The 105,020-nt window shown below is 39.5% G+C and overlaps 3 protein-coding genes and 1 non-coding gene across 4 annotated transcripts; 3 read left to right on the top strand and 1 right to left on the bottom strand.

Moving 5' to 3' along the window:
- Positions 1-1,587: 1,587 nt before the first annotated feature.
- Positions 1,588-5,057, top strand: LOC124283963 (60S ribosomal protein L15-like). Its single transcript, XM_046720013.1, has 4 exons — positions 1,588-1,693; positions 2,519-2,707; positions 3,424-3,560; positions 4,693-5,057. Exons 2-4 carry the CDS (start codon positions 2,536-2,538, stop codon positions 4,906-4,908), a joined length of 525 nt encoding a protein of 174 aa, XP_046575969.1. The 5' UTR covers positions 1,588-1,693; positions 2,519-2,535; the 3' UTR covers positions 4,909-5,057.
- Positions 5,058-8,105: 3,048 nt separating this feature from the next.
- Positions 8,106-8,177, bottom strand: Trnaq-uug. Its single transcript has one exon. It is a non-coding gene; the product is annotated as a tRNA-Gln (tRNA).
- A 122-nt stretch (positions 8,178-8,299) lies between these two features.
- Positions 8,300-79,767, top strand: LOC124283964. Its single transcript, XM_046720014.1, is given in 9 exon segments — positions 8,300-8,426; positions 29,792-30,087; positions 44,182-44,354; positions 69,588-70,511; positions 70,513-71,104; positions 71,530-71,636; positions 72,282-72,563; positions 73,176-73,448; positions 74,294-79,767. Coding segments are annotated over 8 exon segments (2,718 nt in total). The 5' UTR covers positions 8,300-8,426; positions 29,792-29,894; the 3' UTR covers positions 74,468-79,767.
- Positions 79,768-85,064: 5,297 nt separating this feature from the next.
- Positions 85,065-96,805, top strand: LOC124283965 (E3 ubiquitin-protein ligase SIAH1-like). Its single transcript, XM_046720015.1, has 7 exons — positions 85,065-85,161; positions 89,289-89,358; positions 90,002-90,157; positions 91,698-91,830; positions 92,694-92,800; positions 95,236-95,428; positions 96,115-96,805. The coding sequence occupies exons 2-7, from the start codon at positions 89,304-89,306 to the stop codon at positions 96,296-96,298; spliced, it is 828 nt and encodes a 275-aa protein (XP_046575971.1). The 5' UTR covers positions 85,065-85,161; positions 89,289-89,303; the 3' UTR covers positions 96,299-96,805.
- The last annotated feature ends 8,215 nt before the right edge of the window (positions 96,806-105,020 follow it).

A 105,020-nucleotide genomic window follows, 5' to 3' on the forward strand; every position in this document is an offset into this window, starting at 1 on the left:
CAATCCAGTGATCGACATCATCAGCATCCATCTACACAGTTGGGATACTGACATGCATCAACAGAGGGCCTGACCACCCGATCCCATTAGTCACCTCTTAAACCGAGCATAGGTGGATAAAGACCAATTCTAATACAGATCTAGGCCATTGAAATAAAATAAAAGCTTTGTTAGGGATGTTGTTTATTCATCTGAAAGTTTGAGTTTGATCTGTTCGTCTAAAAGGTCTTTGAAATATATATTTTGACAGCAGCACTAGGTTGTTAGATGTCATAGCAAGCTTTGCAATCAATGGAAAAGGAAAAGAAATGAAACAAGCATTCTTGTATTGATAGCTAGACCTTCAGCAGGTCACGTCTATGTGAAGCTCTGAGCTTTATCAATCTGAAACAATTACAGTCTTAGCAGTAAACTTGAATCTATAAACACTACTGTTGTCTGTTTAGTGAATTTCCAGTATATTTGACATTTGCGGTTATGCTGTTGTTCTTAGCATGAATACACACCCAATCCAGAAGTAATCTTATGAAATACTCTCAGATTTGGCACCAAATAAAATAATATATTTTCTGATATTATTTCATTAGATTCTTCAAACATTCTCTTAAATTGTGCAGTCACATTTACAAATGTATCCAGTTTATCAGCATTGACTATTCATTCAGTCATGTGTTATTCAGGTGTGTGATATATGTTATTGTTGTAATGGGATGCTGCATACTATGTCTACTGTAGTAGTATAACGAAACCAGTGTCATCAAACTGGGGGCATTTTGTTTGATACAGAATATTTCACATGAATATGGAAAAGAGACAAATTCGCTCCACTGCTTCAAAACACACAGTTCTCTTCCCAGCTACGCAGACAAGTATTTGTAAAACTGTTTTACTTATTATTATTTTTGGTTCAGATAAACCCTAAACCCCATTCAGTGCTTGTTCCGCGACCACGAACCTGTTTGAAAAGACCGCCGTCGAAGTTTGGCAAAACTATTTGTTCAACGACTAGTTCCAATTAATTTGTAGTAAAAAAGCCTTCGGTTGAAACCTTTGCTGTGCCACGGGACAAGATTATCAACCCTGATTTGTCTAAAAACCCTGCGAGATTCTTCTTTTTTGTATGCTTAAAACTATTTTATCCTAAAAAATTCGTTACACACATAAAGTGGTAACTTGGTAAAACTCGGCTGAAATATCTTTGAATGATACACGTGCTTCAACATCATACTCATCCAAATTTGTATTCACTTGCCCCATCATCGCATGTACACATTTCCCACGTGAAACGCAATGTAGAGTGGTGATTATGTGCCACATTATTTGCCACAGAAATGAAGATTAAACATCAGTCAACTGAAAATATATAAAATGTCAAATGTCAGTAGGCGTTCATAACCCCGATAGCTTCACACAAGTGAGATCCCTCAGATCCCTCTGGTATGCACTTTCTGTTATTTTGGATATAATATATGTCGGCTGTGTTTTTAAACATGTATACGATGTTTGAGGATGAATTATATGCATGATGTTTAAACTGTTTATTTCTCAATTCCGATACACCGACTCTCACTTTCTATTTTCGCATGTTAGGAAGAATATCTGCTGAGCGGGAAGCAGTATTTATGTCAGTCACGCGCAATCTCGTTGTCCTCTCGTTCATCCTTTTTACAGGAAGTAGCACACAGTACCCGTGGTACGATATGAGCTCTATTTTAATCCATTCAATCAACACTTCCAAATAATAAGAAAACACATCCATGATAGCAGGATAGATTGCAAAGACTCATTACTTGATGGATTTACTCATATTTCAATCCCAAAACTTTCCGATTGTGAAATATCGTCATATTTGTTGACCGAGTTAACGTCATCATATGTTCATAGGGTATAAGGCGTTTCTAACTTGTGTATTATGGAATGCGTGTTGAATTTTTGCTTAGTATTTATCGACATTTGAAAGAGCACCACAACGTATGAATCAAGCAACGTCCGGTTTTGGTTTTATGGTATCAGGGCAGCCACATGAAGTAAACTTATGAATTTTAAAAGTGGCACCGGTCCACTCGGATGAGATAACCGTAGCCTTCGTTTATATACTGAATATGTTGAGTATTGAACCACATATGTATGATAAGATCAATAAGTCTCACGTTTTGGGCCCTACCTTTTGTTAACCACAATTTAAACAAGCACATGATTAAAACTGGAGATGTGATAATAACCTCCCTGAACAACATTCGTACACATCACACCTCAATCCGTGGGACATTCATTATATCAGTCACTGATTTGTCTGGCAGCTGTGTGATCATCACACAGCAGTAATATTGCTGAGGGTAAGGGTGTCACAGAAAAAAAAAATCATTAGCACTCAAACATGAATTAGGAAAGAACTGACATACTAAATACAGTACATGTTGTCAGTGATGTATGACGGACTAAGTCCAGTGGAAATTATATTTACTCCTAACTGACATTTCTTTAAATTAAATATGCATGACATTGTTCCTTCCTCCAGATCATTAATCTGCCATCATGGGGGCCTACAAGTATATGCAGGAGATGTACCGCAAGAAGCAGAGTGATGTGCTGAGATTCCTGCTGCGTGTGAGATGTTGGCAGTACCGCCAGCTCTCCGCCATTCACCGTGCTCCTCGCCCCACCAGACCCGACAAGGCAAGAAGGCTTGGGTACAGGGCCAAGCAAGGTGAGGAATAAACAACCACAATCATTTTTAGTCTTTTTTTATTTAATTACAGAGACATTCTCTGTCCTTTGCAATGTGCATGTTAGATTTCCATGGTTATGGTTTGGGGTTTGAATTTCTGACTGAAATCCAACTTAGGCTGCAGGTTCGAACACTAAATCAGAATTCCTATTAGTCTTGTAAGATCAACTCAAATGAGTCCACATGTCAGTTTGATACTTCAATAAAGTCTATTGAATATAATGCCAAGATCAAAGTTCTGACTAACAGATAAAAGGATAATTTTGGCACACTTTGTTGTTGGTTTGTCTGCACCAAATTTGTGCTAATCATTTACACCAAGGCAGTTTTTGTTGAAGACAATTCTTGTGTGTTACAACATGCTGTTCTTTATGTTGAATTCTGTATGTAATGTACACACTTAGAATGGCTGAAATAAAACTAAAAATCATAACTTATATACTTAGATGTTTGATTGGAACATTAGAAAATGTTATTTGATGAACATAGAGAATTTTTTGGGTTTCATCATTTTTATTGTTTGTGCTAATCAATTGCACCAAGGCAGTATTTGTATAAAAAAAATGAAACCCCCTAAAATTCTCTGTTCGTTATATACTTATTACAGTTTGACTGGATCATGAAATCAGTAAATTTTTACATTTGCTTGGTTAATTGATCAATTAAAAAATGACAACCAAATTAATTGTTTTCAGGCTATGTTATCTACCGTGTACGAGTCCGCCGTGGTGGCCGCAAGCGCCCAGTGCCCAAGGGATGTACCTATGGCAAACCCGTCACCCATGGTGTCAACCAGCTCAAGTTTGCACGATCTCTCAGAAGTGTTGCTGAGGTATGTCAAATGTTTCTACGTCAATACCTTACCAAAGGTGACACACAGACAAGGGTTGTTAAGGCCAAGATGTGTACATGTCTTATACTTTGTGTAATATAACAAAACTAGATGGGAGGGAGGGGGTGGGAAGGGAAACCAAAGTGCCCATTTGATATGGTGTGGATACCAGCCAAGGGGAGACAACTTTCCTTTACCTCCCTTTGCATGTAGTCACTCTCCTACCCAGATTTCCATGCGGCAAGCCAGCATAGTACCTCTGCCACAGGCAAGAAAGATGTGACAATTCCTCACATCTTGCATCCTCCATTCAATATAATGTACATATTTCTTAACTTTTATTTTTGACGGGTCTAAACATCTAATTAAATATGTTTGATAGAATGGTTTAGTTTAATTGAGAAAATATCCTAAAACATGTAACACTATTTCGATTTGCGTAGCGATCCTTTGTTTACATAGGTTGTATGGCTCCATGTGCTGTCATCAAAGTCGACAGAGCAAATGATGCAGCCAGCATGATATCTAAATATGTACTGTCATAAACCTTACTGTCCTAGTTGTGGAAGACTATGTAACAATGTAAATCATTGTGAAGAGCGCGCCGAAAAGCTTACGTAAGGCCAGTCTGTTCTTCTTATGAATATGCCCGTTTGTTTACAAGAGAAAAAGTCCAGTCGCGTGATGTGCAAATTAGCCTGTGGCAGTGATGTTATGCTAAGTCATCGCTGTGCTGGAGTGTGGCATGTAGTGATTTTTACTTGTAAAGGCCGCCATGAACATCCTGACCCATGGTGGTTTACTTGGCTTGACACTGTTATACTTGAAATATACTTGAAAAGCATCAACATTAGATTGTGGTGATCTACATTTGTATGTCCGAGTTCAGAGCCACACATGGTGGTATTCCAGCTGCTGAACGGTAAATGTCAAGATCCAACAGTTGTCCTTGATTCAGATCCCACAGGAGACTTCCATATATTTTCAAACACTGCCTGTCATCTATGTGTTAGTACAACAATTTGCAATATATGCTTCTCTGAACAAGGCTTAGCAGTGCACTTATGCACCGGCAAATTATAAATTTTCGACATATGTCCCCTCCCTAACTCTGGATCATGTCTTGTTTCAGGAGCGTGTTGGTCGCAAGTGTGGAGGACTCAGGGTGTTGAACTCATACTGGGTGGCAGAAGACTCCACATACAAGTTCTTCGAGGTGATCTTGGTTGACCCAGCCAACAAAACAATCCGTCGCGATCCCGAAAGCAACTGGCTGTGTCGTGCTGTTCACAAGCACCGCGAGCTGCGTGGACTCACTTCTGCTGGGCGTTCTTCACTCGTGGTCTAGGAAAGGGACACAAGTTCACCAAGACAAATGGTGGCTCTCGTCGTGCTTACATGATCAAGCACAATTCACTCAGTCTTCGCAGAAAGCGTAAATTTTTTCATCGGCTTGTATGTCATCTACAGTCGACAATAAAAAAATGCTCTGCCAAATACTTTGTTTGTCATAGTTGATCCATAAGATTCAACGTGTCATAGACTGCCTCCGTGGTGTAGTGGTTAGAGCGTCCGCCCAGTGAGCGGAAGGTCGCGGGTTCGATCCTCAATCTCATACCAAAAGACGTTAAAATATGGTACTTGTTGGTCCCTGCCTGGCGCGCGGCATTAATGGGTACAACAAGGACTGGTCGGCTCGGAGTCAGTATAATGTGTCTGAGTGGGGTATTCATGCTTCACTGCGGCATGGTATCTCAGTGGGCTAGCACTATAAAACCAGCTTCAGTCTGGGCTAGTACAAGCAGCCACACATACGTACACACGCATGCACGTCGTCATATGAGCGCAGTATTCTCAAGCACGACGTTAAACCCAATTTCACCTCACCTCATCTCAAAGTGTCATATCTTTGTTCCTATGGTGATCATAGGTCGCTAATTAAATACCAATAGATAATCACAAGGACTAATCAGTTAACTGTGTCAATACTTTCTGATGACGTAAGATGAAGTCTCTGTAGTAGTGGTTTGAGCGTCTGCCCGTGTCATACCAAAAGACGTAAAAATATGGTACCTGTTGGTACCTGCCTGGTGCTTGGCATTTATGAGTACAGCAAGGACTGGTCGGCTCTGAGTCCGTATAATGTGTCTGAGTGGGATATTCATGCGGCATGGTATCTCAGTGAGCTAGCAATATAAAACCAGCTTAAGTCAGGTTAGTACAAGCAGCCACACATACACACACATGCACGCCGTCATATTATCGAAATATTCTCAGGTACGATGTTAAACCCCATTTCAACTCTCCTTCACTTTCTAAGCAGTGGGTTTATCAATGTTGTAAATGTCTGAGGCCTGCATCAACCCTGGTTTTCCTCCTCCGCCAAGCTGTCCGTGATATATCTGAAATACCAAGTTCACTGACTTCTTTATCAAGATGTCCATTTTTGCTGAGAGTTTAAAATGCTGAAACCTGTTGGCCAGGACAAACCAATTATGGATAATTGGGCATTGCAGTTTACTTACAGCATGTGCTCCAAGACTTGCTCAGAAAATGGATGAAGACTTGCATGCTATCCAAGTCTTATCAGCAGTAATACACTCTCCACCAGTTGAGTTCCAGGGTTCTATGAATGTGCCTGTAGGGATCCGCTAGGCTTGGAATGGGTGCCCAAGACTGTATTGTGCAAGTGGTAAGGCGAGTCCACAAAGTAGGGTCCAATCCCTTGGTGTTGAACATACCTCGTTACAAGCTGCAGTTATATATAACTGGAAAATATCCGAGTAAAGTGTAAAACAAACAATTTTAAAATGATGGAATGGTTACTGTTTGCTCTCAGTCCATCTGATCTTTCACTTGCTGTAAACATGAAATACTTCATAACATAGTAGTCCTAGGCCAAATGTTAGAAAAGTCCCTATCTTTTAGGATCTCTCAGCAGCAGTAAAAGCGTTATCCAGTAATTGGTATGACAACTCCCACCCTCCAGAGATTCTTGTCAATGTGGAACTAGACACAGAATGTATCAGGTTGCTGAAAACAAACAAGGATTACCCGCTGTTGAAACAGTGTCCACATGTTCATAGACCAACTGCATGAGTATTAACCGCATGGTTTAATGGACGGTGACAAGCACTGATGTTCAACATGGTCAGGATATGCAGTATGGGTGATAAGGCCTGGTGTATCATATTACCTGATAATGATGTTATCTCTACATTTGGCCTAGGAGTTATAGTTCTGAACCAATTCTGTGTGGTGTCTGAGGGAAGGGCTCCCAGCTGGCCATAGATACAACTTTATGTTTCATACCTGTATTTATGTTGTACAATATGATGTAAACTTGTACCTCTAATTCCGCAGAACGCGGCCGGAGTGAAAATAAAGTTCAGTTCAGATAGAAATCATTGATATCTTTAATTGTTAACTAAATATCAATTTATTGGCAATATAGATTGTAGATGTAACTGAGCATGAAAATGAAAAAGGATCTGAACAAATATACAAATTTCATGTGCCTTTCATCATAATAGTTTACGTAAGATATGGTCAAGGAAATGGTTTTCATATTGATCATCGTTAATAATTCTACCTATTGATTGTTTCCGATTATGCACTTTTGTCGACAACCCAACTATGAGGTAACAAATGCATTCGCAACTCCAAGGTTAGAATTACACGGGTCAAAGTTCATTTATAGGCCTCTGGCTAAATACAAATAGTAACACAGTATACATCCAATACAGGGGTGTTTTATTGCACCTTGACGACAATGTTAGTACCTGAGATGCAGTAGTTTGCCAGAGAATTACAAGTTCGTTGGGGCACACAGCCTCAGTCTTTAAATAATCGAGTTGGGACCAGACAATCCAGTGATCAACATCATGAGCATCATCTATGCAGCTGGGATTAGATGAGGTGTTAATCTAGTCAGCAAGCCTGACCACCTGAAACCGTTAGCCTCCTCTTTCGACAAGCATGGGTTACTGAAGATCAATTCTAACCGGGATCTTCATGGGTTACAGTTATCAAGAATTGCAGCAGTGGTTAGAAACTATCAAATACAATCAGAAGAAGTTGTGACAAGTTGGTTTATAATTAACTGAGGTCTGATGGATTAGTGGCGGATTTGAAGTGTTGTGCATGTGTAATAAAGATAAATTTGTAACAGTATTTTTGTAGCTACAGCTGTGGCCAGTCAAATTAGGCTTCAGTAATGTAGGGATAAAATTATATGGGTAACAAAATATAAAGGATATAAATAATAAAATGAAAAGTTTTGTTGGAATTGTATTGTTTCACATAAAGGCACCTGCTTGGATTATGAAAGGCACCTGAGTTTGTTTTGGATTCCATGGATTATGAATAAATGAATTCTAATGGTATGAGTGAATATATAGTGAATATATTTCAAACTTAAGTATTATGTGCAAAGATGTTTATTTTGCCAGATTAAAAGTTAAATAATTCAAAATATATTTCATACATGACGTGTAATGTAATGAATGTTACAAAAAACCACTTCTTGTTTTTGTTAGCAAAATAAGGTCCCACCGAGATTTGAACTCGGATCGCTGGATTCAAAGTCCAGAGTGCTAACCATTACACCATGGGACCCTTCCTGAAATGGCGGGAGATTATATACGGCCTGTAGCTTGCATGGTAATCCATGCTTGTTACTTTATTTAGCAACCAATCAAAACGTCACAATTGTTGAGTATTTATTTACACTTTCAAGGCTCCAAACAGCTGTTGTGACGGTGTGATGTCGACATTTTTCAAACTGTGAAGTACGCCTGTCCTTAATATTTTGAAGATATGATGTGTTGATGAATTCAACCGAAAAGATGACATCATATGCCGTGGGTATGTATATGTTTTGACAATGTACATGAACAATTACCTTGATTTTCAGAGCTAGTAACACTGACAGCCTCCTAACATCGCATGATGATGCACATGTTTCAAATCGATCGTCACTCTCGTCCCAGAGTGAGGTGATATGTTAACAGCTCTGGTAAGGAGACGATTATCTTACCGATTTTCATAATATAGCTTGAGTTATGAAAGTAAAGAAAGCTGTGAAGACCGGGCGTCATTTTTTTAAAACGAACGGTGAAGAAGCGAATCCAAGCCGGTGAACCGAAAACGGAAGAGGCCCTGTTCAGGTTTTAAAATGTCGTGTTAGTACGTTTGAGACAAATTGGGGATTTTTTTGTGAAGTAAATATATTCCTTTGCCCCTTTATTTAAAATATATTTTAATTTATGGTTTGCATTGTGTAAATCAGTTATGAGTAAATATGCGACTCATAAGGTCCTTGTGTGATGTGACAGCCCAGGCAAAGTTTATTTATAACTTTATCTTTTGAAAGTTGATAGTATCACATGGAAAAACCAAACACTTTTTCACCTTCATTTTAAGTTGGACAAATTATTTGCCATAACATGGCATGTGTGAATGCACAGCTGGGTATATCATATAATGATTATCAGACATTCCTGACATTTAATTAACCCAATGTGAGGCTTCTTAATTTTCCGCACAAATTGCTTCCATGTATTGCTAACCAGGTAAGGGATCTATAGCTAGCTATTTAAACGTTGTCATGACCTCTGTTGAGAGTGAACTATGGGTGAAGGGGTCGTTGTCAGCACATGTATACAGAAACATACCCCAGCCAAATCAGAATACAGAAACGTACCCAAGGATGATTCCATTCTGCATTGTGTCATTTTCTTGATCGGAACTGTCATACTGTTTCATTAGATGCATTTGATTGCATTATATAAGACACACTAACAAATATTTTAAAATATAATTTGCGACACACAATACAACCCGCAGTCAGTTGACTGGTCACAGCTACATACAGTTTCGGTTTTGGGTTGTGGAATATGAACTCCTCAGTCATTTAGGGTACAGGGTACGTGTCTGTAGTTTGACTTTGTTTAGGGTACATTTAGGGTATGTTTGTATACAGAAACGCACCTGGAGTACATAATCTGTAGTACCTGTCGACAACGACCCCTTCGGCTGAACTATGTCCTAGCATTTACAATGTCATCTCATTTTATTCATTTCACACTGAGCAATCAATCATATATGTACATGTACCTGCTCTGTTGCACTTTGTAACAGCTCTGTGTCGAGATATTGTGTATGGGGAAGGCGTAATCACTGTTTCAGTATAATGATCTATTAACTGAACAGTTTAATAACCAAATAATTTAATACCTTGAATTGCTCACAGGGCTGTTCCGTGGACAATTAGCATTGGAGCCATGTGTTACTCTTGTACACAGATTATACAGCTTGCATGAATGTCTGCAGCTGTAGACTGGGTTTGTGGAGTCCCGTTGGTTTATGTCACATTGTATTAATGGTTATATTACAGTACATTGTTAAGCATGGAATGGATAGGGCTGTGTATCAGCAAAGAAAATGTTTTGCAATATATTTCAATGTATTGTGATGTAGTATGGCGATATATTGGGAGCTAATGTGTAGTAGATGAGTGACACTGACTCTACATAGTTGGTTCATGTACTGTTAAACGCCCCACTCAGCAATATTCCAGCTATATGGCGGCGGTCTGAAAATAATCAAGACTTGACCGGGCATTCCAGTGATTGACATCATGATAATTCAAATACGCAATTGGGATAAGATTACTAATGGGATTGGGTGGACAGGCTTGCTGACGTACAGGTCCCTGACTGGTGATGTGTGGCACTGTGTTTTTACAAATTGTTGGACATAAAGACAATAGAATGTGCAGACCTCTGTTCAGAGTGAGTGAGTATGGCTTTGCACTGCTTTTAGCAATATTCCAGCAATATTGCGGTGGGGGACACCAGAAATGGGTTTCATACATTATACCCATGTGGGGAATCAAACCAGAGTCTCCGGCATGACGGGCGAATGCTTTAACCACTAGGCTACCCCTCTGTTCAGAGCACTTACCAACAAATAGGAAGCATAGACCGCTGTTAAGAGCACTTACCAACCAATAGATAGCACAAACCTCTGTTCAGAGCACTTACCAACCAACAGACCTCTGCTCAGAGCACCTACCAACCAATAGGTAGCATAGACCTCTGTTCAGAGCACTTACCAACCAATAGGTGGTTCATACCTCTGTTCAGAGCACTTGCCAACCAATAGGTAGCATAGACCTCTGTTAAGAGCACTTACCATTATACCAAACAATATGTAGCACCAACCTATGTTCAGAGCACTTACCAACCAATAGGTAGCACCAACCTCTGTTCAGAGCACTTACCAACCAATAGGTAGCACAGACCTCTGTTCAGAGCACTTACCAACCAATAGATAGTGCAGACCTCTGTTCAGAGCACTTACCAACCAATAGATAGTGCAGACCTCTGTTCAGAGCACTTACCAGCCAATAGGCAGTGCAGACCTCTGTTCATAGCTCTTACCAACCAATAGATAGTGCAGACCTCTGTTCATAGCTCTTACCAACCAATAGGTAGCGCGGAAATTTTTAAAGTAAATCTAATGTAATATTTATGGTTGATTTTTTCTATTTGTTTTAAATGTGTATATTTGGAAGACTGAAACAGTAAACTACTACAACAATGACAACACGTATATTGACAGATAAATGCACTGTGTTTTGGGTCCAGCTTATTTGCTGAATGTTTTAGTCCAAATATGTATGAAAAACTACAATTTTAGGCTTGTATAACACTTATTTCTTATCAGTAGCAATGTGAATATTCTAAAATTCCTATGGGTGCACATTTATTGATAATTTTTAAACAGGTAGATAAATATTGACACTGACAGCTAATAATTAGAACTGCATAATAAATGATTTATAATTATTTCATTTTTTGTTATTTTGCTGCAAATCTTGCTGATAAATCAACCTTATTGATGTGGGTAGCAGTGAGCTACAGAGAGTTACCATGATACCCACCAGAGGTATTACTAACAAGCACCTGTGCAAACTGTCTATTGAATTGACGAATCAATAGTGAACACAGGCTGAATCAGTTTACAGATATGTGCCTTCCTGCTTATTGTACACTGTATGCGTTATTGCAGCTGAGGTTCTCTTGAGGTTGTGAATAACTCCGCTGATCACCTGTTTCAGTGGGGGCGGCCATCTTCAATATACCTGGCAATGGTTTTGTTCAGAATGATTTAGATTGATTTATTACCATGTTGTGTTGTCTGTTGTTGACATTGTAACGTATTGTACAGGCCATTGTTTGCCATAGGAAATTATTTTACTCATTTCTTGTTACAGTTATCAAGTGAGTGAGTTTAGTTTTACGCAGCACTCAGTAATATTCCAGCTATATGGCGGCTGTGTGTTAATAATCAAGTCTGGAACAGACAATCCAGTGATCAACAGCATGATCATTGATATACGCAATTGGGATGCGATGACATGTGTCAACCAAGTCAGCGAGCCCAACCACCTGATCCCGTTAGTCGCCTCTTACGACAAGCATGGGTTTCTAAAGATCAATTCTAACTCAGATCTTCATGGGTTACAGTTATCAAGAATTGCAGCAAATTGAAACTATTAAATACAATCAGAAGAATCACAGAACATGTTAAGTTCTAGTGGTACCGTTAATCTAGATAATATACTTAAGATGCAAATGGGCGATGATGGCTTGAGAACAGTGTGGTTTAACATTGTCATCCATGAACATTGGAATTAGGGGACTGTCATCATGGTCATTCATTTTCCTTGGTCTTCCAAGTCTTGGGCAAGCCACATTATCAACTTGGCATCATGTATTTTCTGAAGGTCAAGGTCTTGGCAGATCAATAAAAGTTAATTTGTAGTACTTGTCATGTCTAGTTTCAAATCAGTTCAGAAAACTGTAGTGCACATACTGTAATCGTATATATTTTCACGGGGTTCAATTTTTGCGGGAAGTTCACAAAAGACCTGTTGGCGCAGTTGTTTTTTCGCGCATTTCAAACACCTGAGTGATGGTGTCCGTGACAAAGTTTTCACAACCGATAGACATGCAATGATCAAAGCTAGCTGCCATAATTGAATCGTGTTTACTAAAACAATCAGAGAGAGGTGGGATTATACTTGTGTCAACACTGCGATTTGTGACTGACGTAAGTGAGCTTCATTCATTTTGTGATTACGAGTAATCATTTAACTGACAAACTGATAACAAACATTTGCTGATTGTGGTTGCTATTACTAGTATATGCCTCTATTCCTTTATGTATTGTTTTGATGTTGTTATCTGAGAGGATAAACAAATTGCATGTTGTTCCTACTGGAGTATTTGTCATGAATATTTTGCTTGGTGTGATTATTGACGCACAATCTTTTTGCACTAAAAGCACGAAAAATAATCCCCGCAAAAATAACTACGATTACAGTAGTGTAATTATGAAATTTATACCCTGATGTGCTTGACGCCTTATCAACACCTGAACATGCATACCTTTTGAGATATTTGCATAGCTTTTGAGATATTACTTCTTTGCGTGTGCATTCCTGTATGCTAGGGTGTGATGGCCTGTTTGGACCAGAATTTGAAAAATTGCCCTTGGATTCAGCTGGTTCTTAAGTTATGTTGATGTGTGTATGTTGTTTTGTTTTGTGTTGCAGTATGCTTGTTTCTTAATGTGTGTACATACTTCAAAATATCCCAGTAAGCTCCACAGAGTTCTTGGATGGAAAACTTTAGCAACTAACAGAATTGGGGTTTTCATGCCTGCTGGCTTGGTTGATGCATGTTATTGTATCCCAATTACAGGGAAAGAAACCTTTAAAAAATTCCCTCTAGACCACAGGACCAGTCAGTGGACAATAATTAGTGGTCCTGTCTGTACATCACTGGTCCAAAATGACATTCGTAGATTTCCTTAACTATCAGTACAAAATTCACTGGCCACCAGCACCACTGCAAGCTTATCATTTAGTGGTCCTGATTAATTTTTACATGAACCTAGGTAAAAACAGGCCCATACATCAGACCTGTTTCTATGGTCACACCATGGTCCCTAGTATGGTGATCTAGCTTCTGTTGTTGGCGATCTATAGCCTGTTTTTATATTGTATTGTCCAAATAGTGCTATTAGTTTTAACTTTCCACACTAGTTTTAATTTTAATTGTGATATTCTAGTTGTTTTACTGTTCTTTGATGACAGGGTTTTATAATATACACATATTCCATTCCAATGTCAAATATTTTCTCGTCAAGATATGGTTGAAATATTGCCGATGGGACGTTAAATATTTACTCACTCACTCACTCACTCACTCACTCACTCACTCACTCACTCACTCACTCACTCACTCACTCACTCACTCACTCACTCACTCACTCACTCACTCACTCACTCACTCACTCACTCACTCACTCACTCACTCACTCACTCACTCACTCACTCACTCACTCACTCACTCACTCACTCACTCACTCACTCACTCACTCACTCACTCACTCACTCACTCACTCACTCACTCACTCACTCACTCACTCACTCACTCACTCACTCACTCACTCACTCACTCACTCACTCACTCACTCACTCACTCACTCACTCACTCACTCACTCACTCACTCACTCACTCACTCACTCTATGGTCACAATTAGGGTTGGGTAATGACATTACTGTTTCCTTACTTTTGAAACAATGCCACTGGCCACTGCCATGACTTCAGATGTGATTGTACAAGAGATAAATTGAAATTGTTTCCAAATTGAAGACTTTGCTCTAAAGTTTTGAACTGGAGAAAAAGCTTCTGCAGTGGCGTCCGCCATTTTGGCCAATGAGTGCTGTTAGCAATTTATTTTTTATTCATATGCCTAGCAAAAACAAATTAGAACTGAATAGGCAAATAATCTTGTCTAGTTATGTTTAATTGCAAATTTTAGGTCTTTACTGACAAAGTCGTCTTCTCTTGTATGTTTGTTCACACAAAGCAACACGATGTTGTTTTTATACCACCTCCAGCATGTTTTCCATGAAAACAATTTGGACTTAGTTTAAAAAAATTAAGCTGGACTGTAAGTAACTGTCAGATGATTTGTTCTTTCAAAATGTTTGACGAAAGTGTAACCCATAGATAAGCTGACCCCCTTCTACAGACTGCTTTTTTTGGTCTTCAAATTCGGCTTATCTACGGTAATATTCGGTATACTGGTATACCACACTTCGTTTATCTCAGACACCTTGCCATCTCCATAATTCCCTGGCCTCAGGAAGATGGGTATACTGGTGTATCACACACCTCGTTTATCTCAGACACCTTGCCATCTCCATAATTCCCTGGCCTCAGGAAGATGGGTATACTGGTATACCACACACCTCGTTTATCTCAGACACCTTGCCATCTCCATAATTCCCTGGCCTCAGGAAGATGGGTATACTGGTGTACCACACACCTTGTTTATCTCAGACACCTTGCCATCTCCATAATTCCCTGGCCTCAGGAAGATGGGTATACTGGTATACCACACACCTCGTTTATCTCAGACACCTTGCCATCTCCATGGCCTCAGGAAGATGGGTATACTGGTATACCACACACCTTGTTTATCTCAGACACCTTGCCATCTCCATAATTCCCTGGCCTCAGGAAGATGGGTATACTGGTGTATCACACACCTCGTTTATCTCAGACACCTTGCCATCTCCATAATTCCCTGGCCTCAGGAAGATGGGTATACTGGTATACCACACACCTCGTTTATCTCAGACACCTTGCCATCTCCATAATTCCCTGGCCTCAGGAAGATGGGTATACTGGTGTACCACACACCTTGTTTATCTCAGACACCTTGCCATCTCCATAATTCCCTGGCCTCAGGAAGATGGGTATACTGGTATACCACACACCTCGTTTATCTCAGACACCTTGCCATCTCCATAATTCCCTGGCCTCAGGAAGATGGGTATACTGGTATACCACACACCTTGTTTATCTCAGACACCTTGCCATCTCCATAATTCCCTGGCCTCAGGAAGATGGGTATACTGGTATACCACACACCTTGTTTATCTCAGACACCTTGCCATCTCCATAATTCCCTGGCCTCAGGAAGATGGGTATACTGGTATACCACACACCTTGTTTATCTCAGACACCTTGCCATCTCCATAATACCCTGGCCTCAGGAAGATGGGTATACTGATGTACCACACACCTTGTTTATCTCAGACACCTTGCCATCTCCATAATTCCCTGGCCTCAGGAAGATGGGTATACTGGTGTACCACACACCTTGTTTATCTCAGACACCTTGCCATCTCCCTGGCCTCAGGAAGATGGGTATACTGGTATACCACACACCTTGTTTATCTCAGACACCTTGCCATCCCATAATTCCCTGGCCTCAGGAAGATGGGTATACTGGTATACCACACACCTTGTTTTTCTCAGACTTTAGAGGCAGGTTAGACTTTGTCGTCATGAGGAATAGCATAAAGTTATTTTGTGTGGGAATGTAGACATGCGATACTATTTCAATACAAGTGACATAGCTGTCCAAGGGTCATATTCTGCTCCAGAATTCCTCTAGATAGACAAGCATGGGTACTAGATACTTAACTTGGATCCCAGAATTTCTGCGGGGAGACAAGAATGACTAATTCGGACCGGTTGTGTTATGTAATTTTCTTAGGGAGACCAGCTTTGGGTATCAGGTAGCCATTCTGACCCAGATTCACTACAATTGAAAATTTGAGAGATGTATTCTAGATATTTGATCATAAGGTATCTGTTGCTTTTGAGACTTAACCTTGCTGCCTGTCAACAAACATTCATCAAAATATGACACCCATAACCATAGTAACGGAACTGCCCAAGGCCATTTATACATACTCAGCAAATTGCAGGATGCTTGTTGTTCCATGCAGAAAATCGAATCTTGATTTTTTATTGAGGTGGCCACATATATTGATTAGTGTCGCTGTCCTGGCAGATTTAGCCTACCTGCCTCACCTCAAGAAGCGTCCGGGTAAGAGAGTATTGATTTGCAAATGTCATCCTGTTTGATTGTTACGACCTTCACCTTGGCAGCTGCAGACTGGTCAGATGATCCTATTCAAGACCTCAGTCCTGGTTCGGGCTGACAGACGTTATAAAACCTTCTGTCAGGTGTGTATTGTATAAGCCGGATATATGTCTGGGACTTGTCAGGTACAGGAACCCTGCAGGTGGATGTTTAATGAAGAAATAACATGCTGTATCCGAGGTTGCTGTATCGCTACAGTCTACCAATCCGATACACTTGGTGGCACTAGTAACTAAACATACATGTGAAGTCACCTGGCAAGAACTATTTTAGTAAACACTTATGTGTTTAAAACTATTGCGTAATGTTCCCTTAAGGTTTAGATGCATGGGTACCTATGACAATCCAGGTTAGAATTGATCTTCAGCAAGAAGCGACTAATGGGGGTGGGGAAAGGTTCACTGACCTGGTTGTGTGGATTGATGCTCATGATGTTGATCACTGTATCGTCTGGTCTAGGCATGAATATTTATAGTCATACAGCTGAAATATTGATGAGTGTAGCTTTAAAGAACAATCAAAGAAGTCAGATGTGTAAATGCTGATGTTAACAACATGGCTGCAGATCATCTGGCACTATATTCCTAATGGGGTGGTTGACTTAGGTTTTGTATTAATACACAGTTTCTTACTTACATATTTGAGTGAGTTGTGGCACTATATTCCTACTGGGGTGGTTGACTTAGGTTTTGTATTCATACACAGTTCTTAACTTACATATTTGAGTGAGTTGTGGCACTATATTCCTACTGGGGTGGTTGACTTAGGTTTTGTATTAATACACAGTTTCTTACTTACATATTTGAGTGAGTTGTGGCACTATATTCCTACTGGGGTGGTTGACTTAGGTTTTGTATTCATACACAGTTCTTAACTTACATATTTGAGTGAGTTGTGGCACTATATTCCTAATGGGGTGGTTGACTTAGGTTTTGTATTCATACACAGTTTCTTACTTACATATTTGAGTGAGTTGTGGCACTATATTCCTACTGGGGTGGTTGACTTAGGTTTTGTATTCATACACAGTTTCTTAACTTACATATTTGAGTGAGTTGTGGCACTATATTCCCAATTTGGGTGGTTGACTTAGGTTTTGTATTCATACACAGTTTCTTAACTTACATATTTGAGTGAGTTGTGGCACTATATTCCTAATGGGGTGGTTGACTTAGGTCTTGTATTCATACACAGTTTCTTAACTTACATATTTGAGTGAGTTGTGGCACTATATTCCTACTGGGTGTGGTTGACTTGGGTTTTGTATTCATACACAGTTTCTTAACTTACATATTTGAGTGAGTTGTGGCACAATATTCCTACTGGTGTGGTTGACTTAGGTTTTGTATTCATACACAGTTCTTAACTTACATATTTGAGTGAGTTGTGGCACTATATTCCTAATAGGGTGGTAAAATATCCGTTGGCTCTATCCTGCCAAGAACACTATCCACTGTATGATAGTAATTACTATTTATATAGGGGTGGTGGGGGTAGCCTAGTGGTTAATGCGTTTGTCAAGACCCGGGTTCGATTCCCCCAATGTGTGAAGCCCATTTCTGGTGTCCCCGCCGTGATATTGCTGGAATATTGCTAAAAGCGGCGTAACCCTCACTCGCTCACTCACTAGTGTTTTGAATGTACGGACGTATTCAACATGTTGGAGTACTTGTTCTTCATTTTTTCTTTTATCACATGCGTCTACTCTAGTGACAGCATGACTAATGACAGTATGTTAGTAACGATTGCCCTGAATCAATATTGTACTTGAGTAACCCTCTACACAATGTCAGGACTGCACCGCTACAAGTACAGTGGTCTCTTGCTAATGCCACAGTCAGGTGTACTCCTGCTTGGACAGCTGTCTGATTATGTCTGAACCAGACAATCCAGTGCTTGCCAGCCTGATTAACATCCCATGCTGGGGGGTACAAAGATGGGCTATACAATATACATACAAAACATTGTATTTACAGGGTCCCTTATGAGACCCTCTGTGGCAGAAGTAGATCATGGCCTCCTTTTGATCTGTGACAGAAGTAGATCAGGGTCTCCTTTTGAGACAATCTGTGACAGAATTAGATCAGGGTCTCCTTTTGAGACATTCTGTGACAGAAGTAGATCAGGGTCTCCTTTTGATCTGTGACAGTAGATCAGGGTCTCCTTTTGAGACCATCTGTGACAGAAGTAGATCAGGGCCTCCTTTTGATCTGTGACAGAAGTAGATAAAGGTCTCCTTTTGAGACAATCTGTGACAGAATTAGATCAGGGTCTCCTTTTGAGACAATCTGTGACAGAAATAGATCAGGGTCTCCTTTTGAGACAATCTGTGACAGAAGTAGATCAGGGTCTTATGCCGTTTTTTCAAATTCTGTTGGTTTTTTTGTTCGACAAATTAAAATCAGCAGGGAAGTCGAACTGACATCTCAGGTCATGTTGTGTCGTCTCAGCAGGGCCCCACATCCTCGCCCTGTCTGCAAGCTGAGATTTTGTCTGTCTCGTGTAAACCACACGTAAATGCCGCTGCAACTTTGTAAGCCGAAAACTAACACATCACATGATCGGTGGATGTTCCCGCAGTGCGCATAGCGTGCATAAGTGCAGCGCTGCACGTACACCATGACATATTCATAAAAAATGTATATTTATTGATGTGTGTATATGTCTGGTTAAGTGAGGTCAAGAAGTAGAGAAGTGGAAATATAAAAACTATATTTCCAAGTTTTATGCAAGAATATTTTTTGAACAATCAGACTTATTAGAAAACAAAGTATGCCTCGAAAAATTAAATCCCGGAAGAGACAAACATTTGGTCCCACAAAATTATCCTCAAAAACCATTTACAATCTTTTTTAGTTTTGGTAATAAAAAAAATAAAAATTATTCTCCAATGTTTTCAAGTTTTGAAAGAATTAAAAGGAACAAATTTTATGTTGTAGCTAATTTTAGCAATTTTAATCCAAGTAAAATTTACATACTTTGTGACACATTTCAGCAGTGTTCTTGTTATAAGCACAACATGTCAGAGATACCTGTGTTGTGGAGACACCGTGACTCTGTATTTCAACTTCTTCAAACTAACCTTTCATGTCGGTTAAGTTGTCCCAGTGATAGCCATTTTTTGGTCAACATCCTGCAGGTACCCGGATTTAGTTGAGGCATAAATAGGAAGTTGTGTTGACGTGTGTATTCAGTTTACTCGGTGTAGGAAGTGGTGAAGTCAGACTGCGATTGTGGTGACGAGTTGAGAGGGTTGCCCTATCGTGTTACTGTGTGATTGTCAGTGGACATTTCCTAGTTGTAAGTTGATCATATCTTTATGACTCCATATCTTTATGGGATTCAACTGGGGTTTTCACGGTCTTTGAGGAAATATTTTTTCTTTTAATATGAAGATAATGCATACATTGTGTGTGGTAATGAAATGATCAGATAATGTAAATATGTGTTAGCTTTAAGTGTACATTTATATGGATGAATACACTTGTATAATTGTTTAAGAAAAACATTTCTGATGTATTCTGAACTAGTATTCTAAATCAACCAGAATATGTTATTTTCAGAATGGTGTATTTAATTTGATGTATGAAAAGTTTATTTTGTCTTTAAATCTTTTAATTATTTTGTAACCTTTTGTAAGAACTGGATCTTGGTTCGCCGTCTTGTCTTCGACACCAGAAGTTGCTATGATATATAGGAGCAGTATGCGAAATTTAAGCTGGTCCTATGGTCTCAGGCTACTAAGAATTCATTGGGACTACTAAATGATAATTTTCAGTGGTCCTGGTGGCCAGTGAATTTTGTATTGATAGTTAAGTAAATCTATGAATGTTATTTTGGACCAGTGAAGTACTGACAGGACCACTAATTGTTGTCCACTCACTGGTCACTCCTGTGGTCAAGTGGGAAATTTTGAAAGGTTTCTTTCCCTGTAGGAGCAGAGTGGCCTTTGGACAAGTCAGGTATCTGAGATTTGTCGGGTTGAACCAGTTCCCCTGATTATGTTGCTAGGTTCGTCAGCACCATACCTGTGCTGTCGAGTTTCACTTAAGCCAGAAACATATGAGACCTGCGTCACTTAAACCTTTACTTTAACACAGGCCTGACGATCTGGGATATTGCTGGGATACAGTTCAAAATGGTGTTCAACGCAACTAAGTTACTGACAATATGAATAAATGTAAAATAATACTTGGAATTATTTCTGGAACAGCTTTGTTAATTCTCTAAAAATTTGGATATGTGAGCTAGTAGGATCACAAAGGATAAAATGCTTAGGCCAGACCAATTTTATTTCTTGTATTACGGATTTTAGTCCTCGGAAAACCTAAAGGCAGGAGGGAATTTTTGTTTAAAAATCACCAGTCAAAGCAAAGTCCCAACTGAGTTTCCATGTTAACTCTTTTGGTTTGTTTATATGAACTAAACGTAAGTTGAGTGAGTTAAGCCTTCACACTGATTTCAAGAGTATTTCCCTTATATCACATTAACATTAGGATTTTATTTTTTGAGCGTGGAAAATTGATTTTTATTTTTTTAATTATTCTTGAAAAAAATGACCGGCGGATCCGTAAAACAAGAAATAATATTGGTCTGGCCTTATCTGATATTTAGCTTATATACTCTCTACATACCTGACATACATAATGCTTTCCTGATGACTGACAATGTATCATGAAATATATATTAAATTGAATCAGATAGCATGAATGCTTGAGAATGTGAACCCGATGGATGTTGCCGTCTGAGTGAACATGGTGTTGAGGATATACAGGTATCTCTTCACCCAGGTGTTCTGTCTCCAACATATGCCAGTGTAGCCTCACCTCCACATGTTGGCTCAAACCTAGTCTGTCATGCGGACCCTGAAGCAAATATATTCAAGAAAGCCCACACAAGTCTAGAATATGTGGCAAGTCTAGATAAATGAAGAAAGTCTCAGGGCTCCTTTTCATTATGTTTTATTTTTTTTACTATGAATTTTATTTTCTGTAAAATATGTTCATTTCAGAGTCTAGTTGTTAGTCTAGCTGAAACCATTTAATGTGTTTGTTAGATGTAATATTAGGCCTAATTCTTCTCACTCTTCAAGCGAGGTTGTACGACTCATGGGATCGGGTGGTCAGGCTTGCTGACTTGGTTGACACATGTCATCGTACCCCATTTGCCTAGACTGATGCTCATGCTGTTGGTCACTGGATTGTCTGGTCCAGACTCTATTATTTACAAACCACCGCCATATAGCTGGAATTTTGCAGCATAAAACAACGAACGAACAAACTAACCAAAATCATGGTCTCACTGTTGAACTTGTATGACGAGCAAACAAGCTGATTGAATCACACACCACCATGCTGACTCAGCTGTTCATATAGATGGAACAGACAGGACTATCTTCAGCAATGTATTTCCAGTTGTCCACATTTTTCAGCAACACTGAAATATAATTTCATGATGCTGATAGTCTTACATGACAGTGGTCAATGTTCTGCACTTGTTAAGAGCAGTACACTGGCTCAGTGGATATAGTGTGTGTCAAAATCCAGGTTTGATTCCCTGCAATCTACAATATGCTAGGTCAGATTTATCGCCCTATGTTATGGGTCTGCTGTTCAATGTTTAATGTCCCTCACTCACTAACTGCCATAGGACATGAATACTGGAATATACTTCAAAAGGCAAATCATGGTGCTTGTCCGTTAGTCTGTTAGATAGTATCCCCAGTTGTCATCCAGATAGTACCACAAGTTCTCATTCAGATAGTACCACCAGTTGTCATCCAGGTAGTACCACCAGTTGTCATCCAGATAGTACCACCAGTTTTCATCCAGGTAGTACCACCAGTTGTCATCCAGATAGTACCACCAGTTGTCATCCAGATAGTACCACAAGTTCTCATCCAGATAGTACTACCAGTTGTCATCCGGGTAGTACCACCAGTTGTCATCCAAGTCATCCAGATAGTACCACCAGTTTTCATCCAGGTAGTACCACCAGTTGTCATCCAGGTAGTACCACCAGTTGTCATCCAGATAGTACCACAAGTTCTCATCCAGATAGTACCACCAGTTGTCATCCAGATAGTACCACAAGTTCTCATCCAGATAGTACTACCAGTTGTCATCCGGGTAGTACCACCAGTTGTCATCCGGGTAGTACCACCAGTTGTCATCCAGATCATCCAGATAGTACCACCAGTTGTCATCCGGGTAGTACCACCAGTTGTCATCCGGGTAGTACCACCAGTTGTCATCCAGATCATCCAGGTAGTACCACCAGTTGTCATCCGGGTAGTACCACCAGTTGTCATCCAGATCATCCAGGTAGTACCACCAGTTGTCATCAGGTAGTACCACCAGTTGTCCAGATCATCCAGATAGTACCACCAGTTGTCATCCGGGTAGTACCACCAGTTGTCATCCAGATCATCCAGATAGTACCACCAGTTGTCATCCGGGTAGTACCACCAGTTGTCATCCAGATCATCCAGGTAGTACCACCAGTTGTCATCCGGGTAGTACCACCAGTTGTCATCCAGATCATCCAGGTAGTACCACCAGTTGTCATCCGGGTAGTACCACCAGTTGTCATCCAGATAACATTGTGTCTTGACTGTAGGACACCACATACCACAAACTCACTGTATTTGATAATGTTCATCAGGACTGGACAATCGACTCATCTACCATGTTTCACAATACTTTATACCATGAAGCCTCTCGTAGCTCAAGCTCTTCAACTTTCCTGACATAAAATCCTGTTAGTTGTTTCACTTAACGTTAGTATTGGAAATATGTTTCCATTTTTAGAGTCTCTACTAAAATGCTTTGAAGTTCACAGTCATCTCAGCTGCTGTAGTGATCGTTCTTCTCATGCTGTTTTTAAAACCGACCTGCTCCATGAAACCCTGAGATTATGTATAGCCTATACCCTTTGCCAAGTGGAAGTTGGCTTTGGGCCTGAGTGTAATTTGTAGTGCTGGCTATCGAAGGATCATAGAGATTGATTATTGACAAATAGAATAATAAACCTATTGACTATCATGCTTAGTTTACCCGTGAAGAACAACGAGGACAGTTCTACGGACATACAACTTCTTTCATATAATATGAGCGATGTTTCGGTGTAGCTACTAACACCGTTATCAAGCAAATGATCATCATTTGCTTGATAATGGTGTTAGTAGCTACACTGAAACGTCGCTCATATTATATTAAAGAAGTTGTATCATCATTTGCTTGATAACGGTGTTAGTAGCTACACCGAAACGTCGCTCATATTATATTAAAGAAGTTGTATATCATTTGCTTGATAACGGTGTTAGTAGCTACACCGAAACGTCGCTCATATTATATTAAAGAAGTTGTATATCCATAGAACTCTCCTCGTTGTTCATCACACCAACTTCTAAATGCCACTCAAACAAGTTTTACCCGTGAAGATACGGGTCAGAATTGAACTTCAGTAACCCATGCTTGTCGTAAGGGGGGACCAACAGGATCGGGTGGTCAGGCTCACTGACTTGGTTGACACGTCATCGTATCCCAATTGCATATATCGATGTTCATGCTGTTGATCCCTGGATTGTCTGGTCCAGACTCGATTATTTACAGACAGGCACCATATCACTGGAATATTGCTGAGTGTGGCTTAAAACTAAACTCACTCACTCATGCTTAGTTTCAAAATCTGACGGAAATTGAGACTTGTAAGATTGGTTGTCTGCCCAGATATCACTGTCAGTAGAATACATCCATCAGGTTTGCAGTTATTTCAAATTCTCACAGGACAAACTAAATAAAGGGCACTCAGTCCACGCCTTACAACCTCCAGCCTTCAAGAACATCCATCGCCTAGAGACGTTTGATAAACTGAGTCCATTGTGGAGTATGTAAGGTCAGAGGTTAAGGGTCAAGGTCATTATGTTCATTAAGGCCGTATTTCAAATAAAACTGAATAGATCATATTGACTGATATTGAAATAGCCACTTCTGTCACTTCAGCAAGCGTTCAATAGGATAATGGCAACATTCTGTGTGTTGTCTATAATGCCCAGCTGGCGTTCTGCCTTAGGTGAATGTTACAACATGGTCAGCCCTTCTGTAAGCTGTTAGTGCAGCAGTGTAGCACAATGTTGTTTAAATCATATTTTGGATAATGCTTTATTAAATTATACGGTTTTGATATTTTCCCTTTTTATGGAACATCTGTCATGAGAGGTAAGCTTGTTTTTGTTTTCCTGTGTTGTTGATATTGAACTTTGTACTTCATTGTGTCGGTGAGCAGTGGTTTCACTGACTGTCACATAAACTATGAACATGGAACCCAACTTATTGTGGTGTAAACATATTGAAATGTTTGTGCTGAAGTCCATGGTTTGGGATGATTTGTCATTACAGCAATGTTAGATCATGGGGATTGTGTACAGTGACATTGGACATGTCTGAATTCTTAAGGTTATGACAGTATGTGGTTTATTAACAATTTGTTGACGGTATACAGCTGGTGTCAGATTTGAGTCCGTTTATGTCTGTGTTGGGGAAAAGGTCATGGTTTTGTACCCATGTTCTGTCCCTTCACATTTCCGCCTTGCTCTTTCACATGTCCAATTTGCCCTTCACATTTCTCTTTGTCCGTCTTCATATTTCCATATTGCCCTTCACATGTCCATTGTGCCCTTTCACTTGTTCTGATTTGTCCCTTCACATCTCTCAATGCCCTTTCACATTTTTGTACCGCTACTTCCTGTTCATTCCTTCACATGCCAATGTTAAACTTGTTACAGATGAAAGAAGTACACAGTTTACAATTTTCAGAATTTTTAAAGAATTTTATGAGACTGAAAGTTATAGTTTATCAAAGGCTCACTTCAAAGTTTACATTTTGACATCACTTATTCAACAATATACTTTAATATTACATTCAATGCAATGATGTAAATGTTCGCATCAAAGCCTCCTATTAGTCCATCATCAGTTGAAGTGAAGTCACCTCTGCACGACACACCATTAATCAGACAGTATTAATTAAAACTGGGACGTAGTAAAATTCTGATTTAAGAATTTCAACGGAGATTTGGGTCCTGATATCAACCTCTAAATAGGTGTAGCAAATCCCTGAAATATGTCAAGTAAGCCAGCTCTATAAATACAGCTATGATTATAAGAATCATTTCGCGAACCTTAATGACAGTCAGTGGCAGTCTCTGTGACCTTGACCTTGACCTTGCTTTAGAGGTACAATACCTTGACTGCTGGCAGGTCCAGGGAGCCCATGACCATGTCTGTCATGTCATGACCTGCAACAACATTTACTCGTGCAAACCCTGGTCCGGATGTGACAACCCGCACGTATCCATGCCGATGTTGGCGCAGTAGCAGACGGCATGTTTGTCAGAGCTTTATGCACATAGTTGCAGCGGATGCCCATGTACAAACAACTTCTTCATGTTCATGTTGCTGTCTTCGCCATGACATCAAAGTTAGAGCACCTCGTTTGGTTCAGTCTTACACAGGTGAAGTGGGGGTTTGTGGGAAACGGGTCAGACATTTTTGTCTTATCGGACGTCTAAATTTGGATGAGTTGGCCTCCACGACTGCTGAGTTTGTTTGCTCTATAATGACAGGCTGTAAATAATTAAGTTTGGTCCAGACAATCCAGTGATTTATATCACTGGGATAAGATAACATGTATCAACCAAGACAGTGAACGTGACAACCAAGTCCATAAACTCAAGAAGTGTTGCCTTCAGATGATATTGATCCGTGGCCACAATGCCCAGAGTGACTAGACAGATGATCAAAAAAAGACCAACTCACTTGTGACATTAATAGCTCTATCTCAGCACAGAATCACGAGGTAGCCTAATGGTTAAAGTGTTCACTCTTTGCATGGAACATGGGTTTGTTTCTCCACGTACCTACAGTGCTCGATGGCATATTTTAGGGTCTTCTTCCATGGTATCACTAGAGGGGCGGTGGGGTAGCCTAGTGGTTAAAGCTTTCGCTCGTCACGCCGAAGACCCAGGTTCGAATCCCCACATGGGTACATTGTGTGAAGCTCATTTCTGGTGTCCCCCGCCATGATATTGCAGGAATATTGCTAAAAGTGGCTTAAAACCAAACTCACTGACTCACTCACTCACAGTGGCCAGGAGCATACAGGGGTGGAAATAACCCATTGCCCGATGCCCGAGTCCAGTGTTTTTTTCTGTCGGGCAAGCAAATTTGTATATCACACTGTACCGGTGTCCAGTTGACTTTCCAATATTAATTATGTTGTGTAATTAAAAAATCAACAAGAAAATGGCCAGTATAGTGGAAAAATATCAGGGCAAGTGATTTTACATGTGCCACTGTGCGGAGCACACCAGCAATTTTAAAGTTATTTACACCCCTGAGCATATCTCACTCCACCACTTTCTTATTCTGTGGAGGTGCTGGGATAGCCTAATGGTTACAGCGTTTGCTCATCACACTGAAGGCCCGAGTTCTATACCCACACGGGTACAATGTGTGAAGCCCATTTCTGGTGTCCCATGCGATAATATTGCTGGAATATTGATGAAAAAGCAGCATAAAACCATACTCACTCACTCACTATTCTGTGATGGTGTGATCTTTGACTGGTGGTTTGTCTGAACCAAGGTGTTTCAGTGATCAAGTAATTCACATGTTACAGTTGAGGCATTAACAGTTGAAATAGGATTGTATTGTGTGGTTTGGGGCTGTATTGTGTTGTGTAAGGATGGGTAGGGTAGGGTTGTATGCGTTGGGTTGGATGGGGTGGGGTTGGGTTGGATGGGGTTGGGTTGGATGGGGTGGGGTTGATTGAGATGTGTACATTAGTGTTGTTTGTGTTGCAGAGTTTACAGTGTGTTTGAAGTGAATATTCCGAAGAATTTTTTTTCTCCAGCAGCCCCAGCTTCAAATTTTAAACCCAACTATACTGGACAAAAATAGTTAGGGATATATGTAAATTTTGAAATCATTAATAATGATCTATTTATTCATTGACACACTGATAAAATATCAATCATAAAAATACCAATATCTCTAACTTATTTTGTCTTGTATATAACCCAGTTTTTCTCTAGTTACATCTGGACCAGACAATCCAGTGACTGACATAACATGACAAAATATATTTGACAATTATGTTTGTCAGTTTGCTTGCCCAAGGCACTTCGAATCCTATAGAAATCCCTGTTGATATACTTTACTGTGAGGGGCGGTGGGGGAGTCTAGTGGTTAAAGCGTTCGCTTGTCATGCTGAAGACCCAGGTTCAATTCCCCACATGGCTCAAATGTGTGAAGCCCATTTCAGGTGTCCCCCGCCGTGATGTTGCTGGAATATTGCTAAAAGCGGCGTAAAACCAAACTCAGTCAGTCTAGTTAGAGCAGGGGTTGTGATGTAAGAACATTTTAAAGCGGGGATTATGGGTACAAGTTGATTCAGTTTCCGGTTTCTGTCGGAATGATATATCTCCTCTGCCACAATATTTTGTTTCACACTTGTTGACAGAAGCCTTGTTTATAAGACGGACATGTCCTGATGTCCCTGTGTATGAACAGTAAATAATAGCACAGGTTGTTTTTACCTCGTCACATTCCCATGTTTACCAATACATGAATCAGCCATTTACACAAGGAACTACTGTTGACTTGCATGCTAGAGCTGCTGTTGTCAGCTTTCGTAAACACTCAATTACAGGTTGTTTTTCATTAATATTAAAGTCATACATCTTGGACTTGAAATGTCCTTGAGCATGCCAAGGTCATGAATTATTATATTTAGCTTAGTTGACATTATTTACATATTGAGATCAATCTTGAAGAACACAAATATAAAAGTCTGAAGTGTCTTTTTTATCTTTTTATCCCACACAACAGCCAGGATAATCGAAACATCACGTGAACAAAGAAGTAAATATTGTCTGGCCTTGGAAGACATGAAATCTTTTCTTCCATATTTTTCTGTTTCACCTTCCTGTCTAAATTAGCAAGTTACACAACTTTGTTGAGCAAAAGACAGAATTATATGATAAAGTATTTTTTTATTTTGAATATCAACATGTCACTTTCTTGTCACCGAAAACCTTATATGGAAATAGTCATTTCCGTATTGTTGAAATGTTTGCTACCATTTTTAATACAATGTTAATATACACTCTTGTGGTGATTGCTTTCATTTATTTCTGAAAATGTGGGTGTGAAGATATGTTAATCTTGTGAAAATATTCTGCTTTGTCTTAAATATATAAAATGGGAATTTACAAGATGCAGTTGTTTGAAACAACCAGACAACATGCACGTACACATTCTCCTGTTATTTTCCTGAAGACTACCTGCAAACCAGCTACCACAACAGTAGCTGTACATGGAGTTAGTTGTGGGAATTTCTCAGAAGTATTTATGTCCCTGCTCTCTTTCACTTTAAACTTATCTGGTGAAATGTAAGTAGAAGTTTGTTTTTGAAGTTGTATTGAAATTGATCAAAAGAAGATAAAAACCACCAATATTTTCATGTGCCAATAGTAAATCTCGCATGCGGCGGATGTGCTATATTCTTCCATTTTTTGCTGTTCTTTAACTTTTTTGAGTAGTATATTATTCAGTGATATTGTTTAATAAGTAATCATTTAAAAGGGACACAGTACTTTTGAGAAAAGCCCGTTGAAAGGTTGTGGGTTTTATTTTATGATTATGACAAATCTGCTATAGGACTTCAGTGCACTTATCTCTGGGTGTACGTGCAGACTGTCAGATTATATTTTCATACAGGTCTGTTGAAACAGATGGCTGTCATTCGTGACCTCATGTGATGAGAACTGTTTCCTGATAATGTTTTTCAGTTTAGAATCTATTTCAAACCATTGAAAATTTGTTCTATGAGTGTGAATAGAAAATACTCAGAGTATGTATGATGCAAAATCATTAAAATATACATTCAAAGTTATTCATCCATAATATATATGATATTTCAGACTATTTGTTTACTGATCAACATCAAGTGTATTCACAAACAGCTTTTAAAGCCATGGTTAATTGAATTGTAATAAGTTACAGTTTTACGACTCAGTCAGTGAATAACAGCCTTTTGTGGATAAAGCACCTGACCCTTTTACGTCTCTGTTTTACCCAAGCTTCTTTTGTTTGTTTTGGTGATGGTAGTTTTCTTTCATTGGCAGGGCCAGCCTCCTAGCTCCCCCCACTGGCAAAAATGGACTGTTCCCGGCTGGGAAGCCGGTCTCTCTCTGATCAATAGCAGTTTGGTAAAAGGCTCGTTCCAATATGGAGATCTGTGGTTGGGATCACGGTCAGAGGATGGACAAAGGGACCTACGCTCTTGTCCCTCCGGCTTGGGATACAATATCGGAATTATACAAACAAGTCATCAAGTTTGTCAGTCATTTTCCCTTCAAAAAACGCCTGGTGCTGTATTTTGTGTTCCGTGGAACCAGTGTGAAGGTTGACCTGGGAGATGGTGAGTATTTGTTGTATAACCTACATACATCCTTCACAGGGTTTCACACCTATCTCACCACCCCTGTCATCGGGGTCAGACGTGCAGCAAACATGAAATCTTCATCACAACATCTGCGCTTAATTGTCATGCAAATATGAATCGAAAGCTTGACACATTACAGAAGTCAGAGTGCAGTGATACATTTTCTTATCCTGTGGCAGTCATTTTGGAAACCTGACACCCAATAAACCCCTGATTAGCAACCTTGCAGATGGATTAGTGATGTAACACAGTGATTAGTAATTAATTATCAGCATAATGCAATCTATGTTGTTGTAGCTTTATCAAATATGCATGATAATTATGGGGCCATGTTAGAATTATTATGCATGTGATATATTGATAAACTTGACATTTAATCAATAAAAACAGTTATTTAACAGTGATTTTATTAATTTGACATGTTTTCTGTTGTAAACACTGAGGTCAATATAACGCCAAAGACAGACAGGAATTTAAGCTATTTTTAGTAACATCCTCCAAGAACCAAAATATTGCTTCCGAGTCTTGGATGTCATGCCTCATATGTAAACATCTACATTCTTGGTGTTAAATGACTTATGTCACTCGCTTCTGAATAACTGATGGTTAAATTGTCTTTCCATAATCCTTGTTATCGGAATACTGGATACAAATTCCTTTGCCACACTCATGACCTTTTCAATGTTAAATGCTTCGAAAACAAGGGTCGAAATATCTTTGATGTTTTCATGTTTTGGAATTGGAAAGCTATGGGTCCTTATTCCCCAGTTGGTGGTTAATTAATTAATTAAGGTAAGGAAGCAGGAAGATCTTGCATGGAATGTCACTTAGGCAGGCAATGACCTTTGCCTTCAGGGATGGGATGGGAGGAAATGTTAGAAATGGCTCTTCAGTGATAAGCGTCAGAGATTCACTAGAATTTTGGCTTTAATTCTATTTTCTTGATACTTTGTGATTTGTTGTCATCAAGATAATAACCTTGGCTGAATGTTTATTTTTGTATGAGAATGTCTGTGATGTTTATATATGTTGTTTCAGAAAATGTTGTTTGATGATGTCATTGTTTCATGTGAGATGGAGTTGACCTAGTTGACTAATGCACAGGTGCTTGTTGATACTACACACAGTGATGTGACAATAACACTCATTCTGTGGCAATGCATTTTTGTTGGATCATTCGACCATGTTTTATGTGCACGGTCACACAATGAAAAATTTGGCATTTGGAATTTATGATTTTAGGGCTAGTATGTTTTTCAGCATGATATTGCTTATACTAACACTGGCAGTAATATCTAGCATATATTTGAGGGGATATTGATGAGGGACATTAATATCTGAAGCATCTATTTGAGGGATATATTGAAGACATTAATATCTACCATATATTTGAGGGATATTGAAGACATTAATATCTACCATATATTTGAGGGATATTGAAGACATTAATATCTACCATCTATTTGAGGGATATTGAAGACATTAATATCTACCATATATTTGAGGGATATTGAAGACATTAATATCTACCATCTATTTGAGGGATATTGAAGACATTAATATCTACCATATATTTGAGGGATATTGAAGACATTAATATCTACCATATATTTGAGGGATATTGAAGACATTAATATCTACCATATATTTGAGGGATATTGAAGACATTAATATCTACCATCTATTTGAGGGATATTGAAGACATTAATATCTACCATATATTTGAGGGATATTGAAGACATTAATATCTACCATCTATTTGAGGGATATTGAAGACATTAATATCTACCATATATTTGTAAAAATGTTTGTGAATGCTGATGGTTTCAAAGTAAATTTCACAATGCCAACATTCAGAATATTACAGTTATTATCAGCATGGTAAAGTGTTCATGCTACAGTTTTGTAAGTCGGCCTTACTGCAGTGGGTAGCCTAGTGGTTAAGGCGTTTGTTCATCCTGATGAAGATCCGGGTTCAATTCCCCACATAAGTAAAATGTTGTAAGCGCATTTCTGGTGTCCTCAGCCATGATATAACTGGAATATTGCTGAATGGTGTAAAACTCTAATAACACACTCACTTAAAGTATGGGAATTACTATTGTTTAAGATTGCCCTGGACCAGACAAACCAGTGATCACAGTCCATTCCATTGGTGGGTAATGAGACATGATAACCAAATTTACAGATCCTGGTGGGGAGTCTGGGTTGGAATTGGTCCTCAGAATGTCTGCATGTCTGTCAAGGCAGGATATATACGTGTGTGTGTGTGTGGGTGCGTGCATGCTGTATCAGTGAGTGTTATCACATATGTGTGATAATCGTGTGTCTATGAGTGATCAAAATACAGCAGTTGATATTGTTTTATTCCACACTAGTCTGTAGAAAGTCAACAACAACATGAAGTGGCAGACAGGATGAGTAATGGTTAACACTGTCAGGGTTTGAGAACGTGCAGTCTGCCTACATCTAATAATACTTCAAAACAAATATTATTCATAAAGAGCCAGGTATTCTGTTAATTAATTGGAAAACAGATCCTGGTATTCTGCCTGAAAGTTCCAAATCTGGAAAATAGAACTCTGACATTCTGTCCAATAATTCCAAGGAAATACATATGATAAGGATCATTATGGTTGTCAGGGAAAATAGACTGTCACACTGACTAAATGTCATCCTGTTATTTAGATACCGTGCCAAGATAATGCTAGGTAGGAAGTGAGATGATATATCCTGTCCCGGAAATAGAATTCAGCTCTCAATATAATCTGTGCATCTCAGCGTATTGTTCTTTCAAAACAGTTCCAAATAACTGTTCAGTTGGCCAAAGTTAATTTGACAGCTTGAGTAGAAAGATTTTGGTGAAATTTGTCAGTAAGTTCTGAGACAAATTTATGTTTGACAGACATTTATTAATCTATATTCAATTAATTGACATGACCTAATTGATATTGTTTGTTTAGATGAGACAAGAATTATTAAACCCAATCGAAGTCGCCCAAATTTATTCCTATAATATAAACGCACCTAATTTGACCCCAAAATCTGAGTACACCGTCCTTTTTTCCAGTAAGATTTATTGTCATTGATTGGAGGGGCGGTGGGGTAGCCTAATGGTTACAGCGTTGGCTCGTCACGCCGAAGACCCGGGTTCGAATCCCCACATGGGCACAATGTGTGAAGCCCATTTCTGGTGTCCCCCGCCGTGATGTTGCTGGAATATTGCTAAAAGCGGCGGCGTAAAACCAAACTCAGTCAGTCAGTCAGTCATTGATTGGAATCACTATTGAATGCGAGGAGAGTGTGAAGCTTTGACAAGTAGGTCAACATCATTACAAAGTTGGCTTTTATGTACATGTACTTGCATATATTAGGCTTATATTGGTCGGGTTAAGCACCTCTTCATCGTAAACATGTCAGTTGCAACATCCCCTACTTCTGTCATATGAACAGCTAACGAGAATTATGGGTTTAGAAGTGACACCTTGTACTTTATGAAGAAATGAATACCTTTGTTGGTCATATAGATGGCACTGGTGACAGTTCCATGTAACTGATTGTTGTGTTGTACCTTTGTTTGAGCTATATACCAGCCTTGTAATGAGAGAGGACTATCAAGTTTGGTTGATGCTGCACATGGCATTATTCAGGTATGTGATGGTGATATTGGGTGGTGGGGCTCAGTTTTTGGTTGCTGCAGCAGTACACATAGTCTCTCGTACAGACCCTGAAGCAAATATATCCAAGAAAGCCCACGCAAGTCTAGAAAATGTGGCAAGTCTAGATTTCCACAGCTGAATGAAGAAAGTCTCAGGGTTCCTTTTCATTATATATATATTTTTTTTTACTCTGAACATTTTTTTTCAGTAAAATATGTTCATTTCAGAGTCTAGATGTTAGTCTACAGTACACACTTAAGTGAGTGAGTGAGTTTGGTTTTATACGACTTTTAGCACTATTCCAGCAATATCACAGCGGGGGACACCAGAAATGTGCTTCCCACATTTGAGCCATGTGGGGAATCGAACCTGGGTCTTTGGCATGATAAGCGAACGCTTTAACCACTAGGCTCCCCACCGCCCCTCACAGTAAAGTACATCAACAGGGGTTTCTATAGGATTCGAAGTCCCTTGGGCAAGCAAACTGACAAACATAATTGTCAAATATATTTTGTCATGTTATGTCAATCATTGGATTGTCTGGTCCAGATGTGATAATTTACGTTCAGCTGTCATATACCTGGAATATTGATGAGTGTGGCGAGAATGTATGGAAAAGGGTGGGGGGAGAATGTATGGAATAGACAGGATGGGGGAAATGTACAAACTGGGGAGAATGTATGGAATAGACAGGATGGGGGAGGGAGAATGTATGGAATAGTAGACAGGATGGGGAGTATGGAATAGACAGGATGGGGAGAATGTATGGAATAGACAGGATGGGGGAGTACATGCGGGGAAGGGAAGAAATGGAAATCTTTTGGTTTCCACTGAACTGTATTATCAGTCATGTACTACTGCTTTAATGTCTATATCGTTTAGTTTTTAGATCTGTTTATAATCCAATTAATAAATGTTTTCTTTCTAACCAGTTTGATGGAACGTCTTGATAAGTGAAATGTATACATATCTACACCCTTTCAACCATTAATTATTTATGGATCATCAATATATTCTGAACTCTAGCAGATAAAAAACAATGAGATCCTTTTTCAAAGTGTTTGCATTGGTCGCTGTGGTCACGATGTTCAGATCGTATACTGCATGATGTTAATCTATTCTGAGCTCATCGCTGACATCAATTGCTATTTCCCACTGATCGTTAATTGAATTACCCAATAGATAAGGACAGGCAACTATTTCAGGAGGACAATTTACGATGCTGGAGGGTTTGTTACCTCTGTAATAATAATCTCAACGTACGATTTGTTCTCAGAACTGATGCATCTTTTCTAATATTAACATTGCTGTATCAGTGTGATGCTATTTTCCTCAAAACAGGCATCAAGTTCTGGGAGGACAATTAACCATGCTCAAGGGTTTGTTACCTCTAATAATAATTTAATCATAAAATTAGTTCTCAATACTGACGCATCTTTTGTAATATGAACATTGCTGTATCAGCATTATACTATTTTCCTCAAAGCTTTCATCAACCTTGCAGTATTACCTGGAGATGAAGGAGGGATTATTGGTTTTTGTTGATCGGAATGATGACTGCTGCTGATGTGTCTGGATGACTGCTTTATGATAAAATATTCTATTTGTAGAATGGAGTGGCCCTGTGTGTTCTGTATGATGTGTCTACAGGTGACTCGGGTAATCTAATAGAGTTGCTGTCATCATGATAGGTAGTCTGTGATGGAGGCCAGTACATACCGGTACATACTGATTTCTGTGTGGGATGAATTGATTACCTGTGCTCACGTCACAGACCTAATCTCCTAATTTAGCAAGCTGAAGATATATAATCCAACTTGATTGCTGATATATATTTGCCGCAACAGAAATAACGAGTCATTACTAAGTAATGAGGATGTTATGTGTTAAGGTTATAGCAATAATAAACTGACTGATGTTGAACAAACGACAATTTGTTTAGTGTTCCTCAGAGTGGTGTCTTCACTAATCTATAGTCTTTGAAAATATTTAATTTTGTTTAAAATAGACAACTCATTTAAATTGAAAAGAAGCCTCTGCTAATGGGAGATTCAGCACATGTGGAACATCTAGACAATACAGTTTGTCAGACAGACTAAGGAATGTTATCAGGCAGTATTTGTTGAGGAATAATAAACAAACAGATTGAAGCAATTTGAAGTCCTTTAGTTCTAAGATCAGTGTGTGGCCTTAAGTGCTAAGATCAGTGTGTGGCCTAAAGTGTTAAGATCAGTGTGTGGCCTTAAAGTGCTAAGGTCAGTGTGTGGCTTAAAGTGCTAAGGTCAGTATGTGGCCTTAAGTGTTAAGATCAGTGTGTGGCCTAAAGTGTTAAGATCAGTGTGTGGCCATAAGTGTTAAGATCAGTGTGTGGCCTTTAGTGTTAAGATCAGTGTGTGGCCTTAAGTGTTAAGATCAGTGTGTGGCCTTAAGTGTTAAGATCAGTGTGTGTCCTTAAGTGTTAAGGTCAGTGAGTGGCCTTATCTGTTAAGATCAGTGTGTGGCCTTAAGTGTTAAGATCAGTGTGTGGCCTTAAGTGTTAAGATCAGTGTGTGGCCTTAAGTGTTAAGATCAGTGTGTGGCCTTAAGTGTTAAGATCAGTGTGTGGCCTTAAGTGTTAAGATCAGTGTGTGGCCTTAAGTGCTAAGATCAGTGTGTGGCCTTAAGTGCTAAGATCAGTGTGTGGCCTTAAGTGCTAAGATCACTATGGCTTTTAGTAGTAAGATCAGCTTGAGGCCTCTAGTATAAATAGGTTTGGTTCTTGAGTTTTAAGATCTGTTTGAGGTAGATGGGTGGAAAAGTCTTCATCTGTCAGTCTTTCCGAGGATAAAATGCTCCTGATTATCATTTTGTATTGGGTTTATCTTAGAAATAAATACAGCTCGAGGAATAATGGCTGGACATTTTGGAATATTCTGTGTGTAATAGGACAGTGGTTGCCCAGTGAACTATAGAACTGTTCCATATGCATTTTGTCAAGCTCCATACATCAGGATACATTGTAGCAGTAGCAGTTTCTAAAATTACGATTCCAATAAAATGCTTTTCTTTATCATCAAAGCTGAAATGCAAACCACAAATGAGCTACAGAGAGAAACATGTCAGTTTGTGATGGGATGGGGGTCCATCTCTTTCAAAGTTTGGCCATGCAATCTTTTTGATTCTAATACATAGCAATTCCTATCTCACTTATCAACTTGTCCGTGAGTCCACACTAAAACTTTCACTGTAAGATGATAATAGGCACAGCGTCCTTGTTGTGATGTGCAATGTTTAACAAGTCACATTCACGACAACATGTGATAGCTATCTGTTATTTGTTCGATGTGAGACGTTAATTAACGAACCTGCCGATGTGATTGTAGCATCTGGATGTCACAGGTGTGATGTAAATGTAGCTGGATTTCATCACTTGTCCAGCAGTGTTAATTAAATGTTGAGAATTGTAACTTCCCTGGCAGATAGGTAGGAATACATTGGTTAAGGATGTCAGTGTCTTTCATGCCTGGGTGGTAGCCTAGTGGGTCAAGTGTTCGCTTGTTATGCCAAGATTTGATTCTGACTGACTGACTGACTGAATTTGGCTTTTACGCCGCTTTAAGCAATATTCCAGCAACATCACAGCAGGGGACACCAGAAATGGGCATCACAAATTGTACCCATGTGGAGATTCGAACCCGGGTCTTCGGCGTGACGAGCCAACGCTTTAACCGCTAGGCTACCCCACCGCCCCTTGATTCTGAATGTGTGGGATGTGTGTTGCTTACTCATTCTGTATAATGGGTTTGTTTGTACCAGAACTGGCAGTGAGGTTGTTGGCCCAGTTGGAAAGTGTTGCTTACTCCCACTATTAGATGGGTTTTGGTATCAAGTTTGTCTCAGTATATTTGTGGGTTTGTTCACACCATGAGATTGTTTGTTAGGCTGGAGCTAATGCACAGTATGATGTCTACCCCGATGGGACCCGTGAAGATCCGGGTAAAATAGGTCTTCATAAACCCATGCTTGCCACAAACAGCTGACTATGCTTGTCGTAAGAGGTGACTAACAGGATCGGGTGGTCAGACTCGCCGACTTGGTTGACACATGTCATCGGTTACCAATTGCGCAGATCGATGCTCATGCTGTTGATCACTGGATTGTCTGGTCCAGACTCGATTATTTACAGACCGCTACCATATAGCTGGAATATTGCTGAGTGCGGTGTAAAATTAAATTCACTCACTCACTCACTCTACCCCAATGGGCTAAATACTGCTTATTTTCACTACTAGATGGGTGTGTTTGTACCAAAGCTGAAACAGCATGGAGAGTTTTCGTATGGGCTACATGTTTCTCACTTCTACAATTTCATGGGTTTGTTGGCTTCAGGTTTTTCTCAGTATGTTAGGTGGTTCAGTTGTCCCATTGAAGACCTGGGTTTTATTTCACATGAAGGGGCAATTTAAGAATGTCTCTTCCAGCTTAAATGTACTGAATTGTGCTCAACACGAAGTGGTATCAGAGAGCCAAGCTGGAAACCCATGTAATGGAACAGCAATGCTCGACAATTATTTCTAAGGCGTAAAATGTCTCATTATCATATTGCAACAACATAATACTTCCTGTCCGGGATAATTAATATGATGGAGATATGCGCCTGCATGTAGGTCAACACGGCAGTATCACCAGGACTTGTGGCAGGACAAGGAGAGAGGATGTAGACTCAGCGACAGATCCGCCTCGGAAGGGTTGGGGGAGGTCATGGGGTTCCAACCCCCTTTGAAACTCCAGTCACTGGACATATAATGCACAGGAATCAAATAAAACAAAAAGTGAATCCTATTTGATCTGCACATATGCATTAAAACAGCTAACAAGAGAACAGGTTTATCTGTGTGCCATGCCCCCTGCTCACAGTTGTATCGAATGATGCTGTCATGTTGGCAAGTTAATGAATACGGCTGATTAACTCCTTGAATTCTGTAACCTTTACAATCTTTTAAGCAGTATCAAATTGAGTACAGGTACACTTTGGATTCAAGCGATAGATGGGGAGTTCATCTTCATAAAAAACCCAACCCAAGTTATGAATTCATACCCCTCCCTGTAATCAGAGACTATAGATATTATGTGGTCTTTGTTGTAATAATCGTAGAGTTTGTTGAGGGCTGGTTACTATCACAGCGCCACCTTCATTACCTCCCCTGGGGCGGTTGGGTAGCCTAATGGTTAAAGCGTTGGATCGTCACGCCGAAGACCCGGGTTCAAATCCCCACATGGGTACAATGTGTGAAGCCCATTGGTGTCCCCCCGCCGTGATGTTGCTGGAATATTGCTAAAAGCGGCGTAAAACCAAACTCAGTCAGTTAGTCAGTCATTACCTCCCCTGCCGATTAGTCCCCAGGGAGGTAATGACTGCAGATCTATCATAGTGGCCCTTTCTTGTCAACACCACCATTTTGCCATATCGTATTGACATACAGGAATTATATCCAGCCGGCAGCCACCATTTGACTTTCTGTATTTAGACCAGTTTTTTATCAGCCATAACTCCATTGCCAATTGTTGTATAACAAACATTGATTTTCTTTTCGTGCCCTTCCGTCAATTAATCATAACGACTTTGATCCTATTTGAAAGAGTAGTGATGTTTGATACAATCCAGTCATTTGTGCATTCAGTGGAATATAACTAATATCAGCTGTTTTGAAAAAGTTGATTATTAATATTTATCACAGTCTGTTTCCATGGTAACTGATTAGTTTGTTCATTGAGGAAATGCAGGGTTTCAACTACGGAAATCAACATCTTCATAAACAACACCAACATTCACGGATGACTATTAAAATACAATCTGTCCTGCAAGTCACTATGGCAACTAAACATTAGTTATGATCATATTTAGCTGATATTTAGAATTATGTCTATTTTCCAGTTCTTGGACAAATATCGGCCTCTGATAATGTACTGGAATCCATGTTGTGATCTTCTCTTAAAGAAATATGTTCCCTGGTTTACAGATGAGTCCGATCTTTACCTCTTTTAAGAAAAGGATTAAGATTAATTTTTCCAGTTTTGAATAAAGATATGTTTTGAATGTGCGTTTGTGTTCAAAATTAACAGAACATTGTTTAATAAATTACAGTACTCTTTCATGTGATTGATGACATCAACATATGTCAAGAATTATTAGGATGATAGTATCATATTGACATATTTTGTTAAAACAGTATGTATCCATGTATCTCATGTATCTTCTTTGAGTGGCATGTTTAGAAGTTGGTGAATCAGATAAGGAACAAACTTTATGGATGTACAACTTCTTTATTCGGAAGATGCGGCGTTTCTTGCTTGACAACGATACAAGAATCTGTATCGAAACGTCGCATCTTCCCGAATAAAGAAGTTGTTCATACATAAAGTTTGTTCCTTATCTATCTCATGTATCTCAACAAATTGTCAACAATATCCACCGAACAGGAATCAGATTGGTTGGTGTAACATACAGTGGTTACATGAGTCAATGTACTAGCATCGTTGAGTTGCCGTTCTAATGGGAAGCATCAAGTTGTCAAGTGTTTTGTCCAAGCTGCAGCTATAACAGATCCCGTCTCAGACAGATTTGGCGACACTGTCGACGCTGTCGATCTCCCCCAAAACCACTTCTTCCACACAGCCATGCCAGTAATTGTCAACTCTATGTTGTGGCCTTTAGTTAATGAGGAGCAGGAATAAAGTAGTCAATACAGGGACCATTGTCCATTGGCGCTATACTTTCTGATAATCTACAGACGATCTAAGTATTGATTACAGTGCTAGAATATACAGCTTGGGCTGTTTGCTCTTACCAACAAGATTCTTGCTTTATCAATACACCTGAATATAGAGTAAAAAGTGAAAAAACTGTTGCCCTTAGTTTGGTATCTTCTGGCTGGTGGTTGGTAAAGAGATTCTTTCCTCGATATGTCAAGATGATGCACTTTGCAGGCTCTGATAGCATTTGGTGGAGGACGGGGGAATAATTAGATTCAGGCAGAAGCCAACAGCACGATAACCATTCAGGTCAGCTTGTAACACCAATATGGCCTGGAAAATTTAATCACCTCTGTTGAAGCGTGAGCAATCCAAGAAAGAAGTTCCAATGTCTTCAACTTTAGAAAGCGTCCCTTCTATTATACCCTCAATAACATGTAACACCCTTAAAAGTCTTTGACTATCTTGTTCTTTTAGCAGGATTAGGAGGAGAGTAGCCAAGTTGTTATAGTGCTTGTTGTCACACCATAGCTCGAGTTTGATTCTCGTAATGGTGCCATGTATAGCACATTTGTGGTTGCCTGTAATATTGTTACAGTATAGGGACCGCAAGTAGGTCAGGGCACTTCGCAAGACCTTGCATTGTTTAGGACTTCTGGTGACAAACAACGTTTTATACCTTTTCGAATGATCTTGTGGTTGTCAGTTGACAATAAGGAACCAATAATCCTTGCAGGAATAACAAATTTCCGATCTAACCATCCCCAAATTAGCCAACTATTATGACTGTCGACAGGTGTGACAGCCAAGCTGTACACTTGGTCCAGTCTTGTAAAGTCATATATGGTGGTCGTGCAGTTGAAACCAGAACTGGTTCTTGAATATACGCTTGTCACCGAAAATCTGGTACCGGAAGTATTATTAGCAGGGCCCGTCTCGCATATTGCAAGTTAACGCACGTAAAGGAAGCCAGGAATCAACTTAGTACCAGAAGTAGCGCCTCACAAGACTAACAGGTCCTATATATTCATGAAGCAACAACTGACAACAGGGATCAAATTAGTGCCCAATTTGCATGCCATGGCACAGAAAATATTGAAATGGCATGGGTGAAATACTTTCAATGTGCCCTGGTGGCACAACTAACATTATAAAAATAATTCTCACTATGATTCATTAGATACAACAACTGATAAGATCCAAGATATTTTTATGGATTAAACTTCTTTTTAATTTCTCTCACGACGTTTGAGATTATTCCAGGTCCCTTCATCTTTCACCTGATGAAGGGACCTGGAATGGTCTCAAAAACTGATCGTGGAGAGAAATTAAAAAGAAGTTTAATCCATAAAAATATCTTGGACATCAATGTACAACTTCTAAATGCCACTGAAAGACAACTGATAATATGTTACTTTAGTTGGAACATGTGTCGTTATTTCTGCGACTGTCACGATTCTGGATTTTTGGACATGAGAAATGTATGTTATCTGTACTGTTAGAAAAAGATTTACTTTGATCTGAAATGTTTTCAGTTTATTTCTGTCACATCTTTATGAATAATTAACAAAGGTTCCTGTAGATCTGTTGTTGTAATGATGTTAAGATGTTGTTTTCTATAAAATAAAAAACACACCAGAAACTAAATTTGTTCTCAGGCCATAACACACTGAACAGGTATTGATGGGAGTCTCTGCTGTCCTCACCATTGTGTTTTCTACAGCAATTTTCTCATCCAGTATCATTGATATTTCGCCCTAACAAAAATAAATTGGAGTCTGTGTTGCATGTTTATTGATATAATCCATTTATGTGATTATCAGTGCATGTTGCCTATGACATGAAGTGGCTGTTAATGTCAATATCAGCTGGAGGTTGTCAATAACATGTTGTTTATAGCATCTGGTACCAGATTGACACACTTGCAGGTGTGGTATAAGTGGTATATATCCTAGCAACTCTCAGCTGCTTGGCACCAAGGTGGATGGGATCTCACTGGGGGAGATGTTCCAGAGGATGTGTAGTTAATGGGTGTGAAATATGAGTTCATGTGTGTTGTATACAAGTTCCCATGTGTTGTATACAAGTTCATGTATGTTGTATACAAGTTCATGTGTTGTATACAAGTTCCCATGTGTTGTATACAAGTTCCCATGTGTTGTATACAAGTTCCCATGTGTTGTATACAAGTTCCCATGTGTTGTATACAAGTTCCCATGTTTTGTATGCAAGTTCCCATGTGTTGTATGTGGAGTTCCCATGTGTTATATGTTGTTCATGTGTGTGTATGAGTTGAGTTCCCATGCATTATTCCATGTGTTGTATACAAGTTCCCAAGTATTATGTGTTGTATACAAGTTCCCATTAATACAACATGTGTTGTATGCAAGTTCCCATGTGTTGTATGCAAGTTCCCATGTGTTGTATACAAGTTCCCATGTTGTATAGTTCCCATGTGTTGTATACAAGTTCCCATGTGTTGTATACAAGTTCAAGTTCCCAAAAACATATATATCATTCCCATGTGTTGTATACAAGTTCCCATGTGTTGTATAAAAGTTCCCATGTGTTGTATGCAAAGTTCCCATGTGTTGTTACAAGTTCCCATGTGTTGTATACAAGTTCACATGTCATAGTTCCCATGTGATGTATACAAGTTCCCATGTGTTGTATGCAAGTTCCCATGTGTTGTATACAAGTTCCCATGTGTTGTATACAAGTTCCCATGTGTTGTATACAAGTTCCCATGTGTTGTATACAAGTTCCCATGTGTTGTATACAAGTTCCCATGTGTTGTATGCAAGCTCATATTTGAGTTGTATGTGGAATCGTGTGTTATATGTGAGCTGATGGTATACTGTATACAGTTATGGTGTTCTTCTACAACCTCTACTTAACCACTGTTAATACTACTACTTCTGCTGCTACTACAACCACTACTACAACTACCCACTGCTACTACTTCCCCTGCAACTGATATTATATGGAATAATGATGTTTATCAACAAACAAACAAACTTCTACTACAGCTGCAACTAATACTGTTGATACTGGAGCTGTTAAAATGATCCATGCAGATCTCAACATTAGAAATAGAGGTCAGAACAATCAAGTTACAGGAAGACAACCTGATACTCTAAACTTTTTGTATATCAGTTACATAAGCTGTTAGTTGTTTCATGAACAATTGCTTGTCAACGTAGACATTTCATACTGCGGTGACCAGGAAGAATCTAGTAACGTATCAGGGTAGGATTCCTCAGTAGGATGTGGGTACAAGCATACCATGATGACATGGTGTAGCACATGGTGCTTATATTGTGGTAAATATGTTTTATGCTTATATATAGGACGGTTCTGTAGCTCAATCTGTTTGCTTTAAGCTGTTTCTAGATTGATGTCTGTGTAAGACAGGCTCGTCATAGATGGCCAATAAGTAATGACTGGGTAGTTGGGTAGTCAAGTGGTAAAGGCATTGGCTCATCGTCCCGAAGGTCTGGGTTTGATTCTTTATGTGGGTACAGTGTGTAAAGCCCATTTCTGGTCTGCGTGCTGCTCTAACCCAACGAAGACTATTATGATGATTTTTGGTTACAGTGTCCATTACACAAGAAGGTAATTTAAGGGCTTATGTGTACGATCTGTGTGCAAGGTGATCACATTGTGTCCTGTGTTTCAGCCAAGGCAGCCGGAGTTGTGTGTGTCCTTGGCATTGGGGTCGGCCTGGGGTCACTGTTGGTCTACAAGTTATACTACAACTACATCCGCCCCATCTTCAGCAGGCAGGGCTCCGACAACAACACAACAACCTCACAGAACATATACCAGGAAGATGACTGCTGCTTCTATACAGTGAGTATCACCAAGTCAGTCCGGCATCACATACCTCGTGGGCATGTCTAGTGGGGCATGCAATCAGCCACATTCCTCTTCCGCAAACTTGTCTACAGTTCAGATAGTGGCCTACTATTGTTAATTTCAGACAGCTGAGGGGAATATTCATACAAATGTCTTGAGTTTCTGAGGAAGGGAGATAACTCAGAATGAAACTTGTTGACAATATGATCAGTTTTTATCACTGGAAGGATGTACATTTAAAAAATACAAAGGAAAGACTTCCGCCTGTATACCCCCCATAAATTTCATTCTAGTCAAATCATATCACCTGAATATATATTCCTCATCTGATAAGGTTAATTGTATCTGAAAATACTGAAAGACATATCCGACTTCTAAAATTGCCACTCGAAGGAATTTTTCCTCATCGTTAAAATTTAGGGGGAATACAGGCGGAAGTCTTACAATACACAAATCTTACACAATATCATCCAATCACAGCTGTCAGATGAATCTGCCTGCACTGAAGGCTCCCTACGAAAAGTGTTTGTTAAACTACGGATTCTGGTTTGGTAGAGGATAACCTGTAAGTATCTGTAGCAGTGGTAGGTAATGAAATGGAAGAGAAATGTTCTATCTCTATTTGGTAAAAGTTTGACCTTGATATGCCAGCACCTGATAGTTTCATCAAAACCTGCATCTTCCATGGAGAATCTGATTCCAAATCTTCAACCAGCAGTCATTTCGACTACCTTATAGAGAGATTGTTCCTAGTGTACTGTAACATTAGAAGGCTGTACTACCTGATAAAAGATTGTGGCAAGTGTACTGTAACATCAGAAGGCTGTACTACCTGATACAAGATTGTGGCAAGTGTACTGTCACATCAGAAGGCTGTACTACCTGATACAAGATTGTGGCAAGTGTACTGTAACATCAGAAGGCTGTACTACCTGATACAAGATTGTGGCAAGTGTACTGTAACATCAGAAGGCTGTACTACCTGATACAAGATTGTGGCAAGTGTACTGTCATCATCAGAAGGCTGTACTACCTGATACAACATTGTGGCAAGTGTACTGTAACATCAGAAGGCTGTACTACCTGATACAAGATTGTGGCAAGTGTACTGTAACATCAGAAGGCTGTACTACCTGATACAAGATTGTGGCAAGTGTACTGTCACATCAGAAGGCTGTACTACCTGATAAAAGATTGTGGCAAGTGTACTGTAACATTAGAAGGCTGTACTACCTGATAAAAGAGTGTGACAAGTGTACTGTAACATCAGAAGGCTGTACTACCTGATACAAGATTGTGGCAAGTGTACTGTAACATCAGAAGGCTGTACTACCTGATACAAGATTGTGGCAAGTGTACTGTAACATCAGAAGGCTGTACTACCTGATACAAGATTGTGGCAAGTGTACTGTAACATCAGAAGGCTGTACTACCTGATACAAGATTGTGGCAAGTGTACTGTAACATCAGAAGGCTGTACTACCTGATACAAGATTGTGGCAAGTGTACTGTAACATCAGAAGGCTGTACTACCTGATAAAGATTGTGGCAAGTGTACTGTCACATCAGAAGGCTGTACTACCTGATAAAGATTGTGGCAAGTGTAATGTAACATCAGAAGGCTGTTCTACTTGATAATCTTAATGTGAATACCTTCATCTTCCAGTATAATAGAAAATGTTGCACTGTCAAACCATGTAATGAGTATTTACCTCACGTAATGGAAACTGCTTATGTCTATTATTGATAAAACTTGCCTGCTTTTAGTCTGACCTCGTTGGTTTATACATCGGCAGCTGGTAGCCTGTTTAGCTGAAGTGATTTTGATGGGGGCTCTTGTGTATGCTAAACAATTCAAGATCTGAGGTTTTCGGGTAAAATAAAACCACAAATGATGACAATTACGATAATTCACTGCACTATTTCCCCCTGAAAGGCTATCATTTTCATAAACTGTTCGATATTCTGTTGAATATTTTGGATTTAATGATGCAAAGACATGCTTTGAAAAATGGCAACTGAACCATAAAAATGTTGAGTTGAGCAAGTAGCCTGCTTCATCAACAGGCAATACTACCTGATTGCAGAATTGTGTACTGCTTTGTCAGAAGGCTGTACTATCAGAAAATGAAATTCTGGGAAGTGTTCTGCTACATTTGAAGGCAGTACTACTAGATAATGGGACTGCAGTAAATTCATGAACTGGTTCAACTGTTGCAACCAAAAATTAATGATAAGTATCTGTACCAAATCCAACTATGGGTCCTTTTTCCAATGCTATTGTTCTTGACATACATTTTATAAGTTCAAAAAAAGAGGTAGTGAACTACAAATGTAAACATACATGATGTCATGGATCCAACTGAAAACAATTACAACGGCCGGTCATGCAGTACAGACTAGCCATGCAGGTGTAAATTGTATCAGAAGAACTTGACTTCATAAACAAACCTCACATTTTCCACTATTTGTTTTCATTAGATACTGAGGGCCAATGAATGGTTTGTTTAGGGTTGTCCAATGCCAGAATGTAACAAATCTGCCGCTGCAGGGCTGTTAGTTTAGGTAGACAGGAGCCCAGTCATGTGTATTGCTTCATCTGAAGGGAGAACTACCTGATAGAGGGCTTTCTGGCAAGTGTACTGTAACATCAGAATGCTGTACTTAAGAAATACTGTTTACTCTATCACCATGTATAGTGTAATAAAGCACACTTTCTCCCTGAACTATTATAGTTAAAGTACGAGGACGCGCGCAGAATGGCGCAGTGATGCCAGTACATTGTGACGTAATGCAAAAAGTGCACATTATCGTCTGATAAAGTACTGTCGGCGCCTTTGATCTTTCACCGGGGGCATCTTAGAATACCTGATAGAGGGCTTTGTGGCAAGTATACTGTAACATAAGAAGGTTGTACTACCTCAAATCTTTGAAGGGCATTTAGAAGTGGAATGCATAAGAAAAGCAAGATATATGGATGTCAACTTCTTTATTGTGAATAGTACCTGGCTATTCACAATAAAGAAGTTGACATCCATATATCTTGCTTGGCTGTAATACCTGATAAAACATTGTGGCAAGTGTATTTTAACATCAGAAGGCAGTACTACCTGATAAAACATTGTGGCAAGTGTACTGTAACATCAGAAGGCAGTGCTACCTGATAAAATATTTTGGCTAGTGTACTGTGCACAGGATGACAGTACTACCCAATAACTAGATTGCGACAAGTCATGTTGTATCCTTGTTTCTGAAGATCTTCTCAAACTGTCAGGGGAACAGGAGAATTGATTTCAGATTTTTCACACCTTTTAACAAGGAGATAAAAAAACCCAGCTGGATTCTTTGAGAAACAAACCAGGTTCATTTTGTGTACAAGAAATATATGGCAAAAGGAATTAAGTGGTGGATTTCAGCTTCTTTGTTCTCCCAGTGGAACTGTTTGGTACGGATGCTGGAACCATCACTTGCTTAATCCGAAGTGCATTGGGAGGATAAAGATGAGAAAATCCATTTCAACTCTGTGTTCACTAGAAGTATGTCGAAATAACATTGGGTGTTACTCCAGCAGTAACACAGGAGGGGAAACCAGAAATAGTCTTCACACATTGTAACCATGTGGGGAATCAAACCTTCAGCTTTACAAACAACCGCTTTAACCACTAGTCTAGTCTGTCTCATAGTCCAAGAACCACATTAATTTCTCTACTGCCTAGCCCTTCCTGCAATGTTAAAGCCCTAAATGAAGCAAGTCTAGATTTCCTCAGGTTCAGGCTGAGTCTCCCACCTCACTGGGGCTCCTTTTACGTTTAAATGGGATTATTTGTTACTATCAATAATATATATACAGAAACTAAGCATTAGCCTACCACTTGTCTACCATCCACCGACTATGTCAGGTCGTCTTAAAGTTACCCACCATTACTGAGACAGCCTCATGGTGGATGTTGTATTTTGAACTACCTTTGAGTTGATTAATTCATCTACAACTTAGAATCGCCTACATTGGATTCGTTGATGCAATGGTCAGAAAGTTCATCAATTATGTTTGTTTACAGCACTAGACCGTGAGTTAGTCCAGTGGTTAAAGTGTTTGCCAAGGTGGGTAGGATGAAGTGGTATTTTGACTGACAACCTTCAGGGCCTCATGAGTAGCTTTGGTTAAATACTGGTCAAATAAAGGAAGCTGAGAATTCAATTCTAGTTTACACTGATCCAGTTACCTGCCTATTAACGGTGGACATTAAGCAAGTTCATATTGTGTAGAAAACTTGGGTTCAGATCTCCCTATGGGTAGAAATTGACACCAAATAGTCTTACTCTTCCTGCATGAATGGTTTATTAAAAATGGGGAAAATTATCACCGATTATCGATAGATATTATAGGAATTTTACTAATTTTAGCTCTGGTTTCCTGCTACAGGGAAAAGTAACTCTTCAGTGCGGGAGTTGTTATGGTGTGAAGGTCACCTCTGTGTACACTGGATTCCATTCACATTTCAGCCAATATTTGCCCACAATCATATATTATTCTCCATCTTTTATTATGACAGTTACCATATGGTGTAGGCTGTGATATCAGTCTATCAAATCTGCCAGAGCCACTTCCGAACCTAAACCATCCAGGTGCATGATGGGATGGCCAGACTGCCTGAACATTCACTCATGTTTCTGGGGTAAAAATAGAACTCTCCTGTACTGAAGGAATTATCTATGTTGAGGTAATTCACAGCTTACATTGAATAACCTTTACACGTTGGGTGTGCACAATTATCACCAGACGCCTATACATGTTAGGATACACGCAACCATGGTCAGACAGAGGTGATGATGGTTAGAGGTCAGATTGGATCTTAAAAGTCACACGTCATGTACAAGTGTTTCATGGATTATTATTATTGCACAATTCTGTTTGTTTTATATATTTATGGTATTCAAGCTTTGAAAGTATACTTATATAGTACTACCATTATCAAAGACCGAATAACTACTACTTATGGAAATATGTAAAAACAGCTTTAACCTGTCAGCTCCATGCTGATATTGAATACTATTTTCATGACAACATCTCCCAACATCTTAAGTCCACACTCATGTTATCATATTCAAATCTGATTAAATTGACTTAAATTTAAATTGTATTTGGGTAAAAATAATAGAATTATTCAATTCTACGTGCATAAAATGGGATGTAATTTTAGAAATATACGAAGATATACGTGACAGAAAAATCTATTTTCTTCCTTTATTTCATCTGGTTCTCCTGTTTTCAACAGTACACTATATGCACACAGCGTTGGTGGGTGTGTTTCTGTGGACCAGTGCCACACAGGTGCTATGTTTCCATCTGTCTGAGAGTGGGACATGCATGTCGTATCACACACTCAGCACAAGCTCTGGCGACAAGGTGATTGGCTGACTGAAAACTCTTCTACCTGTCTGCAAGAAGCATTAATCATGACAGCTTGTTGTCAGAGTAATGTGTAGCCAGTTCCTGGTTCATTTCCGGAGGAGAATGTCATCTACTGACATGTTGTGTATGTCTTATCAGCTTGGCCAGGAAGGGTCCAGTTTTACTATCCTGGTATCCAACACACAGATCTATAAGCCTCAAGGTTGGTACAAAATGTCCAATCTTGAATTGTTTTTCTAGCTGGCCAAAAGGTTTCAGATAAACATATACAATGATCTGATCAAGCATACAGTGAAGAGGCTGAAGCTATATCTTTACTCAAACATATAAAATTCAGAAGGAATATGTGTGCATAGACAGAATTGGGAACATAAGCAGTGTGTACAGTCATTATGTAAGTTTATTGTGATCATCAACAATGTATGGAGTCCCTTGTACAATCATGTAAGTAAAGCTTCCAGTTTTTCTATGATAAGGAGGTTTATTAGAGATGTGTCATATTATTTAGGTGAAATATGGCAAGGACAAAAACTAGTATCATGTAATCATTGTAAGAAACAGTGGTTGTCACGGTTACATAATGGTGATCTACTGTGTCAAACCACTGTACTGATATTTCTATAATGGCTTGGGGCTTGTGTTGTATTTATGTTTATGAGCATTGACCCAATTATTGGTGGTTAATGGTTCAGCTATACCACGAGTGCGTTCTTCCTCCATAGGACAGTCAGGGAAAGTTTAGCCAGGAGAACTAGTCAATATTTCTGAGTCTTTCTATAGATGCAAAGAGGCAGTTGTTTGTCAGACACTTATGACAGTTAATGTGGGAATCATTACGTTGAGACATTTTCCTGCCAGTTTTCGTAATTGGGTCATTCCCTGGTAGTAAGAGATAGAGAAATAAATTGCTTTCTGATGTGACTGAACTAACCAAATCTTCTTGTTTGTTAATGACCTTGAAGTACGATTTGGAAGGAGTGAGAAATGAGGATTTTGTTTAGTATTCATTGAACGAAGGATGGTAGGACCCCAGAGGGGCAATTGTATCTGGTCTCACAACACTCGCACTGTAGGAATTACAGAAGTGTTTAGCTGATACAAAATTATAAAGTGTCGTTATGTTTAAAGTCACAGTTTGGTTAATGTTATGGATTATTTGGTTCTGAGTTAATAATAGAATATTCTCCCATAAAGTTTATTTAGTTCATTTGGATTGATTGTTTATCAATCTTTATGTTTAGTACAGTATAGTATAGTTTAGTATAGCATTGCTTACTGCAGTACAGAATGGCATAAGGCAATACTATCACAGTGAATATTATAGCTCAGCATGACCCTCAAGTATAATATAGTACAGTACAGTAGGGTTTCCACGGGTACTCCAGGATGAGTCGGGTTCAGCTGGACTCGAGTCCATTTTCAAGGACTCGAGGACTCGAAAAGGGGAGATAACTCGAATTTTTTGACGTTGACAGACTGTCAGCCATGTGCTAAGCACAAGCAGCTGTTAACGTCTAATATTAAGATAAGATATAACTTTATTATCCCGGAGGAAATTCTTATACATTCAAACTGTCTCAAAATGAATATATACACAGTTCACAAAAATATACACAATAATTACATGCTCAAAACGAATGCTATTTACAAATAAAACTGACATGATATAATTCAATTAACCACATAGGTAAAGAGGCTGAATAATTCTAGTTCTAATCACATGATGGTGATTCAAAATATTTGTTGCATTCACGAATACTTGATGGTATGAAAGACTATCGAGCTCTGTTTGTTTTGAGGGAAGGTAATCGACAGCAGCGTCCAGAAGGAAGTAGTTCAAAATGGTGAGATCAAATATATCAACTATCAAATCTAATTTTAGCTGCCTTTGTGACAATCTGGCGCTCAGAGATAAAGGGAATATACTTGAATGACACTCCAGAAAATTTGCAAGCAGTATTAACAATTTTGAAAAGTTTGTACAATGCTGTATGGTATGATATAGCATAGTATAGTATAACTCTAAATGACCCTCAAGTATAGTACAGTACAGTATTGTACAATGCTGTATGGTATGGTATAACATACTATAGTATAACTCTAAATGGTGGTAAGGCTATTGTTCACTGTAGGAAGAACTTTCTGATGCGTTTATTAAAATAGTGCCTATGAACATGATGAAATGTATTTATATTAGCTCTGTACTTGGTTTTTACAGATATATTCCACCAAAGTCATAAAACAATACAAGGACAAGAAGCAGAATATAAACACATTTTATGAGATTGTTGAAAAGTATGTTTTCATAGGAGGAGAACATGTAAGAAATGTGCTTATAACTTTCTGTCACGTACAAGCTGAAGAGTTATCTCCCTTTAGGAATGAATGTCCACGAAATATTGTGTGTAAATGTTTCCTGAGTGTAAATCTTATCTCACTTCAGCAATTTGTTTATTTGGTTTAGGCTTTTGGTTAAAGGGAGTAACATAACAGTAAGCCAGGGTTCCATTTCACAGAACCACTTCAACTGCAGGAAGTCTGTGTCAGAATGTAAAGCCAAGTTCTTGTGTTGAGCGAGTCCCAGCTCTTGAAGCTGTTAGGATCCAACTGTTGATGTAGTTGTAAGGGAGGTAATTACCGGGATGGTGTTTTACTTGACACACATTGTATAACACACGTTGCCAGCATCACGTGTGATCTTTGCCTCTATGATATCACTGACATTAGAACAATGATACACATCCCTGCTCTGACATTCAACAGCTAGGACCGTGGAGCTTGTGGAGCTCGCAACACAATGTGGTTACAGTTCTTTGGACAAGATAGACTGCAGTTTGGGACATGTTGATATCCATTTGTTAACTGTAGTTTTGTTGAAAGAATATTTAGTCACACAATTGTTAGTCTTCTACTTTTAGTAAAACAACTTAAGTTTTTCTCAAATTTCAAACTGAGTTTGACAATTTGAAACAGCTGAATTTTTAACTCAACTGCATTTTTAAATAAAAGAGCCCAAACAACTTAAGTAATCTATCCACCAAACTCAAATTGTCTACTAAGTTTGAGTTTAATATTGATTTCAGTTTATTCTGGAAAATGCATTTCCTGCGTTTTCTCAAATTTGAGGAAAAACTCAGACTTAAGTTTGTTTCGAGAAATCGGGGCCTGATCACCTATATAATAACAAATGTGTGAGTGAGTGAGTGAGTATGGTTTTACGCTAGTTTATTCCTGCAATATCACAGCAGGGGACACCAGAAATCAATGAATGTTTAGAAACTAGTTTATTTTGTATCATAACAGCACAGTCATTAAGATCGGTAGGCAGAACACATGTTATACTATCTCAGTAAAATATATGAAAGGTAAACTCAATATGCTGGTTTTAGTTGTTTTTTTAATTTTGTTTGTAATGGATACCTGTAATTGCGACCAGAAATGTATAATTGCTAAGTATTTGTTTCTGAAGGAGATGGTGCACTCTCCCTCATTTTACAGTATACAATGTCCAGTGAATGCAAGTGTCTGGATAAGTGAGGTTCGATTGTACCTTCAAGCCTACAAGTTCAGACTGTACAAACCAACCCATTTCTAGATCAGGGTATGGCAATATTGTCCCTTTAATTTTATGTAGGTGTTCGAAACAGTAGTTTTGTGGAAAATGCAGGGTTTCTAGCTTGGGAGAAAAACGCTAGTACACATCAATTCTCATTGTTAACCCCATTTGACTTGTTTTCACTTTTCGAGAATAATGAAATTATTGCTTGCTTCTAAGATACAATAATATTCATGGCATTGATGTTTCATTTTGAAACAGCTTTGATATCAGATTGAAAAAAACAGTATTTATTCTCAACATTTATGTAGAAATGATATCATACCTGAGTGGAAAATATGGAAAACATGGCCTACAATGACTCTTTTTGTTGTGTTGTTCAACCAAACATGGAAATGACTATTAGGTGATATATTTTTACAGGTGTTAATTGTAAATGTGACAATATAGTGGCATTATGGGTTAGTTGTAGGAAAATACAACAAATAATGCTGACACCAACTCTTGCTGACTGAAGCTGTTGATCTATTAAGATTGAATATATTAATTCTCAGACAACTATTGTATAGTGAATGGGTCCATCTGTTGTGTTATTTTTCAAGGGATAATTTAATGTTATGAATAGTCATAAATCACCAATATTGGACAGAAATCCCCATTATGTTTGAAGAAATAATTGTTCGTGTTTTTAAAACCCAAGTGAAACAGAATAAGCTAATGTTAGTGAAATGCATTATAGATATTGAACCGCAATTTTTTTTAGCAATTTATGTACATTTCTGTGTTGAGATAGTGCATTTCATCATATTCCCTTTGTTGGGAGTTTGATTTAGCTGACTTGCAGTAATACACTTGACAGATGTTCACCACCTTGCTCCCCCTGAAGGTGTAATGGACTCACCCAGAAGCAACTCAGTGAGTGGAAGGCACTCTGCCATGGATTGGCTGTCATCAATAAGCACTGATGCTGTGTGGAGCTTCATCAAATATTTACTTGCTTTTGATATAGGCACTGTTTATAACAGCCATGTGCAGAGCTTTGGCATCTTCCCTTCAACTGAAGAATGTAGGACAAATCTGAAACTCTGATGGTTAATTTTTGTGTTAATTCTGATGCTCCTTAACTTGTGGCATATTGCACATATTTTAGACTGTATAAATTAATGTTTGTTATTTCTGATGCTCCTGTCCAACTTGAAGGTAGTTTATTCAAACATATATAAAGAGATCTGTTTTAGAAAATGTATACAATCAGCCTTTCATTTAACAGTCCTGTTTGAAAAAAGTCCTGTGTAAGTAATAGAGAATACTAAACGATGTCCCGTGTAATACCATATTTATGAAACGAGTGAATGGTTTGGTATCTAACGAGAGAAAGCAAGTTAGTTACCAATACCATTCACGAGTGTGTAATAACATTGTAAAATTATTAAACAGTGATATCTTCAACGGGTGAGTAATAAAACATATTAATCCTTTTTCTTCACAACTGCAGTAATTATTTCTGAAAAGGGATATCTGAAACCTATTGGTAGGTTTGTTTTTCTTTACAACTTATTTTGGGGCTTCCACATTTGAGAAACTTTAACAGAAATCTGTAGTTTAACAAAACAGTAACTTGATTTGGCCTTAACAAAGACTACATGATTTCATTCAGCTGTCAGTTGATCTGTCGTCAACAATCACTGAGACAATGAGGTCGGACACCATGTATGTAATGACTCACTGATTCAGTGACTCACTTCCAGCTGTGCACTGAGTCTCATACAGTACTAAGATGCAGGATTCTTTAGGCCAGATCATTTTGTTTCTTTTTCTTATTTTTTGGAAATTTGGGCTTAAAATAGGTTGGTAGGTTGAAAAAAAATACCAAAATAAATATATTGTAATTTTGTATATATTTTTATGTTTCCCCCAAAATGTTTGACAAGAAATGGGAAAGAAACAACAACATGCAATCAAACATTGTTGTGTCAAACTTTGATGTGTCAAACACTGTTGTGTCAAACTTTGATGTGTCAAACTTTAATTTGTCCGATTTCATGTGTCCAACTTCTGTCTATCTATAAGTAAAAGCTTGGTTGTACTGTATGCCTAATTCAGTCACAATTAGGTATATAGCTGAGAGCAGTGTTAAACCAAGAATGTTTAGTGGTGGACTTATCCAACAGCATGTGTCCACAATGTCAGGTGTCCTGATTAACAGGGACTCACACACAGTGTTTTACTGCTATAGTATAATGTCCCATGGTCACTCATTAATACTTTCACTTGCTGTAGTGAATATGTATCAAATTGTAGCTTAATAAAACTGTTTCAGGTGATAATTACTGGTTAAAAAGCTATGATAAATTGTTCCTGTAAATGTATCGTATGATTTTTCAGCAAGTTCAAGATGAATCATCTCACAATCCCCTTCTGTGTATTAAGTGGTTATAGTGGAAATATATACTGGGGAGGTGGGTGGCTAGTTGGTTAAAGTGTTCACTCATCACACTGAAGGTCTAGGTTCGATTCCCTACATAGTACCACAGGGCTCCAGATAAGGGCCGTATCGGCGTATGTACGGATAAAACATATGCACAATACGGTAGCAAATAATTTAGAAAACGTAGCAGGAGCTCCACAGCAATAGTGTACGGTCTTAGAATCATTTACAGACGTATTTATATGAAGAAAAATATTGGTTTATTTTTTATTGACCTGTTTACACAAGAGTAGCAATGTTGTTGTGCATATATGAAACGAAACACAAGATTACTGATACGCCATTAAATTCCACTCAGTACTCTAAATGTAGTCTTAAGGTTTTCCAGTACTCTTGTAGTGAAGAAATATGGAGTACGTACTCCTGATGTTGAAAAATTATCTGGAGCCCAGGTACCATGTATGAAGCCCATTTCTGGTGTCCCCCTCTGTGATATTGCTGGAATATTGCTAAGAGCAGAGCAAAACCCCACCCACTCACTCACTTACACTCACTCACTCACTGAAAGTGTGCAAAACTAGTGCAAAACCCCACTGACTCACTGAAATGTATACTAGCGTAAAACCCAACTCACTCACTCACTGAAATTATACTTGCGCAAAACACCCCTTACTCACTGAAATGTATACTAGCGCAAAACCCAACTCTCTCACTTACTGAAATTATACTTGCGCAAAACCCCCCTTACTCACTGAAATGTATACTAGCGCAAAACCCAACTCACTCACTTACTGAAATTATACTTGCAAAAACCCCCTTACTCACTGAAATGTATACTAGCGCAAAACCCAACTCACTCACTCACTGAAATTATACTTGCGCAAAACCCCACTGACTCACTGAAATGTATACTAGCGCAAAACCCAACTCACTCACTCACAGAAATTATACTTGCGCAAAACCCCCTTACTCACTGAAATGTATACTAGCGCAAAACCCAACTCACTCACTTACTGAAATTATACTTGCGCAAAACCCCTTACTCACTGAAATGTATACTAGCGCAAAACCCAACTCACTCACAGAAATTATACTTGAGCAAAACTCCACTGACTCACTGAAATGTGTACTAGCGCAAAACCCAACTCACTCACAGAAATTATACTTGCGCAAAACCCCCATTACTCACTGAAATGTATATTAGCGCAAAACCCCACTCACTCACTCACTCACTCTCACTCACTCACTGAAATATATACTAGCACAAAATCCCACTCTCATTCACTCACTCACTTGCTGAAATATATACTAGGTAGGTAGTATAGGGAGGGAGGGAGAGAAGTGGGAGAGGAAGAAAGGGTTCACACTGCCTTAGCAGTGTTCCAGTCAATATTATCACCGAATAGTGTTCCAGAATTGTCTTCCCAAATTATACGTTTACCAAACAATTTCCCCCTGGTTATATGACCTTCACACACAGACCTGAAACTGGCTTCATCTGGTCATGTGATGGGAAAGTTACAAAACTTGGAACCAATCTGAAACTGAAACAGAAACCAGAGGATCCTTGTACAGAAATTCTAAACCATAATAAGTTGTTAGTTAGATAGTACTTCCTTACAGTCTTGTCTGCTTTGTTAATATCACATTGCCATTTGTATAGACAACTATGGTAAATATTACATGTCTAGGAGGTATTAGGAAGTATGTATATCTCATGTCAGCTGTAAACCAGTCACTTGTGTTATCTTCAGTCATCTGGTCTGAGTGACCAAAGGGCTTTGATTATGGAGGCTATTTTTAGTAACATCCTTGTAGCGGGTAAACCCACAGGGAAACAGTTTTATTTGTGGATCATTTTGAGATTTTACCAAATGCAAGTGCCATAATGGAACAGAAAAGGTCTCAATATGTCCTCAAGCTCAGGCTCTGTCTGCACACTGATGGACGTTGTAAGGTAAGGGGTGTTTTGGTTGACAGTGGCAGACAACTAGGAGGCATCCATTGCTGTCAACCATCGCAGAGTGATGCAAGGGTACTGAAAACTGGCCATACCCTTTCGAAGGAAACAGGATAGGACACATCCAGGGCCTTATCTTAACCTGTAGAATAATATTTCGTCTCTGAATATATATAATTTTGATAGAAACAAATAATTCCGTTTAGATTAAACAGGAGCCACAGTGTGAAGGGAGATTCTTCATATTGAGGTTATCTAGATTTGCTTCATTTAGGGCTTAGCATTGCAGGGAGGACTGGGCAGTAGGGAAAATAATGTGGTTTATTTAGGGCTTAGTATTGTAGGGAGGGCTTGGCAGTAGGGAAAATAATGTGGTTCATTTAGGGCTTAGTATTGTAGGGAGGGCTGGGCAGTAGGGAAAATAATGTGGTTCATTTAGGGCTTAGTATTGTAGGGAGGGCTGGGCAGTAGGGAAAATAATGTGGTTCATTTAGGGCTTAGTATTGTAGGGAGGGCTGGGCAGTAGGGAAAATAATGTGGTTCATTTAGGGCTTAGTATTGTAGGGAGGGCTGGGCAGTAGGGAAAATAATGTGGTTCAAGGACTACTTGACCTGCTGACAGGCCGATGTTTGGCCCTAAAGTTGCAGCAGTAAATATCCTGGAACAGAATTACAATTGTAATGATGTTATAGCTTTGTACATGAAGGGACGGTGGGGTAGCCTAATGGTTAAAGCATTCGCTCGTCACGTTGAAGACCTGGGTTCGAGTCCCCACATGGGTACAATGTGTGAATCCCATTTCTGGTGTCCCCCTGCCGTGATATTGCTGGAATATTGCTAAAAGTGGCGTAAAACCATACTCAGTCAGTCAGGTGTACATGAAAGTACCAATGTAAACAAAATAATGGTGTTTTGTCACCAAACTTTTCTGGTTAGGTATTCAAGAACAATTCCTTGTCATGTCATAATCTTTATATGATAATTTCCTTTAATGATAAATGAATATTTAATATGGATATGTAAAGGACAGTTTTGAAGTTTATGACTGTTATTCAGATGTTTTGTGGTTTATTTGGCTGTAAGAATAAAATTTAAACTTTAACATAAACATCAGTAAGATGCTAAAGTTTGAGGATGAATAATTAGGCCAATATTGAAGTCCTGTGAAAATGGGGAACTATGCTTGTCTGCAATAAACTGAATATTACAGAGTAGATATTCCATCTATTGTAGCATAATGAATACATTAGCCAGAGTCTGTTTATAAATCTGATGAGATGGCTTTAATACTTGATGTATTGTGGGCGTACGACAGTTACATGTAGATGTGCCCTCTGCCTTGATAAGTAGGTCATGCTCGCGGGTGTTGTATGCATCAAGCAAGCCTCATTAGCACCTGCTGCGGAGACCAGGTATGTACACCTTGAAAACATTGCATCCAAACAATACCTCATTACAAATAGCAGAACAACTGACATTGTGTTGATCCAAAGATGTGGCTGTCGTCACTGTGATGTTGCCCTTGAGACAGGTGCAGCAACTGTGTGTGTGTGTGTGTGTGTGTGTGAGATGTGGACCAGATATAAGAGTGTGTGTGTGTGTGTGTGAGAGTAAAGAGTTGTAGCGTACAGTTACCTGGTTAACTCAACTGCTTGTACGGTCAGACGTGTTGCTTAGTGTTATTATTTTAACAAGTACATCAGTGGTGTGTGAGTGACTTGTGTACAAGCAATTAATCCCAACCCATGTTCAGTACACAATTATAGAACATGGCTAGGCATGTTCAATTCTTACCTGGTTATCTCAGCTACAGGTACAGTCACACGTGTTTGTGGATAAGTGAGTAGAAATTAATCCCAACCCATGTTTATTAAAATGTCCCCACGCTGGACAATTGTAGGACACGGCTATCCATGTTGACTGTTACAATTAAATATGTCTTACTTCTGAGAGGCAATATATTCAGGGCTAATTTCTGTACAGTCATTGTGATGATATATAAATATCGTTTGTGATTTAGATCACACTGTTAACCCACCTTATCCCAACTAATCCAACAGGATTAGCCCTCGTCAGCAGGGCTGGACATAACTTAAAAATTGCTAGTGTACTTCGGTACAGTGGCACATGTAAAACCACTTGCCCTGATAATTTTCCCACTATACTGTCCGGTTTCCTTGTTGATTTTTAAAGTAAACAACATAATTAACATTGGAAAGTCAGCTGGACACCGGTACAGCGTGATATACGAATTTGCTTGCCCAACACAAAAAAAACAACACTGGACTCGGACGTTGGGCAGTGGGTTATTTCCATCCCTGGTCAGGGTAATGGACAGAGGGGTTGCCTGAGGGTTAACTCATCTGAAGATCCACCTTCCATTCCTAAATGGAATCCCATCAGCCTTCAAATTCATTTTAGTCGGATACAACAGGACTACTATTGAAAGTACTAAATTGTGCTTAGAAAATAAGCCAGTGATGGTAAGTCCTCAATGAATTATGGCCCTGTAATTCTGCGCCAGTTTTTAGTGCTCCAACTGAAATTGATTTAAACATCTGATATATAATGTCTTCACTTGTAGTCCAGCGGATAATGGTATAATTATGCATTTTAATGTTACAAGCATGAAAATTGGCAGATATGTTGCTTATACAAAAAAAATAAGATACAGATAGGGAGGCATTGAAAATTCAAGATGGCCACCATTTTTCACTCAAAATTACACCGTCAGTGACTTAGATTCCATGTAAATTCCAGACTTTTCATACAAGATGGATGAATTAGGGCAGATATGATGCTTTTACTATAAATATAATATACTGATAGGGAGACATTGAAAATTCAAGATGGCCGCCATTTTTCAAGATGGCCACCATTTTTCACTCAAAATTACACCGTCAGTGACTTAGATTCCATGTAAATTCCAGACTTTTCATACAAGATGCATGAATTAGGGCAGATATGATGCTTGTACTATAAATATAATATACTGATAGAGAGACATTGAAAATTCAAGATGGCCACCATTTTTCACTCAAAATTACACCGTCAGTGACTTAGATTCCATGTAAATTCCAGACTTTTCATACAAGATGCATGAATTAGGGCAGATATGATGCTTGTACTATAAAAATTAGATACAGATAGGGAGACATTGAAAATTCAAGATGGCCACCATTTTTCAAGATGGCCACCATTTTCCACTCAAAATTGCACCGTTAGAGACTTAGATTCAATGTATATTACACAATTTTCATACAATATGCATGAAATTTGGCAGTTATGTTGCTTGTACCATGAAGATAATATACAGAGAGGGAGGCATTGAAAATTTAAGATGGCCGCCATATTTCAAGAAGGCCGCCATTTTTCACTCAAAATTACACCGTTAGAGACTTATATTTAATGTATATTCCACAATTTTCACACAATATGCATGAAATTTGCCAGTTATGTTGCTTGTACTATGAAGATAATATAGAGGGAGAGGGATAAGAGGGAGACATTGAATATTCAAGATGGCCACCATTTTCCACTCAAATTACACCATCAGAGACTTAGATTCAATGTCAATTCCACAATTTTCATATAATATACATGGAATTTGGCAGATAAATGTATGTTGCTTGTACCATTCGATACATGTCGAAACATTGAAAACCTTAATTGGCCACCATTTTCCATGAGACTGGGAGTCAGCGTAAACCTAATCCAGATTCCCATGAATAATATTCATCTGGGGATTTCTTCACTTACCTACTCAGAGCAACATATGACCACATTATTGGGCACAGTCTCCACCACAAAGACACAGTGCAGTGCACTTGAGGGCAGCTTTGAGACACTTGCATCTGCCACAACATCCTTTGGTGCAGCGACACTTCAACAGTTCTTGACAGGTCTTTGACACGTCTGGTATTGTTGACCATAAGGGCTCCCACATGTTGGATGCATTGCGTTGCCAACCCATTTGGATGGATCAGGCAGATCAGGACAACGGATGGTTGACTGTCCCCATATATGTCCTCCCTGATAAACTGCTCTCTTAACATGTTCTTTGAAAGCTGCAGATGTTGGAGGTATATTTTCTATTGCTCTACCCTTCGAAGAGAACATGTACTTTCTTGCTTCGTTCAGGTTCACATGGTCACTTGTTCTTTCATACATCAATATTGTGAAACGTTCAAGTGTGCTGATCAAAGAATCTGTAACTTTATCAGGATGCTTGGACAGACATTCAAATGCATCAGTTGCCTCCTCGAGATGAAACCAGACTTGCCAAGCTTTCTTTTACCACATCCACTGAAGGAAGATACAGTATCACATCCTGTGAAACTGTGGAAGAGAGGAGGCACAGTGATTTCCTTGGACCTAATGAAGCCGCTATTTCATGTGCAGGTATGTAGTGGAACTGTTTTCCTGTACCAAAGGCAAGCCACACTTCTGAGATATCAAGAACTGCTGCTGATGAAATGGCTAACACAACAACATCTGTGTCCACTGTTCTTATCATAAATCGCAGGAATCCTCTCTTGTTGGCTTCTGACAAGTGCAGTATCATCCTGGTATCTGCTTCTTCATGGCTGCATGGTGAGAGATCTGAAACATCATATGGCTTATTTGAGAGAGCTGTTTCATTCACAGTACTGATGATCAGTTTGTCAGTATTGGTTTTCATGGCTTCTTTTCCAAGAAACTGGAACAATTCTGTTTTGATGTTGTCACTTCTAAGAAACTCTTTCCAGTTGTGAGGAATGAAGGAATGTGGTTCAACTCGCCTTCTCTGTCCATGGCCTCTCCTACTTCTTGCACTCGCCTTTTGACTATCTGTCTTGTACACATCCCAGACAATATCAAGTCTTGTTGTGTTTTCCAGCTGGTTTTCCAGATACTTAGTAAACACTCCCTCACTGAAAGATGAAAATGTCTTATGTTCTCCAGGTTTCATCATATTCACAACTGCTGCTCCATCTAGTATTGTTACCTCAACGTCTGGTCTGTTCACTGTGGGACAGGAAACATCTTCCAGGCACTGAAGAAGCTGTGATTTAACAGATGATCGAAGCATACCAAGATGTGAGAGTGATGGTGGACAAGTTTGATTCTCATGCTTGAAAAACTCATCTAAATTGCCTTCTCTAGTTTGACAGGATATGTAAAGGCTGAGAGAGAACAGACTACAGTCATTCTTTAGGCTGACAACTTGCATCTTTGAGGATGACTGTGATTTTATTTGAGGTGATGACAAAAGTGACAGTTTGTTCTTCTTGATAGGTTCTGAAAGTGCAATACCTTTGATGAACCGCTCCTTGACAAAGTCTTCATATTGATCTCTCCCAAGGCGTTCAATTTTATTCAGAGTTTCTACAACAGCTGATGCAGCAATGTCCCTTGTTGATATTACAAGAAGATCATGTCCATGCTCAAGAAAAGGACTTCCAAACTCTCTGATTACATCTGTAAGAGTACTAACATCTGTGTAAAATGATTCTTGCATTCCTCTACTCTGTTCATGGTGTGAAACAGAAGAAATACTTTGAACATTCAAAGAGGCATCAAATTCTTCAAGAATTCTGTTCACTTCTGGACCGCCAACTGTCCATCTTCTCAAGGCAGATGCATTCTCTGTAAGACCGATGGCACCTCCATCACCTTTTACGCTTGCATTATTCTGTTCATGAGCATGATCCAATGGGATTGCAGAATAAGCCCCTCTGTCTTGTGAACAACAAAATTCCCTTTCTTGAACTCTTCAGTTGTGTTTGGATGAATATGACTGAGATTCTTCAGGTCTCGAATATGCACTGGCATCCATCTTGCATAGTTTGTGTGGTCAAAGGCAAACATCCACGGTGTCATGGCTTCTAGAAGTCTGATATACTCACAGAAGTTTCCGCTTCTTAAACATCCAACAAATGACAAGAGCAATAGTTCCAAGTTAAGAACCATCAACCAGAAGTGGAATGTTGGGGATATCTTCGATCTGGTGTTGATCCAGTCTTCAAATGTTGCTGAAGATTTTCCATGAGCCTCAAGAAGAAGATGATAAAGTGCACAAGCAGTGACTTCATGTGCTCGTCTAGTCCTTCTGACATGTGATCCTCGAAAGGAACGAATCAGCTTTGCCAGAAGATGCAATCTGGGCTGCAACTATCATATCTGTCCATCCACTGTCCATGAGCCAGTTTCCCAACACTTTCAGAAACGCCATCTCTATATGCAGTCCTCCCATCATTATTATCATCTTGTCCTCACCATGTGTTGCTGGATACTGCCACTGTATCTGCTTCATTGTGGCAAACAATGGTTGGTCTGCAGCTATGACTGGAGTTTGTCCGGGATTGAGGTAAGATGTTGCCTGTGTAATCACATCCATGCCATGTTTCAACATTGCAGCAGAGTCCGTGATTTTCTGTGAAAAGTGGAAGGAGAGAAGAAATGGACTTGATGATCTGATCTGAATGTTGCTTCTTTGCATGGTAAACAGCCCATGAAACATCAGGATGATCAGCATGCCTTTCTTTAATTAGTGTGTCCACATGTGTTAACCACCTGAAAACAATAGAAATGAGCCTTGAATATTTTTTTTATGTTCAATTATCATGCATACTGTGTGTGGATATGTATATACGGTATATAAAGGTGAAAGTTTGATCAAGTTTACAGTCTTCACAGTGACAAGTTAAGAAGTAAAGGAAGTTTTCCTACTTTTACCAATTAAGATGTCAGGGAGTATTTATATGATATTTAAATTATTAGAAGGTTGAAGAAGCTTATGATAATTGAAACATAATTTAGGTTTTTTCTGAAAGAACTTAACTTGACTTACTCATTTTCTTGCTGCATGAAGTCATCAAGTTTCACAGCTGTAGAAGCATGATAGCATGGTGTCTTTGGACAGGATGAAACATCTTTCTTCAGGATAACTGGTGGAACCTCTTCATAAAAAGCAGGCAGCTGTCTCACAGATTTTGACTGTGGTTTGGAGTTTACTTCTAAAGGTTTCATTCTGTCAACCCCTTGATTGTCTTTACTTGGATGTTGAAAGATGGATATGCCTGTACCATGAAAGGACCCTTGTGCAGTTGTTGAGCTTGGGTTGTGATCAATGTTGTCTATTGCTGATGTTGTGAAGAGGTTGAATTTGAGTTTTGATGGGCAGACAACTTGTTCCTCAATGTATCTCCTGCATGCTGCATTAGCCACCTCTGTGGAAACCTCCAACACTCTGTCATATGATGCAGACATTCCAAAGTCATACATGAAGTCAATCAAGTCTCTCTTTTCCGTGTCTTGGCATGAAGTGTCATTCCAATATACAAGGGAAGTGGTGTCTCTCGATCCTTGTTGTGCGAAGGGATGTAGTTCCTTCCTTTATGCGTTTACTACAGTTGTAAACAAGTAGCTGAGAAAGTGATAAGGCAGTTTGTTTCCTAGCAGTTGTCTGTGAATTAGGGGTTGTTCCTTCCAGAATCATTTCAACAAGAGAAAGTAGAGAGTGTGGAATAGACTCTGTCTGGCAGTTTACATCAAACGCTCCTGCAAAAGGTTTGTGTGTCATTGCCAAAATGTCCTTTCTCACAAGCTGAGCTGCTTTACAGAGTATCTGACCTTTATCATCAAAGTCCTGATCATGAACGGTTCTCAGAGCTTCCCCTACATGTTCTGTGAAGACCAAAAGTGTTTCCCTTCCACTTGAATGAGCTTGGAGATCTGGAAACTCATCTAGTAACTTGTTCTTCAGTCTTGTGCTGTGAATGTCATATTTCAGGCCATGATATTTCAAATAGCTTGAATACACTTTAGACAGTGTTGACAGTTTCAGTACAGGGAGATTTTCTTGTCTACATTCGTCAACATATTGTTTAGGCTGAGCCTAAAGCTAAACCTTCTTTAAGTCTTTGGGAATGACTGATATCATCTGACTGTATAAGTTCCCTCGCTTTGGGTTGCTTTTCTGTATAAATTGGAAAGACATCTCGGGTGATATTTTGCATCCTGTGCCATCAAATCCCTAGTACTGAGCTTAGCTAACAGCTGACTATCTTGCAACTTCAAAGCACATTCACGCATTACGTTTGTCAACTTGAAAGGTTGATACACACCTTAACTCTGATTGCAGTCCTGACTGCTCACAAACAAAGCAAAGGTTGCCGTTATCTGCAGTTTTGTTCCTGTCATGAGGTGAACTTCTTACAACTTTACTTTCACAATGTTGTGATGGGGAAAGGCAGTCACCGCATTTACTGTTTGAAGTTTCAAATTCATTGGACAATCGTCTTTTCTTTGCCCTCTGCAGCATGTTATTGTTGAATTTGAGACTACATGACTTGTGCCAGCGTGCTCTGTGAGATTCAAAGGTGGTGAAAATATTCATAACACCTCCAAAACAACTCAAATTTATGTCCATTGGCAGCTGTCCAAGTTCAGAAAAGACTTGTAAATTACTAGCCATTGTATGCGTAACCCGTTTCCTGGTTGGTTCTTAGCATTGGCAGGGCAGATAACAGGATCATTTGTGCATTTCTGGCAAAATACACACAAACTCAATCCATCTTGGAAGCATCTGTGGATTGTGTTTGACTAGTCATCATCCACGGAATCTGGAAAATAATAAAGCTAAAGCTGGAGAAATGACCAAAATAATAATTAATTTCATGACATGATAGTATGAACTGTCCTTGTCATAACCTAATCCTCATGATTGATATTTTGAGAATTTGAATAACTTATGAACCTGCTGTATTTATATTGATAAAAGAAATATTACACTAATTAGTTATTATCATGGACATGATTTGAACTTGTACACCTAGATGATTTTGAAATCTGCAGCTAAAATTTTCCAAATAACAGTGACATTATTTTGTTTATAAACCATTCTGTCTTTAGAAAATAAACCACATATGGCTTTTACTTAATTGGTAGTGAAATACCATCAAAACTGTAATTCAACAAACATTTTCAACAGAAGTCCCCTCCATCTAAAGAAATAAGATCAGTGGAAGGGAAGTATTATTACACGTAAAATTCTACATAGCCTGTGATACCATTATTTTTAAAAATACCAAGTAATCTGAATGATGTAAATTGGGTATTTGTTTGTTTTAGACAATTCTGAAACTATATACCAATCAAGAAGATATACATTATTTGTCTTGTCAAGTATTTAATGTCCCTGCAACTTGTTAGTGATGAAACCCCTAGGTGTCCCTTGCACATAACTAACACAGTGAAAAGAGTTTTACTCACCATTCATGTCTCCTCAGCAACAATGAACATTCTTCTTGCCATGTTGGTAAAATGAATGTAAAATTTTCCAATTATACAGGACTATTTGACTGATTACATCATTGTAACCTTGACTGATGACATGATAGCAAAGTCATAACAAAGGGGAGATCACTCTCACTTCACCTCATTTCTAGTACTTTCCACACAACAAATAACAGTGGCTCAATATTTAACAATATTTTTTTGGAGCTTCATACAAAAATAATAAAACATATTTTTGAGTGCCTCCCTATCTGAAACATGTTAGAATATTATTTTCTTAGTAATTTAACTAAAATTTCACTTGTAACATGTAAATGCACAATTGCATACAAATCATGCCATTATCCGCTGGACTATTGTTCCTGGTTGGTTCTGAAACCTCTTGTAACATTTTTGGAACAATGTTTCAATTTGATTGTTGGGTTGCAGTTTCCTTGTATGTTGTAATAATCTGAGACAGTATAAACATATTCGAAGACAATGAAGATGGCTCTTGTCCGAATGGCAGCTTCATCGTTGAATGTAATTTGTCAGGCTGTCGTGCAGATAACAATACTGAGTTAGGGCAGGATGTTTGTGACTGTAAACCATTGACCTGTTCCTGCTACAACATGGAAACTGTTGTTGACACACTCCTCTTCCCACTGTGGGAGAGGCAGGTCCTGGTGTCAAAGTGAATATATCTACGTATCTATGTATGTCTTAGCTTGTTTCTCTCTGAACATTAGTTGAATTTGGGTAAGTTTCCATTTTCTTTGGTTTATACAGCAATAGCAGTCTATTTATGTTGTTTATTTACATGATTGGTGTTGACCCGTTAGCGTCGAGGCTGCTCCTCCATGACTTTGTTGTGTATACTACACAAAAGAAGTTAAGGACCATCCCAATATTTCGTATTGATAAAGTTGATCTGTCGTGGCAGATTGACTGCAGTAATATAAGAGAAATGAATTCTGAATTTCTAGTAGATAAATATGATAGAAATGTGGCCTGGGTTTTGGGTGGTTGGTTTTATGCCACTCGGCAATATTCCATCTTTATGGCGGCGGTCTGTAAATAATCGTGTCTGGGCCAGACAATCCAGTGATCAACAAAATGAGCACCGATCTATGCAATTGGGAACCAATGACATGTGTCGACAAAGTCAGCAAGCCTGACCACCCGATTCCGTTAGTCACCTCTTACAACAAGCATGGGTTGCCGATGATCAGTTAATGGCTTATGATCTTTAAACTGTCCCAAAAGTATTTACATCGTACTGAATGTATACATGAGAACCTCTGTGTGAATGACCCTGTAGTAAACATTTGCCCCATTGTCTAAGACAAGGTCTTGTAATGGCTTCATCATGTTTCTGTTCAGCTGGTTGTACCAGGACTGACTGTAGACCCAGCATCCCACCACTGGTGACAGCTTGCAGTGAAAGTATTTATTCCTGGGACCTTTAATCAACATGTTAGTGGTCTGAAGGCTGATACTAGTTAATGTTGATCTGGCTAAACTTCAGCAAATGGGTTACCGTTAAAGTCTACTGGCAGAGGGATAAGCTCAGGCAAGTTGATACCATGAGAGTCATAGACACCAGAATGTGACATGAGATCAAGCTCTGTAGCTACAAACATTCTCAAAATTAAAAAATATTCCTAAGTGTAGAATATGTTGAGGATTTCCTATGTGTTACTTGTGTGAAGCCCATTTCTGGTGTTCCCCGCCGTTATGTTGCCGGAATATTGCTAAAAGCGGCGGCGTAAAACTAAATTCATTCACTCACTCACTCCAATGTGTTACTTAAGTGTAACAATTTTGTTGATGTTGGTTGTGTTATTGCCTGGTGATGTTGAGATATGTCGTTGTGAGATTTAGTTGTTGACATCTGGCATGTAACACACTTACTAATGGTAAGATGTGTATAAAAGGAGTGTATATTGTTAGGGACTGTGTATGTTGCAGGGAGTGTTCATTGTTAGGGACTGTGTATGTTGCAGGGAGTGTTTATTGTTAGGGACTGTGTATGTTGCAGGGAGTGTTTATTGTTAGGGATGGTGTATGTTGCAGGAATTTTTCAGTGAACACAGGGGAATGTTCATTTTCGGGGGAGGTGGTTGGAAAGAGTGTGTAGCTGAGCGTTTATTATAAGAGGGACTATGCATTGCAGGAAGTATTCATGTACTATGGACCCTGAGTAAGTCAACTGTTGACAGTTTTAGACCTGCAATATATTCACATACATGTAATAGCATCAGGAAGAAAGAACTGCATTATCTGTGGTGGCCACGGAACTAATTCACCATCAAAAACAAGAGATTGTATGTTTATCTGGTATAGCTTTGCAATTCCAAATAATTTTCTAAGTAAATATCGGGTGGTGGGGTAGCCTAGTGGTTAAAGCATCAGCTTGTCATGCCGAAGACCCCGGGTTCAATTCCCCAAATGGGTACAATGTGTGAAGTCCATTTCTGGTGCCCCCAACCTTGAAATTGCTGGAATATTGCTAAAAATGGCATAAAACTAAACTAAACTAAACTCACTCAAAGTAAGTATCACAAATTAAGAGGATGTTTGTTGTAACCTGAACTGTTTCTGTCTTCAGGGATCCTCTGACGGTGCTGCCAACGCGGAAATGGGAAACCTTGAGAGCGGGAAGGTGTGCCCGCCCAGTAGTCACTATGACTCAAGTTACGGAGTTGCCTTTTCCAAGAATGCCGACAAGTGTGACGTAACACCAGAATATGATTCAGTCAGGTTGCGGAGGAAAGGTCGACGGCAGTCGTCGCTGAATTCAGACAAGGACTCGGCCATTGGCGGTGCGTCCGAGCTTGGTCAGTCCTTCTACAGTGACGGCGGTGTTAACCGTGACTCTTTCTATTCTACATGCACAGCAGAAAGTGGCTTTGAAAATATGCCCGATAATTTTGATGATGCAAGCAGTGTGGGTGAAGGTTACACATTATCACGATATCCCTCTCTGAGCCAGTCGTTGCAGGTCAACTTCAGCCCTAAATCCCTCAATAACAAAAACAGACAATCTGCTGATGCTTCATATGGGTCAGACGAAAAGTCTGGTCTCACAATTCAAAATGGCGACACACTAGACCACAGCAGCATCTTATTGACACCTCCTTCAGAGGATGACATGTCGCCTTCACATTCACAGCTTTCTAGTGATCGGAAAAATGCTTCAGACAATACTACCGGACATTTGCAGGTAGACAGGTCAGACAAAAGTCATTCATTAAGTGCAGAGTATGATGCTTCATTAGAGATATCTGAATCCTTACAAAGCTACAGTGGAGGGAGTCTCGGGGACTGGAGTTGTGACGAGGAGGAGAGAGACACCATGTCTCCGCTGCCCATCATTCAGGAATCGTTGTCAGACTATCAGTTCAAACAGTCACTCCTCCAGCGACTTCGAGAGTGGTCAAGTTTCTCTATAGATGACAAATCCAGATCACCAACTCCAGAGCGTGTGACAGTGTCGCGGACTCTCAGGAGAAGCCGTAGCTTAGATAGAACTATGTCCGGATGTGTGTACGCCTGATAGTGAGATTTTTGACAATGAGTTGATTGATTTTAGTGTCCATACAACCAAAAACTTAGAGCATATTGAGGATGAGCTCCAGGACATTCAGGATGAGTTCTCGATGATCACGTCACAGTTGTCAGACTTGATACATCGCGGGGATGAACCTGAGAAGAAGCCAGCAGAACATCGGGAAAGGAGTCCGATGGCCAGACGGGCCTCGGAAATTGTTCACAGAGCACGTACAAGATGGGAAAGGTCACCGAGTCATTCGTATTCCGACTCGGAACGTTCCTCTAGGGAAGGAAGTGTGGAACTAGCTTGGGACCTTGGAGACATTGGTGATGATGAACTACCTAGAACTCTAAGGAACAGAAGAAGATTCCGGGCCAGACGACAGAACACGCTAATTCCAGAGGAGCAAAGTGATGGGAGTGAATTCAGTCTCTCGTCTTCATGTGACAGTTCACCATTCAAGATTGCCACCGATACTAATTTAGGGCAGTTACAACCGGATCTATCTGGAGCTGACTTGGAGGAGGACAGTGCGCCTGGAGCCATCAGTCAACCATCACATCGAAGCAAATGTAGGTCAAAGCTAAAATAATATTTTTGTGATTTACTGGTATTTTGTTCAAATAATAATAACAATGTGGTGCACTGAAATGAAAGAAATATCCTCAAGGGTTACTTCCCTTGTGTTTTTCACATTAGGTCTTTCAAGTCGTTGTGAGGAAGAAAAAGTTGTATCCTTAGAATTTGGGTTGTATTCTATATTTGTAATTTTCTGGTGAGCAAAGAAAGTGAACAATATCCCAACTTTTTTAATATAATGATGCATGAATACTGTTGGGTGGGTGACATATATATAGTTATTGATATGCAAAAAACAAGTTTTAACATTAGCTAACAGTTGCTGCAAGGTAATACATCCATTTGTTTAGATGCCACTGTGGGAACCAGAATATTTCTCCAATGCAGAGCATTCACTGACTTTGCCTGTTTGTTTCAGACAAACCTCGGGGAAGATTAAAAAACATCAGTGCTGGAGTGAACATTCAGGACTATGCAGACAGAGAATGGCAGGGTGATACGCCGAAGGCCAACGCAATCAGACAGGTAACAAGGGAGATAATCAGAACACCATAGTAGATGCTTCTAAACATGAAAAACAACATTCAGATTTTGTTTTGTTTCAGAATTTTCAATTTTTAAGGACATTGGATCTGTAATCAAAGCCTAGGCAAATGTAACTTCATGGAGACGTAAACATACAGACTGGTGTTTAGTTTCCAAAAGTACTTACACTCATTTTCCCTTGATTACCACAAAATGATATTGAAGTCAATTATTTTCAGTACATACATCAATGATAATGACTTTTCTGCTAATGGAACTTTTAACACACAAAAACAATTATATTTGTGACATCATTTAGCGAAATAATGTAATGCAAACCCCTTCCACAGTCCTATCAAATTTCATTTTTAGCCAATCAAAGGCTGTGCAGTCAGCAACAGTTTAAAATTGTTTGACCAACCATGATAAGTACCTGAAATGCTTATCTCTTGTTCCCGGGACAGTGGGGTAGCCTAGTGGTTAAAGCGTTCGCTCATTACTCTGAAGACCCGGGTTCGATTCCACACAGGTACAATGTGTGAAGCCCATTCCTGGTGTACCCTGCCGTGACATTGCTGAAATATTGCTAAAAGCAGCGTTAAGACCATACTCAGTCACTCACTCACTCACTATCTCCCATTCCAGGCTTATGCATCCATACCGGGATTAATCAACTGCCATCACTTAAAACAAATCAGGGGAGACAACTACTGTGCCGTGCGAGGGTGTTTGTACCAAATCCTCAGTGAGGGCCACCATGTGACTAAGTCCTGGCCAGGCATAGTGGATACAATCAACAAACTTCATCAGCTGTATCAGGATCCTAGGTCCGGGCTCCAGCAGTGGACCTTCGCCAGCCGTCTTCCTGTTACAGACGAAAACAGACTGCCGCGCATGTGTGAATGCATGCTTTCTCTGTACTCAACGGTGAGTGCCAGGTCATGGAGAGCGTCATCTACATATGCCCCATAATTCACTGTACAGTTATCCCCCCTTTGTTATCAACGCCACTGCACCTGTGAAGATCCGGGTTAGAACTGGTCTGCAGCAACCCATGATTGTCATAAGATGCAACTAACGGGATCGGGTACTCACAGTCAAGCTCACTGACTTGGTTGTCATTGTATCGTATCGATGCTCATGCTGTTAATCACTGGATTGTCTGGTCCAGAATTATTTGCAGGCTGCCGCCATATAGCTGGAATATTACTGAGTGTGGCATTAAACAATAAACCAACCAACCAACCAACCAACCAAACAACCAACCAAACAACCAAACCAAGCAGCATCACTTACTATGGGCCTAAACCCAAACCCAGAAATTCAATGTACAGAGTTACCCCCCTTTGTTATCAACATCATTAACCAGGTGTCTAAACTCAAATCCTGTAATTAGTTGCCCCCTACTTTGCTGCATGCCTCTGATGATCAAGGTTCTCAGATGCTCATATTTCAGCTAAATGCAATGCATGGATTCAGTGCATGGCTGTTTTATAGTTTCACTGTGAGTATTGCTAATTAAACACTTTCCTGTTCCAGATCGAGGATATATGCAAACTGCCAACCTATGAACAACGGGCCAAATACACATCTGACCTGCTAAACTCTGACCCTGTCACTGACCTTGAACTCATGGAAGGGGTCAAACTGCTAATGGCCTTGAACTCAATTGAACTCCAACATGCGAGTGAACAAGGCGAGGACGTTCCTCTGTTTGTGTGGCTCATGTTCGCCAGGGACTCGTGCCAGAATGTGTCCGACTTCATCAAAAATCATCTCAATGTTGTTGGCAACTCAGCAGGTCTTGAACAGGTAGGAGAAGTCGCTTGTGAAGCTTAGAATATCAGATGTAATAAAATACATAAGTAATATGTGAGATTATATTTTATCTAATTTTTCACAAAGATGTTCACTGGGAAGACATTATTATCTCTAAAGGACATGATTTACAATATGTATATGAGACTTGCTTTTCAAGGGAATTTCAATGTTTTGTTTCAAGAGCTATTCATGAGTCTCTTTGGCCTTTGTTTTGGCACATGAAGGAATGATTTGGCCACAGAATTGAAAAAATGATGTTATTACTTAAAGCAATCATTGTGGGATTCTAAGTTAGAATAGGTCCCCAGTTGCCCATGCTGGTTGTATGAGGTGATTTAGTTGATTTTGTGTCTTAGTGTAGTTGATTTTGTGTTTTAGTGAGGGTTTTGCAATTTCTGCCCTGTGTGAAGTTAGCCATGGTCACGGTGTAATAAGGGAAATCATGACAACTTGACTGTAACAACTTAAATAAAATTTGCTTGCACTGCCTAAGCCTGTGTGCATTTGAAACATATCGGTAACTGTTGGTAGTGTGATAATGAACCAAACAGCGTTGTGAAAGAAAATATCTGAAATATATTTCAACTTGAAGACATCCTGTCAGACTGATAATCTGGGGTCAACTTATTCATACTCTAGTGAATTTGTGTTCCATACACATCAGATTGGCAATAATTGATGATATCATAAAATTCAATAAAGTTAATTTAAAGTATGGTAAGTCTGGTATTTCAAGCTATGATGGGGTTATCTTTTCAAAACTTTAACATTTCAACAGCAATATCTCAGATAGCTATTATGTTTCACTCCCTTAAACCAACTCCTCACTGTTTCAGGTTGAGATGTGTCTGTTGGGTCATTCACTGGGCGTGTCAATACAGGTGGCACGTCTACAGAACGTCTCCCAAGAAGACTTCCTGGTCAACTTCCCTGACACCTCACCTGAAAACTGGCCAACCATCAACCTGTTAGCTGAAGATGACCGACACTATAATGTGCCTATCCCATAATACCGGGGACCAAACCTGGAGTTGTGTTTCTTTGTAGAGTTAGCTCCCCTGTCGGTCTGCACCATAACCTTGACATAGCCATCTGTGATCTTTGACCTGAAAAATGTGGGTTCATCTACGCACCTATGTGGATTCACTTGTAACAAAGTTGTGATATTGTGGAAAAAACTGTATTCTGAATGTTTGATACAAAAAATATCAGCAGTGTCCAACAGAAATATATATGTTGTTGATGTTGTTGATGTTCTAGATGTACGTCAAGAACTGAACCTGATGAGTTGATGTCCAAATTGTGATAGCATTGAACTCTTGCATGGTAATAAAAGACTAAAGCTGAAGCACTGATTACTCAGAGTAAGACTTTTTACAGTCTGAGGTCCAAAATATTTTATGCAGCAAAACCCTGGTAATCCAGAATTCCCCTTTTCAGGACGATTGTTTATGAAAATGTATTTTGGGCGCATTGATGCTATGGAAACCAAGTCAAGTTTGACATTATGCTCTAAGATTTTAATCGTATATCTTTTTGAGTTGCTCAGTTTTTAGTTATAATCCTAGGGCTTGTATGTGCAATTTCTCTTTTTCTTAGATATAATTATTGGGTTTTGAGCTCAGCTCTCATGTCTTAGCAATCATGGTCATCCTATTAACCCTTTACAAGTCAAATCATCCCATTAACCCCATACGGGACAAGTCATCCATTGGTCATCATCTCAAAAGTGAGGAATGCCAGCAAATCATGTCAGAACAAAACACTGGTACAAAACAATGGAGCAATCTTTGCTAAAGAAACTACTGACCCTACCAAACATGGGGAAACAGGATTTACTGAATGGTTGGTGGGAAGGTGGAGGAAAGAAATTGGGTTAGTCTGGCCACAGAAAACTTACGTTGGATTCCCAGCATGAGTTGTCTCACCCTTGGGAATCACCTTCCCTGATAAACTTATCCTTGGGAATCTGGGAATCACCTTCCCTGAAAAATAAACTCCCCCTTGTGGATCACCTGCTAAACTCACCCTTGGAAATCCCCTTTCAAACTCAACCTAAACTATGCAGTGTAATTTTCAAAATGGCATCATGCACCAAATTGTCATTGCAACATTCTAGTACATAAATACAATGATTCAGCTTTCAGCAGATCTCTTCTCTTGTATTAGTGTAGTGACGTTTCAGTTTAATGGTGACCTGGGTTTTGTGTCAGTGGTTTAATAGGGGAGTTACCTCCCTTCCTTCAATATTGTTGATTTGCATTTTGTACGACTTTTCACGTTTTCGTTGCTTGTCCTTTGTGCACAGCTACTTTTTCATCCTTCACACTCTCTACATCTCAGCCTTGGTGGTGGTCTTCGTAGCTTTGCGTAGTCTTAGATAGGTTCTCATAAATGTGTGAGGCAAATTGTAGCAAACATGTGGGAGGTCAAACAAATTGATGCTCTTGGATTTGAACAAAAAATTCTATTCAGATATTTAGGTTTGAACATTATTTGGATTTTATTCATTTAAATTTTTAATTTTTATTGAAAAGAAAAAGACAAATTTGCAATTTTAAAAGTTATTGTATTTAATCATATGAATTATCAGGTTAATTTTCCAGAATACTTAACTTAATTATGGTTACAATAATTAATTTATTCTAAACACCACACAGGCGAATATGTTCATTTTGAAGGTGATGTTATCACATACTGAAAACAAACATCAATTCTCATCCTAACAATCATAATGTACAAGTAGTTGTGTCACTGGCAGCACAAACATTCTTGCTATTTCTTGTGATACATGACAATGTCGGTGGTCAGTGTATCACACAATCCCATCTCCGATTCTGTCTTTGTCGGATAAGTCTGAGATGGATATTTTCGAGAACATTACAGTTTCGCAGCAAGAATTCCCACTTGAAGAGTCTATACTCTATGTTCTGGCATTGCTCAACATCAGTATATTTTCATGTCATCTTTCATTTTGATCTTGTTCTGGTTGTTTTGCTGAATTTGAATTTGAATTTAAAGTTTAAAGTTTGAAGTCATTACACATAAGGATGAACAGACAAAACTTTAAAGTAAATACTTTCATTTTCATTTTTTTATCACCCAAATTGTGCAATATCTTAATTTTCATAATCTTGGTATAACGAGAACTTACAAACTTATTCTCATGTACTACTATTGGTCTCATTGTAGTCTTTTTAACAACTTAAAATGCTTACTCGACAGAATCTCAATACTGCTTTTTTAGATGCAGCTTCACAAGTCCTAATACTCTGCAGCTTTCTACCGCAGCCACTCACTGATAGTATAATGTCAATATGTATATTAATGTGTACATCTTATTTACCCTTTTTCTACTATGTCAAGTATGTAGAGTCTTTGTGATGAAAGTTTGTAGTTTTATATCCTTCTGATGATCCACAGTCACAGATGTCTGTTGTATGGCTATTATGTAGATACAGGCCACACCACGCAGACCTTGGTTAAGATAGCTGTGCCTACACTGTTGTAGTACAGGGCGACCATATTGGTTCAGTGGTCAGACTAAGACAGACTTTTGTCTGGCCCTGGTTTGACTATTTACATGCTACCATGATATTGCTGGAATATTGCCATGACATACAAGCAAGCAAAAGATGCCAAGACGTTCCACCATGTGCGACATGAGTTCAACTCAAGGACTGAAAGAGGTTGAAAACATTCATCACCACCAGAACAACCAAGGACATTTTGCATATTATGATAATCCTATTATAGGATATTTATATAGTGCACATATCCACGTAACTAGTACATGTTCAAGGTGCTGGAGTGTTCCCTTGATTAATGGATGTCTGTTTTTGGCATTTTGTTAACCAACTCAACTCCCTGGGGAGTATATAGTTTAACAATGATTATTATGTGCATATTTGATTACAGTGTACACCAGCTCGGCAAATGCCACAGAGATTAAACATCCATCATCTCTGTAGTGTCTCTTTGAATACAAGACCTTCCAGCATTAGCTACAAGAGAAGCAGCAACATTCAGGTGACAGACGTGCATTGACCATTACTCTGGGTGTTGGCTGCTGGAGAAAGTCTTTAGCACAGGGCTGAAGTATATATTCAGATGGTAGTGCAGGTTTAAGGCTACAGATACAGGTAGACTTTGCTTGTGATTCCTTTTATGATATCCGGGTCAACAAGTGATTAAGTAGGGTGTCTGTTATCTGGCCGTGTGTTCCAAATCTGAAATCTTCCCAGTGACTGAGTCCTGGTGGTGACTCTGGTCCAAGCTCTACTTACCTTAAAGGGGTTTCGCTCCTCAAAACAGTGACCCATGCTGTATTGTACTAATTGTCAGTGACAGAGGCTCTGTGTAGTAAATGCAGCGCTCGTAAATCTGATTTGTACATGGCATCAGTGCAGCAGATATTGCAGATTGTACTGCACAGTTTTAATTAAATGAGTTACATCTGGCCTGAGGTCATTTTTTAAAAGGAAAGTTGTCCAGTCTTGTCAACCAAGAATACTTCATGTTATGGCATTTTAAAAGGCGTTACATCTTTTGTCATATCTCCTGTCATGATAGTACCCAGGGTATAACATTTACCAACCAAGCCATTATCGCCTTGTCACAGTGTCACTCTCTTAAACACACTAGTGGTTGTCTGGGTCAAGAGACCTTCCTTTAGACAACCATGGTGGTCAGGGCGGGTATCTGGGTCAAGACACTCTCTATAAGACACGTAAGTGGTCAGACACCTAAGTGGTCAGGTTTTGTTGTTTGGGTCAATGTCAAGATACTCTATGGACCTATTGTGTTCAGGGCCTTGTCACTTAGGTTAGGAGATCCCCTTTAAGATGCCAATAGGTCAGAGCCTTATTATAGGGTTAGGACACACTCTTTGAAACACCTTAGTGGTCAGGTTTTGTTGTTTGGATCAACATCAAGATACTCTTTGGACCTTTATGTTCAGGGCCTTGTCACTTAGGTCAGGAGACCCCCTTTAAGACACCAATAGTGGTCATATTTGAGTTTTCTGGTGCAGTCAGACAGAGCAGGTGCTAGTCATGTTAATTTGCCTGATAGTGCTTCCAATCCTTTGTTGGACCTCAACACTGATTTGTATAATAGAAGAGTCCATGTATTGTATTATTTATGTTATCATGTATATGTTGACTAGTCAGATTGAAAGAGTGTTTAGCAAGAATTGAAATCAGCCTGGTCAAATCCTACTTGAATTCTGCTGAAGTAATCTTGATTACCTTTAATGAATTCTGCTTTAATAACCGCTGATTTGATTTCAATTTGTATGAAATATTGGAAAGTTACACGTGTGATTATGTAAATAGTGTATATATGTATTCTATCTAGAAAGTTGGCAAGTTGATCATGGCATTAAGGAATCAGAGACTTGAACACTAATGATTGTGGAATGGACGTAGAACAAATAAAAATGAAAATCTTTTATTTCATATTGTTTTGATATTATTTTATAGTTTTAAAATATGTGAATAAATGTACATCATTGGAAAAATGAATTTTATAAGAAGTCAGTTGAAGTTCATTAGCATTGTATGATAGTTCATGATACGTGTAACCTCAAACTTGTGATTAGTTGTTCCACAAGCGTCGTGTAGCAATGTGTGATTGTTATGTCCGATGCCATTGTTTGAGAGAAAACAGCTGTTGAAATTTGCTGACTGAGGGTTCTGTTGAAATTGATGGTACACTCTTTGTTTTATGATATGTATAGAGAATGTGTTGTTGCACATTGCTTTGAAGAACGCATATGTTCACAGGTAATATTTACCATACACTTTAAGGATTGCTATTATTTTTGTGTTTTGATAAAACATTTAGCCCTGATACTTTATTGTTCAAATATACTCATAAGATTTCAATTCAGATGCCAAATACATTGTATACTTATTTTCACATGTAATGGAAAGATTAATTATTTTAATTTTTATCTTATATTTCAATAAGTGCTTTTTTTTATTCAACGCAACCTGTTAAAATTTTACCAATACTGTGAAACCGAAAGGAAACAAATTTAAAATTGGTTGATTGTTCTGGACAGTTTTCCTTTCAGTATTGTGTTCACACAAGGAAATATTGCTTGTTGAATAAACTGTTAAGTAGTCAAACAAAGAGTGTGATAACTTTGTTAATGCCTGTGAACTATGTTGGACATCTGTCAAGTGCCAGTCAGTACGCTTGTAGTGTGATGGGTGCGACATACTCAGCTTGTAGTTAGTCCTTCACGCATGGTGAATGTGTGGGTTTATTTCTGGACAATGGGAATAAACAGTTTTAACCTGAATCTATGAATTTCTGTTGTATTTGTTCCATTAAAGTTTGTTGGTTGTTGCTTAACGCCACACTCAGTAATCTTCCAGCTGTATGGCAGCGATTGTGTTTTAGAGTCTGGACCAGACAATCCAGTGACCAACAGCATGAACATCGATCTACGCAATTGGGATACAATAACATGTGTCAACCAAGTCAGCTAGCCTGACCACCTGTTCATGTTAGTCGCCTTTCATGACAAGCATGGATTGCAGAAGATCAATTCTAACCAGGATCTTCACAAGTCATTAGATGGCCCAGTGTTAACTAATGATTAGTCTCTGAATATACATTGTATATGAGTGTGGTACAAATAGCTCCATTTCAACTATAAGGGAGTCCCAAGAGGGAGCTCAATCTGAGGAAATCTATACTTGCTCCATCTACAGCTTTTGATTTGCAGAAAGGGTTTTGTGGATGGGATAATAACATGGTTCAGGGACTGTGAGACACACCTTGGCCAGCGGTCAAGGTCATCGTGGAGTTGGACCCCTTGGCACATCGGAAACCAACAATCCTTGGTTTGAATCCTGGTTTGCTGGGTGTTTCTAGATTTGTCACTACCACACTCACTGTGTGAGATCTGCATCATCCCAGGTGATATAACTGCAACACTAACATCTGACAATTGCTGGATAGACAGTTTCTTCATGTTAAGTTTAAACTTCATTATCTATTAGTTTATTTCACATTACATTAAAAGGGGATTTCTTGTCTTGTTGGTTAAAAGGGGATTTCATGTTCAGTTGATTGAAAGGTAAGTCAAAATTTATGTCGTTTATTTTAACTTACTGCAAACCATAGGTATTTTAGTTTAATTTCCACTGCATACCACCAGCCTTGAACCAGATAACTTTATTGTTTGGATAAAATGTCTGTGATCAACATCATCAGCATAGATCTACACAATTAGGATGCCTGATGTGTTTGCCACCTCATGGATCCCGTTAGTTTGCTGGAGACTAGTTCTACCAGTGTCTGAAAAATAACTGTACATGTTCCAATATGGGGACCATGGACACGCACTGAATGTGGCAAGTCTAGATTTCCACAGCTTCAGTTTCATCTGAAAATGAAGAAAGTCTCAGGGCTCCTTTTCATTATATTATATTTTCTTAGTTGTTAGTCTAGGTTTTTGTGGGTTTTGAGTGTTGGCAGGTGGAAGAAAAGACTACCATGTTCATAGATCTAATATTACACTCACGTTGCTAAGTTGTGTGAGATGTTATGGGGAAAATTCCAAGTTGAAACACAAAATATAACCAGAGACCATATACCGACATAACCAAAGGCATTGTTACATACAGAACGAAAAAATGAAGTCACAAAAGATCAATGAATAATAAATACACTATATTAGGATTTCGGTGTTATCAGATAAGTCAGCACTTAAGATTGAAGTCAAGGCATAAAAAGCACTAGTATTGATCTTTAGGTACAGCCATTTGGAAACTCCCAATTCGTCAAATTTGTAAACAACCAGGGGAGGTAACTCTGATCGTCTTTCCTGATAAAATCGGCTTCTCTGTAAATCAACATTTTACCAGCTCTTCGGTTATTTCCTGCCACTAACGGTTTCTGCAAATCTGACAACAATATCTACTGCCTCACTACAAAGAGTGAAAACGATGGAGAAGACTAGTAATAACTATCTGCTAAATTGCGCTGCGGGGAAGCATATGGAAGAAGATTTCTTGGAGAACAGGAAACAAACAATTGTTCTTGATGGGAAATCATCCTCTGAAGCTGACGTAGTATATGGCGCACCGCAGGGCACGGTTATTGGCCCACTCTTCTTTCTTTATATCAACGACCTTCCAATTTCTGTTGACTCTGAAGTACGGCTTTTTGTATCATATTCCTGGACGTGCGTAATGCATCAGACAGTCTCAAACTGCAGAAGGACTTGGATAACCTACAGAAGTGGGAAAAGTACATGGCAAATGGCTTTTAATCCATCAAAATGTCCAGGAAGACGAAAACGCTTCGCCACTCCTACAACCTTCACGGTTTGGACCTAGATACCGCCAAGGACCTGGGGGTCAACATCTCTTGTGACCTTTCCTGGAAAACTCATAATATTGATAGTACTGCAGCCAAGGCCACCAGGACTGTAGGTTTTCTGAGGCACAATCTCAGGGCTTGCCCTGGGCCAGTGAAGGCGTGCGCCTATACCACCCTAGCCTGTCCTATCATGGAATATGCTTCGACAGTTTGGGGCCAACACCAACAGAACTGTATCTACATCTCTGAGAGTACAGAGGCAGGCAGCCAGATTGGTGTGTAATAACTACACTGACCGCGACCAAGGGTGCATCTTGGATGGGAAACGCTTCAAATCAGGAGAGCCAGGGCTCTTTCTTCTTTAAGTGGCCTTCACGGTCATATTCAAAAACGTTGAGGAGAGGATCAGCCAATAACAACATAACACAATTAAGAGGGTAAAAAAAAATCTTTTATGACTTTTGTATTGTATATGGAAAGGCACAAACGTATATGTTGCGAGCGTACTCGCTTTTAAGGAAACATAAAACCACAAAAAGACTTACTGGGAGAGAGAGAGGTGAAATGTATGTGTTTGAGTCCTGGCTCGCAGTGTTTCCATGCTTGTCAGCGTCGTGATATTGCTGGAATATTGCTAAAAGCGGCGTAAAACTAAACTCACTCACAATAATTTGAATTTAAATGCAAATGGTCCAAATCAAGGGTCCAAATCACGGTGTAAGGGACGCACTGGCGGCCCAAACGTCTGAGACCAGGCGCGTAGCAAGCCAGTTTGTTCGTGTATGCCCGATAGGTTGGAAAGCTTTATATTTAGATAGTATTGAGGGCTTGCCCAGCATTTAGCAGCAATCATGTGTAAGCCCGGGCTTTTTTAATATAATGGTAGCTACTCCCCTAGACTGACGTTTAGTTCCTGAATACATATAATTTTGATTGTAACAAATAAACCATTTAAATTGAAAAGGAACCCCAGTGAGACCAGAGCCTGAACCTGAGGAAATCTAGACTTGCTTCATTTAGGGCTTCAGCACTGCAGGGAGGGCTAGGCAGTAGGGAAAATAATGTGGTTCAGGGACTGTGAGACAGACTACTACGCCCCTGGAGGCGCTGCATTTCGACTTGTACAGTTGCGACCCGTTCTGAATAACGTCGTGGATCCGTTTCAGGTTCCGTCTGATTATGACCTTTGGTTTGTCAGCATCCTGCTCGTGATGTTAACACACGTGATTAACGTCTCTCACCAACATCACTTCTTACTGTCCACCTTTCATCCCCTGAAAAACCTTGCATAATGTCTAATACCGACCAACTCTCGTGAGTCCCCTTTTTTCTTTGGTAGAGGTGTTTTGTATTTGGTGGAAGCTCAGTGCCAATGGTAAGAGATTGAGTAAGGTTATACGACTCTCCTAGCATTAGTCTATCAATATTACCGCAGTGTACATCAGACATGGGATTCACGCATTGTAACCTCGAACTCAGGAATCGAAGGTTGGTCCGGTCAGCCATTTGCAGTTGAGTTACGTCTCCAAATGATCGTGAGTTCGAATGCAAAACTTGTCTTCATTGTGTTTCTTTCTTACTTTTAAGTGATATTTTTCTGAGTCCGTGTAAGAGAAACTGGTCAGCCGCCCAGCATCGTGCCTGTAAAAATAAAACGTATTGAACTTCATCAGATTGTCCTCATGGTAACTGCATATGTTTACACACACATACGCACACACACAGATTCAGATTTCTGTACCGAGTTGTAGAGGGCTGAACTTATTAAGAGGAACCTACTGTTAAGTGTCAGCAAGGAGATTCAGTATTCAAGTTCAACTTGACAGTGTTTTAGGTTTGCCGGCAGAATACCTGCGCTTGTGGGTTTTAGGGGTGCTGGGGGTAGTCTGGTGGTTAAAACGTCCGCTCTACACGGCGAACACCCGGGTTGTATTCCCCTCATGGGTGCAATGTGTGAAACCCATGTCTGGTGTCCCCGGTGGTGATATTGCTAAAAGCGGCGTAAGACCAAACTCACCGAGTCGTGGTAAACATCTCCATCCTGCTTCTCCCCTAGCTGTCTGCCCCACCAAGCTGACTCGTCGTCACACAGCTAAAGTTCTGTATATTTAATATCTAATGCATTTATAAAATGAAATATTGTTGTTATTTTGTATTTTGCTATCTGGTAAGCTGCTGTCTTGTATATTATGTAAACGTATACAGTATACGCTTATCTCATGTACCGCCGTTGGCGGCTTCTAGAGCATGAAGAGTTTGAGTTTGAGTTAGAAGTAAAATCTCAGTGAGCTAATCCCTCTCACTCACTCAGTCTCACTAGAAGATAAAGAATACGTTTACATATTCATTCACCCGTGAAGATGAGCGTTACAATCGGTCTTCAATAACCAATGCTTGTTGTAAGAAACGACTAACAGGCTCGCTGATCTGGTCGCCACATGTCATCTGTATATCCCAATTGTAATGCATTTAAAAATGAAATATTGTTGTTATTTTGTATTTTGCTATCTGGTAAGCTGCTGTCTTGTATATTATGTAAACGTATACAGTATACGCTTATCTCATGTACCGCCGTTGGCGGCTTCTAGAGCATGAAGAGTTTGAGTTAGAGTTAGAAGTAAAATGAAACTAATCCCACTCACTCACTAGAAGATAAAGAATACCTTTACATAATCATTCACCCGTGAAGATCCGGGTTACAATCGGTCTTCAATAACCAATGCTTGTTGTAAGAAACGACTAACAGGATCGGGTGGTCAGGCTCGCTGATCTGGTTGCCACATGTCATCGTATCCCAATTGTGTACATCGATGTTCATGTTGTTGATCACTGGATTCACAGCCTGTTACATTTACCCCATAATTCTTTCTTTCCTCGGAAATTTCTTGATGTTGGGAGTGCTCTTTTTGTCTAAACCTGTGTCCATGCATGGCTAAATCTGGAGTTTTGAAAAATAATTATACTTCGTCTACAGTTAGACGTCATTAAAAAAACATTAATTCACATAAGCGCTCGTTTATGGATGGACAGTAAATACACTGCGGCCATTGTAGAATGGCAAATATATGGTATGTTTATATATGGTATAAACTAAGAAAAGTCTGGCCATTTCAGTGTGCAAATTATTTTATAGACAAATTAGGTGTTATGCGAACGTATGCTTCTTTACTCTCAAGAAAACAATGAACCGTTGCGCAGGTGCTCGTTGGGTTATCTCTCTTTGTGAAATAAATTGCCGATGATGGCGCTGCCCAAATATTGTGATACGCAGTTTGTGATGACGTATTGAACAGATTCGGGGAAACACTGACCCTTTATCCGTCTGTCAAAATTGTCCACCTAAACCATCATAGTGGAGGCCACGGTGGGTCAAGTATTGCAGCTGTATTATTCAGCGATTTTGTTATCAGAAAATACTTAAATATATTCTAGCCATCACGATGTTAATGTGGCAAAGGCCGTGACAAGTGAGCATTTCTGCCGCCATGTTCCCGTTCCAATGTTTTCGTTGAGCAATCTCAGATATTTAGGAGAGCATTGTGTTTACATCAATCGAACTTGGCATCTTATCTGATGATATTGACAGATATTCTCCAATATGCAGCTCAGCTGATACATTTACAGGCGATAATATTGCGTTGTAAAGCAAAGGTAAACAAAGTGTCAATAGGAAATCCTAGAATACATCCTATTCCTCATGTTCTCTTGAGTCATTTGTGATTAGCACATATGATTTTAGTTATATCTGATCAGTTACTTCACATTTGTTTTTACTTTTCTTTGACACACATGTAGTATATCTGTTATGTTACGTTTTGACTAGAAAATGAACTGGTAGTTGTGTGACTGTTCTGATAAAATTTGTTTGTGATCAATATAATCTATGTGAGACTCACCTCACGTTGTATCAGTTCCTCATTATAGTGAGTTTCCAAATCATTATGATATAACACTTTTCTTAATCCTTTTCAATCTACATGCATGTATAATGAAGTCTCCTGATAGGAAACTGAAGGTAAGGTATTATCTGTTACATCTACACTTCTGCAGGTCTGAGAAATTGTAAGAGCAGACTCTTCTTGCTATATGGTTGAAGTTCATACATCTCTGTTGTTATGGATGTTTGATCACACATCTTACCTAAGGGGAACCTATGTTATAAAGATGAAATAGTGTTTTAGCTGTCAAGCTTCTCACATTGGGCTAGGACAATAAAAGTTGTTCACTGGTCACGAGGGGGGCATGGGTTATGGTAAGAGTTCTGCCCATAACCCCTGCTTGAAATGTATTCTATTTATTAGGATTATTTCGAGCGTTTGGGGTTAGATTTTAGGGTTAGGTTTAGGTTTAGGTACAGGCTGTTTATTAAAAAAACATAGGCGTATATTCTTAGGCATATAATGATTAAAAATATACGGGGGTTACGGTCGGAAATCTTTCCCAACCCATGCACCCCGAGGGACCAGTGAACAACGTATTAATCTTACCGAACACCTTAATGTTAATTTTGAATTGTTTGAAGCACGGGTACAAAATCCTTGTGTAGCCATCGCTAGATTTTGCTGACAAGAAAAACAGATTTAGAGTTATCTCCCTTCCGTCGATTTGCATTCGCAAAACATTGGTAATTTCCGTACATCATTCGTGATTCAATGTTATTCGAGATAAAGAATTACTACCAGAATTACAGTACAGAATGAGTTGCCATTGACAGCGGGGTACATTGAAATGTCCCTCGCTTGTAAGCGGGGTACATTGAGAATAATAGAAGAACGCTCAGCCAATCAGAAAGCGACATTTATGTGTGAGGTAGGATAAGGAAAGATGTGTGGACATGTTCCTGATATGGATATTGTACATTGACACTGTGCTTCTGGAAGTTGAATTTTGGTATTTCAGACAAAATATGCACATTTGAATATAATGATTAAGGCGTTACATGTTTCATCAAGATATGGAACTAGATTAAATCGTTGATGCTTAATGTGAAATGGGAGATTCCATCTTCCATGATTAAACTCTTCTAATGGAATCACGAAGAGCATAGTGAACATAACAGTTTACAACCTAGTCACTTGACTTGCATGAAATAACTAAAAACTCGGCTTAAATCAACACTCTGAATGGGAGAAGAATTCTAAAGACAGCTTGATATAGATAAATAACCTTTTCAATACTTTCCAACTGAAATTCAGTTACTTGTTCCTGTGATATCTGGGTCGCATATTGAGTTATCCATAAAACTGTATGGGGATCTGTATTATGTATGACTACCAAACTAATATGGTTTGTAATTAACAGACTTTTTAATCATCATTTGTAGATTTGCATCAAAGGTTCATGGCATTCTTGACATGGGGATCATGTCTGTATTGATGTCCTTATGGAAATATAAAAAACAAACAAATAAAACAACTGCAAAAAAATTCTGAAGGAGCCTTAATCCAGTGTAGGAAAGATGTAGAAAATCTAGCCTGTCCACAGGACTGGCAGGTCAAATTATTTACCAGTCCTGCCAAAATCTAGCCTGTCCTCCAAATATAGATAAAACACCTTCGGCAGTAAATATTCAAAAAGGTTATAATCATTATATATATGTAATTGGTTTGCTAAAATTGACCCGACATGAGGACGGACTAGATATGTTTTTAACCCGTCCTCCACAAAATTCACCCGTCTCGGACGTTGGGACGGGCTATCTTTCCTACACTGCTTAATCAATTATAAATTTGACATTTTATTCATACAGTCATCTACAAATAACAAAAGTACAGTTATTCTTTTATAAAACTTACATAGATTACAATTTATAGGTATATCAGGCCTCGTTTCGAAATGTTGACTTAGTCTACGTTGTGTAAGCAGGTTGAAGTAATCTTGTAGTGTTTCTGCACTATTTATCGTGTGATGCACATTGTGATTACTGCCTACAGTGTTGCTGTATCTAGGCTGATTGCTGTGGATGTTGTCATGATTATCTAGTAATCATGATTAATATCAAGGCATTGTAACATTTGTGCACCCCTCTTACCCACCAGTATTTAGCTGTAGCTTCTTTAGTTTCTGTTTTGCTTCATGATGCTACTTTATGTCATTTGGTTTCTGTGTTCGGCTCATCTTGACGTGGGTGGTGGGGTAGCCTAGTGGTTAAAGCTTTGGCTCGTCACGCCGAAGACCCGGGTTCGATTCCCCACATGGGCACAATGTGTGAAGCCCATTTCTGGTGTACCCCGCCGTGATATTGCTGGAATATTGCTAAAAGAGGCGTAAAACTAAACTCATCTTGACGTTGTCAATGTAAAGCATTGCCGTTGGGTTCTTGTCTGTCATCCATCAGTTTCTGGTAGCAAGGGTAAATACTTCTCTGAAAACACCAGCATAACGTGTTCAGTATATCCCATTCCCAGGATTCAACAGTGACAATAAAATTGTGGCCAAAATGTGTAATTATTTTATCTGACATATTGTTTTAATGTTATCAGACTCATCAGATGTGGTTTCATATTAGCTTGGATAGAAATTTATTTGTTAATGTCAAATGTACCCTGAATGTTAGTATAATATCAAACATTTTGGAGGGTACGCTTTACGTTATCACAATTTGGACTAGTACACTTTCTTGGCTACTTTCTGTCCCTGGTCAGATCCACATTCTTTTCGGTAATGTTCCTTTTTGACAAATTCTAGACAAATGTTTTACTTTGATTTGTGGAAAAGTCAGACAACATTGTGTAACAACACCAAAATGATGTTCCTTGTTTGGTTGGATCTGATGGATCAGTTCACGCTTCATTTTAGACATGACTTTTCCACACATTGCCACCAAATCTTGGTGAGCTTCTCTACTTTGGTATTCTGATTATTTATGAGTAGTTGATTTTTATTCTGATATTTTATGTACAAAACACTGAGTAAATTACTTGTACAAATTATGAAAGTTTGGAAAACTCTGTGTATAAATATATGTGTCACATTACCAGGATGTATAGAAAGTTTTGTGGTAACAGAATCATCGACAACATGTATGTGAAGATTACCATATACTGAAGTACTGATATATAGTGTAAGACAGGAAGAATACTGTACTATGGATCGTTTGTTTTCATATCCATTTATATCCATTTCATGAGTAACGTGAAACAGTGAACACAAAGTCTAAAACCATGCATCAAGACAGAATAAGAAGCAGGAAGACGAATACCCTCAAGCCACAGTGGCTGATTCATCTCTGGTGTATGAGTTTAGAGACCTTTGTTGGTTTGTTATGACTGTAGTTTGGAATAATTTGGTATATTTGTTTTCTTTGGACTTTACTTTGTTATTAATCATTTTTGTATTGTAAGAACATTCAACTCTGATTATGAGGATTCTTCATTCTCTTCATAAGCAGCATATTATACAAGTCTGTTTATATTTCTTGAATTGGAAGTTTCGTGCGTTATTTACTGCTTTTCCTGACTTTAAGTGTCAATATTGACTGATTGCTTTCAGATCGCAGAAACCCTGATGATGAACAGGCAGCCTACGTCCGGAGGGAAAGGACGTGGACTCGCCCCGCCATGTAAGTTACATCAGAGAGAGGTTGTGTTGCCAGAATCGGATGATCCTGATTCAGCAGACTAAGTTTGTCAAACAGCAAAAACCGAACTCACCCGCTTGATCACCATACTCACTCTATATAAACCTGATTAGATATATATAGGACACTGACAGTGTTGTGCTTTTAGAGTCCAGCAATGTTAAACAGCTCACATGCTTACTCCCAGTGTTCACCCTTTGTTAAACTGGATATGAGAAATGTTGAGTGCAAGCAGCTTCATGTACACAGAAACTACTGTCACCCCCCATCTGTTACACCAAACAGTTAACCGGAAGGAGTGTGCCCTGCAATGTCATCTTAATCTCATCTTAATCTCTTAATTAACAATCATACCACATGATTCAGTCAATACAGGGCAGTGGGTAGCCTAGAGGTGTAAACGTTTGTTTATCATTCCGAAGACTCGAGGGGGTTGGGGGGCTGGGTTTAGCCGAGTGGTTGAAGGTTCCCTCGCTCACTCCCTCACTCAGCCATTACAAAAGTTCTAGGATTGATGAGATTCACTGTAGATGAACATGAATGATGTAACTCTCACCGAATACTGTCACATCACTATCGTGCCTTGGTGATTTTCTATCTTATTTCCTCTGCTTATTTTCTTCAGTAAATGCCAACAATAACGACCTGGCCAGCTACTTCGAATGCCCTGTCTGCTTCGACTATGCACTCCCTCCCATCATGCAATGTCAGAGTGGTCACATCGTGTGCCAGACATGTCGTCAGAAACTGGCTTCTTGTCCAACATGCCGAGGACCTCTTGGTGAGTATGTCCAGGGATTTATCAAGGAGCTTTAACTGAGCACCAGGCCAACTGGGATATACTAAGTTCTAACTGAGGAAAGTTTATCAACTTGCTGCCAACTTGGGGCGAAATACTGGACTCGTAGCATGCCTGGATAATTCCCTCTCTTAAAGCAGTGATAAGAGATAACATGTTTTATGTTGTTTTAGCACATTACTTATATTGATGTAGCAATACATCGATACTGTATCCCAATGCAAGTCCCAGCTTCAACACCTGTACTACAGTACATCCGATACTTTGCAATGCAAGTTATAGTGTTGCAAGATGTTAATTTCAGTACTATCAGATCTAGACGAATGATGATAATTTTATGGATATACAACTTGGATTCTAATGTTGTTGTCAAGGAAGATGAATGTCCATAAAATTACCATGATTCTTCATCACCTCAACTTCTAAAATGCCCATGAAAGGAAAGAAAATATCAGAATGGCAAAACTGAACATCACCACCTTATGTACTGCTTCAGGATACAAATTGTTGCAACTATACAGGGATTTACATGGAGTCCTGAATTTGAGGGTCCCTGGGACTCAAACTCTTAATTTTCAGGGGCCCTGGACAACAAAATGGGGGTCCCAGACACTTAAATATTATCATTAATACTGTTATTGTATTGTGTATCATGATCACTACATTGTTACAGTAATTAAATTGCAAATGATACCATAACCCAGCTAGTAGCAAACTCAGTGATAACTTATTGTCACTTGATTGGAATTTTTACAAAATGTATTCGGACCTTTTCTGAGTCCCTGTGGACACTTATAAATTTGGTTGTGTCCATTGTCAATTTGTATGCGTATAGGACGCAGGAATTCGCGTCCTGTAAATCCCTGACTAAGGCATCAGGATACATATCTTATCACCAGGCCATATTCTTATGTCTAATGATTTATGAGATAATGTTTGAACGACTGTTGAATGATAATCTCAAACGGTTTTCCTGTTTTCTTTTTGTTCTACTCAGTGAGCAAAACAAGGATAGAATAACTAATGTAAACCAAAATATGTTAATTGTCTGGTCTGGTAATCCATGTGGCTTTTCCTAAACTGGATATTTGCAAAATACTTTAATCATATTCAGATATAACTGATATTTGTTTGGTTAGGTATGCATAATAAGCAATACGTAATATTATTCCCTGTGTTATGATTACACAATGCCATTTAGAAAGTGGTCAAATGTAACATAATTATGGTATATTTGGAATTACACTTTCTCAGTAAAGTACTTAGTACTTTTGTTGGGTTGAGTCCCATCCAGGATTTGATACGTTATATACCCTATGTTGTTCAAGAGGGGTGATGTCAATTCAGTCAACTGATGATGTGATTTGATTGATTGATTGGTCGGTCGATCGATTGTACTTGTATATGTATGTTGCTTCTCTGATAAGATGGCAGGTAAATGAGGAGAGGTTATGAATTATTTATATACTCTTCAAGGTGAGTTTACACCCAATTCACTCACTCACTCGCTCTATATTTCCAGGAAACATCAGGAATCTAGCCATGGAGAAGGTTGCAGCTACAGTGAATTTTCCCTGCAAATATTCCAACAATGGCTGTTTGATGACGTTGTTACATACAGAAAAGACAGACCATGAAGAAACATGCGAGTTCAGGTCAGTCAGAATAACACAGATAGAATTAGGTTCTCAAATAAAAAATGCATTTAGATTTAGAGGATGAGGATGTTATGACTGATAGGATAGACACCCAACACCTGGTGTTATGTTTTACTTGTTCTGTTGTTTGGATGTTGTTTAATGCTGCCCTTGCCATATTCCAGCCATATGATGGTGGCCTGTCATTAATCAAGTGTGGACCACACTATCTAGTGATTGGCACCATGACCATCGGTCTATATCAAGTCAGCATGCCAAACCTCCTTGTTCATTTCCAACAGCAGGGGTGGAAATAACCCATTGCCCGACGCCCGAGTCCAGTGTTTTTTTCTGTCAGGCTAGCAAATTTGTATATCACACTGTACCGGTGTCCAGTTGACTTTCCAATATTAATTATGTTGTTTATTTATAAAATCAACAAGAAAACGGCCGGTATAGTGGAAAAATTATCAGGGCAAGTGATTTTACATGTTCCACTGTACCGGAGTACACTAGCAATTTTAAAGTTATTTCCACCCTGAACATTCATAGGTTGCTGTGAACCTGGTGATCGCCAGGGGTTCAAGTGATCATAGGCCTGATTACACCCACTGTGATTATTCTAGGAAGACTACTAGCCCAGTATGAAAACAGAAAACCATTGTGGCAGTTTAAAAATATTATTACTGGCAAACTTGAGCATGAAAATCCAAGAGTTGCTATCATTTGCCTTATGGTGATCATTTTAGATTGAAGGGATACTTATATTTGAATACTTATTGGGGCAAGCTCTTGGACCCCACCTTAGTTTTGACTGGCGTGTAAGTAGTGAAGCCAACCAGCTGCTGTGTTGTATTGAGTTATGCATGTTGTTGATTCAGGCCATATACCTGTCCGTGTCCTGGAGCATCGTGCAAGTGGCAGGGTTCCCTGGAGAATGTGATGCCTCACCTCATGCAGTCTCACAAGAGTATAACCACACTACAGGGTGAGTCAGTACAGCATGGTACATTGTAAGAGTACTTGACATGACAGGATGAGTTGGTACACCACACCACAGGGTGAGTCAGTACTCGTGACTACAGGATGAGAGTACTCCACATGGCAGGGTGAGTCAGTCCACCACACCACAGGTTGAGTCAGTACAGCACACTAATTGGGGAGTCAGTACAGCACACTAATTGGTGAGTCAGTACAGCACACTAATTGGTGAGTTATTACACTACACCACAGGGTGAGTCAGTGCATTACACTACACCACAGGGTGAGAGTCAGTACACCACACCACAGGGTGAGTCAGTACACCACACCACAGGGTGAGTCAGTACACCACACCACAGGGTGAGTCAGTGCACCACACCACAGGGTGAGTCAGTACACCACACCACAGGGTGAGTCAGTGCACCACACCACAGGGTGAGTCAGTACACCACACCACAGGGTGAGTCAGTGCACCACACCACAGGGTGAGTCAGTACACCACACCACAGGGTGATCAGTCACACCACACCACAGTGCACACCACACCACAGGGTGAGTCAGTACACCACACCACAGGGTGAGTCAGTGCACCACACACAGGGTGAGTCAGTACATTGACCACACCACAGGGTGAGTCAGCACACCACACCAGTACAGCACACTAGTGTGGTCAGTACACCACACCACAGGGTGAGTCAGTACAGCACACTACAGGATGAGGGTGAGCTCCACACCACACCACAGGGTGAGTCAGTCCACCACAGGGTGAGTGCACCACACCACAGGGTGAGTCAGTACACCACACCACAGGGTGAGTCAGTACACCACACCACAGGGTGAGTCAGCACACCACACCACAGGGTGAGTCACACCACACCACAGGGTGAGTCAGTACACACACACACACCACAGGGTGAGTCAGTACACCACACACCACAGGGTGAGTCAGTACACCACACCCAGGATGACACCACAGTACACCACACCACAGGGTGAGTCAGTACACCACACCACAGGGTGAGTCAGTGAGTCAGCACACCACACAGGGTGTCAGTGCACCACACCACAGGGTGAGTCAGGGTGAGTCACCACACCACACCACAGGGGTCAGAGTCAGGGTGACCACAGTGCACCACACACCACAGGGTGAGTCACACACCACAGGGTGAGTCCACACCACAGGGTGAGTCAGTGCACCACACCACAGGGTGAGTCAGTACACCACCACACAGGGTGAGTCAGTGCACCACACCACACCACACCACAGGGTGAGTCAGTACACCACACCACAGGGTGAGTCAGTACACCACACCACAGGGTGAGTCAGTACACCACACCACAGGGTGAGTCAGTGCACCACACCACACCACAGGGTGAGTCAGTACAGCACACCACAGGGTGGTCTCAGTACACCACACCACAGGGTGAGTCAGTACACCACACCACAGGAGTCAGTAGCACCACACCACAGGGTGAGTCAGTACACACACACAGGGTGAGTCAGGGCACACCACACAGTCACACACACCACAGGGTGAGTCAGTATACCACACCACAGGGTGAGTCAGTACACCACACCACAGGGTGAGTCAGTACACCACACCACAGGGTGAGTCAGTACACAGGGTGAGTCAGTACAGCACACCACAGGGTGAGTCAGTACAGCACACCACAGGGTGAGTCAGTACAGCACACCACAGGGTGAGTCAGTACACCACACCACAGGGTGAGTCAGTACACCACACTACAGGGTGAGTCAGTACAGCACACCACAGGGTGAGTACAGTACAGGGTGAGTCACACCACACACTACAGGGTGAGTCAGTACACCACACACCACACCAGGGTGAGTCAGCACACTACACCACAGGGGTGAGTCACAGCACACTACAGGGTGAGTCAGTACACCACACTAGTAGTACCACACCACAGGGTGAGTCAGTACACCACACCACAGGGTGAGTGAGTCAGTACACCACACCACAGGATGAGTCAGTACACACACAGGGTGAGTCAGTACACCACACCACAGGGTGAGTCAGTACACCACACTACAGGGTGAGTCAGTACACCACACCACAGGGTGTCAGTACACCACACCACAGGGTGAGTCAGTTCACCACACTACAGGGATAAGTCAGTACACCACACTACAGGGTGAGTCAGTACACCACACTACAGGGTGAGTCAGTACACCACACCACAGGGTGAGTCAGTACACACACACACAGGGTGAGTCATTACAGTACACCACACCACAGGGTGTCAGTACAGCACACTACAGGGTGAGTCAGTACAGCACACTACAGGGTGATTTAATACACCACAAGATGACTCCTAAGTATTTACAGTAGCCAAGTAGTATTGTATTAAACCGGGGAAGCTGTGTAGTATTGTAGGAGCTAGTATTACCAGCTGAGTGATGCCATGTGTTTGTTGCAGGTGAAGACATTGTGTTCCTGGCCACAGACATCAACCTGCCTGGGGCAGTGGACTGGGTGATGATGCAGTCATGCTTCGGTCAGAACTTTATGCTAGTGCTGGAAAAACAAGAAAAATATGATGGATTACAGATGTTTTATGCCATTGTACAGTTAATAGGAACACGGAAACAAGCGGAGAATTTTGCATACAGGTATGTGATTCCACCCAGCATGTCAGACTGTTGAAAAAAATGGTGAAATAGGTCCCTGGTTTTCTGTTGCTTGTCAAATCGTGGGAACCTAGATCAGAATAGGTGCCCAGATTTCTACTGCTTGTCTCTGGGGTATCAGAGGTACAATAGGTCCCCAGCGCTCTCAGTTGCTTGTCTCACTGTAGGGACGGGGTAGAAAAGGACCCCCAGAACTCTATTGTCTGTCCTACCATGGGGACTGAGCTTACAAACAAATGTTGCTAGTCACACTGTATGGACTGGGTAGAGTAGGTCCCCAGCGCTGTCAGTTGCTAGTCACACTGTATGGACTGGGTAGAGTAGGTCCCCAGCATGAGAGGGGACAAATTACGTTGGGTGACCAGATACGGTGAATCCGTTGTTTCCGTGTTGTTGTGCTCTATAGACGTCAGATGTTGCTGATATGAAGACAACCACTGGTTTGTTCTTGACAGTTTCTACAGCCTGCTGTACTATTAGCTGGAATATTGCTCCTGTTGACTTCATTATGTCTCAGTCAGCGTTTTACAAGCCTAGCGTGGCTTGTGAAAGAGTCTTTACCATCTGTTATTTCCATTTGATCAGGTTTGGGGCCTTGAATTTTTCTAGTAGATGTCTCATCTTGCCTGTGCATGCTAGTCATTTTCTGACAAAAATATGTTTTGCAGACTAGAGCTAAACGGTCATCGGAGACGTCTTACATGGGAGGCAACTCCGCGAAGCATTCACGACGGCATCCAGTCAGCAATCATGAGCAGTGACTGCCTGGTGTTTGACACCAACATCGCACAGCTGTTCGCAGACCATGGCAACCTTGGAATTAATGTTACAATATCCGTCTGTGAAAGATAGAGGGATCTGCTGGAGTCACTACTGTTTGATATCACCCTTGTACATAGACTTGTAAGATTATATTGTACATTTGATCTAGACGTCCACGGACGGAGCAGCTGACACATCATCAGTGGGTGCATATACCTCAAAATTACCCTGGCTCTCATGGGGAGGGGCCGAGATATAGACTGCTTGGGGTAACGATAAAGTGACCCGTTCCACAAGCAGATCCTGGCCCAAATACATAGCATACAATGTGGACAAACATTGGTAAGGACTGATTATTTCCATGGTATTCATAACTGAAGAAGACGATTTTGACGAAATCTCATGCAGGATTTGACAAACACGATTTGCCACGTGCCAGCAGGACAAGTGTTGCGGAAAAGGACTGCTGCCGAATTTATTAGGCAACTCTTGGTGGTTGGTTAGATCAGTGGTAAAGATTTTTTTCATGATGCCAAAGACCTGTGTTTCATTCATCACGTAGGTGCAACATGTGAAGCACTTTTCTGGTGGTGTTGCTGGAATCAGAGGCCCAGATAAGCTGCGTATCCGGGTAAAATACGCATAGAAAATTTCCAATTACGCATTGAAAAATAATTGTTGCGTACCAATTACGCATTTACAATGTTAGATACACAAAAAGTTTAAAACAAATGCGTACGGAATATATTTATAAAAATCGCTTGCGTAATGAAAAAGACATCGATTGCTATCAAGTTGTACTATTAGTATAGGACTAGTATTGTGCTGTCAGTATTGGATAAGTGATGTTTTTATGAAATCATTTCCATTATATTTAAGTTGGTTTTGATTAGGTATGACATGAGGCAGAACATACCTGCTTAGTAAACTTACTCAATGACATATATACTTAGGTGAGTAAAATGACTGAAATACGCACATATTTGAAAGCAGTGGGTAACGGAAAATGAAATACCCACTTAACATTCATAATACCCACTCCAAAAAATTACAGTGGGTATAGTACCCACATGAGCTAAATCTTATCTGGAGCTCTGTGGAATATTGGTAAGACGGCATCAAACCATATACAATCACTGACATCATGAGACACAACAAAATATATACAACATCTATATTTACAAAGTAAATACTGCAACAACTGCTATTTCAGTTAATTGCAAATGGGAAAGGAACTTGCAGTTGCTTGCATTTTGTCCTCCAGTCATTTGGAGAGATTTTAGAAACACTAGTCTTGATTCATTGTTGCTGTCATGTGTGGTAGATAGTGTTTTGTCAAACCCTGGGCCTCAACAACCTATAGTTGGTTGCAAGGTTAGATGGTTACCATGGTTACCAGATATGTATATATGTTGTGTATTTGCCATAAAAGTTACAGGCCCAGCATTGTTGTGGAACACGAGTCGCGATGTTGTACATATCATGAAATACGAATATCTGAGAATACATATCACAATACACCATGTGGTGTATTAATGATTAAAGAGATGTATTCGTGTTTATGAACATAGTCTTTTGTGTTGTGGGTGGCTGAAATTGACACATTCAGTGTGCTGTATCCGCCCTAGGAGCAAGCATCTTGACCCATAGCAAGAGTTGTAATGTGTCACCTTATCGTTACACCCCCAGAAGCTAGGACCATGATATTCCAGAAGGAAAATGAGTTCATATTGTACTTCGAATATTCACCATGCTTGCTTTCAACTTGTATTGGGTTTGAATTGAGTTTTTATGATGAGGTTATCTTGTGCTTTTTGGGCACAAATCTTAACTCGCTTCTTCTAAGTGGTCTCAGAACCACACCTGTGGTAGGTCTATTAGGTAAGGGAATCAGATCGCTGTATGGAATGGTGCCGTAATCTTTCAAGGCCAGACTGATTTTTATAACTTGTGCTTAAGAATCTGCTGACTCCCGAAACAGATTGTATATATTCCAGTGACCAGAAATGTGTAAAATGTGAAAGAAACCACTTATCCTCAACATAATTACATTTTCTGCAAATATTATAATTAAAACCTGTTTCAAGTTTATTTTTAGACTTTCAAACATAACAAATAGACAGCTATGTTCTACAACCCAAACGAGGTAACTTTAAAGTTGTTTCTTTATATATTCCTCAGACTCCCATGTTTTTATTGCCTACCTACCATATATTACTGTCTATAAGCCGAATTTTGAGGACCCCAAAAATATGTCTGTAGAAGGGGGTCGTCTTTTCTATGAGATAGAATTTCACGGAAATATTTTTTAGCTCACCAGTGCCCTGCCAGGACGATGTTACAGGTTACCGGTACATCTGCCAGGATGTTTGCCATGATTACAGCGTTTATGTTGTAAATGATGAATAAACTACACATTAACCTGTATGTTTTCATTATTTCAACATATTATTACATTTTAGTCATTATGACATTTATCGTACAATCAGCTGTGCACACGTTTCCCGGCTATCAAGTTCAAACATGCACAATAATATAACGGGATGAAATCTGACGGCTTATGCACGAAACATACCATTGAGTCAGCTGATTTTAAGGGTCAAGTTTGGGGGTCGGCTTATTTATGGGGTCGGCTTATAGACAGTAATATACTGTACCTAACACATTAAGGAAATACAAAAGAATGCTGGAAAATGGATATAATTATGCTTTCCACTTGTTGGCTCCAAAATCTGAAGACGCCTGATTGGCTTATGGTGGGGAAAATAAATTCAAGTACAATATTTGATTTTGTCCTGAAATGTAATAAGAACAGACTGTTCTGATATAATATCAGTGACACCATCAGTTATTCTGGAGTCAGATAGTAACCAAGCATGTTGGAAAGGATTATGATGTTATGATTTGAGATAATAAAAACAGATATACTCTTTTGAGTAGCATTTATGTTTAGTTAGGTCTTCAAAAAAAACCAATCCAAATGTGACAATCGGTTTGTGGAAGTTGTAAAATGAAACGGGTTCAAGTCAGGTTCCATTTTATACAGTGTGTACTTCCCAACACCTTATAGTGATATTCTGTTCCTGTGGAGGAGAAGTGGGTATTACTATATAACTGAAGCATTTATTTGTAACTAGGGGTGTTGCGATACGCGAATGTATCGAAGCATCGATACATTTTTTACTGACGATACGATACGCGATACATGCTTGCGTGTATCGATTCCTATTTTAAAACTTTATTGATTCAAATTTGTATGCTATATCCATCTCCTTCAAAGTCTTGATAGTAAAATTATGCGAGATCGCTCCGATAAATAGATGTAGCTAGCTTTACTTAAAAAATAGTTGGAAACTAACAGCTTTTGTGATTGGCTAGACTATTTTGATGGACCAATCAGCGAGCACGTACGTTGCCGGTAAGGTAATGCTATGAAAAGGCGTGAAACTTATGTATCGCGATACGTAGCGTATCGTGACCTTAAAATCGTGATACGTATCGTATCGTGAGATTGGTGTATCGTGACACCCCCTATTTGTGACTTTATTCGTCAGTAGTGAAAGGTCTACACATCTAAATTTTTGTTCTGTGCTTTGTAACAATAAAATATGTGAGTAACCCTTTTAAATGTTGAGTAGCATATATGATTGTACACAGGATACTGCTTTCTGTAGACATAATGTCTATATTTATTGTCACAAGTGGAAATATTTTCTTATTTGGCGGTTGACCAATCTCTCGTGTAGGAAAATGTACTACAACAGTCTACGCAGTTAAGTTATGTTGAGTTGATCTAACACAACTTTACCTTTCATCATCATGATCATGTCTCACCTTCACTAACAAAGCAAATAGAATTTGCTACAGAATACATTTGCTAATAAAGTTGATGCTGCAAATGTCACCCCCCTCGTCCTTGTTCTACATACACTGGTCAGAATATGTGGTCCCACAAACACGAGGGATGTTTAAGCTTACTTGGTTTCAGACCTAACAACAGAAAAATACTGATAAAAGTGGATTTATGAGAATAACTTTACTTGGAAAGATTGTAGGTAGATAGTATGGCCGAGTGGTAGAAGCACTGGCTTGTCATTGTCAAAGACTGGCTTTGATTTCATCCATATTGAACCCATCCAGGAATGGTGAAATGTGTGGTGCTGTGTTATAACAGCGTTATACCCTGGAGCCTAATAGCCAACCAGTATAGTGCCAAAATTTAGAAGATACATATTCACTTGGTATCCCAGATCTAGTGCCCATATCAGTTTTGCTGTTTCACAAGTAATAAGTTGATATCTCTGCGTTTTGTTTTCAATCACTGATTATTATTGATGAAAAAAATATGGTGAATATTTTTTTCCTCTTACCTTCCAATTTCATATTTGTGATGCCAATAATGTCCAAAGGGACGATTTCATTTCATATATGTACCCTATCAGGGGCTGGTACTGGTATTCTTACAAGTGGCATAACATTGTGTTCACTCAAGTCAAAAAGGAAATATTTTGGTGGGAGTTGTGATACAGATCTTAGCTGTCTATGTTCTGTTACCAGAGAGACACTGCAGACCATGATCCCATTGTACAAAACAACTTTAGCACTACCATTTCACTAGACTACAAAGTGCTGAGGTGATGAGCGCTAATTTTGCTTTGTACAACCACACCCCTATCAGTTGTCAATCTGTTAATATAACATTTCCCTGTCAGAGGTTTGAGCATACCATCACAGCTGGCACACAGCCAAGTACCATTGACAGGATGCGAAGGAAGAGAACTAACAACTTCTCACTATTGTATATTATTCAGCTTTGCTTAAATGTATTCCAAAGAGTATCAAATAACACGCAGGTTTGAAAAGTAGGATTAACATAAATGCTTCAATTTATTTTTTGTCTGACTATACTTTTTGCTCCATTTTTTTCATGAGGGGTCTAGTCATCAAATTGCGATACCTTGTTACACAAAGTTGCATGAACCCAACTTGTGTGTCATCCTTCCCCTCCAATAGTAGCAAGCAAGGCAGTACCACATCTCTTGCCCAGGTCGTCACGATATGGCTGAAATATTGCCGATGTGACGTTAATTCTTAACTCACTCACTCGCTCTCTTGCCCAGAACCATCTCCATGGAAAGCCAGACAAATGTAATTCCCTGTGTAGTGGATTTACCCTTGAATGCTAAAATGCCAGTTTCTTTAAACATTGGTTCTGGCAGTTCATGGTTGCGGACACTGGTGGTCCACTGATGCTAATTTGTTGTTCACATTTTACTGCATGTCATTTCATTTTATTTTTCATCTGTTCGCATGCTTGGATTTAAGTATATTTTGTTGCTGTAATTGACTAGCTGAGAGGACTTGGTTTGTTGTTTATGTTTACCTTGGTTGTATGATCGCTTCATATCATGATCCACGTGTGGACTGTTCATTCAGTTGTGAGCAGGGACATTCAGATCAGTACCAGTATTTGATGGAAACATGTTTTGGAGAATGTGTGGATAATATTTTTTTCAAATATTTTTTGCTACATTCACATAAGCAAAAGATGAAAGATTAAGCCTGTAAGTACTTCCTATATATTTTATTCCAGTGTAATTGATAATTGATAGCCCAGTGGATAGAGTGTTCGCTTGTTGTGACTAATGTTTGGGTTTGTCTCCAAATGGTAGTCTCTTTTCACTCACCCTGATGTTTCTTTAGTTATGCTTAAAGCAGTGTCGGACACAACCAACCAACTCACTCTCTGCAGCACAGCGCTGTTCAACAGCTCAGGGGTGGAAATAACTTTAAAATTGCTAGTGTACTCCGGTACCGTGGCACATGTAAAACCACTTGCCCTGATAATTTTTCCACTATACCGGCCGTTTTCTTGTTGATTTTTTTAAATAAACAACATAATTAATATTGGAAAGTCAACTGGACACCTGTACAGTGTGATATACAAATTTGCTAGCCCAACAGAAAAAAACACTGGACTCGGGCGTCGGGCAATGGGTTATTTCCAGCCCTGCAGCTCCAATGTTCGTAGCCTGTACAGAGCAGACTCTAAAGGTTGGTTTGAGTCCTGTATAATGTACTGGTAGATAACGGTATATCCACCACCCAGTGAATATAGTCTCGGAAGTAATGAAACTATTGGTTGCACATGGGTAGAACATCATGTGTCTGGGCTATATATGTTTTTGTTTCAGTAACCAAGGAAGTACTACTAGCTGATGCATTGTAACCTGTCTGTGCTTTTATATATGATTCTTTGAAGCACGTTTAGAAGTCAGTAAATGTCCTCTAATGAACTTTGAGAAACAACTCTAATGGTGTTCCTGGGAGGTCTGGAGGAATGCTGAGAATGTTCTGTAACCTATTTTTGCTGCTTCTGTTTCTTGTAGGCATGCCTACATCCATACTCATGTCTAATATTTTCATAATTATTACTTATTGTCATTGACAATGTAAGATTTTTTTCTGGTTTGCCATTTGTTTGTTTTTAATTGCTATGGAAGAATACTGTGCTAATTGAATCATTATCAAATTCATGGAAAATAACATTGAATATTTTCAACATCATGTCCATTGTTTCTTTCACATGCTGTTCATGTATATCCTCCATTGAAGCCAACTTTTCTGGGTGGTCTTTATTTTGCTGCTTTGTGTCCTTCTATAGCAGAACAAAAACAAGAACTTACTTTATGTAACTAGCTTTTGGTAGTTCCATAAATGAGTACCAGAGCACATTAACTGGCTGACCTTCACATTGGTTGACAGTATTTGTACCAGATGTTTTGATACATAACTCGCAGCAACCCAAGCTGACTAATGTTGGTACGATGGTCAGACTTGCTGACTTGGTTGATGTATGTCATTGTATCATGATTACAGGGAATGATGCTCATGATGTCAATCACTTGATTGTCTGACCCAGACTTGATTATTTACTGACTTCTATCTAAAACTGGATTGGATTGTTGCATTTAAACAACAAACAAATGTTATAATGTACACTAAATTCTACCTATGTTTTGTAAATATAAGGTTCCTTCTCGTTAAGTAATATGAACACAAGTTCAGATATCTCTAATTGATAATCTTACATCATACGGCCAGCTGGCCATAGCAGATTGACCTTTTGTCCAGATAATCCACGGGACAAGAATCTTACAAGGCTGAGATAGATTATGAATGCAATTGTATTATGATAAGAAGGCTTGATTGATGAAATCTGTCCGCTGTGAATAGTCTTCGTTAACACTGCTTCATTGCAAGGGAGGTCTTTGCCACTCTTTAACCTGACCATTCCATAATCTGTGGTAGACTGGTTGAATCAGGTTTACCCAGATTAGTCCTTGATTTATCAGCGCCATCTCTGTCTACCTGTATGTCTAACACAATAGCCGAAGACCCGGGTTCGAATCCCCACATGGGCACAATGTGTGAAGCCCATTTCTTGTGTCCCCAGCCGTGATGTTGCTGGAATATTGCTAAAAGCAGCGTAAAACCAAACTCAGTCAGTCTAACACAGTAGTGGCGGTGGGGTAGCCTAATGGTTAAAGTGTCTGCTCGTTACGCTGAAGACCAAGGTTCGATTCCCACATGGGTACAATGTGTGAAGCCCATTTCTGGTGTTCCCGGTGGATATTGCTGGAATATTGCTAAAAGCGTCGTAAAACCATCCTCTCACTCACTCGCATCATGAAAGTCAGTTTCAGTTATATTGATCAAAAGAAGTTAAAGTCCACTGATTCTTTCATATTATTGTGGTTAATCTGTCCAGGAATAACCAGGTAACAGTATACATGTGATATGATAAAATTGGGTTGTCCTTTACAGTGAGTGAGTGAGTTAAGTTATACCATGCACTCAGTAATATTCCAACTACATGTTGACAGTCTGTAAGTGAGTGAGTCTGGACCAGACAACCCAGTGATCAACAGCATGAGCATTGATCTACGCAATTGAGATACAATGACATGTCAACCAAGTCAGCAAGCCTGACCACCCCATCCCATTAGTCGCCTCTCAGGACAAGCTTGGGTTACTGAAAACCAAATCTAACCAGGATCTTCATAGGTATGTCCTTTTACATGGAATGATAGATTAGCTTTGGTTCTACAAAAGAATCAGTTGGTCCTTTAGTTCTTTTGAGTAGTATATCCTGTTCCTCCATCAGCCCATCAATGTGAAGCCATGCCCTGTGTTGTGGGACGTTTTCTCCCATGGTGGGGAGTCCTCTGTGATTGACTGCTGCCCCCTGTCAGACCACCCATTGATCTTGTAACATGACATCATCTAATTCCACCTGCCATCACTGACATGTTGTAGGTACTGGGTTGGGGAGGTGCAAGTGTTTGTTATTAAAGGGCTGTATTCACAAAGGGATCTCAGTGCTGACTGTTGTATGTCTTTTAACATGTTAGATTTTGATACCTTCAGTGCTTAGATTGTTTTGCCAATACAGTCCCAAAATACTGTTTCTCAAAGCAATCTTAGAGCTATGGCAGATGTAAGTCTATTTTCATCTTACAGCTAAGATTCTTTTGTGAATATGGTCCCATTCTCTGATTAAGGCTTGTGTTGAACTAACCTTAGTACTGCCAATGACAAATTTTTGAGTAAATGTAGAAGATGAAATGAGTTTGTTGGTTTATATGTCATTTTGGTTGTAAGTACAAAGATCACATTGAGAAACAGGCCACATGTTTCAGGCTTTTTTCAGGGTTTGTAATGATTCATGTCCAACAAAAGGACAAAAGCTCTAGGCCAACCTGTATATTTGATCCTTGTTATAAAATAGTATTTGCTTATGACCTCAAAA

The sequence above is a fragment of the Haliotis rubra genome, unplaced genomic scaffold, assembly GCF_003918875.1.
Source record: "Haliotis rubra isolate DU_JTF1 unplaced genomic scaffold, ASM391887v1 Scf326, whole genome shotgun sequence".
NCBI classification, from domain to species: domain Eukaryota; kingdom Metazoa; phylum Mollusca; class Gastropoda; order Lepetellida; family Haliotidae; genus Haliotis; species Haliotis rubra.

Coding starts and splice junctions, on each gene's coding strand:
- LOC124283963 (XM_046720013.1), top strand. CDS start 2,536: ATGGGGGCCTACAAGTATATGCAGGAGATGTACCGCAAGAAGCAGAGT. Junction 2,708..3,423: donor TGGGTACAGGGCCAAGCAAG/GTGAGGAATAAA, acceptor AATTGTTTTCAG/GCTATGTTATCTACCGTGTA. Junction 3,561..4,692: donor CTCTCAGAAGTGTTGCTGAG/GTATGTCAAATG, acceptor GTCTTGTTTCAG/GAGCGTGTTGGTCGCAAGTG.
- LOC124283965 (XM_046720015.1), top strand. CDS start 89,304: ATGATGAACAGGCAGCCTACGTCCGGAGGGAAAGGACGTGGACTCGCC. Junction 89,359..90,001: donor ACGTGGACTCGCCCCGCCAT/GTAAGTTACATC, acceptor TATTTTCTTCAG/TAAATGCCAACAATAACGAC. Junction 95,429..96,114: donor GCGGAGAATTTTGCATACAG/GTATGTGATTCC, acceptor TATGTTTTGCAG/ACTAGAGCTAAACGGTCATC.